General features: G+C 46.2%; 1 protein-coding gene across 2 annotated transcripts; it reads right to left on the bottom strand.

Annotated features, from left to right (window-relative positions):
• Window positions 1-44,363: 44,363 nt before the first annotated feature.
• Window positions 44,364-138,663, bottom strand: ccdc82 (coiled-coil domain containing 82). 2 transcript variants are annotated; one of them, XM_085998740.1, is made up of 8 exons: window positions 138,108-138,663; window positions 128,146-128,711; window positions 116,266-116,443; window positions 113,072-113,164; window positions 109,583-109,707; window positions 93,434-93,604; window positions 68,958-69,143; window positions 44,364-48,884 (listed from the first exon to the last, which is right to left on the bottom strand). In XM_085998740.1, the coding sequence occupies exons 2-8, from the start codon at window positions 128,704-128,706 to the stop codon at window positions 48,816-48,818; spliced, it is 1,383 nt and encodes a 460-aa protein (XP_085854866.1). In that variant the 5' UTR covers window positions 128,707-128,711; window positions 138,108-138,663; the 3' UTR covers window positions 44,364-48,815. The 2 variants fall into 2 exon arrangements, with proteins under 2 accessions (XP_085854866.1, XP_085854865.1); XM_085998739.1 differs by lacking the exon at window positions 44,364-48,884 and having other exon boundaries at window positions 66,959-69,143.
• Between the last annotated feature and the right edge of the window lie 5,516 nt (window positions 138,664-144,179).

The raw sequence follows: 144,179 nt of genomic DNA, 5'->3' as shown, positions 1-144,179 counted from the left end.
ACCACTCGCTGTGTTAAAAAGTTTTTCCTCACTTCCCCCCTATATCTCTTGCCCAAAACCTTAAATCTGTGTCCCCTAGTCCTTGTACCATCAACTAGTGGGAACAGCCTTTCCTCATCTAGTCTATCCAAACCTGTCATAATCTTGTACACCTCTATCAAATCACCCCGCAAACTCCTTTGCTCTAATGAAAACAAATCCAGCTTCTCCAACCTATCCTTGTAGCTAAGAGCCCCCATCCCCAGAACCATTCTGGTAAATCTCCTCTGCACCCTCTCAAGGGCCTTCACATCCTTCCTAAAATGTGGTGACCAGAACTGTATGCAATACTCCAGTTGTGGCCTAACCAGCGCTTTATAAAGGTTCAGCATAACTTCTCTACTTTTTTACTAAATACCTCTATTTATGAAGCCCAAGATCCCATATGCTTTGCTAACCACTCTCTCAATATGTCCTGCCACCTTCAGGGACCTATGCACATTAACTCCCAGGTCCCTCTGTCCCTGCACACTCTTTAAAACTGTGCCATTAAGTGTATATTGCCTCTCCCTGTTCCTTCTGCCAAAATGCATCTCCTCACACTTCTCTGTATTAACTTCCATCTGCCACTTGTCTGCCCATTCTGCTCACCTTTCTATGTCCTGTTGCAGTCGATTGGTATCATCCTCACTGTTTGCCACACCCCCAAGTTTGGTGTCATCTGCAAATTTAGAAATTCTACTCTGTATTCCAATATCCAGATCATTTACATATATATCAAAAAAGCAGTGGCCCCAGCACTGACCCCTGGGGAACACCACTTTCTACCATCCTCCAGTCTGAAAAACAGCCATTTACCACAACTCGCTGTTTCCTATCTAGTTTGCGTGGTGAAGGTACTCCCACAGTGCTGTTAGGTAGCAAGTTCCAGGGTTTTGACCCAGCAACAATGAAGGAACGGTGATATATTTCCAAGTCAGGGTGGTGTGTGACTTGGAGGGGAACTTGGAGGTGGTGGTGTTCCCATGCGCCTGCTGCCCTTGTCCTTCTAGGTGATAGAGGTCACGGGTTTGGGAGGTGCTGCCGAAGAAGCCTTGGCAAGTTGCAGCAGTGCATCTTTTAGATAGTACACACTGCAGCCACAGTATGCTGGTGGTGGAGGGAGTGAATGTTTAAGGTGGTAGATGGGGTGCCAATCAAGCAGGCTGCTTTAGGGAGTGAACAGTGTTGTTAGTGCCAATGGTTTCAATGAGACCGACCTTCAGACACCCCTGGCTGAAATACATCAGAAAAGTGTCTAGCATGCCATGTGGAGGGAGGTGGCAGTGACATTTAGAGTCACCTCTCTCACCCCAGGACTGAAGACCAATGCCAGAAGAAGTTCAATGACCTGATGAGGGCAGGCAAGGTAACACATTGGTTGTCATCACTTTTCTTCCTTGGGCACCATTGGCACTAACACACTGCTCACTCTCTAAAATTATTAGCTGCACAAGTGAACCTTCACACTGCACTGTGGTTAAGGACTTGGGAAATCCAATGCTGTCCTCCCTAATTTTAATAAATGCTAATGAGCTCCCAGCAGTATTAGCAACGACACATGGAAGGCTGTGATAGAAACTAAAGCACAGCCATTATAGGGTGGAAACTTGGTGGAAACTGGATCTGCCAGAATCCTCCTCCAAAAATGCTGGTATGTTCATTTTAAGCCACAAGCTTGGCGAAAATGGTGAGTAAATTCAGGGTTGTATTATCTAAAAATTGACTTTTCTTGTACATTACACATTTGTTTCCAGCATTTCTTTGGTAATTTTCTTAAAAACCTTGGACCAAAGTGTCAGAACAGCTCAATATTTTTGTCATACTTTACTGGTGCTTTCCACCTGTGTATATAAAGAAAATAAACAGGAAAAGTCGACTATCCTGATTTGGACACACTGGTACCAGTATCCTGCTGTCAAGCACCTTTCACTTTTACATCATTGACAGCTTTATAACCTCAGCAAGTTATGCCACCTCTATTGCAAGAGTCACATCATGGAAAGAAAAGTAAAAATAGACATCATTTAAAAAACAAAAACTACACCGTACATTAGCAGTCAGTGATTTAGCATGTTTGAAACAATAATTACACTTTGCAACTCTGCTAGTTCTCAGGCTTTGCTTTCACAGATTGAGATTGTCAGAAATATTCAGTTACAATCTTAGAGGTCATTGCCAGCTATCTAGCATTCCATACAAATTATATTATATTATATTGCATAAACTGCAGTGGGTTTTCCTTTATCACTGACAGAGAAAGCTTTGGCTTTCAAATCATTCATTTCTGAGAAAATATATTTATGAAATCAATGTTACTGGCAATTATAAACCAGATTCACTCTGTCTGATTACTTGGGGAATACAGAGAAGCTCTTAAAGTTAGCAATTAGGGATATTATTTCATCTTTCCTTGCCCAAAAATGTTATTTTGCTTAAAGGAATTAGGTGTACAGTATCAAAACACAGCACAGCTCTTTCACCAATGAGACCTTGTAGGGAAAATGCCCATTAAACTCCCTGAAATTTTTTCTCAAAATGGAGATTTAGCTTAAATGTGTCCAAAATGGAGTCATTAGTTACACTGGCTGCAGGGAAATGGCTGGGAAACCAAAACTAATTAAATTTTCTAAAGCAAGTGTATATAAACAAAACATTCCTTACTAGAGATAGAAGACTCATTTTGAAGGCCCAGGCCTGGAGATAGTTTGTCAGTGGGATATAAATATGTCATGTCTTATCTGGTCCTTTGTAGGACTTCTTGTGAAAGGAAAGATTGAGGAGCTAGGGAGTAAACCATCCTTGCGTGTGTGTCATTCAGATCGGTCAATTGAATTGAATAGGGGTTTTCTTTGAATTTAAGGCTATAATCTAACATGATTGAATTCTTTGAGGAGGTAACAAGGAGGGTCAATGAGGGCAGTGTGTTTGATGTAGTCTACATGGATTTTAGCAAGGCTTTTGACAAGGTCCCACATGGCAGGCTGATCCTAAAAGTAAAAGCCCATGGGATCCAAGGGAGAGTGGCAAATTGGATCCAAAATTGGCTCAGTGGCAGGAAGCAAAGCGTAATGGTTGAAGGAAGTTTTTGCGACGGAAAGGCTGTTTCCAGTGGGCTTCCCCAGGGCTCAGTACTCTGTCCCTTACTTTTTGTGGTATATATTAATGATTTACACTTGAATGTAGGGGGCATGATAAAGAAATTTGCAGATGGAACAAAAATTGACCGTGTGGTTGACAGTGAGGAGGAAAGCTTTAGACTGCAGGAAGATATCGATTAACTGGTTAGTTGGGCAGAAAAGTGGCAAATGGAATTCAATCGGAAAAGTGTGAGGTAATGCATTTGGGGAGGGGCAACAAGGCAAGGGAATACACAATTAATGGGAAGATAGTGAGAGGTGTGGAGGAACAGAGGGACCTTGGAGTGTATGCCCACAGATCCTTAAAGGTAGCAGGACAGGTCGATAAAGTCATTAAAAAGGCATAAGGAATGCTTTCCTTTATTAGCCGAGGCATAGAATATAAGAGCAGGGGAGTTATGTTAGAACGGTATACAACACTGGTTAGGCCACAGCTTGAGTACTGTGTGCAGTCCTGGTCACCACATTACAGGAAGGATGTGATTGCACTGGAGAGGGTGCAGAGGAGATTTATGAAGATGTTGCCAGGACTGGAAAACTTTAGCTATGAGGAAAGATTGGATAGGCTGGGGTTGCTTTCCTTGGAACAGAGGAGGCTGAGGGGAGATTTAATTGAGATGTATAAAATTATGAGGGGCCTAGATAGAGTGGATAGGAAGGACCTATTTCCCTTAGCAGAGGGGTCAAGAATCAGGGGGCACAGATTTAAAATAATTGGTAGAAGGATTAGAGGGGAGATGAGGAAAAAAAGTTTCACTCAGAGGGTGGCGGGGGTCTGGAACTCACTGCCCGAAAGGATGGTAGAGGCAGAAACCCTCATCACATTTAAAAAGTACTTGGATATGCACTTGAAGAACCGTAACCTACAGGGCTACAGACCAAGTGCTGGAAAGTGGGATTAGGCTGGGTAGCTCTTTTCCGACTGGCACGGACACGATAGGAAGAATGGCCTCCTTCTGTGTTGTAATTTTTCTATGATTCTATGAAGAATATAAGAGGGTGCTTGACACACCTCTTAGCAAATTCTCTTTGTTTAGTTAGAAAAGATTATTTCTGTTTTGTGAGATTGAGATGCTCTTTGTCCTCTCTAGTCTTCTTCTGTAGTAATCTTTACCCATCAGATGTAGAAGGGTACCATTACAAGTACAAAATATGTCCAGGACATGGACCAAGAGCTTATAGAATTCAAATTGTACGGCTTTGGAATCCAGTTACAGGCAGAGATAAGTGTGTCACTTAATTTTACAAGTTGTAAGGAAGGTGAGAGTTAAGCCAGCTAGTTCAGATACAGTAACTTGTGTGTAAAGTGGATTAAATCGGACCAGAGGTTACAAGTGGAACAGGTAACCACGCCACCAAAGAGGGTTCACCACCTCAATGTTCCAGGAGCTCATAAGGATGAGGTTGTATTAACTCTGGAAACAATGCTAACCAACAGCACATAGGCCTAGAAATTGGTATTCGCCACAAAAGTTGCGGTGTCACCGGCAACTGGAGTTAACGGCCGCTGAAAATGGCCGCAACGCTAAGGAGAATAAATTTGTCTGGAGGGGCTGGAGATTGGTAGGGCAGCGCTAACCTTCCGTGCAACGTCCTCCTGGTGGCGTTAGTGGAGACCTCCGAGGCAAAGTTCCCATCTTGAAGTGGCATGCGAGCTTTGCACAGCCTCTGGGAACGAGGCTTTGGAGCTCACAAGGAATTGTGGGCAATTAAAAGGGCTATGAATTAAAGGGGCCATGCACTCAGAACTAATACAAATTAAAATGCAGTGAAAAAATAAATTTTTCAGCCCTTACTGCCTTTCACAACAAAAATTAACATTAAAAAGTCTCAAATGCAATTATTCAGCTCTTAAAGCTAAATTCCCTTCTGAACTTCCAAAAATGGGAAAACTGCTTTAGCACTAACACAAATGGCTCAGCAAGCCAGGGAACCCAGAGTCTCGCACGCAGCACTCCAGCTTTGTGCAGGGGGTCAACACTGCAAGAGAGGTCCTCTACCCGGAGGCCCTCCAGAAAGAAGAACTACATCACCGAGACTGTCACTGCCAGCAGTGTCACCCCCCACGATCTGGCTCCAGTGCCCAAAGAAGCTTCATGACCTCAGACCACTGGTCTAGGTCAGTGAATGTATCTTCAAAAGCCGTTTCCATCAACTGCACCACTAGCCTCAAACACTACTCAATGCATGATCCCCACCCCCAATCACTCACCTACCTACAATCTGCACCAATCACAAGGCACATCTCCCATTCTTAGCCTCACCTCACCCACTTGGTGGAGGCAGTGCAGGACATTCTTGGCAGGGACATGGCTGAGCCCTTGGCCAGCGGCGGGGCTGAAAGGATACAAGATGCTGTAATCCTCATACATTATCCTCCTTCTGGTTTGCACCTCTTGCTTTCCCGCCCTCCCCTCACCACAACTTACCCTTGTGCCTTCCTCATTTCACACACCCAAGAAATGCAGCCTGCCCAGCCAGTGGATGATCAAGAGGGAGAGGAGAGTGAAGAAGGAGAAGATTGATTTGACACTCCCAGCCACCAGTTCCTCAAGGTCGACCAGCAATGCTACTAAGGGAATGCATAAGGGCAATGATTTGATTTCTTGATGTCATATTGGATGGATAGATGTATAAAGTAGGATTGGAAGGTTTGCTTTGTGGTAGCATTTTATTTCAGCATTGTGCTGTGATGGTCAGTAACAGAGGGAAGGTATGGTGTGGGACAAATGTGGAAAGGGGAATTGGGGTTGTGGTCACTGGTACTGTAGGTGGATTATTCTATCCAGATATCCCAGCCAGAAAGGGGCTGTCTGGGTTGCATCCTTCCATCTGCTTGCTCCTCTTCGGCTTCTTCCTCTTCTGTGTTTTCCTCTTCCATCTGCGAGTGGATGCTTTAAATCTGAAATGACAGCATAAAATCATGAGGGGTCTAGACAGAGTAGATAGAGAGAAATTACTCCAATTGGCCAAAGGGTCGAGAACCAGAGGACACAGATTTAAGGTGATTGGCAGAAGAACCAAAGGCGACATGAGGAAAAACTTTTTTATGCAGTGAGTGGTTAGGATCTGGAGTGCACTGCCTGAGAGGGTGGTGGAGGCAGATTCAATCATGGCTTTCAAAAGGGAATTGGCTAGGTACCTGAAGGAAAAAAAATTGCATGGCTACGGGGATAGGGCAGGGGAGTGGGACTAGCTGAAGTGCTCTTGCAGAGAGCTGGCACAGGCACGATGGGCCAAATGGCCTCCTTAGGACCCAACACTGAATTCAGCGCTAGGGTTGAAGTTTGGCATGGTGACGTTAAGTCGGCGATGCACGCCGATTGACGTCACCACACAGCCATTTTCTTTCCAGGGCGCTGCCAGTTTCCAGCAGTGCAAAGAGGAGGAAAATGGCAGCCGCCGTGGGACCCGCCCCCAGTTAGCAAAAGAGCGACGGCCACCATTTCTTTGCCATTTCATGGTGCTACAGAGTGGTGGTAAACATGAATTTCTAGCCCATGGACTTTAATCTATCCAATGGTCTTGCTCTCTAATGCTGCTAACTTGTTAGTGATCTATGGAGTTTAATCCTAGATTAATCTCACCAATTTATATCAATCTCAGACACTAATCTCAACTATAATGTAATGGTCAGCGATCCAATTAATGCTGAATTACAGTGATGCACTAAACTGCCTTTACAACCTCCATTATTTATTTTGTTAAATAACTCTAATTATTCAAATTGATAGGTGTTCCTGTCTACAACTACTTAGATATACAACTGTTTACATACTCAGGGCTAGAAATTCGTTATAGTCAAGAAATGGGCAGTGTTTAGACTATAAAAGGTGCACCACCTGAAAATCATCTCGGATGCATGCAAAATTCATGCTAACTCCTCATTAAAATGATTGCAGTCATGATTCTAGTCTAAAAACTCAAGCTCATTGGCATTACACTGAAAGGATGGACCAATATTGGGGGCAGTCTAATTGCAAGTCATGATTGGCACAGGCTTTTTCCACTACTTAAAGGGGAGGTTCATTGATGCTGCAGCACCTCATTCTCAGGATTGTTGGTTGTGAAGTTGCCCCAACAGTAAAGCAAACACTAGTTAGAAGACATCTGTAACAACCATGGCAGACCGGAGATGGAGGGAGAGAGCCTGTAGGTTCTCGGATGAAGCTCTTGAGGCATTGTTTTTCGTGGTGGACAGGGCGGTCGTATACCCGCCAACTGGCAGGAAGCCCTTTCCACAAGTCTGCTGCACTATGTGGAAGGAAATAGCTGACCACATCACGGGCAGCACGGTGGTCCCCAGGACCCACACCCAGTGCAGGAAGAAGTTTAACGACCTCACACATTGGTCAGGGTGAGTGAAGGCTTCAACAAATGCTACATACCACCATCTGTACCACAAGCTTCACACACAGCTCAATGCACCACACCCCCAGCACTCACCCACCAACAATCTCTACCTATCAACACTCGCACCCACATCTCACACCTTGCACACAATGACAGCTACTCAACTACGGCAGATACATCACCCAAACACATTGCACCACACTCATTGGCACACTTCCCTTGCTCCTTCAAGCTAAGGTCACTCACAATCACCAGGGGCATGAGTGGACAGGTGGGGGCCAGGCTAACACTGAAGAGCTGAGCCAGCTGGAGACTCGAGCGCTGGAGATCATTGGGCGCCAGGTCATTGGCACCATGGCCACCAGCGACATTGACACCCTTGGGGACAACAATGGTGTGGTCATTCCTAATCCTTTTCTCACATTCTACTTTCCCCTCAACCTGTAGTGTCCGTGTGTAGATAAAGACACTGAAGACAGGAGTTGGTTCATAGGTATTTACTAAGCAAGTCTGGGGGGGGGTTTCTAAAGGATATACACAATACACAGGCTTATATAGCCCAAGTGGCAATTACCGGCATTACGCACACCTGGGGCTCTTAAAGGCACATACACCATAATTGCTCTTAAAGGCACATACACCACAATTCCTCCCCTTCTAGCTAACTAGTACATCATATTTTAAGTAATTATTAATTACATGTTATATGCAAAATAATATACATTGCTGTATTAATTAATTATAAGTTAGTCTCTCAGGAGGCTTCCTGACTCGGTCCGGATAACGCCTCGGGGATGTAGTAGTTTCTGGTGGTGTAGTAGGTTCTTCTGGCAAGGCTGATTCGGCTTGAAGGCCAGTGTCGGGTTCATCGGGCTCCAGTATCACCGGATCGGAGGTAGATATGGGTATCTCTACTTCATCGTTAGATGTATAGAGTGGTGGTGTAGGTTGTCCCTTTTCGGATGACTTGATGATTTGGTCAGCATGGCGCCTTATTATGCTGTCTCCGATGTCCACGGTATACATCAGTGGTCCTAATCATGTGCAGATAGTTCCAGGCTGCCATTTCTCGGTACGGTAGTCCCGGGCCAAAACCGGTTGGCCTATCTGGAAGGCCCTAGTTGGCCTTTCATTCATGCCCTGAAACTGCCGGTTCTCCACGTCCCTTCGGATGTTGGGCTTGACCAAATCCAGCCGGCATCTTAGGTTTCTATTGTAGAACATCATGGCGGGAGTTTGGTTAGTAACCATATGCGTTGCATTCCTATATGCAAATAAGAAGTTATCCACCTTGTGCTGAAGTTTTATGTCTTCATTACCCATGGCCTTGATGGCCTTCTTGAAGGTCTGGACAAACCTTTCAGCCAATCCATTGGTGGCGGGATGGTATGGGGCGGACGTGTAGTGCTTTACCCCATTGTTCTTTAAGAACTTTCTGAATTCTTCGGACACAAATTGCGGTCCATTATCAGAACATATCTGCTCCGGCAGCCCATTCCTGGCAAATATGGTCCTTAATACTGTGATGGTTTTTTCCGTGGTGGTGGAGGACATCTTTATTACCTCCGGCCACTTGGAGTGTGCATCAACTGCGATTAAGAACATTGAGTCCATAAATGGACCAGCAAAGTCGATGTGCACCCTTTGCCAGGGAGATGAGGGCCACTCCCATGGATGTAGAGGGGCCTGTGGCGGAGCATTTTGGACCTTCTGGCATCCTAGGCAGCTCTTGGTCATGTCTTCGATGTCTCCATCGATACCTGGCCACCATACAAACGCCCTAGCTAGGTTCTTCATTTTCACTCCACCCAGATGCCCCTCGTGAAGCTCCTTTAGCACTTTATCCTGAAGTTTGGGTGGAATCACCACTCTGGATCCACACATCAAGGTTCCTCGGCACACTGACAGCTGTTCTCCTCTTTGCGAGAATGCTGGCAACAGTGGTTCGCCATGTGCTGGCCATCCCTTCACTGTTAAATCGTAGACCCGTGAGAGAGTAGGGTCATTTCTTGTCTCCCTTTCAATGGCAGAATTTGTCACCGGTAGACATTCCACTATGGTAGAGTGGAATATCTCTACTGGGTCTACTGTAGGTGCCTCTTCTATCGTTGGCAACGATAGGCATGATAAACCGTCAGCATTCCCATGCTGTTTTGACCCTTTGTATTCAATGTTGTATTGGTGTGCCCCTAGAAAAAGGGACCACCTCTGTAGTCTTTGTGCCGTCATAATGGGGACACCTTTTTTAGGGTTGAATATGGAGATGAGGGGTTGATGGTCAGTCAGCAAGGTAAATTTTTGTCCGTGTAGGTAATGGTTGAATTTCTTCACTCCCCATACCAGGCTGAGTGTTTCCCTGTCTATCTGGGCATAGTTACTCAGCTGAGTTCAATGAGCGTGACGCAAAAGCTATCGGCCGTTCCGAGCCATCAGGGAATCTATGGGACAATACCGCTCCTATGCCGTAAGGGGATGCATCGCACGCCAGTCTGATTGGCAGTGATGGGTTGTAATGAGCCAAAATTTTCTCGGATGTGATTAAGTCTTTACATTTATGGAAGGCACGTTTACAGTCTTCGTTCCATTTCCAAATCACTCCTGTCTGTAGAAGTTCATTAAGAGGGTGTAGAATAGTTGATAAGTTCGGTAAAAATTTATGATAGTAATTTATTAATCCCAGGAATGACCTTAATTGTGAAACATTTTCAGGTGCTGGGGCTTTTATAACTGCTTCAATTTTTTCAGGTGACTTATGCAACCCTTCCTTATTAATTATGTGGCCACAATATGATATCTGATTTTGGAAAAATTTGCACTTGGGGCGATTTGCTCGTAGGCCCCGTTCTTTCAGCCTAGTGAGCACCTGCTCCAAATTGGCAAGGTGCTCGTTGTCGTTTTCTCCTGTTATAAGGATGTCGTCTAGGTAGCATTGAGTCCCCGGAATCCCTTGCAGGACTTGCTCCATAGCTCTTTGCCAGATAGCTGGAGCTGATGCTATTCCAAAAACCAGTCGATTGTACTGGTACAGGCCTTTGTGTGTGTTTATTGTGAGATACTTTTTAGAGGTCTCCTCAACCTCCATCTGTAGATATGCCTGTGCCAAGTCAATTTTTGTGAAACGTTTCCCTCCGGATAGTGAGGCGAAAATATCTTCTATCCTCGGAAGAGGGTACTGTACCGTGTGAAGGACCGGGTTTACAGTCACCTTAAAGTCCCCACAGATGCGAATTTTTTGCTGTTCCTCAGAGTTATTTTTCAATGTTTTTTTCATGACTGGAACGATGGGTGTTGCGCATTCGCTCCAATCTATTTTGGATAACACGCCTGCCTTTTCCAAATTCTTCAGCTCTGCCTCGACTGCCGGACGTATTGCGTATGGCACCGGTCTTGCCTTAAAAATGTTGGAATTGCTGTATCTTCCACTTTTATTGAGGCGGTGATGCCTTTCAAGGTTCCTAGTTTCTCTTGAAACACTTCTTTGGCGTTGGCCAAGATGCCTTTTAATCGTTCAGGTATGATGTCATCATTGTTTTTTTCCTTACTGGTCACCGTCAGTGCCTGAATGGAGTGCCAGTCTAAACGTATCTTCCTGATCCATTCACGTCCCAACAACGGTGGACCACCATCTTGTAGAATGTATAAATACAACTTTTGTATTTCTTTGCCGTTGTATACCACAGGCACCCTTATTTTTCCTTTGGGGTAGACTTTCTGCCCCGTATATGTTTTTAAGATAATGGATGTGTCTTTTAGAGGTATATGCGAAAATAGCCTCTCGTAATCTCGTCGATTTATTACGGTTAGAGCTGATCTTGTATCTAGCTCCATTTTAACTGGGGACCCTGCTATTGTGAGGGTAACCCAAATGGTTTGGTAATCCTCTTTGGCAAGTACATTATGTAATTTGAGACAGCTTAGTCTCTTGTTTCCGGAGTCGCTATCGCTATTCTGGTCTTCGGAGCTATTGTCCGTCATCATTTGTACCTTCCTGTACTTTTCTTTATTGATTTTTTGTTTTCTGTCAGTGGATTTATTTTGTCCAGATTGGCATACCCGTGCAATGTGTCCAATCTTACCACATTGCCTGCATGCTTTGCCCTTGAACCAGCAGTCCCTCTGGTTATGGGTGGATCTGCCGCAGCGATAACATCTTCCGAACTCCTGTGTCATTTTATGGGTGCCGAAGTCCTGTGTCTCTTGTATCTCTGCAGCTCCTTTTGCTGCTGCTTCGTATGATACAGCCATACTGAAAGCTTTGTCCAATGTTAAATCTTTTTCAGAAAGCAGTCTTTTTTGTGTTCCTTCACATAAGAGACCGCAAACAAATTTGTCTCGAAGATAATCCGATAGTCCTGCTCCGAATTGGCAGTACTTTGATAGCTTTCTTAATTCGTTTAGGTAATCAGCGTTACTTTCATTCTTGTGTTGATTTCTCTTGAAGAACTTGAATCGTTCCGCTATCAGCAGCGGTGTTGGGTTTAAATGCTCCTGCAGGGTATCAACAATTTCTTTAAAAGTCTTGTCCTTTGGTTTGGCTGGAGTGATTAAATTTCGTAACAGCCTGTATGTCTTCGCGCCCATTAAGTTCAGAAGTACTGAAGCTTTTTTTTCATCTGTTATTCCATTTGCAGTGCAATAAACCTCTACTCTTTCCACGTATGTGGTCCAATCTTCTATTTCGCCATCAAAAGCCTCAATATTACCAGATTTAGGCATTTCAGAAAAGATATGGCGCTTCCCGCGCTTTTTTTTTCTCTCTGTAGCAACGATATGGCGCTTCCCGCGCTTTCCCGCCGCTACCGATAACAACGCTGTTTTACTGTGGTTTCCGTTTATTCACTGTTGGAGACTCGTTCCCGACGGAGGTCTAAACGTTGACCTGCTTGCCACGCCGGCCGTCTCTCGAGTGCACCCTCCCAGTCCGTTATTGCTTGCCTCCGATTTCGCTGCCTATCTCAGCTGTAGAGCCCGCCGCTGGAGCTCCAGCCTGACACCCAGGAAGGATTAGCGCAGTACCTGTCACCAGCTTGGCCAGCTGGTGAAACCACAGTTTCTCTTACTTCCTTGAGTCTTCTGGATGCTGGAGGAATCGATGTCCTTGAGGTGCTGCCGAATTGCAGGTAAGTCCATTTCCACTTCGTCGCCACTGTAGTGTCCGTGTGTAGATAAAGACACTGAAGACAGGAGTTGGTTCATAGGTATTTACTAAGCAAGTCTTGGGGGGAGGTTTCTAAAGGATATACACAATACACAGGCTTATATAGCCCAAGTGGCAATTACCGGCATTACGCACACCTGGGGCTCTTAAAGGCACATACACCATAATTGCTCTTAAAGGCACATACACCACACAACCCACAATCTTTTTTCACTTTCAAGCTACTCCTGCTATATGCATGCATTTCTGGCTTCCCGCCCCACCTCCCTTCACCATAATCTGACACTTGTGCCTTTCTGCTTTCAGATAATCAGCAAGCACCCGAGCAACCTGTCCATGAGGGCACCGCAGAGAGCGAGAAGGGAGAAGAGGAGGAGGAGGAAGACACTGTGTCACTGCATCTGTCACTCGCAGACACCAGCTCAGATACTGGCACTTCTTTAGAGGCTAGTGTAGTAGAGGGATCTGCACAGGATGAGGCACCGGGCACGAGTGGGCTGCAGCAAGGCCAGGGAGAAAGGGCAGCTCGGCGGCCTGCTCCTCGGAGGATGAGTTTGCACGCGAGTTCTGCTGCACAGGACTCGGATGAGGATCTCGATGGGGAGGCCTTCAGAAGAAGGGTAATGGGCAAGCACATGGAAATGCTAGGTGCAATGGCAAGGCTGCCAGGGAGCATCTCGACAATGTCAAGAGCGTGGAAAATTCTGCCTCCAACACTGCACAGGGCTCTGCGCAGAGCATGGAGCCCAGGATTCCCAGTCTGGAAATAACAGTACACTCCCAGAGGGACCGTGGCGACCCAGACATGATAGCGCACATGATGACAGAAAACATAAGAAACATAAGAAATAGGAGCCTGCTCCGCCGTTCAAAAAGGTCATGGCTGATCTGATCTTGGCCTCAACTCCACTTTCCTGCCCGCTCCCCATAACCCTTGATTCCCCAGTTTTTCAAAAATCTGTCTACCTCCGCCTTGAATATATTCAGTGACTCAGCCTCCACAGCTCTCTGGTATAGAGAATGCCAAAGATTCACGACCCTCTAAGAGAAGAAATTCCTCCTCATCTCTGTCTTAAATGGGTGACCCCTTATTCTGAAACTATGCCACCTAGTTGTAGATTCCCCCACGAGAGGAAACATCCTCCCTGCATCTACCCTGTCAAGCCCCATCAGAATTTATGTTTCAATAAGATCACCTCTCATTCTTCTAAACGCCAATGAGTATAGGCCCAACCTGCTCAACCTTTCCTCATAAGACAACCCCTTCAACTCAGAAATCAATCTAGTGAACCTTCTCTGAACTGCCTCCAATGCAAGTATATCCTTCCTTAAATAAGGAGACCAAATCTGTACGCAGTACTCCAGGTGTGGTCTCACCAACGCCCTGTACAGTTGTAGCAAGATTTCCCTACTTTTATACTCCAACCCCCTTGCAATAAAGGCCACTACTCCATTTGCCTTCCTAATTAATTGCTGTACCTGCATGCTAACTTTTTGTGTTTCATGTATGAGGACACCCAGGTCCCTCTGTACTGCAGCGTTCTGTAGTCTCTCTCCATTTAAATAATATTTTGCTTTTTTATTCTTCCTACCAAAGTGGATAACCTCAAATTTCCCCACATTATACTCCATCTGTCAAATTTTTGCCCACTCACTTAACCTATCTATATCCCTTTGTAGACTCGTTGTATACTCCTCACAACTTGTTTTCCCACCTATCTTTGTATCATCAGCAAATTTGGCTACAGTACACTTGGTCCCTTCATCCAAGTCATTAATATAGATTGTAAATAGTTGAGGCCCCAGCACTGATCCCTGTGGCACCCCACTAGTTACAGTTTGTCAACCTGAAAATGACCCATTTATTCTGACTCTCTGTTTTCTGTTAGTTAGCCAATCCTCTATCCAATCTAATATATTTTCCCCAACACTGTGAGCTCTCATCTTGTGCAGTAACCTTTTATGTGGCACCTTATCGAATGCCTTCAGGAAATCCAAATACACTACATCTACTGGTTCCCCTTTATCCACCCTGCTTGTTAAATCCTCAAAGAACTCGAGTAAATTTGTCAAGCACGATTTCCCTTTCATAAAACCATGTTAACTCTGCTTGATTGTCTTATGATTTTCTAAATGTCCTGCTGCTACTTCCTTAATAACGGATTCCAGCATTTTCCCAATGACAGATGTTAGGCTAACTGGCCTATAGTTTCCTGCTTTCTGTCTCCCTCCTCTCTTGAATAGGGGAGTTATATTTCCAGTTTTCCAATCCACTGGGACCTCTCCAGAATCCAGGGAATTTTGGTAGATTACAACCAACGCATCCACTATCTCTGTAGTCACTTATTTTAAAACCCTAACATGCAGGTCATCAGGTCCAGGGGACTTGTCAGCCTTTAGTCCCATTGGTATGCCTAGTACTTTTTCTCTAGTGATAGTTCCTCCCTCCCTATAGCCCCTTGATTATCAATTATTATTGGGATGCTTTTAGTGTCTTCTACCGTGAAGACCGATACAAAATATTTGTTCAAAGTCTCTGCCATTTCCCTGTTTCCCATTATTAATTCCCCAGTCGAATCCTCTAAGGGACCAATGTTTACTTTAGCTACTCTCTTCCTTTTTATATACCTGTAGAAGCTCTTACTGTCTGTTTTTATATTTTTTGCTAGTTTACTCTCATAATCTATCTTCTCCCTCTTTATTATTTTTTTGTCATCCTTTGCTGATTTCTAAAAAATTCCCAATCCTCTGGCCTACCACTAATCTTTGCAACATTGTAGGCCTTTTCCTTCAATTTGATACCATCCTTAACTTCCTCAGTTAGCCACGGATGGTTCATCCTTCTCGTAGAGTCTTTCTTTCTCACTGGAATAAACCTTTGCTGAGAGTTGTGAAATATCTCCTTAAATATCTGCCACTGCTTATCTACCGTCTCACCCTTTAATCTATTTTCCCAGTCCACTTTAGCCAACTCTGTCTTCATACCTTTGTAATTCCCTTGATTTAAGTTTAGGACACTAGTTTCAGACACAAGTTTTTCACCCTCAAACTGAATGTGAAATTCTATCATGCTATGATCACTCTTCCCTAGAGGATCCTTTACACTGAGATCATTAATTAATCCTGTCTCATTACACATTACCAGATCTAAAATAGCCTGCTCCCTGGTTGGTTCCACAATGTAAGAAACCATCCCAAATACATTCTATGAGCTCGTCCTCAAGGCTACCCTTGCCAATTTGATGTGTCCAATCTATATGAAGATTAAAATTGTAGTGTATGTACCTTTAAGAAGGAACTATATTCTGCAGCCCCTGTATACTGCAGTACCAGTAGTGACCACCCCTGTATATAAGCCTGTGTAGTAACTTTGTATAGTAGTTCCAGTTTTGTCTCCATTCAGTAAACACCTGTTGTAACCAACTTCTGCAGTCCGTGTCTCAATTACACACGGACATTATATTGGCGACGAACAGGTCCGAACTTACCTACAGTTCTGCACCACCTCACGGGGATCCATCCCTGAAGTGAAGTTATTAGAGGTCGAAGCCAGAAGGAAGAAATCCAAAAAGAAAAAACAAACAGAAGAAACGGGCGTCGACCGTGGGCAACCGCCCTCTGATTCATCGAATTCGAAGATTCGCAGGAGAGGCTGTCGAGAGCTGGGCTTGGTTCTCCAGTCTATGGTGTTCCAGCTAATCGGGCTGGTGGCAGGTAGTACACTGATCCTTCCTGGGCTGCGGTGGGCCAGAGCTCAATCGGTTGGCTTTTCAACGGTGCCGAGCAGCGTTGTCGGGAAGAGGAGAGAGAGAGGGTGGAGCACACGGCGCAGCCAGTGCTATGAAGCCGGGCAGCGTACAGACCCAAGAAGAGGGAGGAAAGTGTCCCATAGAGTCTGCTCTGACGACGGGAACAGTAATTAAAATAAAAGAAAAAGAAATTAGAAGCGCAGAAAGCCGCGAGGAGCTGCAGTTTGCCACGGGGACCGCGGAGAGTGGCGTTGGCAGCAGCGCGGGGGGGAGCGCGCGAAGACCATAGGGCATCGCCATCAAGGCATAAAAACGCCAGCAACAGCTTTGGCAGCAGCGGAAAAGACAGACAGCGCGGGAGGCGCCATCTTAATCCAGCGGGGAAGAAGGAAAAGTGCGGGAGACGCCATTTTGTTCAATCGGGGAAGAAGGCAAAGCGCGGGACGCGCCACCTTAGATCTCCAAGATGCCGAAGACTGGCAATATCACTGCCTTCGATAATGAAATCGAAGACTGGACCACGTATGTGGAAAGAGTCGAAGTATATTGCAAGTCAAATGAAGTAGCCGATGAGAAAAAGGCATCGGTACTACTAAACTTAATGGGCGCAAGAACGTACGGCCTATTGCGGAACCTGATCACTCCAGTCAAACCAATGGCGAAGAGTTTTAACGAAATTGTTGATATCCTACAGGAACACCTAAATCCTACACCGCTGCTGATAGCAGAAAGATTTAAATTCCACAAGAGAAATCAGCATAAAGATGAGAGCAATGCTGATTACCTTACGGAACTACGCAAGCTATCAAAGCACTGTCAGTTCGGAGCAGGACTGGCAGATACCCTACGGGACAAATTTGTCTGTGGACTCCTGAGTGAAGGAACCCAGAAGAGGCTACTCTCAGAGAAAGAGCTGACGCTAGATAAGGCTTTCAGCGTGGCAGTATTGTATGAAGCAGCAGCAAGGGGAGCTGTGGAAATAAGCAAAAGCCACAGGAATACGGCACCCATGAAATGACACGGGGATTTGAAAAATGTTATCGCTGCGGCAGAACAACCCATGGCCAGAAGGACTGCTGGTTCAAGGACAAAACATGCAGGCAACGCGGAAAGATGGGACACATTGCACGAGTTTGCAGGTCCGGGAAGAAGACTAACGACAACAAAAAGACTACTAAGGAAAAGTACAGGGAAGTACGAAAGATGGCGGACAGTAGTTCCAAAGACCAGAAGAGCGATAGTGAATCCGGGAACAAGTGACTAAGCTGTCTCAAACTACACAACGTAATCGCAAAAGAGGATCACCAAACCATTTGGGTCACCCTCATGATAGCAGGGTCCCAAGTCAAAATGGAATTGGATACAGGATCAGCCCTGACCGTCATGAATCGACGAGACTACGAGCGGCTATTCTCACACATACCCTTGAAAGACACATCCATTGTCTTGAAGACATATACGGGGCAGAAAGTATACCCCAGAGGGAAAATAAGCGTGCCTGTCGAATACAACGGCAAGGAAATACAGAAATTGTATCTGTACATACTGCAAGATGGTGGACCACTGTTATTGGGACGTGAATGGATCAGAAAGATAAGTTTAGACTGGCACTCCATTCAGGCACTGACTGTGGCTGGTAAAAAGGATGACGACGTCACACCTGGACGATTGTCAAAAATCTTAGCTAACGCTAAAGAGGTATTTCAACAAGGACTGGGAACTCTTAAAGGCGTAACCACCTCGATAAAAATAGAAGAGAATGCAATTTCCAAGTTTTTCAAAGCAAGACCGGTACTGTATGCAATTCACCCAGCCGTCGAGGCAGAGCTGGAGAATCTGGAGAATGCAGGCATGTTATCTAAGGTAGACTGGAGCATGTGGGTGACACCCATCGTTCCTGTCATGAAGAAAATGTTAAACAATAAGTCTGAGGAGCCAAGGAAGGTTCGCATCTGTGGGGACTTCAAAGTGACTGTGAACCCAGTCCTTCACACAGTACAGTATCCTCTTCCGAGGATAGAAGATATTTTCACCTCACTATCTGGAGGGAAATGTTTCACAAAAATTGACCTAGCGCAAGCACATTTGCAGATGGAGGTTGAAGAATCCTCTAGGAAATTTCTCACGATAAACACTCACAAAGGTCTTTACCAGTATAATCGACTGGTATTCGGAGTAGCATCAGCTTCGGCTATATGGCAAAGAGCGATGGAACAAGTCCTGCAAGGGATTCCGGGGACTCAGTGTTACTTGGACGACATCCTAGTGACAGGTGAAAATGACAGTGAACACCTTGCCAACCTAGAGCAGGTGCTCACTAGACTAAGAGAACATGGGCTACGAGCCAATCGCCCCAAGTGCGAGTTTTTTAAGAAACAAATATCGTATTGTGGCCACGTGATTGATGAAGAGGGGTTACTTAAGTCCCCTGACAAAATTGAAGCGGTAGTTAAGGCTCCAGCGTCTGAAAATGTGTCGCAACTGAGGTCATTCCTCGGATTGGTGAATTACTACCATAAGTTTTTGCCGAATTTGTCCACAATTCTGCACCCACTGAACACCCTGCTACAAACTGGAGTAGCATGGAAATGGAGCGATGAATGTAAGCGGGCCTTTCAGAAGTGTAAAGACCTGATCACTTCAAGAGAAGTATTGGCTCACTACAACCCATCACTACCGATAAGACTGGCGTGTGATGCGTCTCCCTATGGCATTGGAGCGGTACTGTCACATAAATTTCTTGATGGTTCAGAGAGGCCGATAGCTTTTGCGTCACGCTCGTTAACTTCAGCCGAGCGTAACTACGCCCAGATTGACAGAGAGGCCCTCAGCCTGGTGTGGGGGGTGAAGAAGTTCAATCACTACCTGCACGGACAGAAATTTACTCTAACTGATCATCAACCTCTTGTCTCCATTTTCAACCCTAAGATGGGCATCCTGATAATGACAGCACAACGGTTACAGAGGTGGTCCCTTTTCCTAGGGGCACACCAATATGACATTGAGCACAAAGGAACTAAACAGCATGGGAATGCTGATGGATTGTCGCGCCTACCGTTGCCAATGGTAGAAGAAGCACCTGCAGTGGATCCTGTGGAGATATTCCACTCGACCATAGTCGAATGTCTACCTGTGACGAATGCAAACATAGAAAAGGAAACACGAAATGACCCGACACTCTCCAGGGTCTATGATTTAATGGTGAAGGGATGGCCAGCACATGGCGAACCACTGTTGCCAGCATTCTCGCCGAGAAGAGAACAGCTGTCAGTGTGCCGAGGAACCTTGATGTGTGGATCCAGAGTAGTAATTCCACCCAAATTGAAGGATAGAGTGCTCAATGAGCTTCATGAGGGTCATCTGGGAGGGGTAAAAATGAAGAACTTAGCCAGAGCGTTTGTGTGGTGGCCAGGAATCGATAGAGAAATCGAAGAGATGACCAAGAGCTGTACAGGATGCCAGAAGGTCCAAAACGCCCCACCACAAGCCCCTCTACATCCATGGGAGTGGCCCTCATCTCCATGGCAAAGGGTACACATTGATTTTGCTGGTCCATTTATGGACTCGATGTTTTTAATTGCGGTGGATGCACATTCAAAGTGGCCAGAGGTAATAAAAATGTCCTCCACCACCACAGAAAAAACTATCACAGTCTTACGAACCATATTCGCCAGAAATGGGCTGCCTGAACAGATTTGCTCTGACAATGGACCACAGTTTGTGTCTGAAGAGTTCCGGAGGTTCTTAAAGAACAATGGTGTTAAGCATTACACATCCGCCCCATATCATCCAGCCACCAATGGATTGGCTGAGAGGTTCGTTCAAACATTCAAGAAGGCTATCAAGGCAATGTGTAATGAAGACATACCCCTACAACACAAGGTGGATAACTTGTTTGCCTACCGGAATGCGACACATGCAGTTACCAACCAAACTCCAGCCATGATGTTCTTCAATCGAAGACTAAGATGCCGCTTGGATTTGGTTAAGCCAAACATCAGAAGAGATGTGGAGAACAGGCAGTTTCAGAATATGAATGAAAGGCCGACCAGGAGTTTCAAGATAGGTCAACCAGTTTTGGCCCGGGACTACCGCACAGAGAAATGGCAGCCAGGAACGATCTGCACACGGCAAGGACCTCTAATGTATACCGTGGACGTTGAAGAGAGCATTGTAAGACGCCATGCTGACCAGATTCTAAAGTCACTGGAAATCGTCAAATCTACACCACGATCCTATACACCTGGTGATGAAACCGAAGTACCAATTGCATCTACCTCAGAATCGGTGATATTGGAAGCAGACGAACCAAACAACGACGTTGATCCTGAATCAACTTTGCCAGAAGAACCTGATACCCCAAAGAGGCGTTATCCGGACAGAATCAGGAAGCCTCCTCAAGACTGAATTTATAATTGATTAACTTCAGCTAATGTATATAGCAACTGTAATTGTAAATATGTTATTTAATTATTAATCGAATGTTATGTACTGTTTAGCTAAAAGGGGAGGAATTGTAGTGTATGTACCTTGAAGAAGGAACTATATTCTGCAGCCCCTGTATACTGCAGTACCAGTAGTGACCACCCCTGTCTATAAGCCTGTGTAGTAACTTTGTATAGTAGTTCCAGTTTTGTCTCCATTCAGTAAACACCTGTTATAACCAACTTCTGCAGTCCGTGTCTCAATTACACACGGACATTACAAAAATTGCCCATGATTATTGCAATACCTTTCTTACAAGCCCCCATTATTTCTTGATTTATACTCTGTCCTACAGTGCAGCTACTGTTAGGGGGCCTATAGACTACTCCCACCAGTGACTTATTTCCCTTACTCTTTCTTATCTCCACCCAAACTGATTCTATATCTTGATCTTCTGAACCAATATCATTTCTCACCACTGCACTGATCTCATCCTTTATTAACAGAGCTACCCCACCTCCTTTTCCTTTCTGCCTATCCTTCCGAAATGTCAAATACCCCTGAATATTCAGTTCCCAGCCTTGGTCACCTTGCAACCACGTCTCTGTAATGGCAATCAGATCATACCCATTTATTTCTATTTGTGCCGTCAACTCACCTATGTTGTTACGAATGCTGCATGCATTCAGATAAAGAGCCATTAATTTTGTCTTTTTACCATTTTTCTCTAATCTGACTCTATTTGTTGGTGCACTCTTAAGCTTGTATGCTCTGTCTCTTCCTGTCACACTCTGGTTATCATTAAACCTATCGCCACCCTGCAATTTTGCCTTCTCCTTTCTCTTTGATTTTCTAAATTCCCCTTCACCTGAATCTTTCCACCCCCCCCCCACTCCCCACTATTTAGTTTAAAACCCTATCTACCGCCCTAGTTATTCAATTCACCAGGACACTGGTCCCAGCATGGTTCAAGTGCAGCCCATCCCAATGGAACAGCCCCCTCTTTTCCCAGTACTGGTGCCAGTGCCCCGTGAATTGAAACCCATTTCTCCCACACCAATCTTTGAGCCACGAATTCAACTCTCTGATCTTATTGATCCTATGCCAATTTGCTCGTGGCTCAGGTAGTAATCCAGATATTATTACCTTTGTGGTTCTGCTATCACAGTTTCCATTTCAGCACAGGCGAAAGCGACCCCACTTCTTAGTGCTGCAGCGGAAGCTCAGACTGCTCTCATGCAGTCTCAGCTTGAAGCCACCCACACTTTGACTGCTGCTATTGTGGCTGGGTTTACCACCGTCAACCAGGGCTTTCATGGTGTCACAGCAGGCCAGCAATCTGTGCTCCGACAGATTGCTAGGAATTCTGAGGCACCAACCCGGGGAGTGGCAGTGGGTCAGTGGAGCAGGAACCTGCTGTCCTATCTCAGGAGGACAGCATTCCCATTCCCACCACTGCCAGTCCGCCATTGCCCTTGCAGCTGCCCGTCAGCCAGCCAGCCCAGACTGCTGCCACCCATGCCAAGGTTGTGCAGTCTACAGCCAGGCCTTCTAGGTCCACAGCTGGTTGAGGTCATCCTGCAAGGCCATCTGAAGTGTCCCACATGGAAACTGAGCAGCCTTCCACCAGCCGTGCTGCAGCCACTGGGGGAGCACTGCGTAGGAGCACTAGATCAGGAAAGGGCACATGAAAGACAGACACTAGGGGATTGCACAAGGGTTATTAGTTAATAATATTCATGTAAATATGTGTCAGATGATTATAGATAAATGTATTAATTGTGTTGGAATCTTTTGTGGTGTCTCTCATTTCAGCTTTGTGTCCAGGAGGACGCTGTGATATGGCATGAGCCAGGGATGGTATGATGGGGATGTGATGAGCAACAGGGATCTGGGGTTTCATTCATGCGAATCGGAGTCTGATGAGCCAGTCACGGACAATCCGTCCAGAAGGCCGATTGTCTGGCTGCCTCCTCTCTCCCTCCTGTTCCTCCTCGTCCTCCTGAGGTGGCCCCACAATCCCTGGTGGCAAGGGCTGCATCCTCATGATGGCCAAGTTGTGCAGCATGCAGCAGATTACCACGAAATGGGACACCCACTCAGCCGACTACTGGAAGGCGCCTCCCAAGCGGCCAAGGCAGCGGAACAATTGCTTCAGTAAGCCGATGGTCTGCTCGATGATGTTCCTGGTGGCAGCATGGTTCTCATTATATGAGTGGTGGGGTTGAGGAGTGGAGTCATGAGCCAGGTGGAGAGCAGATATCCCTCGTCTCTGAACAGCCACCCTCGAGGTTGACGTGGTGGCTGAAAGAGTGCTGGCACACCGGTCTGACGCAGGATGAAGGCATCGTGGCTGCTGCCAGGATAGTGGGCATTGACACTGAGGATTCGCTGTGTGTGGTCGCACACCAACTGCACATTAAGTGAGTGGTAGCCTTTGCGGTTACAGAAGATCTCAGGATTGCTATGCTGTGCCTGTAAAGCCATATCGGTGCAGTCGATGGCGCCCTGCACCATGGGGAAGCCAGCTATCATGGCAAAGCCACATGCATGCTCGTCCTGCTTCTCTCTAGTGATCGAGAAGCCAATGTAGACCTGTCTCCTGGTGTAGAGAGGCTCAGTGACCTCCCGGATGCAGCGATGGACGGTGAACTACGAGATGTTAGCTATGTCTCCTGCTGTAGACTGGAAGGATCCGCTGGTGAAGAAATTGAGGGCCACGGTGACCTTGACTGCCACTGGGAGAGCTGTGGTCGCCCTGGTCTGAGGCTGGAGGTCTGGTTGCAGGAGTTGGCAGAGTTCTGTGACCACCTCCTTGGTGAAGCAGAACCTCCTAATACACTGCTCCTCAGTTAATTGAAGGTAGGAGAATTGCTGTCGGAAGACCTCCTGTTGAGAGCCCTGATGGCCCTCCTCCTCCCTCTGTGCACATGTTCCCATCTTTCTTGCAGCCTCGGCTGCCTCCGCCGTAGATCCCGGAGGGCAAGGTCGACTGCCAGTACAACCCCGTTTCTTTTGGCAATTGTTGTAGGTTGAAACATGTCAAAAATAATGAGGGCGTTTTGTATTTGTCAGAACACTCCCTGATACCAACTAACCTTGAAATGACTAAAGAAAACTCTTACAGTTGCAGGAAGTAGCACACAGCCACTCAAACTGCAAAACCCTGTCAGGTACAAGTGATTGGTGATGATCCCTTTAAATACTGTCGCTGGAACTGGCTTCCTGCTGCTGCATGCCACCTCGTTGCTTTCTCCAGCTGGTAACTGCAATGGCCAAAGCGAAATTGGGAGATTGGGCGTCAAGTGAGCATTGCACACTCACTGGCGTCATGATCTCTGTGATTGCGATGGCCCCGGCGAGCGAGTTTTGCAGCAACGCTACCGACAACACAGATATGGCGTGCGCCACTGGAACCACCATCAGCTGGCAGTAGAATGCCGACTGGTGTTTTAGAGCCATCTTGTGGCGCTAAACACACAAATTTCGCCCATCAATGTTTAAATTTAGAAAGAATTTGCATTTATATAGCACCTTTCACAACCTCAGGATGTCCCAAAGTGCTTTACAGCCAATAAAGTAATTTTGAAGTGCAGTCACTGTTATAATGTAGAAAATGCAGCAGCCAATTTGCCCACAAACAGCAATGAAATAAGATGTTGGTTGAGGGATAAATGCTGCCTATGACACCAGGAGAACTCTCTTGCTACTCTTCAAATAGTGTTGTGGGAACTTTTACGTCCACCTGAGAGGGAAGATGGAGCCTCAGTTTCACGTTTCATCAGAAAAATTACACCTCTGACAGTGCAGCACTCCCTCAGGATGGCACTGAACTGCTAGCCTAGATTATGTGCTCGAGTCTCTGGAGTGGGACTTGAACACACAAACTTCTGACTCAAGGCAAGAGTGATACCACTGAGCCAAAGTTGACACCATAAATTTAAGTATTGATAATTCTGATTTTAAAGTCAATTATAATTATTACCGCATAATTGTTATTACATGATTTGCTGTCTGACCTCTGCTTTGATGATTTGGCAAGAAAGGGTTCATTCACTCACTCAGTGGCTTGTGGGTATCCTAATTAGAGTTGGCAAGTTAAACTCAAATTCAATCTGAACTGGGTGAGGCAAGACCTTGCCAGGAGCTAAATTTAGGCATCATTCACTCCTAGACTGAAGCTGAACAGTAAAACCCAGACGCTTCCTTAGTAAGGAGTTAAGGTGAATGGGTTAATAATTCATCTGGTTCCTTAACATATATTTGTCAAGATAGCAAAACCCAGTGATCTTACAAGCTAAGTTCATAATTGGGTCAGGCTGACCAGATGAAAGTCTCTTCTCTGGTGGCTATGGGGTTCCCCCATGAAACTAGTTTGAATAGTTTGAATCCTGTTTCCAGTTTTCACAAAATCCATAACTTAAAACTGTCTAAACTCAGCACTAATTGGCATTAAATTACCAATCTCATTTAGATAGGCCATGGGATGATGAGCATAGAGGCACAGTGCAGCGAAGATTCACCAGACTGATACCCGGGATGGCAGGAATGACGTATGAGGAGAGATTGGGTTAATTAGGCTTATATTCGCTAGAGTTTAGAAGAATGAGAGGGGATCTCATTGAAACTTACAAAATTCTAACAGGACTAGACAGACTAGATGCAGGAAGGATGTTCCCGATGGTGGGGGTGTCCAGAACCAGGGGTCACAGTCTAAGGATAAGGGGTAAGCCATTTGGACTGAGATGAGGAGGAATTTCTTCACCCAGAGAGTGGTGAACCTGTGGAATGCTCTGCCACACAGGCCAGTTGAGGCCAATTCATTAAATATATTCAAGAAGGAGTTGGATATGTGACTCCAGACACACAGCAATGTGATTGACTCTTAACTGCCTCTGAAATGGCCTAGCAAGCCACTCATTTGTACCAAACTGCTACAAAGAAATATACAAAGAATAAAACTGGACGGATGACCTGGCATTGACCTAGACACTGGATACGTCAAAGGCATACCCAGCCCAGTCGACCCTGCAAAGTCTTCCACACTAACATCTGGGGACTTGTGCCAAAATTGGGAGAGCTGTCCCACTGACTAGTCAAGCAACACCCTGACATAGTCATACACACAGAATCGTAACTTTCAACTGTTAGGGTGAAAATTATATAGCTTAAAGCAGCAACATAAAGAGTTAAAGAATGTATTGTAAGAAGTGAACTTGTAAATAAGAAACAATGGCACAAGACAAAACAAACTCAGCTTAAGACGGGGCAGGAATTAACTGTTTGTGTCTGCTCCCATTAAAACCATTGTGCTTGACATTATTGTTGAACAGTTATTGAATGTGGGAAACACTAAATATTTCACAATTATTCAGTGGTGCAGCCTTCTGCAAACTATTTGCTGGAAGCCCTTTGGATGTATTACAGGTAGACTATCCTTTATCCGAAAACCTCGGGACCAGCCGTGTTTCGGTTTTCGGAAAATTTCGGATTTCGGAAGGTATTTTATAAGACTGGGAAATTTGTCGGGGGTGGGGGTCGGCGGGGGTGGGGGTCGGCGGGGGGGGTCGGCGGGGGGTTGGGGGTGGGGGTCGGCGGGGGTCGGGGTCGGCGGTGAGGGTCGGCGGGGGTCGGGGTCGTGCGCACGACTTACGCTGAACGAAAACACTTTCGGTTTTCAGAGGATTTTGGTTTTCGGAAGTGCGGATAAAGGATACACTATCCCTTATCCGAAAGGGTGGGGGTCGGCGGGGGGTCGGGGAGAAAAGAATATTGGACAGGCCGCTGCAGCTATCGGACGGGCCGCTGTATTGTTGGGTTCACTCTCCCGGTATACCTCCTTCACACTGCCCAGCTCGGCCTGCAATCTCCTACCCAGGAGGGAACTCAGTGACCCTCTGCCCTGCTCAGCGTAAGTCGTGCGCCACTCTGGTCATGTCGTGCGCACGACTTACGCTGAACGAAAAATCCTTTGGTTTTTAGAGGGTTTCGGTTTTCGGAAGTTCGGATAAAGGGTAGTCTACCTGTAATGTAATTTTACTATTCTATAATGTAAAGTAGATGAATCAAAATTGTGTGTATTGATGAGTTACAGTAATTGGTAGCTGCAAAACTGCCCATTTTGTAATTAACTATTAAAAAACCGCCCAAAGTTCTAGAAGGTTCCATATCATTCCTGTGAGGACAGGGGAGTTGTTGCTGGGGGAGCGTGATTGGTTGAAGACACCTGTGTGTAATATTTTGCTATAATGTATAAAAGAAGTTTCAATACCTTGTTGCTGGGGGAACGTGATTGGATGAGGACAAGAGAATTGTTGCTGGGGGAACATAATTGGATGAACACATTTGTGTGTAGTGTTTTGCCTGTATAAAAGAAGTTTCGATATCACTGTAACGGTGAGAAGGTGACCACTAGACCGCGGGGTCTATGGTTCTTCTCCCAGAACGTTCTGTTAATAAACTGTGTATTTTTACTTTAAGACAGACTCGAGTGAATCTATTTTTCACCAACACAGCCAACGTACCCGACTCCTCCATCACCATCCCTGGGTACGTCCTGTCCCACTGGCAGGACAGACCCACCAGAGGTGCCACACAGTGGTAGACAGTCAGTAGGAAGTGGCCCTGGGAGTCCTGAACATTGACTCCAGACCCCATGAAGTCTCATGGCATCAGGTCAAGCATGGGCGAGGAAACTTCCTGTTGAAGAATACCATCTACCACCCTCCCTCAACTGATGAATCAGTACTCCTCCATGTTGAACACTGAGGGTAGCAAGGGCACCGGATGCGCTCTGTGTGGGGGACTTCAATGTCCATCACCAAGAGTGGCTCGGTAGCACCACTACTGACCAAGCTGGACAAGTCCTGAAGGACATAGCTGCCAGACTGGGCCTGCGGCAGGTGGTGAGAGAACTAACATGAGGGAAAAACCTACCTGACCTCGTTCTCGCCAATCTACCAGTTGCAGATACATCTGTCCACGACATTAGGAGTGACCACTGTACAGTCCTTGTGGAGACTAAGTCCCGTCTTCACACTGAGGGCACTATCCATCGTATTGTGTGGCACTACCACTATGCTAAATGGGATAGATTCAGAATAGATTTAGCAGCTAAAAACTGGGCATCCATGAGGCACTGTGGGCCATCAACAGCAGCAAAATTGTATTCTACCACAATCTGTAACCTCATGGCCTGGCATATCCCTCACGCTACCATTACCATCAAGGCAGGGGACCAACCCTGGTTCAATGAAGAGTGTAGAAGAGCACGCCAGGAGCACCACCAGGTGTACCTAAAAATGAAGTGCCAACCTGGGGAAGCTACAACATAGGACTACATGCATGCAAAAAAGCAGAAACAGCATGTTACTGACAGAGCTAAGCGATCCCACAACCAACGGATCAGATCAAAGCTCTACAGTCCGGCCACATCCAGTCGTCAATGGTGGTGGACAATTAAACAACTAACGGGAGGAGGAGGCTCTATGAATATTCCCATCCTCAATGATGGCGGAGTCCGGCACGTCAAGGCTAAAGCATTCGCAACCATCTTCAGCCAGAAGTGCCAAGCGGTTGATCCATATTGGCCTACTCCTGAGGTCCCCACCATCACAGAAGCCAAACTTCAGCCAATTCGATTCACTCCACGTGATATCAAGAAACGGCTGAGCGCAAACGCTGTGGGCCCCGACAACATCCCGGCTGTTGTGCTGAAGACTTGTGCTCCAGTACTAGCCGCGCCTCTAGCCAAGCTGTTCCAGTACATCTACAACACTGACATCTACCCGACAATGTGGAAAATTGCCCAGGTATGTCCTGTCCACAAAAAACAGGGCAAATCCAATCCAGCCAATTACCGCCCCATCAGTCTACTCTCAATCATCAGCATAGCGATGGAAGGTGTCATCAACAGTGCCATCAAGCAGCACTTACTCACCAATAACCTGCTCACTGATGCTCAGTTTGGGTTCTGCCAGAACCACTCGGCTCCAGACCATACTACAGACTTGGTCCAAACATGAACAAAAGAGCTGAATTCCAGAGGTGAGGTGTGAGTGACTGCCCTTGACTTCAAGGCAGCATTTGACCAAATGTGGCATCAAGGACCCCTAGTAAAATTGAAGTCAATGGGAATCAGGGGAAAACTCACCACTGGCTGGAGTCACAGCTAGCACAAAGGAAGATGATTGTGGTTGTTGGAGGCCAATAATCTCAGCCCCAGGACATTGCTCAGGGTTCCTCAGGGTCGTGTCCTAGGCCCAATCATCTTCAGCTGCTTCTTCAATTACCTTCCCTCCTTCATAGAGTCAGAAGTGGGGATGTTCGTTGATGAATGCAGTGTTCAGTTCCATTCGCAACTCCTCAGGTAATGAAGCATTCCGTGCCCGCATGCAGCAAGACCTGGATGACATTCAGGCTTGGGCTGATAACTGGCAAGTAACATTCACGCCACACAAGTGCCAGGCAATGACCATCTCCAACAAGAAATTTCTAACCACCGCCCCTTGCTATTCAACGGCATTACCATCACCGAATCCCCCACCATCAACATCCTGGGGGTCACCATTGACCAGAAACTTAACTGGATCAGCCACATAAATACTGTGGCTACAAGAGCAGGTCAGAGGCTAGGTATTCTATGGTGAGTGTCTCACCTCCTGACTCCCCAAAGCCTTTCCACCATCAATAAGCACAAGTCAGGAATGACATGGAATACTCTCAACTTGCCTGAGTGCAGCTCCAACAACACTCAAGAAGCTGCTTGACTGGCATCCCATCCACCACCTTAAACATTCACTCCCTCCACCACCGGCGTACCGTGGCTGCAGTGTGTACATCTACAAGATGCACTGCAGCAACTCACCAAGGCTTCTTCGGCAGCACCTCCCAAACCCGCGACTTCTACCACCTAGGACAAGGGCAGCTGGGGCATGGGAACACCTCACCTCCAAGTCACACACCATCCTGAGTTGGACTTATATCGCTGTTCCTTCATCATCGCTGGGTCAAAATCCTCGAACTCCCTCCCTAACAGCACTGTGGGAGTACCTTCACCACACGGACTGCAGCGGTTCAAGAGGGTGGCTCACCACCACCTTCTCAAGGGCAATTAGGGATGGGCAATAAATGCTGGCCTTGCAAGCGACACCTACATCCCAGGAATGAATAAAAAAAGGCTTGAGCAGGTGACCGGGCCTATTGCTATTCCTAAGAACATAAATAGTTATGACGATTCTTAAAAATGAAAATACAGATTGAAGGAATGCAGGTTTGATCCCACACTTAACTGAGTTCCTGGTCTCAACTATATTAGTGTGGTAAGATTCTAAGTAGCAAAGCAAATGCTTCCCTTGAAGTAGCGGAATGGGTTAAGGAAAAATATAAAAGGGAATTGTCACTTTTGTGCTCCTTGTACTGTCTAGTTTAAGAATAAGGCCATAGAACCTGGTTGGGCTTTGCCAGCATGCAAATCTCTTCACCTCACTTCTCAACTACTGTGACAAAATGTACTTTTGTTTCATTATTGATTGGAATTCCTTATTTATTTGTAACAGTAAACACCCAGGGTTAAGCTCAGCGATTGCTAGCTGTTTTCTGCAAGATGAAAGGAATTTACATTACAGTTTGGCTAATATTCACATCTAAGGATAAGGCAGAGAGAGATGATAGTTCAGGTCTGATTGTTGCCATGCACAAGAATGACAACCCAGATAGATTGCCTGAATGGGTATCAATGGGGGATTGATAGTTCTGACAAAGTTCTAACACTCGAAATGTTAACTTGTTAGTTGTCTCCACCCACATGCTGCTTGGCCTGTTGAGTATTTGCAGCATTTTCTGTTTCTGTTACAGATTTCCAGCATTGGCAGTATTTTGCTTTTTGTTCAATGGAAGGTGTTTCATAAACCTGTGACTGGTTCCTGTTGAAATAGAAGGTGGTTTTACTCTGCTAATGTAGAATTCAACAAGTAGGCATTGGGTTGTATCTACTGTATCGGATATTATCTGTGGCATAGAGGTATACCATGCCAAAAAACTCTCCTATTAAGGAGTCACGTGCGATCGCACCCTGTCGTATAGACAGCTTCTCCAGAACCTTGAGAAGAAACTAAAGAGCAGGGTCAACTTGATCCAGAAACTAACCGGATCCACATGGGGAGCAGACGCTCAAACTCTCTGTATGGCAGCACTCGCCCTGGTGTACTCTACAGTGGAGTACTGCTCTCCGGCACGGCTATCAAGTCCGCAAGTCAAATCCGTTGATGTTCAGCTGAATTCTACTATGAGAATTATCACCGGTATGCTTTTATCGACACCAACACCTTGGCTGCCCGTGTTTGCAAACATCGCACCACCACACTTATACCGCGAATATACAGTCTCCAGAGAATACAACCGCTACACCAACAAAGACATGCCGATCCAGGCCGACTTGAACAACCTACCACCTACCCGTCTCAAATCTAGGAGGCCATTTTGGACCGTCGCCGAAGCCCTTCAGCGTTCTCCCCTCAGCCTTGACCAATGGCGAAATGCTTGGGAGAACTGTGACATACGGAATGGATTCCTTATAGAGGACCCCACAGTACAACCTGAAGGATCAAACCTTCCTTGCAAACAGTGGACAACCATCAACTGCCTCAAAACCGGCCATGGTAGATGCTGCCACCTTCTCCATAGATGGAAGATTAAAGCATCCCCATCATGCGACTGTGGCGCTCCTAATCAGACCCTGGAGCACATCATTGAGCACTGCCCTCAGAGGAAATTCGCAGGCAGCCTACAAGATATCCACGCTGTTACACCGGAAGCTTTGGCCTGGATATCTGACTTAGATATTGACAATTGATTTGCTTTGCTACTAACATATGAAAGAAGAAGCTATCTTTGACGGCTGGATAGACAAATTGGTAAGCTCCAACTATCACAGATATTTCAAACTAGGGGACAAACATCATATATAATTGACAAAGAATGACAATTGTAATTAAATGCGCCAGTTTATTAATGCCTTTTGTTCTGTAATAAGAAATAGGAGCAGGAGTAGGCCATATGGCCCCTCGAGCCTGCTCCGCCATTCAATAAGATCGATCATGGCTGATCATCGACCTCAACTCTGCTTTCCTGCCCGATCTCCATATCCCTTGATTCCCCTAGAGTCCATGGGGGAAAAATTCAGTTGGTAGCGCCACCCATTAGCGCCTTAAGAGGGCGCTAAGTGGGGCGCAAAGCAACTGGCGCCCGGGCGCGGCGATATCTGCGCCTCTCGCGAAATTGACCGGACATTTTACGGCAGCGCTAAACAATACCGCCACGATCTCCTGCGCCAGCAGATCATGACGTCAGTCAAGTGCGCAATGCCCTGTTAGTGCCCCGGACCGGAAATTGAGTGGTGCCCCCTGCCTTACCGCCTGCCGCTAGCAACGACAGGTTGAGGGGAGCGTTATGCTGTCAGAAAGGGACTAGGGGAGCGCTATTTAAAGGCGACCACTTCCTGCCTTTTTTTGTCGGTGACATTTTTGCACCACGCATTCTGAGAGAGAGAGAGAGAGAGAGACTTCTGGAGAGATTCAACGCTGTGTGAAGGAGTTGTGGGTACTGAGCAGCACTTTGCAGGTTGGTTTTGATTTGCCCTTCCTTGTATCGATTTAGAAGAGACTATGGGGTCTGCACTCTGAGCTCTTCCCCTGGTTCTCTCCATTGTTCTTTCCAGCAGATTTGATGTACAGGTCTCTCCAGGCTGAGATTCAGTCCGAGATTCAAGGCTGCAATGAGCAGGATGTGGCGGGAGAACAAGATTAACCCTCCCCTTTAAGATAAAAACAGAAAATGCAGGAGAAACTCAGCAGGTCAAGCAGCATCTGTGAAGAGAGAAACAGATTTAACGTTTCAGGTTGATGACCATTCTTCAGAACTCCCCTTTAAGAATTGGACGGTGCCAGTGTGTCTGTGTTCCATTGCTGACTGAAATCACGAGCTTCGCCAGCGCTGTGAGGTAGCGCCTCGCTCCTCGGCCTTAGTGCCTTAAGAGAAGTGTGTAGCACCTGATTTAGCGTTCCAATCACCTCCAGGGGCGATAAAAGCCAAGTTTGCTGTTGGAGGCGATAATTAGCAGCAGGCGCTAAACTTTGCGCACCGCCAATAATAGCGCCCCAAATGGGGCGATACCGAATTTCCCCCCCCATGTCTTCATAGATTCTGGAGCTGACAGTTGCAAGCCATCCAACACAGATCATAGAATCAGGTCAGCCTGGAGGCAATGGTTTTGATTGACAACTGTGTCTAAGATATGAGAAGGAGCAAGGTCAATGATTGGCTGTGGTCCTTTTTGATGAACAATTCTGTGGCCAGGGGGTGCAATTATAGGTTTATATTGAGCTACAAGCACTTGGCTCATCAGCCTACAGTTAGCAGGTTTGGGCTACATGGGCTCTGTGGTACCATTTCATCACATAAGAAGTCAACATCCATTTGCAAGGTTCAATGTACCTTTATTCTTTTGGTATGCATCAGGAAAAATAGAAAAAACATTGTGAATGACTGTTTTGTACTAAATACTGTTCATTTACCAGTCATATAAATGTTATTTAAATTATCTGTTGGTTTATAGCCTGACTATGTTTCTATAGATTGTATATTCAATCCACCAACTATAGACAAGGAGAATCGTGTGGTGGTATGTGATGCATTCCAGTAAGCCAGCATACTGTGGCAAGGAAATACTCAGCAGGCCAGGCAGAATCCGTGGAGAGAGAAACAGAGTTAACGTTTCAGGTCTGGGACCCTTCATCAGAACTGGAAAAAGCTGGAGATGTAACAGATATTAAGCAGGTGCAGAGACAGGCGGGGGTTAGGAGGGGAGGAAGGAATTGAAAGAAAATACTGTGCTTATTTATGTAAGAGGCAGGAAAGATAAAATATTGCAAATGGGAATGGCAAAATAATACAGCATGAAAAATGGGGGCAGGGGTTATTGTCTGAAATTGTTGAACTCTATGTTGAGTCTGGAAGGCTGTAAAGTGCCTAATCAAAAGATTATTATTTTACCATTCCCATTTGCAACATTTTTCCTTCCTGTCTCTTACATAAGCACAGCATATTCTTTCTATTCCTTCCTCCCCTCCTAAACCACGCCCCCCCCCCGCCCGCACTGTCTCTGCACCTGCTTAATATCTGTTACATCTCCAGCTTTTTCCAGTTCTGATGAAGGGTCCCAGACCTGAAACGTTAACTCTGTTTCTCTCTCCACGGATGCTGCCTGGCCTGCTGACTATTTCCAGCATTTTCTGTTGTTATTTCAGATTTCCAGCATCCGCAGTATTTTGCTATTGTACTGTGGCAAGGGTTCTCTGTTTGATCCCTGAGTATCACTATCATTTACCTAGATATTGGGCAGAAGAAGGCATATGCTAGATCAGAGAGGATGCAAGGTCCACTCATGGGAGTGGTTGATAATGCCAAACCCAAGCAGAATATGTAATGTAACACCCCAAAACTTAACTGCCGTCAGAATGCCCACAGTGGAAAATTTAGCTCAATACATTTATGCCCAATCAAACAATTGAGTCAAGCTGTATGGAATTTCAGAATTTGTAGTTAGTCAGACCTCGTGGTCGGCCCTCACAATTATTTAGTGGTGTAGTACTGAGCTGGACAAAACAGGGAGGTTCCAGGCTCAATTCCTGATCTCAGCCAGGGCAGCAGTAGGGAGCTGCATTTGGCCACAGTTGGCAGGTGGAGGGGAAAAATCAAGGTTTCTCATTTTGATTGCTACCAGTGACTCCTGCCAGAAAGTGTATGTGTGAGGAGAAATTCAGGCTGGGTTCTGATTCTCCCACGATTGTAGAGCCTGCCGATTCACTGTCTTGGACATTTGGGTGAGATATCTGAGAGCTATAGTACCCACGGGACTGTATATTCACTGCCTTTAGGAAAGCAGCTCATGCATACTAAATAATATTAAAAGACAATTACAGCATTCGGGTACATCGGAGACAGGGAACCAACTCAGCTCTGCTCCACACTTTCTGCTCACTTCCTGAGGGAAGGGGTTACTTACAGTAAACAATGCTATTATGTCCATGTGTAATTGAGACACAGACTGCAGGAGTTGGTTACAACAGGTGTTTACTGAGTGGAGACAAAACTGGAACTACTATGCAAAGTTACTACACAGGCTTATATACAGGGGTGGTCACTACTGGTACTGCAGTATACAGGGGCTGCAGAATCTAGTTCCTTCTGCAAAGTACATACACTACAATTCCTCCCCTTTTAGCTAAACATTACATAACATTCGATTAATAATTAAATAACATATTTACAATTACATTTGTCATATACATTAGCTGAAGTTAAGCAATTATAAGTTCAGTCTTTGAGGAGGCTTCCTGATTCTGTCTGGATAACGCCTCTTTGGGGTATCAGGTTCTTCTGGCAAAGTTGATTCGGAATCAACGTCGTTGTTTGGTTCGCCTGCTTCCAATATCACCGATTCTGAGGTAGATGCAATTGGTACTTCGGTTTCATCACCAGGTGTATCGGATCGTGGTGTGGATTTGACGTTTTCCAGTGACTCTAGAATCTGGTCAGCGTGGCGTCTTACAATGCTCTCTCCAATGTCCACGGTATACATTAGAGGTCCTTGCCGTGTGCAGATCGTTCCTGGCTGCCATTTCTCTGTGCGGTAGTCCCGGGCCAAAACTGGTTGACCTATCTTAAAACTCCTGGTCGGCCTTTCATTCATATTCTGAAACTGCCTGTTCTCCACATCTCTTCTGATGTTTGGCTTAACCAAATCCAAGCGGCATCTTAGTCTTCAATTGAAGAACATCATGGCTGGAGTTTGGTTGGTAACCGCATGTGTCGCATTCCGGTAGGCAAACAAGAAGTTATCCACCTTGTGTTGTAGGGGTATGTCTTCATTACACATTGCCTTGATAGCCTTCTTGAATGTTTGAACGAACCTCTCAGCCAATCCATTGGTGCCTGGATGATATGGGGCGGATGTGTAATGCTTAACACCATTGTTCTTTAAGAACCTCCGGAACTCTTCAGACACAAACTGTGGTCCATTGTCGGAGCAAATCTGTTCAGGCAGCCCATTTCTGGCGAATATGGTTCGTAAGACTGTGATAGTTTTTTCTGTGGTGGTGGAGGACATTTTTATTACCTCTGGCCACTTTGAATGTGCATCCACCGCAATTAAAAACATCGAGTCCATAAATGGACCAGCAAAATCAATGTGTACCCTTTGCCATGGAGATGAGGGCCACTCCCATGGATGTAGAGGGGCTTGTGGTGGGGCGTTTTGGACCTTCTGGCATCCTGTACAGCTCTTGGTCATCTCTTCGATTTCTCTATCGATTCCCGGCCACCACACAAACGCTCTGGCTACGTTCTTCATTTTTACCCCTCCCAGATGACCCTCATGAAGCTCATTGAGCACTCTATCCTTCAATTTGGGTGGAATTACTACTCTGGATCCACACATCAAGGTTCCTCTGCACACTGACAGCTGTTCTCTTCTCGGCGAGAATGCTGGCAACAGTGGTTCGCCATGTGCTGGCCATCCCTTCACCGTTAAATCATAGACCCTGGAGAGTGTCGGGTCATTTCGTGTTTCCTTTTCTATGTTTGCATTCGTCACAGGTAGACATTCGACTATGGTCGAGTGGAATATCTCCACAGGATCCACTGCAGGTGCTTCTTCCACCGTCGGCAACGGTAGGCGCGACAATCCATCAGCATTCCCATGCTGTTTAGTTCCTTTGTACTCGATGTCATATTGGTGTGCCCCTAGGAAAAGGGACCACCTCTGTAGCCGTTGTGCTGTCATTATTGGGACGCCCTTCTGAGGGTTGAAAATGGAGACAAGAGGTTGATGATCCGTTAGTAGAGTAAATTTCTGACCGTGCAGGTAGTGATTGAACTTCTTCACCCCCCACACCAGGCTGAGGGCCTCTCTGTCAATCTGGGCGTAGTTACGCTCGGCTGAAGTTAACGAGCGTGACGCAAAAGCTATCGGCCTCTCTGAACCATCAAGGAATTTATGTGACAGTACTGCTCCAATGTCGTAGGGAGACGCATCACACGCCAGTCTTATCGGTAGTGATGGGTTGTAGTGAGCCAATACTTCCCTTGAAGTGATTAGGTCTTTACTCTTCTGAAAGGCTCGCTTACATTCACCGCTCCATTTCCATGCTACTCCAGTTTGTATTAGGGCGTTCAGTGGGTGCAGAATTGTGGACAAATTTGGCAAAAACTTATGGTAGTAATTCACCAATCCGAGGAATGACCTCAGTTGCGAAACATTTTCAGGCGCTGGAGCCTTAACTACCGCTTCAATTTTGTCAGGGGACTTAGGTAACCCCTCTTCATCAATCACGTGGCCACAATACGATATCTCTTTCTTAAAAAACTCGCACTTGGGGCAATTGGCTCGTAGCCCATGTTCTCTTAGTCCAGTGAGCACCGGCTCTAGGTTGGCAAGGTGTTCACTGTCATTTTCACCTGTCACCAGGATGTCGTCCAAGTAACACTGAGTCCCCGGAATCCCTTGCAGGACTTGTTCCATCACTCTTTGCCATATCGCCGGAGCTGATGCTACTCCGAATACCAGTCGATTATACTGGTAAAGACCTTTGTGAGTGTTTATCGTGAGATACTTCCTAGAGGATTCTTCAACCTCCATCTGCAAATATGCTTGTGCTAGGTCAATTTTTGTAAAACGCTTCCCTCCAGATAGTGAGGCAAAAATATCTTCTATCCTCGGGAGGGGATACTGTACTGTGTGAAGGACTGGGTTCACCGTCACCTTGAAGTTCCCACAGATGCGAACCTTCCTTGGCTCCTCAGACTTATTGTTTAACGTTTTTTTCATGACAGGAACGATGGGTGTCGCCCACTCGCTCCAGTCTACCTTAGATAACATGCCTGCATTCTCCAGATTTTCCAGCTCTGCCTCGACGGCTGGGCAAATTGCATACGGTACCGGTCTTGCTTTGAAAAACTTGGGAATTGCATTCTCTTCTATTTTTATCGAGGCGGTTACGCCTTTAAGATTTCCCAGTCCTTGTTGAAATACCTCTTTAGCATTCGCTAAGATTTTTGACAATCGTCCAGGTGTGACGTCGTCATCCTTTTTACCAGCCACAGTCAGTGCCTGAATGGAGTGCCAGTCTAAACGTATCTTTCTGATCCATTCACGTCCCAATAACAGTGGTCCACCATCTTGCAGTATGTACAGATACAATTTCTGTATGTCCTTGCCGTTGTATTCGACGGGCACCCTTATTTTCCCTCTGGGGTATACTTTCTGCCCCGTATATGTCTTCAAGACAATGGATGTGTCTTTCAAGGGTATGTGTGAGAATAGCCGCTCGTAGTCTCGTCGATTCATGACGGTCAGGGCTGATCCTGTATCCAATTCCATTTTGACTTGGGACCCTGCTATCGTGAGGCTGACCCAAATGGTTTGGTGATCCTCTTTTGCGATTACGTTGTGAAGTTTGAGACAACTTAGTCTCTTGTTCCCGGATTCACTATCGCTCTTCTGGTCTTCGGAACTACTGTCCGTCATCTTTTGTACTTCCCTGTACTTTTCCTTAGTAGTCTTTTTGTTGTCGTTAGTCTTCTTCCCGGACCTGCAAACTCGTGCAATGTGTCCCATCTTTCCGCATTGCCTGCATGTTTTGTCCTTGAACCAGCAGTCCTTCTGGTCATGGGTTGTTCTGCCGCAGCGATAACATTTTTCAAATCCCCGTGTCATTTCGTGGGTGCCGTATTCTTGTGGCTTTTGCTGTATTTCTGCAGCTCCCCTTGCTGCTGCTTCATACGATACTGCCACGCTGAAAGCCTTATCTAGCGTCAGCTCTTTCTCTGAGAGTAACCTCTTCTGGGTTCCTTCACTCAGGAGTCCACAGACAAATTTGTCCCGTAGGGTATCTGCCAGTCCTGCTCCGAACTGACAGTGCTTTGATAGCTTGCGTAGTTCCGTAAGGTAATCAGCATTGCTCTCATCTTTATGCTGATTTCTCTTGTGGAATTTAAATCTTTCTGCTATCAGCAGCGGTGTAGGGTTTAGGTGTTCCTGTAGGATATCAACAATTTCGTTAAAACTCTTCGCCATCGGTTTGGCTGGAGTAATCAGGTTCCGCAATAGGCCGTACGTTCTTGCGCCCATTAAGTTTAGTAGTACCGATGCCTTTTTCTCATCGGCTACTTCATTTGTCTTGCAATATACTTTGACTCTTTCCACATACGTGGTCCAGTCTTCGATTTCATTATCGAAGGTAGTGATATTGCCAGTCTTCGGCATCTTGGAGATCTAAGATGGCACCTCCCGCGCTTTGCCTTCTTCCCCGATTGAACAAAATGGCGCCTCCCGCGCTTTGCCTTCTTCCCCGCTGGATTAAGATGGCACTGTTGCTGGCATTTTTATGCCTTGATGGCGACGCCCTATGGTCTTCGCGCACTTCCCCCCCGCGCTGCTGCTAACGCCACTCTCCGCGGTCCCCGTAGCAAACTGCAGCTCCTCGCGGCTTTCTGCGCTTCTAATTTCCTTTATTTTCCCGTCGTCAGAGGAAACCCTACGGGACACTTTCCTCCCTCTTCTCGGGTCTGTACGCTGCCCGGCTTCGTAGCACCGGCCGTGCCCTGTGTGCTCCACCCTCTCTCTCTCTCTCTCCTCTTCCCGACAACGCTGCTCGGCCCCGTTGAAAAGCCACCTGATCGAGCTCTAGCCTGCCGCAGCCCAGGAAGGATCAGTGTACTACCTGCCACCAGCCCGATTAGCTGGAGCACCATAGACAGGATAACCAAGCCCCGCTCTTGACAGCCTCTCCTGCAAATCTTCAACTCCGATGAATCAGAGGCGGTTGCCCGCGGTCGACGCCCGTTTCTTCTGTTTGTTTGTTTTTTCTTCCTTCTGGCCTCGACCTCTAACAACTTCGCTTCAGTGATGGATCCCCATGAGGTGGTGCAGAACTGTAGGTAAGTTCGGATCTGCTCGTCCCCAGTATTATGTCCATGTGTAATTGAGACACGGACTGCAGGAGTTGGTTACAACAGGTGTTTACTGAGTGGAGACAAAACTGGAACTACTATGCAAAGTTACTACACAGGCTTATATACAGGGGTGGTCACTACTGGTACTGCAGTATACAGGGGCTGCAGAATATAGTTCCTTCTGCAAAGTACATACACTACAAATGCCAACACTGATATTTTCCCAACTGCAGAAGGATTATAATGGGGTATAAATTTGGCTTAGGCGGTAGTGTAAAATGTGCAATAGCAAATCGATAGCCCTTGAGGTCAATGGAAAAGAAAATTGGGCGAAGTGCAAAACCAGCTACCGATTTGCTGTCGTTCGTTTAGCCCTACTGCCCAAGACAGATTAATACCCCAATTCTTGCTTCATTATCTATTAAAATACATTTCAACAAACAATTTCTTAAACTTCACACTGATTTATTGTATTAAAAAGATAAATGTCTGAATTATACTCCATTGAACTGAAAACTTCAGACAATAAAACTGTTCAACATATTCAAGAAAATGACAAGAAAAGGAATCTGTAATGTGGTCCACCATCTTATCTCAGCATTTTGTGTAAAGATTTTATAATAACTGTGAAATTAAAAAAAAGTAACTCAACATTTATTTACAAGACTGAGTTTTTTTTAGTTTTAAAGAATACTTACTCTGTTGTGGGGAGAGGTGCTTTCAAAATTCTGCAAGTTCTTTCAGGTCAAATGTGTAAATCTTACTTTGGTATTTCTTGCATCGAGTGTCCCATCAGGATCATTGTGGTAGTACAATCTCCATCTCACTGTGACAAGATGTAGAGGACTATCTGTCGCGAGGGCAGTACAACACCAACACCATTCTATTTTATTCAGCATCAAGCTTGTTGCTAAAGTTGAGGAACATGGACTCTTGTAATGTATACAACATTGAAGGGACTACTTTGTATTGCAGATGTATATCCTTAGTTGCGAGCGTATATAACAGACGCGTATCGATTTGGACAGTCAGTGCCGAAGTTCCAGTTACCCAGTAAAGATCACTTGAAGTTACTCTCAGTCTCTGCTGCTTTATTATTTTATGTAGTTGTGTGTAGCGGTACAAACACAACAAATTGGCGATGAGAATTATGAACCTACATCTTCCTATTCTGGCATCGCATCCAGAGGACACCGAAATGTGGAAGAAAGGAGCGAGAAAGTAGAGAAAACGGAGCACGCTTGCTAAGCTAGACAGGGGATATGTAAGTCAAGTGAAAAGCGCACAGGACTTGCATGATGCTAGCTAACTAGTAAAGAAAGAAAAACGGGTTTGGAAAAAAAAAATGGCGATGATTGGCACGATTGCAGCATTTGATAGCAGCATTGAAGACTGGGCAACTTATATTGAAAGAGTGGAGTTGTACTGTAAGGCTAACGGAGTGGAGGTAGAAAAGAAAGCCACTGTTTTGCTGTGTGTTATGGGCGCAAAGACATACGGGCTGCTACGTAGTTTATTAACCCCTGAAAAGCCAGCAAACAAAACATTCAAACAAATAGTGGACACACTCCAAGACCATTTAAGCCCCAGACCACTGCTCATAGTCAAAAGATTTAAATTCCATAAACGGAACCAGAGCAAAAATGAAAGCATTTCTGAATATTTGGCAAAGTTGCGCAAACTATCAGAACATTGCCAATTTGGAGTGGGCTTATCAGACGCATTGAGAGACAGATTTGTGTGTGGTATGCAAAGTGAAAGCACACAAAAGAAGCTCCTGTCTGAAAAAGATCTCACCTTGGAGAAGGCTCTAAGTATTGCAATATCAATGGAAGCAGCAGCACGTGGCGCTTTAGAAATTCAACAAAAATCCCTGGAATATTCCACTAACAAAATGTCACTGAAACAAGAAAAGAAGTGCTATCGCTGTGGTAAAATGTCACATGACCACAATGACTGTTGGTTTAAAGACAAAGATTGCAGACAATGTGGCAAACGAGGGCACATTGAAAGAGTTTGCAAATCAAAGAAGCAGAAAACTGATACAATACAGAGCAAAAAGGCACATCAAGTGACTGAAAACAAGAAACCTTTCAAAGATAGATACAAGAAGGCACACTACGTGACGAGACAGTTCAGATAAAGGAAAAAGTGACACAGACTCAGAGGAAGAGGATCTGGCTTGTCTAAAACTACACAGTGTGAAAGAAACAGACAGGATCACAGGATAATATGGGTTACTCCAGAAGTGGCAGGAGTTAGGCTGAAAATGGAGTTGGACACAGGCTCAGCTTTAACAGTGATCTCTGTACATGACTACAAACGACTGTTTTCACACATACCGCTAAGGCCAACTAAAGTACTGTTAAAGACATACACAGGACAAAGAGTGTGCCCCAAAGGTAAAATAAAAGTGACAGTGACATACAAAGAAAAAAAAATACCGCAATTGAACCTCTATGTAGTGGAAAATGGAGGACCACCGTTGCTGGGATGCGAATAGCTCAGGAAAATACAGTTGGATTGGCACACCATCCAAGCACTGTTTGTGTCAGCAAAGGAGGACAGCAACGCCACTCCTGTGAGACTGTCACAAATACTCTCTGACTCTCAGGAAGCGTTCAAGAAGGGAATAGGAACACTTAAGGGCATGAAAGCAAAAATTAAGATTGAGGAGAACGCAAATCCAAAGTTCCACAAGGCCAGACCAGTGCCTTATGCAATTCGCCCTTCAGTAGAAGCAGAGCTGGAGAACTTGGAGCAGTTAGGGGTCCTGTCCAAGGTGGATTGGAGTGAATGGGCCACACCTATAGTTCCAGTGATGAAGAAAACCTCCAGCACAAAACCAGGAAAGCCAAGAAAAGTGCGCATTTGTGGAGACTTTAAAGTGACTGTTAACCCAGTCCTCCACACAGTACAGTACCCATTGCCTCGCATTGAGGACCTCTTTGCTTCCCTGTCAAGAGGGGAATGCTTCACAAAGATTGACTTGGCCCAGGCCTATCTCCAAATGGAAATTGATGATGCATCAAAGGAGTACCTGACAATAAATACGCACAAAGGCCTTTACCAGTACAATCGGCTGGTATTCAGAATAGCATCAGCTCCTGCAATCTGGCAAAGGGCAATGGACCAAGTCCTGCAGGGGATCCCAGGTACTCAGTGTTATCTTGATGACATCATCATTACTGGCAAGAATGACAACGACCACCTTTCCAACCTCGAACAGGTGTTCATCAGGTTACGGGAGTATGGGCTCTGAGCGAACCGAGACAAGTGTGAGTTTTTCAAAAAGGAAATCTCATACTGTGAACATGTGATTGACAAGGACGGTTTACACAAGTCTCCAGACAAGATTGAAGCTGTGATTAATGCACCAACACCTGAAAATGTGTCTCAGTTGAGATCATATCTTGGACTGGTGAACTACTATCACAAGTTCTTGCCCAACCTATCCACAGTGTTACATCCACTAAATGCACTGCTACAGACAGGGTCACAATGGAAGTGGAGTGACAGCTGTGAACAAGCTTTTCAAGAGAGTAAAAGACTCATTACTTCAGAAGAGGTGCTAGCTCACTTTGACCCATCCTTACCTATTCGACTGGCATGTGATGCTTCACCCCATGGCATTGGTGCCGTGTTGTCACATAAGTTCCCAGACGGCTCAGAGAGACCAATAGCCTTTGCTTCAAGATCATTGACGACAGCTGAACGCAATTATGCACAGATTGACCGAGAGGCCCTCAGCCTTGTGTGGGGAGTCAAGAAATTCAACCACTACTTGTATGGTCAACAGTTTACACTGTTAACTGACCACCAGCCTCTCGTTTCAATCTTCAACCCAAGGAAGGGCGTTCCAGTGATGATGGCACAATGGCTACAGTGATGGTCACTCTTCCTAGGGGCTCACCTGTATGATATTGAATACAAGGGGACCAAGCAACATGGCAACGCCGATGGTTTGTCACGTTTACCACTGCCGACCTCAGAGAGAACTACAACAATTGACTCAGCCGAGCCCGACAAGCCCAAATCCCCCGGGGAGAAGAAAGTCATCGCAACAAAGGTTCTTGGAACAGTAAAGTGGTTCAACGTATGAAATGGCTATGGATTCATCAACAGGAATGATACAAAGGAAGATATATTTGTACATCAGACTGCCATAAAGAAGAATAACCCACGGAAATATCTACGCAGTGTTGGAGATGGTGAAACTGTGGAGTTTGACGTAGTGGAAGGTGAAAAGGGTGCAGAGGCGGCAAACGACACTGGTTCAGGTGGAGTTCCAGTTCAAGGAAGCCGATATGCCGCGGACCGAAATAGTTACTGCCGCTACAACCCTCGCCCCCGAGGGCCACCACGTAATTACCAATAGAACATTGAAGGTGGAGAGAAGAGTCTGGAGAGACGTTACCCAGAGAGGCAGAGGAGGCCTCCCCAGAGACTTGACTTGTAAAAGGGCTGTTGACAAAATAAAATGTTATGTTGGAATTTGAATTTTGTTACTGTAAAGACAGGCTCTGTATGTTAATTATAGAAATTTTGCGTTAATATATTATTAAACTAAAGGGGGAGGAAGTGTAATGTATACAACATTGAAGGGACTACTTTGTATTGTAGATGTACATCCTTAGTTGCGAGCGTATATAACAAATGCGTATCGATTGGTACAGTCAGTGCCGAAGTTCCAGTTACCCAGTAAAGATCACTTGAAGTTACTCTCAGTCTCTGCTGCTTTATTATTTTATGTAGTTGTGTGTAGCGGTACAAACACAACAACTCCCATTGAACCTGCAGCTTTTTCAAGTGCCGTAGTGATCTGAAAATGAGTGTGGGAAAAGAACAATGTCCACAGTGATCTGAATATGTGGGACAACCAGTGGTGCAAGGCAATCCAAAATTACAAAGTCCAGATAGCTTTCAACCTAATTTTTACCAAAGCAGTTAGTAGTTGCTCAGGGGATACAACATTTCTGAGTCCTCAAAAATTATCACTGGGATTTCAGTAAAGTGCAATGGTGGGCATGCAAAATGTTCAGATTATGTCCATTGTTGATTCTGTCCTTCCAAACTCAGGTTGACTGGAAACTATTTTGAGCTATACAACACTAGGGTGAAGTCCTGTTGGTTACAAATTTGTCACTGACGAATGGCAGTGGTGTGAGCAATTTAAGTGATGTATTAAATGCGTCAGAAGAGTATCACACAATACAGTGTATTAGCTTAAGTGCATTTTTCCTGTAACATATTGCTGAGGTGTCAAAGTACATGTAGTCCGTTATGCTCTGGCTATCAGTCCCATAAAGCCCCTGTGACTCATTTTCTATTTGCACTTTTATTTTGTATGCTGCCTGTTTAACTTTAAAGATCCAACAAAAAACAAGCAAATTAAACAAACTAACAGCACGAAAATACATTTAGAGGATGTGTACAAATACAATATTCAAAATCAAGGTAGTAAAGATAGAAAACAGCTACTAGTTTAGAAAGGAAACCATAAAATGGAGCAACGTATTGCTAATTTGTACATCATGACACAAACATTTACAAAAAAACCCCACAAATTATTGTAAATTACTGAGAAATGATTCCAGTAAGATAAAAATGACAAAAGCGTATCAAGTAATATAAAATGCTGTTATGCAATTTTTAACAAAAATAATCGGTTTTCTTATATTAAAGTTTCATACTCTAAAGTATTCCTTGAATTCAGTATTTTGTATTATAAACAGTCAAGTGATCCACCACAACAAAAAGTTTCAACACCTCCACGGTTTAGACTCCTGTACACTAAATAATCCTGGCGACTTACTTCAGGGCAGTGACAAACTGGTAAAATGGTCAGACACATGGCAGGTGAAATTTAACGTAGAGAAGAGTTAAGTGATGCATTTTGGTGGGAAGAATGAGGAAAGGTAATATGAACAAAATGATACAATTTTTTTGGTGAGGGGTGCAGGATTGGAGAGACCTGGGGTGTATGCACACAAGCCTTTGAGATCCTTGGCTTTATGGGTGGAGGTGTGGAGTACAGGAGCGGGAAGATATACTAAACCTTTGTAAAACACTAGTTGGGCCTTGGCTGGAGTGTTGTGTTCAGTTCTGTGCACCACACTTTGGGGGGATATCGGGGCCTGAGAGAGGGTGCAGTGGAGATTTGCTAGAGTGGTATCAAGGATGAGGGACTTCGACTGTGTGGAGGAACTGGGGAGGCTGTGGCTGTAGTCTTTGGAACGGAGAGGGTTGGGGAGTGATTTTATGGAGGTGTTCGGAATCGTGAGCGGTTTTGGGAAGAGGCTGTTTCCAGTGGCAGAGTGGTGACCAGAGGACACAGGTTTGAGGTGATTGGCAACAGAACCAGAAGTGACATGAGGGGGAAAAAATTACGCACGAGTTGTTGTGCTCTGGAATGCACTGCCTGAAAGGGTGCTGGAAGTAGATTTGATAGTAACTTTCAAAAGGGAATTGGATAATCATTTGAAGGGGAAAAAAATTACAGGGCTATGGGGAAGGTACAGGGGAGTGGGACTAATTGGATATCTCTACCAAAGAGCCAGCACAGGCATGAGGAGCCGAATGGCCTCCTTCTCTGCTGTATCATTCTATGATTAAATTCATCCTCCTTGAGTATTCCTTCAAGTGCCCTGGGGACATGCATGATTCAATTTTGTAAGCACAATAAGTTTGCAAGTGTCTTCAGACAAAAGTGCCAAGTGGATGATCAATTCAGCCTCCTCCTTCAGTGTCCAGCCAATTTTGTTCATTCCATGTGACCTTCAGAAAGGCTGAATGCACAGGACATGGCAAAGACTATGAGACCTGACAATATCTCAGTAGTGGCTCTGAAGATGTGCGCACCAGAGCTAGCCTCTCCCCTAGCCAAGCAGTTCCAGTACAGCTATGACATCGGTATCTATTCAACAATATGGAAGATTATCCAGTTATGTCCTATCCCAAAAAACAGGACAAATCTAATCAGTCTCCTCCCAATCATCAGTAATTGATGAGAGGAGTCATCAACAGTGCTATCAAATGACATTTACTCACCAAAAATATGCTCACCGATGCTCAACACAGGTAATGCCAGAACCACTTGGCTCCAGATGTCATCGCAGCCTTGATACAGCAAAACTGAGGTCAAAGGGAAAATTCTCCAGTGGCTGGAGTCATACCTGACACAAAGGGATGATTGTGGTTGCCAGAGGCCAAACATCAGAGCCCCAGGACATTGCTACAGGAGTTCTTCAGGGAAGTGTCCTCAACCTAACCACCTTCAGTTATTTCATCAACAACCTACCCTGTTGTAAGGTCAGGCATGGAGCTGATTTCACAGTGTTCAGATCCGTTCATAATTTCTCCAATAATGAAGCAGCCTATGCCAGCCTTAGCAGGACCTGGATAATATGCAGGCTTCGTAACATTTGCACCACATAAGTACCAGGCAATGACCATTCTGAAAAAGAGAAAGCCCAGTCATCTCACCCGATTGAGTTTCCACCATTGCAGAGTTACCCCCCCCCACCCCCACATTAAAATCTTGGGGGTAACCATTTGCCCAGAGGCTTAACTCAGCCAGCCATATCATCACCTTTGCTACAACTGCAGGGCACAGGTTGGGTACATTGCAATGACTAGCTCATCTCCTGGACATCAATGGTTCTTCTTCATCTACGAGGCATATGCCAGGATTATGATAGAAAAGATACCACTCACCAGGATGGGCGCAGCTGCGACAACACTCAAGAAGCTCGACACCATCCAAGACAGAGCAGACAGCTTGTTCGGCATCCCAGACACTGAACTCAATATTCACCCCCTCCAGCACGTGTGCATTATGGCTGCAGCATGCACTGCAGCAACTCACCAAGGTTAATTCAAGAGAACCTACCTGCAGCTTCTATCACTAAGAAGGACGAGCAGCTTTGTCATGGAAATACCAACCTCCAAGTCTCTCTGCAGGTCACACACCATCTCGACTTGGATATATAATCACCATTCTTTCACTGTCACTGGGTCAAAACCCTCGGATTCCCCACCTGAGCAGCACTGTGGGAGGACCATCACCACAAGGACTGCAGCTGTTCAAAGAGAAGGCCCGCCACTACCTTCTCAGTGCAAGTAGGTATGGGCAACAAATGTATCCTTGTCAGGCCATCCACATTCTGAGAACAAATATTTCACAATAGTGGTCATTTACCTTCCCCTATTTAGGAATCCCTGCACCATTCTATGACAAAGCGGGAAGAAGCAATCTTTCCAAGTCTCTGCCCAGGCTCTAGTAGGTAAAGGGCACAGATTGACTTGTCCACAAAATAATTCTGTACCAATGGAGAAATAACTAACCTCCACTCCATATCTCTCTCCATTAACACAGCTGCCTCCAAAATAAACAAATATTATAAAAACGGGTAAATATGTCATACTTTATATAGGTTATGATCCACAAATGAGAGAAGGTCTGAGTTTAGTGCAAACAATTTTTGGTTGCTCACCAATTATGATTTTTATATTAACCTATGATGTAGGCCTCAGTAATTTCAAACTATTAACATGAAAGAGCTGATTGTCAAAATAAATTCTGTGTTTGAGGAGCATACAGCACTCCATCGCAATTCTCTTCAACCATATCCTTTGTATAGTCAAATTAAAGCAGTTTATATGGTCTATATTTTCATATTTAAAAATACACACATTTCTACATTACAATAAAAACAGGCAGCTTGGAACCACTAGTAGGAGGGTGCCTGCTTCATAACCAGACAGCTATGAAGTTATGACCCACAGTTGATCTTTAATACTGGCCAATCACAGAGTAGCTTTTAGGGTAGTGGTGGAGCAGCCTGCGGCTCAGATCGTTCCAAACTCTAAAATAGAGGGGGAAAGGGTGCTAGAATGTACAGTTTATAAAATACAATGACATCCTTCTTGCTTTCTTCCTTCTGTCTGCCTTTTAGTGGCTTATTCAAGAAGCTTCTCTTCACAGAAATAGTCAGCGTCACTGAGAAATTTTTCAAGATGCGTATATTGCTGCAGGGCAAGAACAAAACAAAACAAAAGCTTTGTTAATATATGCTTTACATTCAAAGTAGAGGAAAAAAACATGACTAATAAAGCAGATCATTGCATTCAGATTGATGCCTGCCCTGGTTAGCTTCACTGAACAACTAAGCAACTAATTGGTCTGAGGACTAATAGCACATTCACAGTATTAGGTTACCACCTGCTAGCACAGCCACAGTTGCTAGTCAGAAAGACATGTTAGCAACACACACAAATGGAACCAATTATACAGCCCTGGCTAAAACAGTCAGTGTCTATTTAACATTACCACGGGGGCTGGGTTTAGGCCAGAACAATTTCAGTCATTGCCTGGTTTCAACAACAGACTTTATCCGCTTGTTTGGCTCAATCACAAAGGTGACTGCTTACTGCAGATTTTCTCAACAAAGGTACACCACAGAAGTCAGGGAGAACCCGAGTCACGCAGAAATTGAGGTAGTGAGTGGACAAAACATGTGGGAAGTGGTACAAACCAATCACATCACTGCATAATACAAAGCACTACCCTGCTTACGCTAAATTAATGAGCTGAGAAAAGACATTTCATTTTTTGGAGGGAGAGGGTACAAAGAGGAGCTTCTGTATTTTCACCCAGCCAAGAGGGCAGGCAGATAACAGACTGCAAATCCTCCAGCAATGCCACTCTTAAACAGCTGTTAAGGAAATGCTCAAGATGGCTGAAGGTGATTGGATCACGGATTTCCCCTCATTCCCTGTGGGGAAGTGTCTGGCCTCAACTTGGCATATTTCCTGATGGCAAGGTTGAAATTAGAAACTCACCACATGATGAACTGTAAGTCAAACCCACATCCGATCAGTCTCTGGCATAAGGTGGTAGAGCACTAACATACTACATACTTTCCTGGTATTAAGGCTCACTGTAAGGATCGGGTGTCAGAGTGAATTAGCACATTGTTTGTTTGGCTTGGGGTCCTTTGCTCCAAAGTTCCCTGATAACCTAGTGGATAAAGCCCCCGCCCACTGTAGCACCAAGCCATATTGACCAGAAGGTCTCATGTTTGAATTCCATTCTCTGCTGAGTTACAGGAGCCCAGCCAGGTCAAAAGTTGAGGGCTCTATAATTTCCCCTCACCCCTCGAGCTAGGTACGCACTCCTGGCTGGCCTCCCATGTTCTACCCTACGTGAACTTGAGTTCATCCAAAACTCGGCTGCCCATGTCCTAACTCATACCAAGTTCCATTCACCCATCACCCCTGTGCTCGCTGACCTACATTGGCTCCCGGTTAAGCAACGCCTCGATTCCAAAATTCTCATCCTTGTTTTCAAATCCCTCCATGGCCTCGCCCCTCCCCATCTCTGCAATTTCCTCCAGCCCCACAGCTCATCTCCCCCCCGCCAAGACATCTGCGCTCTTGAGCATCCCTGATTATAAATCGCTCAACCATTGGTGGCCGTGCCTTCTGTTGCCTAGGCCCTAAGCTCTGGAATTCTCTCCCTAAACCTCTCCGCCTCTCTACCTCGCTTTCCTCCATTAAGACGCTCCTTAAAACCTACTTCTTTGACCAAGATTTTGGTCATCTGCCCTAATTTCTCCTTATGTGGCTCTGTGTCAAATTTCTAGTCTTATAACACTCCTGTGAAGCGCCTTGGGACGTTTTACTACGTTAAAGGTGCTATATAAATACAAGTTGTTGTTGTAGGAAGGGGGAATGATCAGCATGGGTTCTCATTCCTGCTGCTATTTGTTGACCTCTCTGGAAATGCACATGTGGAAACTGGATGATAACAAAATTGTGCTCGATTATGATGCTCCCGATGGAATAATCTGCCAACACTCACTGTCTCAGAATAGGCACTTGGACAGGCTATCAGAGAGTGGTCAGTGCCCTGTGCTCCAGTAAGATCTGGTGCCTTCTGGGAGAGAAAATACTCTTTTGTATGCTGGTTTTCAGGGTCCTAAGTGAAATCAGATCAGGCAGCCCTAGTTCCCAGTGGACTCTCATCATAAAACTGCTCAGAATTCAGCACAATTTGAAACTAAATCACTTAGAGAGGCCAGAAGATGGTTGATGTGACAAATGGAAAATTTGCACTGGTTCTGGGGCATAACTGTGACTCCAGACTAGTACAGCTCCTGGGAAACTATGCTACCAGCAGCTGCCAAATCTGGATTCTCAACCCACAGCATGGTTTCCAAGGTCACACAACTCAGGCTAGCTGGGTATCATGGTGTAAGCGATTCAGTGATCCAAACAATGAGGACATAACAAAAGGAAATGCCTAACTTTATTTACAAGGGAAATTTATTAATCAAGCAACAGGGAAAAAGAATGGATTATAGAAACACAGGCCTAGAAACTGGATAAGACCCGGAAACGGGCATGGCATCGTGCAGCGCTATGTGCCCACGCCCATTCAAAGCGGTGCAGGCAGCAAGCACAATTCGTGTTGCCTGCTCATTATAATGATTGCAGCACTGATCTCAGCGCCAAACGCGGTGCTGATTGGCTTAGCGCTGAACGGGGGCCCAATATCGGGTGCAGTCTATTGGCCAATAAAGTTTGGCCTAGGCTCTCTGCACTACATAATGGGGAGGTGCTTTGTTGCAGAAGCACCTCATTGTTATTGTGGACAGAGACATGGCCCAACAGCAAAGGAAAGGGCAAGGAGATTTTCAGATGCGGCACTGGAGGCCTTGGTTCTGGGGGCACAAAGGTGCCGTTAGGTTCTCTACCCGCAGGAAGACATGAGGCCTTCAAGGCTGAACACCAGAAGGCTGTGGGAGGAGATCGCTCAAGCCGTCAGTGTGACGAGTGTTGGCCCCAGGATCTGGATCCAGTGCTGCAAAAAGTTTAATGACCTCACACAAGTGGTCAAGGTGAGTGAATGCATCATCAAATGCCATATCCCACTATCTGTACCACAAGCCTCACACACTGCTCAATGCACCACACCCCCATCACTCACCTACCAACAATCTCTAGCAATCACCACTCTACCTCACAATCATAGCTTCACTTCACCCTCACACACTTACCACTGCTGGAAGAATCACACCAACATCTCACACCTTGCACACACTGCGAGCTATTCAACCAAGCAGGCACATCATCCACACTCACTGACACACTTCCTTTTCTCTTGCAGGCAAAGGTGGCTCATAACCGCAGGGAGCAGCAGCAGACGGGTGGAGGGGAAGCCCATCTGCAGAACCTGATGGAGGTGGAGGAACCAGTTCGAGACATCATTGGAGGGGCTGTCACAGAGTCTGTGGTGAGCGGGGAATTTGAAAGCATTGCTGATGATGACGGTATGCTCATACCTAATCCTTCTTGTCACATCCTATTTCCCCCTCATCCCACAATTTCTTCTCACTTACAAGCTGCTAATGGTGTAGGCATGGATATCTTGCTTTCCTCCCCTCCCCTCACCACAACCTGGCCCTTGTGCCTTTCTCTTTTCAGATACCCAAGAACTCCAACTGGGCCAGCGAGTCCCTGAAGTGATGGAGGCAGACAGTGATAGAGGAGAAGACACACCATCACTGCATCTGACACTCGCAGACACCAGCTCAGGAAATGGCACTGTGCGTACTTTAGAGGGTAGTATAGAGGCGGATCTGTAAGTAGTGAGTCATCGGACATGAGTGGGCTGCAGCCAGGCCAGGGGGAAAAAGTAGATCGGGTGCCAGCTCCCTGGAGGGCGAGTTAGTGGACGACTTCTGCTGCACAGGATTCGGATGATGACCTCAATGAGGCGGACATCAGAAGAAGGGTGATGGGTATGCACACAGAAATGCTTGGTGCAATGGCAAGCCGGCCAGTGAGCCTCTTATCAGTGTCAAGGAACATGGAGGTGTCCGGCTCCAACATTGCACGGGGCTTTGCACGGAGCTTGCAGCCGTGATTTCCAGGATGGATATCATGGGCAACTCCATGAGGGACCTTGTGGACCCAGCCATGATGCTGCGTGTGGTGGGCAATGTCGCAGCTCCCATTGCAGCATAGGCGGAAATAATCCAGCGTCTCAATGCTGTCGTGGAAGCTTAGACTGCTGCCATGTGGAAAGGGGCTTGCAGGGTCTCTCAACACTCGAGCAAACTGTCCCCTAACAGATTACTAGGATTGCTGAGGCGCCGCCCCGGGGGAGTGGCAGTGGCTCCGTGAATCAAGAACCTGCTATTCTCTCTCAGGATGACAGCATTCCTACTCCTGCCACTGCCACTCTGCCAGTGCCCTTGCTGCTGCCCATCATCCAGCCAGCCCAGACTGCTGCCACCTATGCCAAGGTGGTGCAGTCTACAGCCGGGCCTTCTAGGCCCAGAGCTGCTCGAGGTCGTCCTGCAAGGTCATCTGCAGTCTCCCCCACTGAAAGTCAGCAGCCTTACACCAGCCATGCTGCAGCCACTGGGGGAGCACTAGAGTAGGAAAAGGTACACGAAAGACAGGCACTAAGGGAAAGCACAAGGGTGATTGGTTGATGTTGTTGTTTTGATTTGCATTTGATAAGTTTATAAATTACTAGCTGGAGTGCCCGGCGGTGCTGAGGCTTTTTCGAGGACATGTTGTTGTTGGAAGAGAGAGAGAGAGCGACTGGGGGGAAGAGAGAGAGCGACTGGGGGGAAGAGAGGGCAGGGAGGGAGAGGGCGGGGAGGGGGAGGGCGGGGAGGGGGAGGGAGGGGGAGGGCGGGGAGGGGGAGGGAGGGGAGGGGGGAGGGAGGGCGGGGAGGGAGGGCGGGGAGGGGGGGAGGAGGGCGGGGAGGGGGGGGAGGAGGGGGAGGGAGGGGAGGAGGGCGGGAGGGGGGGGCGGGGAGGGGAGGAGGGGGGGAGAGGAGGGGGGTGAGGAGGGGGGGAGAGAGACAGAGGGAAGGAGAGAGGGCGAGTGGCCTGCGGCCGCAAATGGAGCCAAGCCCCGAGAACAGGCGTGAGCCGGCTTGAGGCTGAGAGACGGCCATGCCCGGTTGCCGAGGTAACCCTTCCCCCCCCTTCCGAGCCCCCATCCTCCCGAGCACCGGCCGCGTCGCCCCGCCCCGCACTCCACTCCCGAGAGCCCCGCTCTCCGAGCCCCGCCCGCCCCGCAGTCCCGAGAGCCCCGCTCTCCGAGCCCCGCCCTCCCAGCCGAGCCGGCTTGAAGTCCGCCGATTGCGGCTGTGCGAGACGGCCGGCGGGCCCGGTTGCCGGGGTAACCCTTCCCGCTCACCAAGCCCCGGCCGAGATCCGCACTCCCGAGAGCCCCGCCCCCCCCGCCCGAGCCGAGCGTGGAACAGAGAGAGACGCCGCGTCTCAGCTGCTCCTGCTGCGCGCGCACCCTGACCCTCGTGGCTGACGCCGTTGCCCCGGGTAACGTGACACGGGGGGGGGGGGGGGGAGGAGCTTAGCAGAAGCCATGGGAGAATTACCTAGGTCAGGCCTGGCTGGGCAAGAAACACCCAGGCTTTCAGGCCTAACAAAAACGGGGAAAGGTAGGAAAAAGAATCTTCAGGTTAGAGAAAATATTTACAATGAAGTTTTTTTTAAAAACAATTTAATAAATTCAATTTTATTTTGCTGGAAATGTATATTTGAAAAGAAAGACGCAGAAAGCAGGAAAAAGAATGGAAGCAAGATGGCGGCTACTCACCTCGGTTCAGAACGATAAGGCCCGCCCACACACGCACCGATTGGTCGACCGTCAGGTGACCAAAGCGTAGGATTGGTCAATCGTCCCGTCACTCGACCGTAGGAGGGCCCGGCCGCACGCGGCAGCAACCCGGCATACGATTGGTCGACCTCGAGGTCACTCTGTCGCTAATGAGCGGATAACGAGATGCTAATGAGCGGAATGTTGAAGGTTTTTCGGATACCGCGGGCACGATTTTAGCCCGGCTGAAACGTAAATACGCTTAAGACCGTTTTGGAAAGGTAAGCTTTCTTTTGACGTAACGCACGCGTAGGTACGCTCTGTAACTTTCGAGCGCATAGCCCGACAGACGCACACGTGAGGACAGACAGACAGAAGGACAGACAGAAGGACAGACAGACAGATCGACCGATTTATATATATAGATGTTTGGAATGTGTGTTTTGTGGTGGCTCTCATTTCAGCTTTTCAGCTTTGTGCCCAGGAGGATGCTGTGATGTTCTGTGACAGAGGGATGGTGTGATGGGGAAGTGGTGAGCAACGTGGATCTGGGCTTTCATTCACTGGAACCGAAGTCTGATGAGGTGCTCACAGATAGCCCGCCTGGTACGGGGTTCTGCTGCCTGCCTCCACCCTTTCTCCTCCGCCTGAGGTGGTCCTGGACCTCGTGGTGGCAAGGGCTGCGCCTTCATGATGGCTAAGTTGTGGAGGATGCAGCAGACCACCACGAAATGGGACACCCACTCGTGTGTACTGGAGGGCTCTTCCCGAGCGGTCTAGGCAGCGGAACCGTTGCTTTAGCACCCCAATGGTCTGCTTGATGATGGCCCTCGTGGCAGCGTGGCTGTCATTATATGAGTGGTGGGGTTGCAGAGGGGAGTCATCAACCTGGTGTAGAGCGGATAGCCCTTATCGCCGAGCAGCCACTCTCGGGTTTGACATGGTGGCTGGAATATTGCTGGCACACCGGACTGGCGCAGGATGAATACATCATGACTGCTGCCAGGATACCGGGCATTCACCGTTCTGATGCGTTGGGTGTGGTTGCACAACAACTGCACATTAAGTGAGTGGTAGCCTTTGCAGTTACGGAACATCTCAGGATTGGTATGCGGCGCCCGCAAAGCCACGTGTGTGGCATCGATGGTGCCCTGCACCATGGGGAAGCCCGATATTCGGGCAAAGCCACATGCGCACGCCTCTTGCTTCTCTCTGTTTAGAGAGAAGACAATGAAGTCCCTTCTCCTGGAGTAGAGCCTCTGTGACCTCTTGGATGCAGCAATGGACGGTGAACTGGGGGATATTTGCTATGTCGCCTGCTGCAGAATGGAAGGATCTGGTGGTGAAAAAAATTGAGGGCCACGGTGACCTTGAGGGCCACTGGGAAAGCCGTCTTCACCCTGCTCTGAGGCTGCAGGTCTGGTTCCAGGAGGTGGCAGAGTTCGGTGACCACCTCCTTGGTGAAGCAGAGTCTCCTAATATACTGCTCCTGGCTTAAGTGCAGGTAGGAGAAGTGTTCCCTGAAGACCCTAGGTGGGTAAGGCCTCCTGCTGAGAGCCCTCCTCCTCCTCCCTCTGCGAGCATCTTGTCCTCTTCTTCTCTGTCTCCACTCCATCTCCCTGTCATACACAAGTGCGAGGGGGACTGCAAGTATAGCCCCCATGACTGGGAGCAAGTGGTGTGAGCAGAACCCTTTAAATCAGAAGCAAGGCCTTCTCCACTTGCAGCAACATACCCAGTCATCTCAGCAACTTTAAACAACTCTAGAAAGCTCCAAACAGTTGCACAAACTTACACAGAGGCAGTAGAAATGAAAAAGCAAGTCAGCTGCAAGTTGTTGATGATCCCTTTAAATAATGCTGCAGGGAATTCCTTCCTGCTGCGTTAAATGGAGCAGTGACGTCCAAAATGGCAGATCAGGCATCAAATCAGCGTTGCACACTCATTGACATCATGATCTACCTCATCTAAATAGTTGCAGCGAGCGCAGGCAATGGCAACGCTGCTGACCTGCCCAAAATGGCGGCCACCACGGGACCCGTCAGAAGCGGGTGGAAGCAAGGTGACCGCCATTTTTTCTTCCAAACTGGCCTTAATGGCTGGCGCAAAAGGCTTCAATTTCGTGGCCACTGTTTCATAAAAATAGATTCATTGCACCTCCCTAATTTAGTTGAATAAGAATAGTCTGATTTCATCTAAACTCAACTACCTCTGCATTTCTTTCAGACATTCTGATTTGCTAAACTTCTAACTTGAGCATATTACCTGTAAACAACTACAGATGCAACTCAAAAATATACCACTGTAAATATTAGACATTAATTATAGTATGGTATACAGATTGTGTACACTATGTCAAAATGTGTAGGTTTGTTATTCTTAAATTTAGTTTTAACCATAAAAAATGGCAAACATTTGGGTTTCAGCATACACCCATACTTAAAATATCTTGCACTGTCTAACCTTTCTAGATCTGGGCTTGCGCCTTAGTTGTTTGGATATCTGGATCAGTGATGCAGGATGCTCATTTCCACAGTGAGGTGTTGTATTGGGAGAATTCTCATTTGTGGGATTTGTGCTTCCATGATTTTTCCAGCAGTTTGGGTTCCAGCTGTTGGTTGCATTGGTGTCTGTATCTCAACAGGTGCACTTCAATCCTGGATGTGCAAGTTAGACTGGTGGAGAAACTTTTGGTTGCTTTGATAAAATGCTCTACCATCGGTTCTGATGTAGTATGATCTGTGTGTGTCTGCCATCCAGTAAGAACTGTAAGTTTCCATAACCTGTTTATCTGGATTCTTTTCTTTTGCAACATCGCTGGTTCTTTTGCTTATGATTTCTGGTTTTTCTTACACACTGCATACTACAGGCCTGCTGCCCATATCCAAACTCGCACCACGTCCCGTTCACCCATCACCGCTGTGCTCGCTGACCTACATTGACTCCTCAATTTTAAAATTCTCGTCCTGGTTTTCAAATCCCTCCAAGGCCTCACTCCTCCCCATCTCTGTAACCTCCTCCAGCCCGACAACTCAAAAATCTCTGCGCTCCTCCAATTCTGGCCTCTTGTGCATCCCCGATTTTAATCACTCCGCCATTGGTGGCCATACCTTCAGCTACCTAGGCCCTAAGCTCTGGCATTCTCTCCCTAAACCTCTCTGCCTCTCCTCCTGTAAGATGCTTCTCTTTGACCAAGCTTTTGGTCACCTGCCCTAATATCTCATGTGGCTCGGTGTCAAATTTTGTTTGAATATATTCCGGTGAAGCACCTTGGGACATTTAACTATGTTAAAGGCACTATATAAATGCAAGTTGTTATTGTTGTTTTTGTGCAATCACCTGAATGTCTCTGGTCCTACCTGGCCTGTAGACTAGACCTTTAGCCTTTCTGCCAAGATGTCCTGCGTGTATTTTCTGGATGGTTTATGGTCTCATGAACTTTCGTATAACAATGCTTTCACCTTTGAAGTTAATAGCATTTTCTACAGCTAGTTAATTCTGGAAATGCCAATATTTCTTGATACCAACAGGTACACCTATCTTGGCTTTTGGCCAGATAGTATGTTTGTGAATCGCTGTCAACAAAACAGGCCAATATGCAGTTAACTTATTGCTTTCCTGATCAAGAATTACTTGACAGTATCCTGACTTGGCATTAAGCATGGACAAAGCTCATGCATCAACAAGTTGAAGTGTAATGTTGTTAATTTGCACTGTTCCCTCATAATTGTTGGGTTTTAAATCCTTGGGATTGATGCATATCTGAATCTGATGTTTCTTACTCACCACCTTTCTCATTACACTTATTTTCTCGACATGTCCAAAATCTTTCTTCATTTTACCATCTAATATTCGGGGTTATTTAGCAGTTGATTAGACTACTGGTGGAACTTCTGTATTAACTTCATTTCATAACCACCTGGCATGCAGCCAAAACTATCAGTCACATCATTGTACTCTTTGAGTTTGGTTCTAGGTGAAGTATTGGTAACTTGGACTACCTCAACATCTCTTGTGACCAGGCCTAATTCCACACAGGCTTTCTTACCAAGAATTGCTTTAATGTCATGGATTACTACTTGGAATTTCGAAACATACTTTCCCTTTATGAATGACAGTCAGTTTTTTTTTGTCCATCTGGCCATACTTTGTTTCTGGTGAATGATTCCAGTTTAATAGGCAATAAACTATCCAACCTTATCCTTCAGCTGCATTTTGTTGCATTGCTCCCATGTTATGACATTGACTTGTGCACCAGTGTCAGTTTAAAGTTGATTTTAGTGTTGCTGATCATGATGTCTTTAGCTCAATAGTCATTATCTTCCATTGCTGCAATTTCCAGCAGACTAATACATAGTTCTTTCAGAGTTTCTTCTTCTTGATCATAATTTTCTAGATCATGTATCATGTTCTTTAATTCTGCATATCCTTTGCCTGAACATACATTTGCAAAATGTCGGTTTTCCCAATTGTGGTATTTAGCATTTATAGCTAAGCAGTTCCTAGACTCAGAATATTATAGCACAGAAACAAATCTGTGCTGGTATTCTTCCCATGAGCCATCTTGTCCTATCCCACTCTCCTGCTTGCTCCCCATACCTGATAATATTCCACTATTAGAGTTTCTACCTTGCTGCAGAAGCAGAACAAATGTGGAAGAGGTGTATGAGAGATACATTTAGCTTTTACTGTGTAGTTCTTTGTTAATATGTAAGTCTTGCACCCTTGTGAGACATCTGTATCAAGAGATTTACTGGAAAGGCCAAATATGCCACTTGTGCCTTTCTTACTGCTGGTTTGAGTTATATTCCACAATCTTAGGAGTCGTTACCATCCCTGATGCATGTGAAGCATTATGTCACGAGTGGCAGAATCACTTACACTTCATAAAAAATGTTACAAATAATGGGCAAACAGGAGAAAGTAATGAACATCTTCCTCACTGGCAGATGATAAGCCCTTGTTTCAATGTAATTTGCATTTATATAAATTGACAGGTCTTCCAAATGGTATTTGTAGGCACACCATATGAAGCCCCTTTTATATAGTTGCTCTCCTGGGCAGACATGGATTCTTAACTGTGATGGCAGATCAACTGTGATGGCAGATCAAAACTCAGGTGGCAGGTAGGTATAATCTGAGCTCAGTGATGTATTGAACAGAAGCAAACTCATACACAACTCTTTATTCACACTGGTCATACATAAGAACAGAAGACGTAGGAGCAGGAGTAGGTCATTTGGCCCATCGAGCCTGCTCCGCCATTCAATAAGATCATGGCTGATCTGATCTTGGCCTCAACTTCACTTCCCTGCCCGCTCCTCATAACCCTTGACTCCCTTATCGTTCAAAAATATGTCTATCTCCACCTTAAATATATTCAATGACCCAGCCACCACAGCTCTCTGGGGAAGAGAATTCCAAAGATTCACGACCCTCAAAGAAGAAATTCCTCCTCATTTCCGATTTAAAAGGGTGTCCCCTTATTCTGAAATTATGCCCCCTAGTTCTAGATTCCCCCATGAGGGGAAACATCCTCTCTGCATCTACCCTGTCAAGCCCCTTCAGAATCTTATATGTTTCAATAAGATCCCCTCATTCTTCTAAACTCCAATGAGTATAGGCCCAACCTGCTCAACCTTTCTTCATAAGACAACCCCTTCATCTCCGGAATCAACCTCGTGAACCTTCTCTGAACTGCCTCCAATGCAAATATATCCTTCTTTAAATAAGGAGACCAAAACTGTACGTAGTACTCCAGGTGTGGTCTCACCAACGCCCTGTACAGTTGTAACAGGACTTCCCTACTTTTATACTCTCTTCCCCTTTGCAATAAAGGCCAACATTCCATTTGCCTTCCTAATTACTTGCTGTACCTGCATGCTAACTTTTTGTGATTCATGTACAAGGACCCCCAGATCCCTCTACCTCAGCATTTTGTAATCTCACCCCATTTAAATAATAATTTGCTTTTTTATTTTTCCTACCAAAGTGGATAACCTCGCATTTTCCCACATTAAACTCCATCTGCCAGATTTTTGCCCACTTACTTAGCCTATCTATATCCCTTTGGAGATTCTTTGCATCCTCCACACAATTTGCTTTCCCACCTATCTTTGTATCATCAGCAAATTTGGCTACATTACACTCAGTCCCTTCATCCAAGTCATTAATATAGATTGTAAATAGTTGAGGCCCCAGCACTGACCCCTGTGGCACCCCACTAGTTACAGTTTGCCAACCTGAAAATGACCCATTTATCCCGACTCTCTGTTAGTTAGCCAATCCTCTATCCATGCTAATATATTACCCCCAACCCCGTGAGCTCTTATCTTGTGTAGTAACCTTTTATGTGGCACCTTATCAAATGCCTTCTGGAAATCCAAATACACGACATCTACTGGTTCCCCTTTATTCACCCTACTCGTTACATCCCCAAAGAATTCCAGCAAATTTGTCAAATATGATTTCCCTTTCATAAAACCATGCTGACTCTGCTTGACTATATTATGATTTTCTAAATGTCCTGCTATCACTTCCTTAATGATGGACTCCAGCATTTTCCCAATGACAGATGTTAGGCTAACTGGTCGATAGTTGCCTGCTTTCTGTCTCCCTCCTTTCTTAAATAGGGGCGTTACATTTGCGGTTTTCCAGTCTGCTGGGACCTCTCCAGAATCCAGGGAACTTTGGTAGATTACAACCAATGTATCCACTATCTCTGCAGCCACCTCTTTTAAGACTCTAGGATGCAGGCCATCGGGTCCAGGGGATTGTCCACCTTTAGTCCCATTAGTTTGCCTAGTACTTTCCAGTGATACTGATTGTTTTAAATACCCCCGCCCTCCCCACCCCAATAGCCCCTTGATTATCCATTATTGGGATGCTTTTAGTGTCCTCTACCGTGAAGACCGAAGCAAACTATTTGTTCAAGGTCTCCACCATTTCCCTGTTTCCCATTATTAATTCCCCAGACTCATCCTCTAAGGGACCAATGTTTACTTTAGCTACTCTCTTTTTATATACCTGTAGAAGCTCTTACTGTCTGTTTTTATATTTCTTGCTAGCTTACTCTCATAAGCTATCTTCTCTCTCTCTATCATTTTTTTTAGTCGTCCTTTGCTGCTTTTTAAAAATTTCCCAATCCTCTGGCCTTTCACTATTCTTCGCAACATTGTATGCTTTTGTTTTCAATTTGATACCATCCTTTACTTCCTTAGTTAGTCACGGATGGTTCATCCTTCTCTTAGAGTCTTTCTTTCTCACTCACTGGAATATATCTTTGCTGAGAGTTATGAAATATCTCCTTAAATGTTTGCCACTGCTTTTCTAGTCTTACCCTGTAATATATTTTCCCGTCCACTTTAACCAAGTCTGCTTTTGTAATTACCTTTGTTTAAGTTCAGGACACTAGTTTGAGACCTAGCTTTCTCACCCTCAAACTGAATTTGAAATTCTAGCATGCTATGACCACTCTTCCAAAGAGGATCCTTCACTTTGAGATCATTAATTAATCCAGCCTCGTTACACATTACCAGATCTAAAATAGTCTTCTCCCTGGTTGGTTCCACAACATATTGTTCCAAGAAACCATCCCGTATACATTCTAAGAACTCTTCCTCAAGTCTACCTTTGCCAATTTGCTTTGTCCAATCAATACGAAGATTAAAATCTCCCATGATTATAGCCGTACCTTTCTTAGAAGCCTCTATTATTTCTTGATTTATTATCTGTCCTACTGTGTGGCTACTGTTTGGGGGCCTGTAGACCACTCCCACCAGTGACTTTTTACCCTTATTATACGGAGAAGCAAAATGTTATACGGCCATTCCATCTAGCTCTTACCCAACATGCAACCATTCAGCTCTAGTGATTGGCTCTTTCCCAAGTGGTGGGCATTCTGACAATATCAGAAGGGAGTTAGTAACTGTACAAACCAAGATTTTTACTATAACAAGATGTAGCCTTTTTCACAGACTATTCAATATCATACACCAATTTAACTGTTAAGAAAGAAAGAACTTGCATTTATGTAGAGCCTTTCACATCCTCAGGATAGCCAAAGTGCTTCACAGCCAATTAATTATTTTTGTTGTTTCATAGGCAAATGCAGTAGCCAACTTGCACATGCAAGGCTCCACAAACTGCAATGTTTTGGTGTTATTGGCTGAAAGATGAATCTTGGCCAAGACATCAGGGGAACGTCCTGCTGTAAATTGGTAATGGGATCTTTTACATCTTCCTAAACAGGCAGACGAGGCCTCGACATTGGCATCTCCGGCAATACACAACTTCTTCAGAGAGTTCAGATCACGTATCAGCCTTGGCTCAGTGGTAGCACTCTTGCCTCGGAGTCAGAAGGTTGTGGGTTCAAGTCCCACTCCAGATACCTGTGCATATAATCTAGGCTGGTATTTCAGTGCAGCACTGAGGGATCGCTGCACTGTCAGAGGTGCTGTTTTTTGGATGAGATGTTACACATTGAGGGCAGACAGGGCCTCAGTTTATGTAAAAGATCCCATGGCACTATTCAAGATGAGATGGGGAACTCTCCCATTGTTCTGGACCAATATTTATTCAACCAATATCACTAAAAACAGATTATCTTATCATTATCTCATTGCTGTTTGTGGGACCTTGCAAATTGGCTGCTCATTTCCTACATTACAGCAGTGACTACACTTCAAAAGTACTTCATTGGCTGTAAAGCGCTTTAGGATACCTGGACGTCATGAAAGGCCCTATATAAATGCAAGTTCTTTCTTTCACTGAAATTTTTCTCAAACCCAGACCATGGCACACAGATATGTACCTAATTGTTATAAACTCAGATAATTACCCTGATAAGTAAATATTCTGTGTGACACGGCACTGAGGAATACAGACCAGGAAGGTTCCCAGGTTTGATTTCTAGTTTATGTTGAATTAGCTGACCCATCAATTTCCTTGCGATAGGGAGGGGAAAACTCAGTAGGAGCTCTCTGAATCGCTACTCATTGACCCCTCCTGACAGTGCTGACATGAACATTAGAGCTGGGCTATGATGCACTAGCTGGCATTAACTGTTAAGTTCAGATATGAAGAATAGTTACTTGGGTGACCGAGGCCTGTGGGTATAAATGGAGCTTTAGTCTAGCATAAATCACTGCTTTTAGGAGAAGTGGAAAGGAAGATTAATAAAGAAATACAGAGGTTGATTTTAACTTTGGACAGATGGTGCAATTGCACCGCTTGCCCAATGTCTTCGGCGAGAAGCTAGAGCCATTTTGATGGCCCTTTGGATAATGCTGGTGAACTGTGAGCACCAAACTAGGCAGCTCGCTGATCAGGGTGGGGGCACGAATTCTGGCGGCTCCTCCACAGATCCAGGCTAGAAGTTTCATGTTAGGGAGTGAGGGTCAGCAGCCAGCCAGACAATTTTTGTGGGGCCACAAGGAGTCTTCATGCACAAAGCTTTTACCTATTTGTTCCCAGAGCGACCTGCAGCAGTGTTCCTTTAAAGATGGCTGGTTAGGCCGTTCACTGCCCATTGGTACATTAAAATTTCATCAGGGTCCTACAACTAACATATGACTCCAATTTGTATATTAAAAGGAGATTTACACCTGAAGCAGGCAAGTTGGAAATAGCTGCGGCTGTATCAGGAGCGGGAATGGCCATTAACTGCTGTACTGCCATTTTCAGCCCGCTATTACCCCATTCTCGCTGGGCAGAGTCCCTGTAAATCAGCCCCAGGAGTTTCCTGGAGCTCCCACTAGGGCTTGCAGGACAATATTTCACCTACTTGGTGACTGAATAAATAGCAAAGTTACAAGGAACTCCAGATTGTTAATGGTCTAATATCAAATATTAAACTGAATCTATTTGACACCAAGCTGGCTCAAAGATATCATGGTTATGGCACTAACCAAATGTGAAGAGAAAGTACACACTCTTCTACAATAGCAATGGTAGTATTCAAATTGCCCTTTTTGGAAATTCATAAATAACATTCCTCATGCGAATTCTTGAGGTTTATTCTGTTAATTTAGGTTGCAGCTCATCAAACAACCTCTGCCCTTGAAGGGATACATAACAGACTTCTTTCTCAAGATAGCTAAATGATAATGACAGTTATCTTAGAGGTTATTTACTCTCCTATGAAGGCACACAGCCTTTATTCCCCTCTTTGCTAGTCATCAAGAACAAGCAACTTTTAATGGGACCTTCTTGGTCAGTATGGTTTAGTAACTTACCATATGGTGCCTTCATCCACCGAGGTATTGGAGAAACTTCAGTTTCTATGGTTTTAAAGCGTCTTTTTACAATATTCACAGTACATCTTTGTCCAGTGCGTATACAACTGGCAACTCTCATCCAACTGCCAGGAGGTGCCAAGGACTGCCACTGGAGATTCGCCATTTGATTCTCCTTTCCCCTACAGATAGATGTCTTGCCTGTGCTCGGTGCATAGGATTACATAGGATATACAGCACAGAAACAGGCCATTTGGCCCAACCAGTTCATGCCGGTGCTAATGCTCCACTTGAGCCAAAATGTATGAGATCAGGAACTCCATGGGGCAAAGGCTTGAACCTGCATTTACTCCACTGCATGACAACAGGTTATGGTGCTCCAATGGGAGTGCTGCTTGTGAATAGTTACTTTTGAAAAAATTGGCTTGGGTTTTCCACTTCTGCACTTGCCAGCCAACGATTTTCTGCCATAAAAGTTAATGGACGGAAGATCACAGGCTGACTCGCACAGAAATGGAAAACCCCAGCCATTACATTCAAGCATAAGTCAGAGAAAGAGCTTGGGCCTTCCTTACAAACTGGACTCTGCTACTGAAAGGCTTAAAACTCCACTGAAATACCAGCCTAGATTATATGCACAGGTATCTGGAGTGGGACTTGAACCCACAACCTTCTGACTCCGAGGCAAGAGTGCTACCACTGAGCCAAGGCTGATACGTGATCTGAACTCTCTGAAGAAGTTGTGTATTGCCGGAGATGCCAATGTCGAGGCCTCGTCTGCCTGTTTAGGAAGATGTAAAAGATCCCATTACCAATTTACAGCAGGATGTTCCCCTGATGTCTTGGCCAAGATTCATCTTTCAGCCAATAACACCAAAACATTGCAGTTTGTGGAGCCTTGCATGTGCAAGTTGGCTACTGCATTTGCCTATGAAACAACAAAAATAATTAATCAAGACACATAACCTGAAAAACATTTCATTTTTTTTGTAAAATAAAGATATACTTTGCTGTTCAAGCAATAATGCTCAACTTATATGGCATTTGTAAAAAGAAAAAGAGAAACAGTCAAACAAGTTAGATGTCAGACTGATGTTGTTAAACAGTAGAATGGAACGTGCTTATTACCAGAACTCTCTTCATAATCCGTTTAACTCTCTGACCCTCGGGTAAAGATCTTCAAAACCTTTGGAGTAACACCTGTGAATAATCGTGTCATTGCTGACAGTGATTAGTACTGTTCTAAAGTGACTGCTCATGGGTTCAGCTGGAACCAAACCATTTGAACACACATCATTTTTCTTGGTCCACTGTCCTACAGATGCTCAATTGTAATTGGGCAGAGGGAACAACTGGCTTTTTTTATTTTAAGTTGTTTAAAGGTCATGCTAATTGATTATAGTGTCTGGCAGACCTTGCACAACAAATGATTTAAACAGTTTGGCAACCTGGTGAATCACACGTTCTTATTTTAACAAGAAAAAAAATGTTTATTCTGGATACCGAATTCATAGACTGGTTACAGCACAAAGTAGGAGGCCATTCGGCCCATCGAGCCCATGCCGGCTCTCTGCAAGAGCACCTCAGCTAGTCCCACTCCCCCGCCCTTTCCCCGTTTAAATTAAATACAGGAAACTTTCGATTTACCGGCACCTAAATAACCGGAAATCTCGGTTAACCGGCAAAATTCAGGAGTAGGTTCAGGTAAGTTTTATTACTTGGCTTCCTCGATCGGTTGCTGTGCAAGGGTGTGGCTGCAACTGTTGCTAAGCTACAGAGACGCTTGGAGCTTGTGGCCATTGTTCTGAACCTGTTGCTAAGCAACAGGGTTTGTTGCTTTATACGGAGCTCTCAGCTCCGTATCTTTTACTATAGCTTTCGGTTATCCGGAATTGTTGATGAACCGGCACCACGTCGGTCCCGTCGGTGCTGGATAAAAAAAAGTTTCCTGTATTATGGATTATCATTCTAAAAGCACAATTTGCCAAGCCTATGTTCCAGCTTGATTCATGTTCAGAATATTCTGGGTTCTGACTCAACATATACAAATCTTTAAATTATACTTTGGCTCTCAAAGTGGCAATTCCCTAATTAAACTTAATCTTTTAATCTATTTTCAGATCTGCACCTACCTAAATATTACTTAAGCCTCATTCTCGCCTAAAACCAAAATCATTACCAATTGTAAAACCTTTTTGCACCTTCTGTAAATTCTTTATTAAAAAGTAGAGCCAGAAATAAAATGAAGAAATGAAATCCTTTAGTTAAAAGCAAAGAACAAAAAAAAATGTTTCTTCAAAGGGCACTTTATTTTTTCAATGCACTTTAAATGTAGTTTGAATTCGGTTAGGTTCTCCAATCGATCAGAATGATGTACATTAACAGGCACAGTGGCACCCGTCCTTATTCCATGCTGTGCTATGGAAAGGGATCACGCAGCAGGAAGAGCAGCCACTTTAAAATTGATAGGCCTGGTTCAGGGTTTCTTCTTAGAAAAATGGATAATTAAAAATATAAGATTCAAAGCATAACTTTACGGATGGTTAACGACATGAGTGTATACTCCTCCCTTCCTCTAATATAGTCTGAGTAAGATTACCATTTTATTGTTCAAATTATTGGCAGGTGTGCAAGGCATTAACAGAAGCATTAAGTTTATTGTTAGTATCAGTTCTAAACCCTGCATGCTTGTACAGTGCTGTGGCAACTGGAAAAAAACAGCCACAAAAGGAGTCAACAAACTATAGGTGCAACAATGTCATTTTAGGGAATTTTAAGCAGGTTCAGCTCCTCAAACAGCCACCCCCTCATTGCAAAAGTTGCTGCATCATACACTAAACCCACAAAATACAAGCATTACCAATGTAGTAGCCACACTTACACCTTCGATTTTAAATTATTAAATTGGCAGCCCCAAATGCACTGCAGTTATCATTTCCCGTTAGATTATGATGCTCCCACTGAAACTGCCCTGCGAGACACCTTGCAGTGGCGATTCTGCCTCTTGAAACAAAATAAGAGAAAACCCTGATACACAAGAGAAATTCAAATACATGGCACAGTTCCAACAAATGACAGTACTGAGGACTGAGTACAGGGAAGGAGGAAGCCTAACAGATGGTGTAATTGTGGAAGTCATGTCTTTTAAGATAACTAAAAGTGATAATGGCTACATTTTATATCATTTGTATGGCCTGGGAGCTGTGGGACAACAAATGTTGAATCATCAATGCTGCCAGCGTTTTAAAAAATAAACTTTTTCAGAACAATGCATGAATTTATTGCATTGGTTGTTATTGTCCACATAGTGCTTACAGCAATATAGGTTGATTTAAATACAAGGTCAACAAACAACTTCAGCTGTGCCTTGCTACCTTCTAGTGAGTTTCCAAGCCAGTAAAACGGATGTTTTTGCTGTTTTCTTTCCCCCTCTTTCTGCGCACATTTTCCCCTCCTTCTTCTCATTGGCTGCACAGAAGTTGCACAGCCATACTATTTAAGCTGTTTTTATATTGCACAAAGCCAATGTTGGTGTTAAAGTGAGGCCTCATCTGCCCTATCAGGTTGACATAAAAGATCCCATGGCACTATTTTGAAGAAGAGCAGTGGAATTGTCACGGGGTTGTGGCCAACATTTATCCTTCAACCAACATCACTATAAATAGATTATCTGGTCATTGTCACATTGCTGTTTGTGGGTGGATGTGCACAAAATGGCCACTGCCTTTCCTACATTACAATAGTGATTACTCTTCACAAGTACTTCATTGGCTGCAAAGCACTTTGGGACGTCCGGAGGTCGTGAAAGGCGCTATATAAATGCAAGTTATTTCTTTCTTTAGTGCTGCCAGCTCCTGACGCTTGGGTCTTGCGCAGCCAGTATACTTGCTGGATTTGCCAAGGTTGCCCATCAGGAAGACCTGGTCGAAAAAATGGGTCTCGTAGCCAGCACCTTCAGTAACCCAATGTAAAAGCAGCTTTACATGTGCTTGAGCGTGCATGTACAGAGCTCAGACTTCCCTAAATTCACAGCAATCTCTCCCTACTCACATCGTGGTGAAATCACAGCTAGACTGGACCCCTTGATTCAGTGTAAAAGTGGCATCAGCCTCACTGGCTTTTTGCAGCATTCTAGTTGGAGTGACATGCTACTGATCGTGGAGTACACTCCAGATACACGGTGGAATAAATTAACAATATGCCACATTTTGAGGAAAGATTTACCTCTTCGATCCAGGTTTGTTCTTCCAGGTGCTCGTAGATCCGATTGACAGTGTCTTTCACGTTTTCATCTTGAGTATCATCACTCTGCACTATGGAACAGCACTGTTGATACAGGTTGTACTTAAAATGCTTTAGATTGTGGTACACTTCTGTCCTCTCTGCACACACTCTGCCAACTACCATCGCCTAGATTTAAACGAAAAACGTTGATGAATTGAACACATATAGAGAACACAGCATTTCAATATGAGTTCATCTAATTGTAAATCAAAAAGAGAGAGTTTCATCATCAGCAGCCCTTTCAAAATCAATGTATAGCCAGACAAGAAGGTTCCAGGTTCGATACTTGATCTGCAAGGAATTATATGACCTCAGCACCCCTGGGCTGGGGAACACAACATCAGCCTGCTCCTCTCATCCTTATTAAGTGACCCCTGCTGAACACCGTTTCAGAGTGGATGTCCAGTGAAGACAACAGTGGACTCCGCAGTGATGCCCCCCCCCCCAAAAGAGCAATTTAGATTCAGTTGTGTGTATGTTAATTCAGTTCCTTCAGATTGCTGGGTAGGGTGCATACCGGTCCAGATTCAATCTAGACGATACAGTTTCAGGAGTGGCCCAAAAGTGTCATTTGTGAACACTGGACAGAAAGAACACAGTCTGTTTTCCAATGCTGGATTTTTAAAACAATATCTGTGCATTTACAATGTGGTCCAGTCAATCATGCCTGAAGTGAGATGTATCTCCCATGTACAAAACATTTCGCACATGCATAATCTGCCTGTCTCACACATTCTCACATCATTTTTTAAAATGTCCACTTTGGTTTTGAATTAGGCAAAAAGTGGTCACCATACTACTGGGTTCAGTTAACTACTCCAAGGCATTCCTGCTGATAGGAGCACTCAGTGTTTCAACAAAAATAGAACATGTTAAAAAAAGGAAATGGGAGGGGCAAAATAGTGGCAAATTTGATCCTAATTACTCTTAACCAGTTGGATTTTAAAGAGATTCTGATGGTGAGACGGCACTTTGAGCAAAAGTGAATATGCCAAGGTACTACAGCGCCATCTGATGGAACCTTATAGTCACAACAACTTGGTGCTTTCACTCCATCCTTACTTTCACAGGAGTACTGTATTAATATTTTCATGGCCCAGTGAGGGTAATAATTCTACTTGTAGAAACAAGGATTATAATACAATGTGTACATTTTTACTTTAACATGCTGTATATGGTAAGATTCAAACGATTTTTAACATCAACTGAACATCTTACTGGTGACTTGGCTCTTGGGTCATTTCACCCACGTTATGGACTTTCCTCACACTCAGGAGAAAGAAACTTTCTTGAGTCTTTTTAGGCAGTCCCTTGGAACTGAGGATGACTTGCTTCCACATTAAAAATGAGTTCTCAGGTGACTGATGAGTCCAATGCGGGACCTACAGCCTCTGTCACAGGTGGGGCACACGGTGGTTGAAGGGGCGGGTGGGTTGGGTGCTTGGGTTGACGTGCGCTCCTTGCGCTGCCTGCGCTTGACTTCCGCTTGCGCCCAGCGAAGAGACTCGAGGTGTTTGGCGCCTTCCCGGATGCTTCTCCTCCACTTTGTGCGGTCTCGGGCCAGGGATTCCCAGGTGTCAGTGGGGATGTTACACTTTTTCAAGGAGGCTTTGAGGGTGTCCTTGAAACGTTTCCTCTGCCCACCTGGGACTCTCTTGCCGTGCCGGAGCTCCGAGTAGAGCGCTTGTTTTGGGAGTGTCGTATCGGGCATGCGGACAATGTGACCTGTCCATCAGAGCTGATCGAGCGTGGTCAAAGCTTCGATGCTGCCGATGTTGGCCTGAGCAAGAACACTGACGTTGGTGCGCCTATCCTGCCAATGGATTTGCAGGATTTTGTGGAGGCAGCATTGGTGGTACCTCTCCAGTGCTTTGCGGTGCCTGCTGTACATGGTCCATGTCTCTGAGGCATACAGCAGGACGGGTATCACTGCTGCTCTGTAGACCATGAGCTTAGTGCCGGGTTTGAGGTCCTGGTCTTCAAACACTCTCTTCCTCAGGCGACCGAAGGCTGCACTGGCACACTGAAGGTGGTGTTGGACTTCGTCGTCGACGTCTGCCCTTGTTGACAGTAGGCTCCCGAGGTATGGAAAGTGGACCATGTTGTCCAAGGCCTTGTCGTGGATTTTGATCATCGGGGAGCAGTACTGTGTGGTGGGGGCAGGTTGGTAGAGGACCTTTGTCTTACGGATGTTTAGTGTAAGGCCCATGCTCTCGTACGCTTTGGTAAAGGTGTTGACGATGGTTTGGAGTTCGACCTCCGAGTGACATTTCACCCATGTTATGGACTTTCCTCACACTCGGGAGAAAGAAACTTTCTTGAGTAGGCTCCACATAGTAACTTCAATACTTCCACTGAATTGTTTCAGATTTGCATACAGTGTTTGCTGGGTCACCCTCACAGCACTAACGCGGTTATAGAATCATAGAATGGTTACAGCACAGTAGGAGGCCATTGGGCCCGTGCCAGCTCTCTGCAAGAGCACTTCAGCTAGTCCCACTCCCCCGCCCTTTCCCTGCAGCCCAGCAATTTTTTTTCCTTCAGGTACTTATCCAACTCCCTTTTGAAAGCCACGATTAAGTCTGCTTCCACCACCCTTTCAGGCGGTGCATTCCAGATCCTAACCACTCGCTGTGTAAAAAAGTTTTTCCTCATGTCACTTATGGTTCTTTTGCCAAGCACCTTAAATCTGCGTGCTCTGGTTCTCGACCCTTCTGCCAATGGGAACAGTTTCTCTTTATCTACTCTGTCTAGACCCCTCATGATTTTGAACACCTCTATCAAATCCCCTCTCAATCTTCTCTTCTCTAAGGAGAACAACCCCAGCTTCTCCAGTCTATCCACGTAACTGAAGTCCCTCATCCCTGGAACCATTCTTGTAAATCCTTTCTGCACTCTCTCTAAGGCCTTCACATCCTTCCTGAAGTGTGGTGCCCAGAATTGGACACAATACTCCAGCTGAGGCTGAACCAGTGTTTATAAAAGTTCATCATAACTTCCTTGCTTTTGTACTCTATGGGCTCGAATTTCATCGGGCCGTTGAGGCGGGAATGGAAGCGTGTGGGGTGTTAAAATTGCAAAAAGTGGCGGGTGGGCCCAAACCCGCCTCCAAGCAATTTTCAAGAAATTGTGTTTACTGCTCCCATCTCCGTCCCGCCTCCAAGAGGCGGGATAGGCTGTTAAGGCCCTTAACAAGCACTAAATTGCCTCTATTATCCCATTTTGAAAGGCCTTTGTGATTTTAACCCTTTTACGACGTGAAGCATGCCTGCTCTGAAACACGACGGTGAAACCTGGCGGGAGCACAATTGGATTGCTGACTATTAGCTGCAGCTCCACCAGTAAATAGGATACAATAGGAGAGCGAAAACGAACATCTTGCAGAGGCCCATCAACCAGCAGCAGCAGTACGCGAGAATATTGCTGCCCGGGATGCAAGGCACTCATCTTGGCCAGATTTGCTTAGCCTAGCCAATCAAGCACTTTTGCCTCACAGCTTCTTACCAGAGCTTTGACAATGGCCAAGAACCAGCGGATTCCTAACAATTTGACCACCATACTGACAATTGCAAGTAATCCTAAGCACTCAATGTGTAAGTGACACATTGGGGTGGATTTTAACTCAGGTGCGGGGAATTGGCGGGTTCCCCGAATTTGGTGTTTCCCACACGATTCTAAATGGGTCTGTGAGATCGATGAAATTTTAGCTCAATTGGCTAATTGATTTCCAACGTGTGGGAAGCCTTGGCAATTGAGTATTTCCAGTCAGAAAGTCGCAAATTATGATGTCATCATTGCTGCTGCTTTGAAGGTCCACAGCAAGCCTTGCTTCCTCTGCAGGCTCCCAAACTTCACCATTAAGATGGCACAGGAGCCTGCAGGAGCAACGGCCAGCGGGAGGGCCAGAGCTGCCCCCAAATTTGATGAGGCTTCACTTCAGGCATTACTGGATGGTGCTAGGGCCCACAGGGAGGTCCTGTTCCCTTCTTCAGGGAGGAAGAGGCCTCCCAGTCAGACCAAGGCTGTGTGGCTACAGGTGGCTGGGGAAGTCAACTCCTTGGGGCTCACACGACGCACCTGGATGCAGTGCAGGAAAAGATTCCATGACCTTCTGCGCACTGGAAAAGTAAGTACTGTAAGAAGTTTCCATCACCCTCAATCTGATCCCCATTGCCTTTCCTCACCAGCACTCAGCTTTAGCAATCTCTTCCTGCACATCCCACTAGACACTCACATCCATGCACCCTTACCCATTCCCTCTCTCTCTATGCTCACATTCACAGAACTATTCCACCATGCAACCCTCACACTCCCTCTCACTCTGATGCTTTGAACACAACTGACTACACACAGGGAGGGCCCTTGGTCTTGCAACCTCACTCCATCTTTGTCTCCTTCAAAGTATCTATGCTATGCAATCTCTGCACTCACTCCTTCATTCTCACTCAACCTCCACTTGTCTCCCTCATTGCAGGAAAAGAGAGCTCACAACAGGAGAGAGCGAGCCAGGACAGGAGGAGGGCCGCCCTCAGTAGCCCAGCTCACCCCCTGGGAGGAAGGCGTCCTGGAGATTGCCGGGGCTGACCGAGATGCGGAAGTAGGGGAAGGACAGACAGGTGCATCCCCGCAAGCTGGTGACAGAATAGTTTTCCCTCTCTCTCATTGGCATTGCATGAGTCGCTGATTATGACTCTGAAGCTACATCATATGGACTTACGATCATCTGCAAAATGCAATGTGCATGTAACCTTGGCATCACATCTCTAACTTTTTCCTTGACTCCCCCACAGGACCATCGAGAGCCACCGTCCCCAGTGTGCAGGAGGAAGAGCCTGAGCAGCCAGACTCCTCAGAGGAATCTGCAACCTCTGAGGGCGCAGCGTCAGCAGAAATAAGCGCACCCAGCACCAGCGCAGACACTCACACCTTGGTGGGACCTTCGGGACATAGAGTAGAGTTGTCAGCTGGTGTATCACAGCTCACAAGTGAGCATCAGCAAATTGTGGAGGCAGGGACAGCAGTGGAGAGTCCTCGTCAGTGGGTGCAGGACTCTGCCAGCTCGGCTCAGCTGCATGTCAACCGTCTGCCTCTGGGTCCATCCGTAAGATCAGAGGTGATGGAACTCCATGCACAGATGCAGGAGTCTCTGGCAGGTTTTGTCTCCAGGGTCGCTGCGAGTGTGGAGTGAATGGAGGAGTCCATAGCGAACATGAGCAGAGCCTTTGTGGAGTCAGTGGCGCATGAACGCATCAACACGGAAAGGATGGCTACCTACGTGGAAATGATTGATGCCTCCATGGTAAGGCTGGCTATGGTAGAGGAGAGGAGGGCTACGGCCATGGAGGAGGTTAGTCGCCAGGGTATGGAAAACATGGTGAGTGTTCAGAATAGAATGATATCTCGAGGAGCGATGGACATCTATTGAACAGAGAAACCAGACCTTCATGGAAGTCCTTCTGAGTAGGACTGCCATTGCAGATACGGGTCCCCATAGCCCCCCTAATGTGCAGCAAGCTGCTCTCAAGCCACTTGCAGGCACTGAGGGGGACCTGGCCCATGAGAGGGAGGTTGGTGGCAGACCTCAAGAAAGTGGGGGCTCCTCTCCAAGCGCTCACACTTCCATGCCACTGCAGAGCCCTGCTGCTGCTGTTGTTCCTGGTTCTGCTGCTGCCGCGCCTGGTGCTGGAGGTCCTCTAATGCCAAGAAGGGAAGGAAAAAAAGGCCTCCCATGCTTCTGGTAGATGCCTCAGTTGAGGAAGTGCTGAGGGAGGGTGGTGAGAGGGGTTTAGTAGGAGGTCACACTGGAGAAGTGTGTGAGGCTCCAACCTTCCACAGGTGTGGTTAGGCCTGCTAAAAGTTACCCCAGGCCTGAGACAAAGTCCTGCCACCTGCAAATGATGATTGATCAAATATCCTCTTTAATGTTGAACCTGCAGCTGATAGTCAGCAAGCCAATAGTGTTCACGCCAGGTTTCACATGTGTGATCCCCACCAGGCGTGTTTTACGTGGGAAAAGGGTTAAGCAGGCAAAGGCCTGTTAAAATGGGATTATAAAAGCCAATTAGTGTTGTTTAAGGGCCCTAAAGACCAGTCCTGCCTGTTGCATCCATCAGACACACCAAGGTTAAAATGGCGTGGAGGCGGGAACGAGGCAGGGGGGTCCCAACCCCCAGGTTTGGCAATTTTAAACCCCCACACGCCTAAAAGCCCGCCTGTCGGCTGCGTTAAAATCGAGCCCATTACGTTAGCGAAATGACACACGCCACAACTGCAGCAGTAGCCATCAGATTTTTTATTTACAGTAACCATCTGATGGCTTTTTAACATTAAACATCAAATTTCACCCAAGTGACTATTTGTGCAGTATCTTTCTCTTACGCATGCTCCTACGTGGTGCTTCCCCTGTGGCTTCAGCAGATGTGGAGGCCCCATGCTCAGTTTCTTGCTGCTCCTGTCTCGACACCTTTGGCGGGTGTCCTCTGGGGTTGCGAACCTGTGGGGGCTCGCCAACAGTCTGCTGCTCCTGCGGCTGTGCAGGGGTTGAGACGCCAATCTCAGTTGGGTGGGGACTCTCATGGGGCTCTGACGGAGGGCTCTGCAGTGGCATGGGAGTGTGAGCGCTTGGAGAGAAGCCCCCACTTCCTTGATGTCTGCCACCAACTTCCCTCTCATGGGTCAGGTCCCCCTCAGCGCTTGCAAGTGGCTTGAGAGCACCTTGCTGCACATCAGGGGGGGCCATGGGGACCCGTATCTGCACTGGCAGTCCTACTCAGAAGGACTTCCATGAAAGTCTGGTTTCTCTGTTCAATAGATGACCATTGCTCCTCCAGAGATGTCATTCTATTCAGAACACTCACCATATTTTCTGCACTCTGGTGACTTATCACCTCCATGGAAGTTGCCATCCTTTCCATGGTGATGCGTTCATGCGCCAATGACTCCACAAAGGCTCTGCTCATGGTCGCAATGGACTCCTCCATTCGCTCCACACTCGCAGCGACCTGGAGACAAAACTTGCCAGAGACTCCTGCATCTGTTCCTGGAGTTCCAGCACCGCTGATCTTGAGGATGGACCCAGAGGTAGAGTGTCGACATGCAGCTGAGCTGAGCTGGGAGAGTCCTGCGCCCTCCAACTAGGACTCTCCACTGCTGTCCCTGTCTGCACAATCTGTTGATGTCACTTGTGAGCTGTGATACACCAGGTGACAACACTACATTATCTCGCGAAGGTACCACCAAGGTGAGAGTGTCTGCGCTGGTGCTGGGTGCGCTGAATTCTGGTGACGCTGCGCCCTCAGAGGTTGCAGCTTCCTCTGAGGAGTCTGGATGCTCAGGCTCTTCCTCCTGGCTAGTGGGGACGGGTGCTGTCGATGGTCCTGTGGGGGAGTAAAGGAAAGAGTCAGAGATGTGATGCCAAGGTTACATGCACATTGCATATTGCAGATGATCATAAGCCCATCTGTTAGAGCTCCAGAATCATTATCAGTGACTCATGCAATGTCAATGAGATGGAAAACTATTCTGTCACCAGCTTGCTGTGAAGCACCCGTCTGTCCGTCCCCCACTTGCGCATCGTCCTCCACTCCCACGATCTCCAGGACCGCATCCTCCCAGGGGGTGAGCTGGACTACTGAGGGTGGCCCTCCTCCTGTCCTCGCTCTTTCCCTCTTATTGTGAGCTCTTTTCCTGCAATGAGGGAGACAAGTGGAGTTTGAGTGAGAATGAAGGAGTGAGTGTAGAGAATCCATAACATAGATACTTAGAAAGAGACAAAGATGGAGTGAGGTGGCAAGACCAAGGGCCTTCCCTGTGTGTTGTAAGTTGTTTTCATAGCATCACAGTGATAGGGAGCGTGAGGGCTGCATAGTCAAATAGTTAGGTAAATGTGACCATAGCGAGAGAGGGAATGGGTAAGGGTGCATGGATGTCAGTGTCAAGTGGGATGTGGAGGAAGAGATTGCTAAAGCTGAGTGCTAGTGAGAAGAGGCAATGGGGATCAGATTGAGGGTGATGGGAAAGTCATACTCACTTTTCCAGTGCGCAGAAGGTCATGAAACCTCTTCCTGCACTGAAGCCAGGGTCTGCGGGTTATCGACAAAGAGTTGACCTCCTGGGCCACCTGGATCCACACAGCCTTGGTCTGCTGGGGAGGCTTCTTCCTCCCTGAAGGGAAGAGCTCCTCTTTATTGGCTCTTGCTCCCTCCACTAAAGCTTGCAGGGCAATGTCATCAAACCTGGGAGCAGACCTAGGTCTCTCGCTGGTCATTCTGCCTCCAGGTTCCTCTAACATGAAAGGCCAAAAGGTTGGCAGTCTGCAGAAGAAGCAAGGCTTGTTGCAGACCTTAAATGCAGCAGCAATGAGGACGTCATCAGAGGCGAGTTTCAGACTGAAAAAACTAATTGGGCCATGGGTTCCCACATGCTGGAACTCAATTGCCCACTTAAGTTAAAATCGCATCATTCTCCCACATTGATTTAGAATCGGGTGGCTAACACGAAAAGCGGATTACACGACCCCAGCCCGCCCCAGTGACAAAATCCAGCCCTATGCCTCTATTTATGAAGCCCAGGATCCCGTATGCTTTTTTAGCCGCTTCCTCAACCTGCCCTACCACCTTCAACCATATGTGCCCATATACCCCAGGTCTCTCTGTTCCTGCACCCGCTTTAGAATTGTACCCTTTAGTTTATATTGCCTCTCCTCATTCTTCCTACCAAAATGCATCTTTTCTGCATTAAATGTCATCTGCCACATGTCTGCCCATTCCACCAGCCTAAATTGCATTTTTAGGACAAAATATCAAAAGGTGCAACAGAAACTTAACTTTTAAGATTTGTGAAGATTTAACTATATAGTCCTAATGCATTAATTGCTCGGAGGCATAAAACTGGAAGGGTCTGGAGGGGCGATTTTAACCCTGCCAGCCCAGCAGGAACGGGGTGGATTGTAAAAATCACTGCAGATACCGACTGCTCCGTTTCAGATACCCGATATTACTTTAACTCGAAACGCAAAGGTCTTGCCCAATGCCCAACCCGCCAGTAAAACCTAGGGGGAGTGGTCTCTCAGATCCACTGAAGCAACACAGATATAATCAATGCCATGGGGCTACCATGGTGATTATTGAGCAAAAGAAAAAAATAAAGACTTGCATTTAAATGCTGTAGCACCTTTTATGAGCTCAGGGCGACCCAAAGCGCTTTATAACCAATGAGGTATATTTGAAGTGTAGTCACAGTTGTAATGCAAGAACAATGGCAGCCAATTTGCACACAGCAAGTTCCCACCATGAAATAAATGACCAGATAATCTGTTTTACGTGTTGGTTAAGGGATAAACGTTGATCAGGGCACTGGGAGAACACCCGTGCTCTTCTTCGAATCGTGTTAAGGAATCGTTGACGTCCATCGGGAAAGCAGACAGGGCCTCAGTTTAACGTCTCATCTGAAAGATGTCACCTCTAACACTGCAACACTCCTTCAGTACTGCACTGAAGCGTCAGCCCAGATTATGTGCTCAAGTCTCTGGAGTAGGACTTGAAACCTTCTGACTCAGAGGCGAGTGCGCTACCACTGAGTCACAGCTGACACATAATATGGTGCTTCATAGGGCTGCTGAAGCAGAGGTTCAGGTCTCCGGACAGATTTAGGGACTCCCTTGTCACACAGAGAGGCCTGCATTTGGAGGAGACAGAGCATCAGTAGCAGACCTCATCAGATGAGGAAGACCAGAGGAATGGTGAGGAAGCAGCTGAAGAAGGAGATCCACCTCAATGCCTTGCAGCAAGAGATGTAATTGCCCATTTCCCTTCCCTGAAAACCTACAGAAAGCCCCTCTGTCCTTGATACCTCCTCCACCACTCCCTTAATCCTGCATTAAAGATCATTGAAACCAGCACGGTGGCATAGTGGTTAGCACTGTTGCCTCACAGTGCCAGGGACCCGGGTTCGAATCCGGCCTCGGGTGACTGTCTGTGTGGAGTTTGCACATTCTCCCCGTGTTTGCGTGGGTTTCCTCCGGGTGCTCCGGTTTCCTCCCACAGTCCAAAGATGTGCGGGTTAGGTTGATTGGCTATGATAAATTGACCCTTAGTGTTAGGGGGATTAAATACGTGGGGTTACGGGGATCAGGTGGGATATGTGTCGGTGCAGGCTCGATGGGCCGAAATGGCCTCTATCTGCACTGTGGGGTTTCTGTGATTTCTGTAATTAAGCCAACTTCTACATCAATGCCATACTGACCATGCAGAGTCAAAAGCTGCTGTCAAACCACACTGCAAATGGGAATTAGCACACACCAAATTACCAAATGTGATAAAGGTGATGAATTTAATTCCCAACACAGTAATTGCCTTCCACTTATTTCTCACCCAAATGTCAAGCCATGGTTACTTTCTTATATGAAGGTTTCCTAACTTTAGCACTCTTACGAGGTGCTCCCCTAGCGACCTTTGCAGAGCTGGTGGAAGGCTGCTGTTGCTCATGTCGGGACCCTTGAAATGCTCGTGGCCGATGACTTCTAGGTGCTCGAGCCTGTGAGGGCCCGGCTGCAAATGGCTTCACCTTGGCTGCTGCAGGGCAGTGTGGCCCAGCTGACTTACTGGCACCATGGCGGGTATTAGTTGCGGGGAGGCCGAATGTGCCGACATCCTGAGAGAGGTCGACACACATTGCTCTCATTGCACCATTGCCACTTCCGTGGGGCTGTGGAATCATCAATTCCACTGATCTATGGGAGAGCAGACTGACACCTTGAAAGCCTCTATCTGTTCGGTCCACCGATCTGTCCAAGGTGAACATGTCTCTCCAAGGTGAAGCCCAGAGCCTGCATGACAGCGGTTTGAGCTTCGGCTACAGCTGCAAAGGTTGGGGACACTGACTCTCTTTGTGAGGGCCAGGCTGCAACATCCCACGAGGTGGCTACACTCTCCATGGTAGACTGCAGAGTGTTGAAGTCATACAAGATACCTTATGCCCTCACCACACCCGCCGCCCCCTGCCTTACCACTTACCTAACTGCCGGGGATGGTAGTGTAGCAGTTATGCTACTGGACCAATACTCTGGTCCTCGGCTGCAGCCTCCTTCCACTCCTGCCCGCTGGCCGGGTAGTGCATTTAGTCGGGCTCGGGCGGGACTGCGATGGAAGTTATGGTGATGAGGCCCAGCTGTTAAAATCAGCCGGGCCTCCACGTCCCCAGACTCTCCGCCTGATTTGAGGCTCACACACACCGTACCCACCCCTCTTTTAAAACCACGGCCTCTGTGTTAGTGGATGAAACTCACATACAAGTTATTATACAGGTTAAACCTGCGGCAGGTTTAAAAATACTAAGGGCAGGATTGTCATTGGGCCGTGGAGGCGGGATTGGAGGCGTGTGGGGGGTTAGAATTGCAAAAACTGGCGGGCGGGCCCAACCCCATCCCGCCTCCAAGCAATTTTTATTAAATCGTGTCTAGTGGTCCCGTCTCCATCCCGCCTCCAAGAGGCGGGAAAGGCCGTTAAGGCCCTTAACAAGCACTAAATTGCCTTTATAATGCCATTTTGAAAGGCCTTTGCGATTTTAACCCCTTTCCCACGTGAAACACGCCTGTTCTGAAACACGACGGTGAAACCTGGCGGTAGCACAAGTGGATTGCTGACTATCAGCTGCAGCTCAACCATTAAAGAGGAGATTTGATTAGCCATCATTTGCAGGTGGCAGGACTTTGTAGTCTCAGGTCTGGGGGAACTTTTAGAAGGCATAACCACAGCTGTGGAAGTTTGGAGCCTGACACCCATCTCCAGTAGACCTCCTGGGAAACCCCTCTCGCCAACTTCACTGAGCGCTTCCTCAACTGAGGCATATACCAGAAGCATGGGAACCATTTATTTCCTTCCCTTCTGGACATTACATGAGGCCGAACAACAGCAGCAACAACAGCAGCAGCAACAACAGCAGCAGCCCCAACAGCAGCAGCCCCAACAGCAGCACCAAGCTGCTGCTCACCCACCTGAAGCTGCACAGGCCAGAAGGGGCCAGCGCATGGAAGCCCGTCGGCGCAGGAGATACCCCCTAAACAGGGTCTACGGACACAGGGTCAGCTACCTCAACATGTCTGAGCAGTGGTGCCAAAGGCGGCTCCAACTTTCGCGAGAGGTAGTGGGTGACATCTGCGCAATGCTGCAACAACACCTGCAGGCCAGAGGACCAGGTGGACAAGCATTACCAGTGGCCGTCAAAGTCACCACCGCACTCAACTTTTTTGCCTCAGACTCATTCCAGGGATCAGCAGCAGACATCAGCGGCATCTCCCAGGTGGCCGCACACACTTGCATCACGCAGGTAACCGATGCCCTTTTTGCCATCGCGCACAATCACATCCATTTCACCAAGGATCAAGCAAGTGTCACGGCGCGTGCAGCTGGATTAGCTAATCTGGCAGGCTTTCCAAGGGTGCAGGGCATCATTGACTGCACACATATGGCCCTTAAGGCACCCCATCGCAATTCAGGTATTTTTGTCAACCGCAAGGGCTTCCACTCCCTTAACGTTCAGCTGGTGTGTGACCACAAGAAGGAAATTTTGCATGTTTGTGCCAAGTGCCCTGGCAGTTGCCATGACTCCTTCATACTGCGCCAGTCTAGTGTGTCTCCGCTATTCAGTCCGCCAGACCAACTTAACAGATTGCTACTTGGAGACAAGGGCTATCCCCTGAAGACGTGGCTAATGACGCCGTTGAGGAGACCATCCAACGAAGCTGAGGAGAGCTACAACTCCAGCCACATGTCCACCAGAGCCATAATTGAGCAAACCATCGGTTTGCTGAAGATGTGCTTCAGATGCCTGGATAGATCAGGTGGAGCCCTGCAGTACTCAGCAGCCAGGGTCTCCAGAATCGTTGTGGTTTGCTGTGCACTTCACAACATGGCACAGCGTCGTGGCTTGCAGATTCCTGAGGACCAAATGGCTCGTCACATATCCTCCTCAGATGAGGAGAGCGAAAACGAACATCTTGCAGAGGCCCATCAACCAGCGGCAGCAGTACGCGAGAACATTGCTGCCCAGGATGCAAGGAACGCACTCATCTTGGCCAGATTTGCTTAGCCTAGCCAATCAAGCACTTTTGCCTCGCAGCTTCTTACCTGAGCATCGATAATGGCCAAGGACCAGTGGATTCCTAGCAATTTGACCACATACTGACAACTGCAAGTAATCCTAAGCCCACAATGTGAAAGTCCCATTCGCAAAATGACACATGCCACAACTACAGCAGTAGTCATCAGATTTTTTATTTACATTATTCATCTGATGGCTTTTTCACAGAAACCTACAAATTTCACCAAAGTGACTACCCTTGTGACTATTTGTGCAGTATCTTTCTCTTACGCGTGCTCTTACGTGGTGCTTCCCCTGTGGCTTCAGCAGATGTGGAGGCCCCTTGCTCAGTTTCTTGCTGCTCCTGTCTCAACACCTTTGGCGGGCGTCCTCTGGGGTTGCGAACCTGTGAGGGCTCGGCAACAGTCTGCTGCTCCTGCGGCTGTGCAGAGGTTGAGACGCCGACCTCAGATGGGTGTGGACTCTGGTGGGGCTCTGACTGAGGGCTCTGCAGTGGCATGGAAGTGTGAGCGCTTGGAGAGGAGCCCCCACTTCCTTGATGTCTGCCACCAACTTCCCTCTCATGGGTCAGGTCCCCCTCAGCGCTTGCAAGTGGCTTGAGAGCACCTTGCTGCACATCAGGGGGGCCATGGGGACCCGTATCTGCACTGGCAGTCCTACTTAGAAGGACTTCCATGAAGGTCTGGTTTCTCTGTTCAATAGATGACCGTCGCTCCTCCAGAGATGTTCTGAACACTCACCATGTTTTCTGCACGCTGGCGACTTATTACCTCCATGGAGGTTGCCATCCTTTCCATGGTGATGCGTTCATGCGCCAATGACTCCACAAAGGCTCTGCTCATGTTCGCTATGGACTCCTCCATTCGCTCCACACTCGCAGCGACCCTGGAGACAAAACTTGCCAGAGACTCCTGCATCTGTTCCTGGAGTTCCAGCACCGCTGATCTTATGGATGGACCCAGAGGCAGAGGGTCGACATGCTGCTGAGCCGAGTTGGCAGAGTCCTGCGCCCTCAGATGTTGCAGCTTCCTCTGAGGAGTTGTGAGGCTCATGCTGTTCCTCCTGGCTAGTGGGGACGGGTGCTTGCAATGGTCCTGTGGGGGAGTAAAGGAAAGAGTCAGAGATGTGATGCCAAGGTTACATGCACATTGCATATTGCAGATGATCATTACTCCATCTGTTAGAGCTTCAGAATCATTATCAGCGACTCATGCAATGTCAATGAGAGATGGAAACTATTCTGTCACCAGCTTTCTGTGATGCAACCCTCTGTCCATCCCCCACTTATGCATCTTCTTCCACTCCTACGATCTCCAGGACCGCCTCCTCCCAGGGGGTGAGGTGAGCTACTGAGGGTGGCCCTCCTCCTGCCCTCACTCTTTCTCGCTTATTGTGAGCTCTCTTTCCTGCAATGGGGGAGACAAGTGGAGGTTGAGTGAGAATGAAGGAGTGAGTGTAGAGATTCCACAGCATAGATACTTAAAAGGAGACAAAGATGGAGTGAGGTGGCAAGACTAAGCGCCCTCCCTGTGTGTTGTCAGTTGTTTTCATAGCATCACAGTGATAGGGAGTGTGAGGGCTGCATAGTCAAATAGTTAGGTGAATGTGACCATAGAGAGAGAGAGAGGGAATGGGTAAGGGTGCATGGATGACAGTGTCAAGTGGGATGTGGAGGAAGAGATTGCTAAAGCTGAGTGCTGGTGAGGAAAGGCAATGGAGATCAGATTGAGGGTGATGGGAAATTCATACTCACTTTTCCAGTGTGCAGAAGGTCATGAAATCTCTTCCTGCATTGAATCCAGGTTCTGCGGGTTACTGATAATGAGTTGATCTCCTCTGCCACCTGGATCCACACAGCCTTGGTCTGCTGGGGAGGCTTCTTCCTCCCTGAAGGGAAGAGCACCTCTTTATGAGCTCTTGCTCCCTCAACTAAAGCCTGCAGGGCAATGTCATCAAACCTGGGAGCAGACCTAGGTCTCTCACTGGTCATTCTGCCTCCAGGTCACTGTAGCATGAAAGGCCAAAAGGTTGGCAGTCTGCAGAAGAAGCAAGGCTTGTTGCAGACCTTAAATGCAGCAGCAATGAGGACGTCATCGGAGGCGACTTTCAGACTGGAAAAACTCATTTGCCATGGGTTCCAGCCCTAAGAGTTAGCAAAGTGTTGCAATTTTATTATTATTGCACCCAAGGAGATAAAAGTTAGGGTTTTGCAACTTCTGCAACCCTCTGATTGTTATTTTTAATGAACCCGAGTTGTAGTTTATTGCCTAGGTTAGTGTTTGTTCTTCTGCTATCAAAAGGCTAGAAGAACACAAGAGGGTTGATGTGAATTCTGTGCGATAATGACAGTAGTAAGGGTTTGAGCAATGCTGCATTACCAGTTAAAGTCAGACTGCGGTTTGTCGGTAACAAGGGATCTCTATGGTGCTGAGCACAAGAGAAATATCTGATGAAGCCCAAGTCCCATCTACCTGTTCCGACGATTAGGATGGATATTAAAGGTCCCATGGCACTATTTGAAGAACAGGGAGTTTCCTGCCATTCTGGCCAATCAACATAAAAATACAGATTTAATGGTCATTTATCTCATTGCGGTTTGTGGGCCCTTGTGAGTGTAAAATGGCCACCACATCTGCTAACATAACAATTCTCTGCATTTCAAAGTAATTCATTGCATGTCAAGTGTTTTGAGACATTCCGGAGAGGTTTGATAAAACGTTATAAATGGAAGTCTTGTTTTCTTTCTTTTGAACCAGACACAGCTTACTGTCTTGAAGCTGAAAGGCAGGGTTGAAAAGTCTCCAGGGAAAGGAAAAATTATAGTCCTGTCAGGGAGATAAAAATGAGTGTAACAGGCCCCCTACATCCCTCTAAATGTCAGGGTGAACTCACTGAGCTGAATGTACTTTTCTTGATCCCTTTGTACAGTAAGGTATTTTCTCCTCTTTCACCTCCTTAGTTCTTCTTGCACCACAGTTCACCCTTGGTTGAAAGGACAGGCTAGAGACCTGCTCCCCTGCAGATATCAATACTATTCTGTAGACTTGAAGGCGTGAGTGGCTGAGGTAACTTGCTCACTGTTGTTTCCTGTGAGGAAGCACCCCGGCTCAACACCATGCACAGTTACAGTCAAGGACTTACTGAACTGACATCACAAATGTGAACCTGTAGCCTCCTAGTCTGTAGCATAGCATGTCAGTGCTTCACTTCGTTGCAACACCGTATCAACTTTCCACTCACCATTCCTACCTTCTTACATTTAAAGCGGGAATTACATGTCACTTAAGAACTGAAATAAGTCAACATTAAAGTTATTTATTGTTATGGAGCCTGCAGAGCTTTCAATCTAACTCTATGGTTGAAATTTCCCCTTCTTGCAGGTTCGACTCATTATAAAACAGTCAGTGGGAAAGGTTGGAAAATTATGCCACCCTCCCCCACAGAGGCTGCCCGCCGACTCAAGGTAGGTTCCGGGATTGGGTTCTGGGGACGTCTCACCTGTTACCCCGTTCCACAAAGGAAAGAAAAAATCATAACCTTTTCAGTCTCTTTTAGTGCTGATCCTTCTGACCTGATTCAGCCTGGTGAGAGAGCTGTAGTGGCTTCTTCACTCAGACCAGAGGTAAAATTGTAGTCGAGTCTTGATGCCATCATCAGGAACCAACATGTATATAAAAGGACCCCGCTGGCTTTGAGTGGGTGTCCTTGCTGCCTGCTCAGAATAGCTGGTCAAAATGGCAGATGGAGGGATTCTGATGGCTTTTTGGCAGGTAAGTAACCTGGGAGATTTTAACTGCCCACCCACCAGGTTTATGCTGGGCGAGTAGGATTAAAATCACCCCCAGTGTATTCTCCAACTCACCACGAGCAAGTCCATCGGTCCGCTAGTATTTAGAAATTTTTCTAGAATACAGTAATGCTTTTATTCTGTTTTGGTATAATGGAACTATCTTTTCTGTTTAGCAAATTCAGGTGTGATTTGAAATTGAGATGTACGGTTAAAGAAGAAACAAAGGCCTAGAAATTGGGTATAGCCCCGCTTGAGGCGCTAGAACTGGCGGTGCGCTAAGTTTATAGCCAGACGAAACTTATCGCTGCCTGGCGAGATATTGGGTTGCATCGCCCCCAAAGGGGATTGAGGCGCTAAGTCAGCCGTTGCACGGTGCTCCTAAGGCGCAAAAGTTCAGGCGCTACTCAATATCGACGTGGACGGGCGCAGCGCAGGTGATCTCAATTACGGGAAACCACGAGACTTCCAGGCGCCGGCCAGCTCTTAAAGGGGTGGGTCAGTCAGCCTGAGCTTCAACACCCAATGCCCTGTAGGCCTCAGAATCGGCGCTCGCCCTTCTCTGGCGTTAGAAACTTGTTGAGCATGGAGAAGGTTAGACAGAGAGCAGAGCGCTTCAGCACTGAGGCTCTGGACCAGTTGGTGGCTGCAGTTGAGCGCCGTCGAGATGTCCTGTATCCGGACAATGGCAAGAGGCCGAATCAGAAGGCTTACCGACGATCTTGGAGGGAGGTTGCCGTGAGGGTCAACTCCAGCAGCATGGCGACCAGGACCCCTGTTCAGTGCAGGAAGAAATTCAACGACCACACACGGATCGTTAGGGTGAGTGATGGTTTAGCAATCTTCTGATTCCCTCCATCTGCAGCTGACTTCGGGCACCCTGTTGCAATGATGCCCCAATGGCCATCTGTCAGCAAGCACCCATGGCCCTTTCTGGGCACACACATGGACAGATGTCTCAAGGCCTCATGTAAGGGCTCTTTCACCATGGGGACCGTGCGATGATGTCTCAAGGCCTCATGTAAGGGCTCTTGCACCATGGGGGGCATGCGATGATGTCTCAAGGCCTCATGTAAGGGCTCTTGCACCATGGGGGGCATGCGATGATGTCTCAAGGCATCATGTAAGGGCTCTTGCACCATGGGGGGCATGAGATTATCTCTCAAGGCATCATGTTACAGAACTTCCCCTTCTTTCCCCTGCAGTCCAAGCTGGCGACGATCCGAAAGGAGCAGCGTCGAACCGGTGGCGGACCTCCACAAGTGGTCACTCTCACAGATCTGGAGGAGAGTGCACACCAGATTCTTGGAGGACGTCTGTCTGGTCCTGTGACCACTGCATCTGCCGACCCCATTTCCGACAGCGAGGATAAGACTCTCACCTTTTTCACCTGTTGCCTTCCACTTGGTCCCCCCGCCAGCATGCATCCTCAGTGTGCAGCCATGTCAGAGCCTTGCCGCAATCTGGCATGCCTTTCAGCAAACCTGTCCTTTTGCTAAAGCCACTCTTCCACCTCCCTACTTTCAGATGAATCAGCACCAACTCGGGCTCAACGCACTGAAGCTGCCAGTGCCAGTGCCACCGGAGGCGAGGAGCAGGAGGAATCCAGACCAGCCGTTGCAGAATCCGGGGAGCGGACACATCTACAGACTGGGGATAGTAGTCCCCTGGAGGGGAGGGGGGGGGGGCTCTGAGGATGAACCAGTTGCCGGAACAAGCGGCATGCAGCAACGCAAGGGGGATAGGCAAGTTCGGCCACCGTCTCCCCGGAGGGCAAGGCAGGTAGTGATGACTGCTGCACAGAGTGCAGATGAGGTGCGTCGCCTGGCTGAAATGAGCAAACAGGCCCGGCTCAGACACACGGAGCTGATGGCTGCAGTGGAGAAGATGCCCAAGTCAATAGATTCATTGGCTAAGAGTATATTGGACTTCGGGCAGCACGGTGGCATAGTGGTTAGCACTGTTGCCTCACAGCGCCAGGGACCCGGGTTCGAATCCGGCCTCGGGTGACTGTCTGTGTGGAGTTTGCACATTCTCCCCGTGTTTGCATGGGTTTCCTCCGGGTGCTCCGGTTTCCTCCCACAGTCCAAAGATGTGCAGGTTAGGTTGGTTGGCTATGATAAATTGACCCTTAGTGTTAGGGGGATTAAATACGTGGGGTTACGGGGATAGGGTGGGATATGTGTTGGTGTAGGGGTTACGGGGATCAGGTGGGATATGTGTCGGTGCAGGCTCGATGGGCCGAAATGGCCTCTATCTGCACTGTGGGGTTTCTGTGATTTCTGTGATTCGGGGCAACAATGGAGAGGACTCTCCAGGGCTTTGGGGCAACAATGGACAGCACTCTCCAGGGCTTCGGTGCAACAATGGACAGGTCTATCCAGGGCTTCGGCCCAACAATGGAGAGGACTGTCCAGGGCTTTGAGTCGGCTATGGAAAGGACTGTTCAGGGCTTCGGACAATCCAGGGCTTGTCCGAGGCAGTGGAGCGGTCGGCACCTGCCTTGTCCGAAGCAATGGGAAGAACTGTCCAGGGCTTCTCCGAAGCACTGGCACCTGCCACACAGGTCCTCACTGTTGCCACACAGTCACTTGCTGGGCTCCTCCACACCCAGATTGAGGCAACGCGATCTCTCACTGCAGCCACCCTCTCTGCATCAGTTAGGATCACCCCGGGCCCTTCCAGTCCCATACAAGGCCAGGAATCAGTGGAGCATGCGATTGTGGCGGATGAGCCGAGCCGCTCCCCTCAGATAGCCAGTGTGTCGTCCGACCATGGTGCAGGTGTCCTCTCTCGGCAGGTGACCATTGCACATGCCAGCGCTGGGACGTCGGCAGTGCAGCTGCCACCACCTGCAGGGCACACTGCTTCCAGCCATGGTCACATCAAGCATCCTGCGTCTGCACCCTCCAAGCCCAGAGGTCGGCCAGGCCATCCCTCAGGGGCTTCTGCGCTTCCACACAGTCAGCAGGCGTCCCCCTGCCTTGAGCCCGCCACTGGGGTCCAATTGCGTAGGAGCAGCAGGGAGGGAAGGGGCCGGGCGCGAAAGAGAAGTCGTTCTCCCTCAAGGGGCCAGTTGTAGAGTGAGGTGCTGAGACGTTTCTTTGTCCAAATTCAAGGACACCCTCACCTGTTGTTATATTTGCAGAAGGTTTGTTGAGTTTTGCGGCTTTGCCGAAGAGTTCACAGTTATTTTGTAACTTATGGTTTCTGTTGACATTACGTTGTTTTGCTGTAATGAAAGACTTTTGTGCCAATAAACAGAAGTTTCAATGTGGCATGGTGCACGTGACTACTTTCAGTGATGCTGGCATTCAGAGGCCGTCAAACATTCAAAGTGCGCATGAGTTAAGACTCTCATCATTCCGCCACAGGGGTCTCGAAACGAGTCCTGATGAGCCTCTGATGTATGGCCCTTCCACTTTCAGCAGCCCTTCCATCTTCCTCCTCCTCCTCCTCCTCCGCCTGCGCTTCCTCCTCCTCCACCTCCTCCACCTGCTCCTCCGCCTGCTCTTCCTGCTCCTCCGCCTGCTCTTCCTCCTCCTCCACCTGCTCTTCCTCCTCCTCCACCTGCTCCTCCGCCTGCTCTTCCTCCTCCTCCGCCTGCTCCTCCACCTGCTCCTCCGCCTGCTCTTCCTCCTCCTCCGCCTGCTCTTCCTCCTCCTCCGCCTGCTCTTCCTCCTCCTCCGCCTGCTCCTCCTCCGCCTCCTCCTCCGCCTGCTCTTCCGCCTGCTCCTCCTCCACCTCCGCCTCCGCCTGCTCTTCCGCCTCCTCCTCCGCCTGCTCTTCCTCCTCCTCCGCCTGCTCCTCCTCCTCCTCCTGCTCCTCCGCCTGCTCTTCCTCCACCTGCTCTTCCTCCTCCTCCACCTGCTCCTCTGCCTGCTCTTCCTCCTCCTCCGCCTGCTCTTCCTCCTCCTCCACCTGCTCCTCCACCTGCTCCTCCGCCTGCTCTTCCTCCTCCTCCGCCTGCTCTTCCTCCTCCTCCGCCTGCTCTTCCTCCTCCTCCGCCTGCTCTTCCTCCTCCTCCGCCTGCTCTTCCTCCTCCTCCGCCTGCTCTTCCTCCTCCTCCGCCTGCTCTTCCTCCTCCTCCGCCTGCTCTTCCTCCTCCTCCGCCTGCTCTTCCTCCTCCTCCGCCTGCTCTTCCTCCTCCTCCTCCTCCACCTGCTCTTCCTCCTCCTCCGCCTGCTCTTCCTCCTCCTCCTCCTCCGCCTGCTCTTCCTCCTCCTCATACTCCTCCGCCTGCTCTGCTGGTCGTTGAGGGACAGCTGGAATTGGCTGTGCACGTCGAATCGCCAAGTTGTGGAGCATGCAGCAGACGACGACGATGTGTCCCACTTGCTGCGACGAGTACTGCAGGGATCCCCCCGAATGTTCCAGACATCGGAAACGCTTTTTGAGAACACCAATAGTGTGCTGTTTACTGTGCCTGGTCGCCTGATGGCCGCTGCTGATCAGCTCTTCTGCTGGGGTGTCGGCCACACGGAGTGTTGTCATCAGCCATGGCCAGAGAGGATAGCCCTTGTCCCCAGTAAGCCAGCCTCGTGTTCGAGCCAGCCCCTCAAAAAGGTTACAAACTGAGGCCAACCGCAGGATAAAAAGGCATCGTGGCTGCACCCTGGGAAATGCGCGGTGACTGCCATGATGATTTGGCGGTGGTCACAGACCAGCTGCACGTTGAGGGAGTGGAACCTCTTGCGGTTGCGGAAATCCTAAGGATGATGGCATGGCGCCCTCAAAGCCACGTGTGTGCTGTCAGTCGCCCCCTGCACCATGGGGAAGTCTGCAATAGAAGCGATACCCTGCGCGCGCTCCGCCTGCTTGTGCAGGGTCAGAGGGAAGGTCATGAATTGACGCCTTCGCCTATAAAGGGCATCTGTAACTTGCCGGATGCAACAGTGGACTGCAACCTGAGCGACAGTCGCAATGTCCCCAATGGCTGACTGAAAGGATCCGTTGGCATAAAAATTGAGGCCATCAGTCCGTTTAGCGATCACAGACAGAGAGGTCCTGCACCGTTCACGCGGCTGCAGATCCTGACCAAGCAGGTGGCACAGATCAGTAACAATGTCCCTCCAGAATCGGAGCCTTCGCAAACACTGCTCCTCCGACATGTCAAGGCTCGTCACCTGCTGCCTAAAGACCCTCGCAGCATCCCGTCGGATTGGCCGACCTCCATTGCCCCTCCTCCTTCTGGCCAATCCCGGCCCTCTCTCCCGCCGTCTCTCTGCCCCTTCACAGTGTTGGGCGATGAGGCCGTCGCCCTCCAAAGCAGCTCCCATTCCGATGCCAGTTGGTCAAAAGGCTTTTAGGTTTAGTGCTGCAAGTGCTTCGGACAGGTTTGAAGGTCCCAAGTACTCTAAAGCTAAATTCCCAAAACTCTGCTCCACAGTAGCTCGCCAACTCTATCCAGCAACGATCGCAATGAGCAGGCCAAGTGGCTGAAGATTCTGCACTAGAGCTGTCCCCTTTAAATAGCGCCCCCCTACTCCGAGAAGGGCCTGCTAGCCCTCCCTCGAACTGTCACTAATAGCGCTAGGCGTTAAGGCTCCGGGCGCCACCCAATATGCGCTCAAGCGCTCCTAAAAGGCGTTGCACACTGAAATGACGTCATGATCTGCTTGCGCTCGTGGGCACGCGCAAACACTTAGCGCAGGCGCTAAATGTATAGTCAATATCTGAGTTGTCGCTATCTTCATAGCGACTGCCCCAACATAGGGTATCGCCCCAATTCTAGGTCTCTTTAGGCGCTCCGCACCGGCACTACCAACCGAATTTCTAGGCCAAAGTGTCAGGAGCACTTTTTGTTCAAAGTATTACTCATGTCTATAGAAAAAATAATGGTCGAGGCAAACTTTGGAAGAGTCATTTTAGATATTGGTAATAGGGTCTACGATGTCACAGTCAATTACTAGCTTGCTTTCAATTATAACACTCCTACATACTCAGAATGGTAAGAATGTGGAACATGCTACCACAGAGAGTGATTGAGATGATTAGCATAGATGTATTTAAGGGGATTCTAGATAAGTGCATGAGGGAGAAAGGAACAGAAGGATATGTTGATAGGGTGAGATGAAGTAAGGTAGGAGGAGACTCGTGTGGAGCATAAACACCGGCATGGGTCTGTTGGACTGAATGGCCTGTTTCTGTGGTGTAAATACTATGTAATACTCAAAGTTTTTCTTTCATGCTCCTCTGAACACCTCGACTGTTCACATTTTATAGCAGTATTTCACTGGTAACTCCTTTAAAACAACATTTTATTGGTATTACTTTATTTTCTCCAGAATGCTACTACCATCCAATTCTGTTACAATTAAGGCACAGCTTAGCAATAGGCTGAGACAATCAATTTTTTCACCACTGGAGCGGAGAAGCTTAACGGGTGAGCTGACAGAGGTTATGAAGGGTAATGCAGAAATAAATGGTGTGATGGTAACAAGAGGATGCAAATTTAAATTAAACACCAAAAGAATTGAAGGGGTTTGAAAAAAATCTGTTGCACAGAAAATGATTAGAATGTGGAATTTCTTGTCACAAAGCAGAATCCATAAATTGTTTTTCAAAGGGAATTAGATAGTTGAGTAGAGGAATATTAAAGGGAGTAGGATTAGACTAGGTGGCTTATGTGGAGAAAGATACTGGCACAAATTTGTTACGCCAAAATAGCCTGTTTCTGTGCTGTAAGATTCTATGAGTATTAATTGGTTAATGCTTTCCTTTTAAATGAAACTAAATGCACAAAAATGACTGACTTCAATGGAAATAAAAATCAGGTGAGATGTAAAATGGGCTGCTGATTCGCTATCACCCATTTTACACCATTGCACAAAGTCAAGATTAGCCCCAAACACTTTTTTCTGCATGGTAGCAGTTTTTAAGTATTTCCTTCAATTTAGTGCACTGCGTTTGCTGCTCATTGAGGGGATCAAATGCAGATTTAGTGACTGCTTTACCAAACAGCTCTGTTCTGTTCAGAAGCATAATCCTGACCTCCATGTGGCTCACCAATTCCACCCTCTTTCTACTCTCATTCCAACCTTTCCATCTTTGACTTCCGATACTACTCCAACTAAGTTCAGTGCAAACTTCAGGAATGGCAGCCTATCAGTGCCCCTGGGTTAGGAAGGGAAAACTCAACCAGGGTTCCAACTTCTGACTGCTGTCCAGCAACCCCTGCAGTAGATATGTGTGTGTGTGTGTGTGTGTGCGCGCGCGCGCGTACGTGTACATTGGGTGAGGAAAAGATCAAACCTAGCTGTGATGCTGCTCTATTACTATATTAGCATCTGTTTCAAATCACAGCGCGTCAGCTACAGAACAACAAAATTAATCAACACAGGGAGATGGTCATTTCTCTGAACTTGCCAGCCATCCATGGGTTCATATGAGGGAATTTACAAAAAAAGTGAACACTAGTGCCTAAATATAATCATAAGTGGTAGTATACAGAGTTTGCAAGGCTTTCAAAGATGTGATAGCTTTCTTAACAACACGTCATTGTGAATCTCATGCTCTCTCACTGGTTTACCTGCTTGTCATTTGACATGAAGCTGTCTTGTTCCAAACTCTCGCCATCGTATAGCTGTCCTGATAGGATAACTGTAAATCTACAGGTGCGTTGCAACTCGCAGGCCTGACATGATGTTTTCAAACCTGGATGTTCTTTCACATGCAGATTAGGATAACAATCTACCCGTTCCTATAAAAATAATAAAAGGGAAAAAGAAACATTAAATAGGAAGCTCTAGGTGCAATTCAGCATTATTTTAAGCAAAAGAAAACCAAGCTGAAAAAACACATGAATCATTCTAGAGAACCCTAACATAGAAACATAGAAGATAGGAGCAGGAGTAGGCCATTCGGCCCCTCGAGCCTGTTCCGCCATTTAATGAGATCATGGCTGATCATCCAAATTCAGGACCCTGTCCCTGCTTTCTCCCTATATCCCTTGATCCCTTTAGCCTTAAGAAATATATCCAACTCCTTCTTGAATATATTTAATGAACGGCATGTCGAGGGCAACGGGGCATCTTGGACCTTAGTGAACGGCAGTGTATCTCCTTAACCAATGGGCTGCATTTTGCTGTAAAAATAACAGCGCTCACTATTATTTATGTGCAAATCAGTCAACAACTTCCAACGACCACACATGCGCAGTTAAATGCAGAAATCCAGAAGTTGCTGTCAGAGATGCCCTGCTCCTCCAAAAGAAGCGTAAAATGGCATCTCGGCGTCTGGCTCACCCTCCAATACATTGAACGGCATGAAGTTGCTGTACTTACCTCATAGATATGGACTAAACTCACCAAAAATTTTAGAGCTTGCCCATTCCAGTCCAAGTACCCCTTTAACAGTGTGGTAAGTCTTAATTACTGCCAAATAAACTCTCTGGACTGAAAATTAACTATTACAAGTGTGGAGTTTAATTCCTTCAGCATTTAATTATTGTTGGAGATATAAAAATGTGAACAATGGCCTCCAACTGCCTGTGGTGATGGGGATGTTGCTGTTCCGGTCGCGCTCTCCCTCGTGCTCCCACTCTCCGCTGCGCAACAGGATGTATTTGTTCTTCAGCTTCTCTTCTTCATTCTGGCTCTTTTATCTCTCTCTCTTGCAATACAATCTTTCTTTCCCTCTCTTTATTTCGCTTTCTGTACCTGATTTGTCATTGAATTCACTATTCCGACTGACACTTCCTGGTTCAGAATCTCTGCTGCTCATTAACACACAGGTCCCAGCTGCTCTGTAGAGGGTGCTGTGTTATTTGGCTAACAGGAATTGCCATGCAAAGGCCCATAGAAAGTCTGTGGGAAAGTGCAAGTGTAACCTCATGGCAATCTGAGATTTAGAGATTAAGAAATAAACAAAGGAAGGACTGAGGAAGAGGAGGGTGAATTAGAATAAGAACATAAGAAATAGTAGCAGGAGTAGGCCATTTGGCCCTTCGAGCCTGCTCCGCCATTCAATGAGGCCATGGCTGATCTTCTGCCTCAACTCCATTCATCGGAATGGGTGAATTCAATGCCAAATCAGGTAGAGAAAGAGAAATAAAGAGAGGGAAAGAAAGATTGGATTAAGAGACTGAGGAAAAAATGGGGTAGAAAGGGAAAAAAATGTAAACATTTAAAATTTGACATTTTTTAAATCGTCAACAACAATTCACTACCTGAAGGAATGAGACTCCACAGTTTAAAGTGTTCACTTTCTGGATCAGAGAAGTTGATTGGCAGTCATTAACAATTATCACGTTGGTGAAATGGTACTTGCGCTATGAATAACTAGACTTAAGTTTCTGTGGTGAGTTTAATGGTCAATTAATGTGCAAATGCAGCAAGTTCATGAAACTCATGGGAAGGTTATGGGCAAGCTGCATTTTTGCAAGGCTAACGGTGGAGTGGTGCAAATCATCTGGCAACTTGTGGCATTTCACAGAGTATTGCTTCCTCACCACAAGTTGCTGGCCGATTTGCACATTCAGATGCCGTTATTTTTTCAGCAATTTCCGGTCCAATAAATCACACACTCCACTACCCTCTTTGACACATAAAATGATAAATATTCCACTCACTTCTTGCCTAAACATTTACTTGCAATACTTTCAATTGGACTCCACAAGGCTTAATAACTCACAGCTCATCGGCTCTTGGTTGCAAAACTGGACTGACTGTAGAACAACACAAGTGATCCAATATAATCCATAAATCTGAGACCTCTGGCCACTGAGCTGTTCTTCAGAACAGACTACATTCTGATAACCCAGTTCCCTTCTCAATGGTTCTAACACAGATATCGATCAAACTCATATCCAAAGTTAATGCCAGGGTGGCATGGGACCACGCCTGCAGCTTTATTGAAACAAAGGGCAGTTGATGAATGCATTTCTCATAATTACATTAAACAAGTATTCATCTTTATTGAATGAATTGCTAATCTTCAACAAAAGTGAAGATATTTTTGATTAAGCGACGTTACCTATAAAAAGGGGCATACCAAACTGCTTAGGAACTCACCTGCTCAGGTAGGCCTCTTAAAGATAAGTTTTTACAATTTTGGGGGGCGGGGGGAGAGGATGGAATGTGCATTTTTATGTACCCTTGGCTGCATTTTGCATTATGCATGATTAATTTCACTGTGTAGCCCTCCATTTTGGAGGGTTTTCCCTTACAACTTGTCTACTTCATTATTTTTGGTTTCTACTGGCTTTGATGTTGCACCTTACAAAGAGGTGAGGATGGGTATTCCTTTGGGGGTTCAGAACATGCTGTACACAATGTCAAGGAAGTTTTTCTCGTAGTAGTAAAAGGTTCTGTCAGAGTCACAGGGACATCCTAGATTGGCTCCATTCACCACCACTGGACTGAGCTGGAAGCTGAATTGCAAGAACACTCTAGTGGCCGCATGGTGCTGGAACCTCAGCTGGTACAGTTCAATCCTGCACTGGCTGTCTCTGGATTGGTTCCCACCGCACCAGATGGAGCTGCTTCAGAAAGCATCGAACCGAAGACCAAAATGGCGGGCCACTGCGAAAGCAGAAAGTCATACAGATTGTATAACAGGTAAAAAAATAATTACTGCAAAGATCAAAGATAAATGTAAAGGGTTAAGGGGTAGAGTACAATTAAAAGAATGCACGTCCCTTTAGATTTTCCTTCACCTTCTCTGGGAGAGATTGGTTTTGATCCCAGGCACCAACAGTATGGTGGAGGATCAGAGGACGAACATGGAAAATTCTTACAGGGCTTGACAGGGTAGATGCAGGGAGGATATTTCCCCTGGCTGGGGAGTCTAGAACCAGGGGTCACAGTCTCAGAATAAGATGTCGGCCATTTAGGACTGAGATGAGGAGAAATTTCTTCACTCAGAGGGTGGTGAATCTTTGGAATTCTCTACCCCAGAGGGCTGTGGAGGCTCAGTTGTTGAGTATATTCAAGACAGAGATCGATAGATTTTTGGATGTTAAGGGAATCAAAGGATATAGGGATAGTGCAGATGAGGTAGAAGATCAGCCATGATCTTATTGAATGGGGGAGCAGGCTCGAAGGGCCAAATGGCCTTCTCCTGCTCCTATTTCTTATGTTCTTACCACAACATGAAGCTTTCATGATGCTGAATCCTTTCAAGTTGCTCCAGGAGGCATCTGTCACATCAGGCAGTCTGCAGTGCAATGTATGCAATGGGCAACACTTTCATCACTTTTCTTGTGGAAGTAGCCATCAGCTGGTCAGGATGATCAACTTTCAATGGCAATAGAGTTCCTTCCAGTGCAAAGAACCACACATGTTACCCATATGAGCATCAAGGCTATTAATATCATCCCCAAGGCTATCATTAAGAAAAAAGGTTTGCATTTAATTAATGTTCGAGTGTCATTTCACCACAGAAATATGCACATCAATGGCTGTTATCCAGGCAACAGCTGTGATGTGTTCATTATATGGCTCACATTTTTGAAGGGGAAGGAACACTGTGTGGATGGCTCTTGGGAGACAATGACAACAAGGATATTTATATAGGACCTTTAATGTGGGAAAACATCCTAAACTGTATCACTGAGGCATAAAAAAATGGCTCCAAGCCAGAGATGGGCATAATAGGAGGGGTGACGAAAAGCTTGGTCAAAGATGTAGGTTTTAAGGAAGATTTTTGAGGAGACGATGGAAGTGAGGAGGTGGAGGAGCTTAGGCAAGAAATTCCAGAATGTGGGACCTAGGTGGTTGAAGGCACGGCCACCAATGTTCAGACATGAAGGATACACGAGGCTGAATCAGAGGAAAAGAGAGTTCGGGGTGGGATTGTCGGTGCTGAAGAAGGTTATAGAGATAGGGAGGACCGAGGTCATGGTGTGATTTTCCCCAGTAAGCAATTTACTGTGATCAGTGTTAATTATTAGCCCTGAGGCTAATGTGATTAAGAATAAAGACACACGTTTCAGTCCAGAGAGACTTGGGGGGAAAAATTCAGTTGGTTGTGCCTCCCGTTTGTGCCTTAAGAGGGCGCTAATGGGACGCAAAGCAACTAGCGCCCGGGCACGGCACTGCCCACGCCTCCCGCAAAATTCAGCGGGGGGTTAGTGGTGGCGCTAACCGGTAGCGCCTTGCGGCGCTGCGCCACTGGCGATGATGTCATTGGCGTGCGCAGCGCCCCCACTCACGCCCTGGCCACAATCTTCAGGAGCGCCCCGTGACTTACCGCCGGACGCTATGTCCGATGGGGTCAGGGGGCCGTACCTGCGGCCGGGGAGACACATTTAAAGGCGAGGTGCGGGCCGGCCATTTTTGTTGTTGGCCGCCTGCCAACACCTGCCTGCGCGCCCGTCCCAGACCTCCTGAAACGCCCCCCCCCCCCGCGGATTGCTGGCTGCGCTCCAAGAGCCCTGCACTCCCGATTCCCGGGGGCCCAGCTGGGCCTCAGGTCGCGCTGCACAAGGCCCCTCCCCTTTAAGAAGGGGAGGAAGGCCTGCAATACGACGGTGCGACGTGCCGCAGAACGCCGCAATATTGACTCACAGCGCCCCAAGAGGGATGCGGGGTGCTTCCAGTAGCACCCCGTTTCCCTCTTGGGGCGCAACCACTCAATTTCCGGCGCGGGGACGCTAATTTTTCCAGGTTGCTACTTTTAGCGCCCCGGCGAAGTTTGGGGCGCTACTCAATTTTTAGCCCTTGGTCTGCATTTGGAAATTATCAAACGGTTTATACAAGGAAAAGCTGTTAGGGGTGGGGGGTGAAGAACCTGAACTGTAACATAGCTGTGGTAGAATAACACAGATAACACAATATAGCACATTATAAAGAGCTGTGGTAAAACAGATCCACGTTTTATTGTCGCCCTAACATTGAAATGTAAAATTTAAATACCATGGCCCAGAAATTCGGGTCTACACGGGTGAGTATGCATGGGGTACTCACCCGTAAGCCCAATGGAAGTGCTGGTTTCGTGCATGCACTGCGCATGCACGGGAAACCGGCACTTCCGTTCTCCTGAAAGAAGGAGTTTAGAAGTCGAACGCGTGCGCAGGAGAGGCAGCGCGTGCGCATCGAACTTACGTTTTTTTTGCAGGTTTTCCCAGGAGGGTAAGTCTCCAGAAGTTAGACATATAAAAAGCCGGCACAAGGCCTGCTTTTTACAAGGTAAGTGGTGAATTAATTTAAATTAAAACATTTTTTCCACAGGTTTATTATTTTTAAATACTTTAAAGAAAGGTAAGTTTATTTTTAGCCCCGTTAGAAAATGTAATTAATTTTTTCAAAAATTTAAATTATTGTTTAAAATAGTTATTTCATGTAATTTATAGTTTATTTTAAAAATGTGATTTTTAAAAAAAAAATTATTTGAAGATTTAGTGATGTTTAGGGGCTTATAGTATTTATAGGTTTGACAGGTCTTCCTGTCAAACTTATGAATGAAGCATTCCCTGCTACCATTGGCTCTCCATGGCCCACGTGATCCCAGGGGACGCTTCGAACTAACTGCGCCCCTGGGATACGCAAGCACTGCGCGCCGGCAGTTGGAAGAGGTCCAGGATCGGAATCCCACGCGGGCCCACAACACAACGGCCGGCGCGCTAGGTAAGTGCAGGTCGGGGGCTTGCACCCGCGGGAAGCCCCCGACCCGAATTTCTGGGCCATTGAGTTTTAGATGAATTCTGTCCCTTATTATCTGAATTCAAGTTAGTAACATAAGAACAGGAGTGGGTCATTTAGGCCCTTCACAATTCAATTAGATCATGGCTGATCCTCATCTTAACTCCATCTACCCGCCTTGGTTCCGTAACCCTTACTACCCTTGCCTGACAAAAATCTATCAATCTCAGTTTTGAAATTTACAATTGACCTAGCCTCAACAGCTTTTGGGAGAGAGATTTCCAGGTTTCCACAACCCTTTGTGTGAAGAAGTGATTCCTGACATCATTCCTGAACGGCCTAGCTCTAATTTTAAGGTTGTGCCCCCCCCTTGTTCTGGACTCCCCCACCAGAGGAAACAGTTTCTCTCTGTTTACTGTATCAACTCCTTTAATCATCTTAATCTCCTCAATTACATCACCCCTTAATCTTCTATACCTAAGGGAATCCAAGCCTAGTTTATACAACCAGTCCTCATAATTTAACCGTTTTGGACCCGGTATCATTCTGCTCCAATGCTCTGAATATAGACAAACAAATAACCTCCATTATATAAAATAAAAACAGAAAATTCTGGAAACACTCAGCAGATCAGGCAGTATCTGTGGTGAGGGAAACAGAGTTAACGTTTCAGTTCGATAACCTTCCATCAGAACTGGAAGATGTTAGAGATTAACTGCTTCTAAGCAGGTACAGAGCCAAGGGAAAGGAAGTGGGGGTGGGGTGATGGGTGGCAGCAGCAAAGTACAAAGGATAAGGACTGTGATAATGGAGGGCAGGAGTGATAATTGACAAAAGGGATTATGCTGCAAGGCAACAGGGGGTGATAATGGGACAAGTAAAGAAACAAAAGATGGTCCCGAGGAGGTGTAAATGATTATAGCAAAGGGGGAGGAAAGAATAGAAAATCTGGCAGAGAGAAGGCGGCTCCCAGGGAATGTGGCAGAGAGACACAGACCCCAGGGATGCTAACCACCGCGCCGGTTGTGTACCAATGGGGGGTCCCTGTAGTGTATGTAACGTTCCACCTTTAAGAGAACTATTTTAAGGGTTGCACTACTTTATCTTGGCTACTGTATACTGTAATACCGGTGGTGACCACACCGGTATATAAGTGCTGTGTAAGGATTTATTGGGCAGATTCGCCCTGACCTTCGAATAGTAAAGTCCTGTTAAAGTTACTCTTGTAATCTGTGTATTAATTCACCATATAACCCACAGACTTGACAGTGGCGACGAGTTCGATCTTACCCTGCGGCAGCGATACATCCGAAGCAGTTAACGAGCGTCGAGAGGAGGCACCCGCCCTCGTCATTCTGCTGAGAGAAGACTCGAGTCTGCAGAGCAAGGAAGAAGGAAGAATTCAGACACGAAGCCTTCCATCAGCAACAGGCAGTGATCGTCCCTTCTGCCACGGTGGTGAGTGAGCCGATCAGCCACGAGAAGCAAGTCGGCCACGTTGACTGTGAGTAGGGGGAAAATAAAAAAAAAGAACGGAGGAAGGGCGGTGAACTCGACCACGGTTGGGGGGGAAAGGAGCCGGACAGAAGTCGGGCCCAGAGGCGCTGAGACTGGGGCAGCGTGGGGCACGGAAGCCGCGGTGCAAGCGGGAACGCAGCCGGTGAGAGAGACCGGGCTACCAGCGGGAACGCAGCCGGTGTGAGAGACCGGGCTACAAGCGGGCTGGGAGACGCAACAGCGTCGTGAGACAGCTCGACCGCGACCGGCGAAAGGCCGGGCAGCTACCGAGGCCGCGAGGCGCTGCGACCGGGATCGTAAGGCGCGGGAAGAAATAAAAATGAGAAACCGCGGAGAACTCAGCCGCAGCCGGGGGAGGAAAGGACCGGACTGCGAGAGGGCTGGGAGGCGCGATTGGAAGCCGCTGAGGGAGAGACAGAGCCCGAGCGAGCGGGAGAGACAGAGCCGAGCGAGGGAGACCGAGGAGATTCAGCCAGCGGCTGGAACTGTTCGCCGTCAACGGGTTGTCCCCAGCGCCGGTTGCCCTGCCGAGAAAAGGGAACAAAGAACGCACTGAAGCCGGCGCGCAGGCTGCGAACCCCGAAAGCCAGCGGTCGTCGCCCGAGGGAAAAGCTTACCCCTCCCGCCAGTAGGCAGAGAAGAAGACAGGAGCGGGAAACCGCCATTTTGAAAGTGGGCGGGGAAGAAGACAAGCGCGGGAAACCGCCATTTTTGGAAAAAAAAAGTTAAAGAAAAATTTCGTTGTTGTTTCTCAGGAAGATTGTGAAGATGCCTAAGCGTGGCAACATCAACGAATTCGATTCTGATGTGGAAGATTGGACCACGTATGTAGAACGCATCGAGATATATTGTAAGGTCAATAAGATAGCAAATTATGATAAAGCTCTAACCTTACTAAACTCAATGGGTGCGAAGACATACGGGTTATTGAAGCATCTTCTATCACCAGCTAAACCGGCGGATCAGTCTTTCGCTAATATTGTTGCTGTCCTGAAGGATCATGTGAACCCCACACCGCTGATGTTAGCGGAACGAGCTAAATTTTACGGGAGAACGCAACTAAAGGAGGAAAGCAACGCGGAGTACCTGGTTGAACTGCGTAGGCTAGCAAAATACTGTCAGTTTGGGGTAAATCTGACAGAGGCACTGAGAGAGAAGTTCGTGTGCGGGATGTCGAAGGAAGGAACACAAAAGCGACTGCTCGAAGAGAACGATCTTACACTTGATAAGGCTGTCCTTATTGCAGCATCGCACGAAGCCGCAGCGAGAGGCACGGCGGAAATGCAGCTGAAGACAGCGGTACTCAGTGTGGATCAAATGACTTCGGGTACAACGAAATGTTACCGTTGTGGGAAGACAACACACGACCAGAACCAATGCTGGCTTAAAAACCAGGAATGTAGAAAATGTGGCAAACTTGGTCACATAGCTAAAGTATGCCGGTCAGGAAAGAAGACCAGCAACAATAAGTCACCGCAGAAGAAGTACAGAAAGGTACATAAGGTGACTGTGAAGAGTCCAGATGAACTGAATTCGGATTCAGACCCCAACAGCAAGGAACTGGGTAGTCTGAGGATTCACAATGTGAGTAAAGAAGCTGACCGACAAACTATCTGGGTCACACTGCAGATTGCAAAAGTCCAAGTGAAGATGGAAGTGGACACCGGATCGGCGTTGACGGTCATGAATAAACAAGATTACAAAAAGTTATTCAAACATATTCCCCTACGGGATACGGAGATAGTATTGCAGACATACACGGGGCATAAAGTATACCCCATCGGAAAGATAAAAGTCAAGGTGAGACACAAGGGCAAAGATCACCAAGGAATGGACTTATATGTACTACCCGAGGGAGGTCCACCACTTCTGGGACGGGAGTGGATCAGGAAAATAAAGATAGACTGGCACTCACTAAACACAATGACGGTAGATTTCGGAAAGAAAGATGTCAAACCTGAACGGTTGTCCAGAATATTGGACGAGGCTAAAGAGGTATTCCAGCAGGGACTGGGAACACAGAGGAATTAAGGCAAAAATCAAGATTGCAGAACATGCAAGCCCAAAATTTTTCAAAGCCAGATTGGTACTTTACGCGATACGACCTGCTGTGGAGGCAGAACTGGAAGAGCTTGAACGTGCAGGGGTACTGTCGAAGGTGGACTGGAGTGAGTGGGCCACGCCCATTGTTCCCATCATGAAGTCTTCATCAAGTAACAAGCCGGGGGACCGGGGAAGGTCCGCATCTGCGGAGACGTCAAGATCACAGTTAATCCGGTGCTTCACACGGTACAATACCCGCTTCCGCGGATTGAGGATATCTTTGCTTCATTGTCTGGCGGGAAACACTTCACCAAGATAGACCTGGCACAAGCATATTTACAGATGGAGGTCGAGGAAGAGTCACGCCAGTATCTCACAATCAACACGCACAGAGGCTTGTATCGATATAATAGACTGGTTTTTGGAGTAGCTTCGGCTCCAGCAATTTGGCAGAGGGCCATGGAGCAGGTCTTACAGGGTATTCCAAGCACTCAGTGTTACTTGGACGATATCCTGATTACGGGAGAAGACGAGGAGGAGCACCTCACAAATTTGAAACTGGTGCTCACCAGGTTGAAGGAATATGGCCTTCGAGTTAATCGCCAGAAATGTGAGTTCTTCCAGAAACGGATCTCGTACTGCGGTCATGTCATTGACCAAGAGGGGCTGCACAAGTCGCCTGACAAGATCGAAGCGGTCGTGAAGGCCCCCGCTCCGGAAAATGTATCACAGTTGAGGTCGTTTCTGGGGTTGATTAATTATTACCATAAGTTTCTGCCAAATCTATCCACGGTGCTGCATCCGCTGAATGCTCTGTTGCGGAAAGAAGTACCATGGAAGTGGAGCGAGGACTGTAAGAAGGCCTTTCGCAGAAGCAAGGCGTTGATTACCTCTGAGGAAGTGTTGGCTCACTTCAACCCAACGCTACCTCTTCGTCTAGCTTGTGATGCTTCCCCTTATGGTATTGGAGCTGTACTCTCACACAAGTTACCAAATGGCTCGGAAAGGCCAGTCGCATTTGCGTCCCGATCATTGACCTCCGCTGAGCGAAATTATGCTCAGATAGATAGGGAGGCTCTCAGCCTTGTGTGGGGAGTAAAGAAATTCAATCATTACCTGCAGGGCAAGAAGTTTACATTGCTGACAGACCACCAGCCGTTGGTGTCCATATTCAACCCTAACAAGGCCGTTTCCACTATGACAGCACAAAGGCTACAGAGGTGGTCCGTTCTACTAGGGGCACACCAAAATGACATCGAATACAAAAGGTCCAAACAGCATGGAAATGCTGATGGGTTATCGCGCCTACTGTTGCCAGTGGAAGAAGAGGCGACTACAGTGGACCCAGTGGAGATGTTCCACTCAACCATAATGGAATGTCTACCAGTAACAAATTCCATGATCGAAAAGGAAACAAGAAATGACCCGACTCTCTCACGAGTCTACGATTTAACGGTGGAGGGATGGCCAGCACATGGCGAACCAATGCTGCCAGCATTTTCGCACAGAAGAGAACAGCTGTCAGTGTGCCGAGGAACCTTGATGTGTTTATCTAGAGTGGTGATTCCACCCAAACTCCAGCAGAAAGTACTAAAGGAGCTTCATGAGGGGCATCTGGGTGGAGTGAAAATGAAGAACCTAGCAAGAGCATTTGTGTGGTGGCCAGGTATTGATGGAGACATCGAAGAAATAACCAAGAGCTGTCTAGGATGCCAGAAGGTCCAAAACGCGCCACCACAAGCTCCTCTGCATCCATGGGAGTGGCCCTCATCTCCATGGCAAAGGGTACATATCGACTTTGCTGGTCCATTTATGGACTCAATGTTTTTAATCGCGGTGGATGCACACTCCAAGTGGCCGGAGGTAATAAAAATGTCCTCCACCACCACGGAAAAAGCCATCACAGTATTAAGGACCATATTTGCCAGGAATGGGCTGCCGGAACAGATCTGTTCTGATAATGGACCGCAATTTGTGTCCGAAGAATTCAGGAAGTTCTTAAAAAGCAATGGGGTCAAGCACTATACGTCCGCCCCATACCATCCCGCCACCAATGGATTAGCTGAAAGGTTTGTCCAGACCTTCAAGAAGGCCATAAAGGCCATGGGTAATGAAGACATAAATCTACAACATAAGGTAGATAACTTCTTGTTGGCGTACAGGAATGCAACACATGCGGTCACAAACCAAACTCCCGCCATGATGTTTTTCAATAGAAGAATAAGATGCCGGCTGAATTTGATTAAGCCAAACGTCAGAAGGGACGTAGAGAACCGGCAATTTCAAGGCATGAATGAAAGGCCAACTAGATCCTTTCAGATAGGTCAACAAGTTTTGGCCCGGGACTACCGTACCGAGAAATGGCAGCCGGGAACTATTGGAAAAAGGCTAGGACCGTTGATGTATACCGTGGACATTGGTGAAAGCATAATAAGGCGCCATGTTGACCAGATCATAGAATCATCCACAAAGGCCCAACCTACTCCACAACTCTATACGTCTAATGTTGAAGCAGAGATACCCAGAGCATCTACCTCCGATCCGGTAATACTGGAATCCGATGAACCTGAAACGGTCCTTCAAGCCGAATCGACCTTGCCAGAAGAACCTACTACACCACCGAAAACGACTACACCACCGAGGCGTTATCCGGACAGAGTCCGGAAGCCTCCAGAGACACTGAATCTGTGAACTGTTTCACATAAAGTTGTATATATGTTAAGATGTTATATTAATGGGAATATGTATATATTGTTAACCTAAAAAGGGAGGATTGTAGTGTATGTAACGTTCCACCTTTAAGAGAACTATTTTAAGGGTTGCACTACTTTATCTTGGCTACTGTATACTGTAATACCGGTGGTGACCACACCGGTATATAAGTGCTGTGTAAAGATTTATTGGGCAGATTCGCCCTGACCTTCGAATAGTAAAGTCCTGTTAAAGTTACTCTTGTAGTCTGTGTATTAATTCACCATATAACCCACAGACTTTACAGTCCCCACTCCATGCACCAACCCACACCTCCTCTACTCCCATTGGCTCTGGCGCAGCCATTCTCCATTACCAGCATCTGCTGTCTGAGAAAATGGGAGTGGTGGTTAAGACCTAAAGTTGTTAAACTCAAAGTGAAGGCTGGAAAGTGCCTAATCGAAAGATGAAGTGGTGTTCCTCGACCTTGCATTGAGCTTTATTGGAACAGTGTAGAAGGCCAAAGACTGAGTGGTCAGAGAAAACTGGGATGGAGAATTAAAGTGGGAAGCGACCGGAAGCGCTGGGTCATGCTTGTGGACTGTACGAAGGTGTTCAGCAAAGCCAATCCCCAATGTAGAGGAGACCACATTCGGAGATGTGAATACAGTATACTAAGTTGGAAGAAGTACAAGTAAATCACTGAAGGAGTGTTTGGAGCCCTGGATGGTGGGAAGGGAGGAGGTGAAAGAGCAGGTATTGCATCTCTTGCGATTGCATGGGAAGGTGCCAGTGGAACGGTTGCAAATGTTGGGGGTAATGGAAGAGTGGACCAGGTGCCACGGAGAGTAATGGTACCTTCGGAATGCTGAAAGAGGAGGGGAAGGTGTGTTTGCTGGTGGCATCACGCTGGAGGTGGTGGAAATGGCGCAGGATGTGGTGGAAATGGCGCAGGATGATCCACTGAATGTGGAGGTTGGTGGGGTGGAAGGTGAGGAAAAGGAAAACCCTATCGTGGTTCTGGAAGGGAGGGGAAGGGGTGAGAGCAGAAGTGCGGTGGAGGGGAATGCTCGGCTGAGGAAAAACAAAGACATTTTGGATGCAATGGTGTGGAAGGCGCCATTGTCAGACAGATGTGACAAAGACAGAGATATTGGGAGAATGGAATAGAGTCCTTACAGGAAGTGAGGTGGGAGGAAGTATAATCAAGGTAGCTGTAGGAGTCAGTGGGCTTATAGTAGATATTGGTGGATAGCCTATCCCCAAAAATGGAGATAGAGAAGTCAAGGAAGGGAAGGGAAGTGTCAGAGATGAAGTTGAGGGAGATTTGGAAATTAGAAGCAAAGTTGACGAAATTTTCCAGTTTAGAGCAAGAGCAATGGCACCAACATTCATCAATGTACTGGAAAAAGAGTTCGGAGAATGGTTCTGAATAAGGCTGGAACAAAGAATGTTCCACGTATCCCACAAAAAGGCAGGCATAGCCAGGAGTCATACGAGTTCCCAGAATGTCCCCTTTTATTTGGAAGTAGTGAGTAGAGTTAAAGGAAAAGTTGTTCAATGTTCGACCTCCATGATGTAACCTTGTTATATCTGTTGAGCGCTTCAAGGTTTCACAATGTAACTATTCTTTATATGCCACAGAACTGAGAGAATTGAAAGATAGGGGTATAATTTCCTGCACAGTTAAAGAAAAATGGCGCAAAATTCAGATCCGTAGCGCCTGTTTTATGGGGAAATTAGTGCCCTTAGAGGTCAAAAATGGCGTCCAAGGCCCAAGCGCACACTTGTGGGGTGAATCACGCTGGATGCCATATTGGTAAGGGTGTTCGCGCGATTGCAGTAAACGTTCGGCAGAAGTATGCAGAGCAGGCAGATCATGATGTCAATCAGTGTGCAATGCTGATTTGACACCAGCGGTGCCATTTTGGAGCTCAACGCTCCAGCTAACGCTCTCTATTAACATTGCACAGCTGAACACGCATTCAGCAGCAGGAAAAAAACCCTATTTAAAGGGATCATCAACTACTTACAGGTTAGTTGGTTGATTTCTTCTGGTTGTTGGTACAATTCTACAAGTGTTTGGTGCTTTCTATAGTTGTTTCAAGTTGCCAAAGCCTACAGGGAGTGTTGTGGCAGGTGCTGAAGGACTTTCTCCTGAGTTCAAGGCTTGGCACAAACTAGCTGCTGCCAGACATAGGTGCAGCAGTAGGCATTCCCCTTGGAATACAGCATGACTTGGAGAATTAGCTTGGCCACGCAGAGCTGCTGGAAGAGGGAGGAGGGGGAGGAGTGCTATCAACAGCAGGCCATATCTGCCCAGGTTGTTCAGGGAGCAATTCTCCTACCTGAACCTCGAGTGATTTCCAGGTCAGATTCAGTAGTAGAATGACTTCCAGCTCCTGCTCCAGCCACAATGCACCTCCCCTTTAAGTGGTGTAGGATGGCTTTAAGCAGTGCAGGCTAGTTTTAATGGTGCTCGCCTCATGATTTTGGGCTCCCTGCTGATGTGTGCAACCAATCAACAGCACTGTTAGCGCAGGCTGCACACTGAAATCATGGAAATGAGCAGGCAGCACAAAGTTGGTGTCTTGCCTGCATTGCATCGAACGGGCGTGGGTTAATCGTGCATCGCAACCACCGTGCGCATTTTTGAGGGTTATCGAATTTCTCCCCCAAACACTTTTATTAAACTATTATAAACAGACAGGTTATTTTTTAAAAATCCTTAACTTTACACACACAGAAAAATATATTCAATTATGTTCTCGGAGTCCTACAATTACACAATGGATTTCAAACTTTTCTGTGTGAGACCCCTGTAAATATCAACAGAGCTCTAACTCCCAAACTTCTGAAACACCGTGTTAGCTATCTAAAATAATACAATGTTACTGGTACAGAAAACATTTTTAAATTCGTATCCAGCAACAGAAATCATATGTAAACAGGTCAATAAATTCAGAAAAATATAGACTACAGAGTTCTTGAGATACTCTGTCAGGTGCACTGAAATCTGTTGTTCACCCAACCCTCAGGAGCCATGGATACTAGTTTGAAATCTTTGAATTAAGGCTTCTATACTATCTGTGGGTTGCTAAGCAACAGAACACCCAGTTAATTCTATTGATGGTGCTTGTTCTTTCCATTGAGAGGTGTAATGTATGTCTCCTTAAGGGAGAGAACTACTTTTTACAGCTCCTGTATACTGTAGTACCGGCAGTGACCACACCTGTATATAAACCCTGAGTAGTGATCTGTACAGTTAGTTCTAGAGTAACCCTCATTCAGTAAACACCTGTTGAATCGTTCCCTGCAGTCTGTTGTCTGATTATTGAAGGACACAACATTAAGATACACGGATATAACAAGAGGGTGATCTGGAAGCAACTGTAAATACATCTCATAGACCTAACGTCCCTATCAATTGGTCAGGAGTGATATAACGATTTATAAATAATACTTCATTGGGGGCTCATTTTGATAACTGCCACAGTGAACCAGAACTTGTGAATTGAGATTATGACAAACTCTGTCTATAACACTGCTTTTTGGAATGGATAGAGGAAATTCCATCCTCCCACATTCCATTTTTGTCTCCTTGTTTCTTCTTTCTCTAAGACAACAATTCTCACTATGTTACAGTTGCATGCTCACTGGCATAACCTTCCAATATCCCACCCAATGGTTTGTCTTCATGTGTGAGCCTCAACAAAGTGTGTCAGTAGGCTATTTGAGCAGAGAGGCAGGCTGGGGTGGAGGATTTTGCATCACATATGAGCCCAATTCTGTCTTCACCTGATAACCAGAACAAAACATGAAGGAATGACATTCTTAAAGCTTACCTGGTAGCGGTTTTTCCATCGACTTGTTGTCCTTAAGTTTACAAGACGCATTTTAATACAACGGTCATCCAAATGTTTCAGTGATTTCAGGATTTCTTGTGCATATTTTTTTTTTCTGCTTCCTTCTGTTGGAACACAGTAAAGTAAAAAATAATATCATTTGGCTTCCAGATACTTTTACAATAAGAACATAAGAAATAGGAGCTGGAATAGGCCATTTGGCCCTTCGAGCCTGCTCCGTCATTCAATAAGATCACGGCTGATCTTCTACCTCAACTCCACCTGCTCTGAGTGCGGGAAGGGATTCACTTTTGAATCCTCTCTGCGTGAACACTGATGAGTTCACTCTGACGAGAGGCCATTTAAGTGTCCTGTGCGCCAGTAGAGTTTTAAATGCTCCAAGGCCCTGAAGGTGCATCAGCGTATTCACACGGGGGAGAGGCCGTTCACCTGCTCAGTGTGTGGGAAGGGATTCGCTCAGCCATCCGCCCTGCTGAGACACCAGCATGCTCACACTGGGAAGAGACCGTTCAGCTGCTCTCACTGTGGCAAGAGGTTTACGCATACATCCACTCTTCTGATTCACCAGCTTATTCACATTGACGAGAGACAGTTTAAATGTCCGGATTGTGAGAAGAGCTTTAAACATGCCAAGAACCTGAAGAGCCAATCAACGCATTCACACCGGGGAGAGGCCATTCAAATGCTCTCACTGCAGGAAGTAGTTTAAGCATTCATCCAGCCTTCTGACACACCAGTGCATTCACACTGGGGAGAGACCGTTCACCTGCTCTGTGTGCAGGAAGGGATTTAATCAGTCGGGGCACCTGCTGATACACCAGCTGATTCACCACTTCACTCCACCTGTTGAGACACTAGCGAGTCTGCACTGGTCCAATTCTGCAGTTATTGCTGCTGTTAATCAGATCCAGGACTGAACCATGTTAATTATGGTAAGTGGGCAGTGTTGATGCTGTTGCTAATAACCCCAACAACCTCAGGACATCCCAGATTGCTTTACAGTGAATGAGGTACTTTTGAAGTGCAGACATTGTTGTAATGTAAAAAATGCAGCACCCAATTTGCAGACAGCAAGCTCCCACAATCAGCAATCTGATCATGACCAATCTGTTTTTAGTGGTATTGGTTGAGGGAGGATAATTGGCCAGGACACCAAGGAGAACGCCCCTGCTCTTCTTCAAAATAATGGCTGCGGGATCTTTTACATCCACCCGAGGGGGCAGACGGGGCCTCGGTTTATCATCTCATCCAAAAGACGGTATCTCCGACAGTGCATCTCTCCCTCAGCACTGCACTGAAGTATCTGCCTGGACTGTGTGCTCAAATCTCTAGAGTGGGACCTTGAACCCACGATCTTTAAGTGATAAAATCTGAGATACCAGAGCCAGGCAACTCTGTAGTCCCCCAACTCACTGTTGCTTATTAACCAGCGAGTCTGAATTTTGGGAAGTTTCATACATAAAATGACCTCGGGCTGTAGAAGGGAGGCACGTACAAGGCACAGACCTGGAGGGGTAAATATGTCACTGGAAATTGGGATTCTTCCCTTTCAGTTCCAGATAACTCTGCAAGCCAATGCCCCAACAAGGTTGGTACTGGTTGGGCAAGCTGTAGGAAATTGACCAAAGCTGTGTGTTGGGAAGCTGCATGCTTTTAAATAAGTTATTCTCAGGATGTGGGTGACAGTTGGCAAGGCCGCATTTACTGCCCATTCCTAGCTGCTCAGAAAAGGTGATCATGGTGGACCTGCTGCGCTTCTTGTACTGATGGTGCTCCCATGATGGTGTTAGGGATTGAATTTCAGGGCTTTGATCCGGTGACGATGAAAGAACGGCAGTATACGTTCATGTCAGGATGGTATATGACTTGAAAGAAAACTTGGAAGTGTTGATGTTCCCATAATCTTGTTGCTTTTAATTAGCTCAGCAGTATCCCTAACCTTTGCCTCTTGGACTTGGGTAAATGAGATGTGTGCATATGGAGCAGTACCATGAAAGATCACTGACCTGAAACGTTAACTCTGTTTCTCTCTCCACAGATGCTGCCTGACCTGCTGAATGTTTCCAGCATTTCCTGTGTTTATTTCATATTTCTCAGTAGCTTGGTTTGGAGGCACTTAAGCATAATGATGGGTTTCCCTGTTACTTGGCTGATCAAAATACGTACACTGAAGTCAAGTGGGGAATGATAGGGACAGCCAAACAATGTCGTCTATTCTGTTCAGCAACTCATCTAAAATGCAGGCTCTTTTCACACCATTGAATCTTTACTAATGTATTCATCACATTTTGTGTTTAATTAAAATTGCTTCCAACAGCTGGCAGGAATGCAACATTTGTTGGCACCGCCATGCCTTGTACCTGCCTCCGTTCTACAGCTTTATATATAAAGCTTCACAGAATTCAAATTGTTTAGAATGTAGCGTGTCAGTAAAATACATCACTTTGATACCCTATATATGCAATACTCTGAACAAAAAGAGCAAACAGATTCACCCTACTAATACACTCCGTTTTCAGAGCTGTCAACATCAGTGAAATGTTAGAAGTGAGATTCAGAAACAAAGTGAATGAGGCAAATTGCAAACCCATTTAAACAAATAGAATAGTGTTTATTTTTGGGAGTGAGATACAGTAAAGTTCTCTAAAATTTTAAACCACAATGAGAGACTAATAGGTCTGCCTGTAAGATCAAGGTCGTGGCCAACTTTACAGGGATGGCCATTTTCTTTATATGTAGTGAGAAAAATCAAAGTTTTATCAATTGAAATTTATGTCACTAATCTATAGAATAACCTTATAACTAAAAAGTAAAGAAAATATAGGGTTCAAAAAAGAAACAGCAGAATAAAATTATTTTTTATAAGGAAATAAAATGTGACCTTTGACCCTCCACTAGCATGCAATGAAATATGTTGGGAATTTAATAAACTACAATAAATGTATGAACTGTCTATTTTTTAAATGTTTTAAAATTCACTTCACACCTAGTATACATCAGTCCCAAAGAGTTGATTTTAAGTTCCTGCTCCTCCCCTTGCTATTTTGTAACCAATTATCCTTCAGTTCTTTTGCCTCCTCTTCTCTTGAAGCGGTTGACAAATTCTGGGGTACAGTAAACTGGCACTGGTGCCTTCTGGTGGTCATTCCTTATGCGTGAACCCTGATAGTACTGTTAGTAGGCTATTCAATTATGGAGGCATCATACTTGAGTCTGGTTCTGTCCTTACTCAGTAGTGCATAGCATTCCTGGCTGATTTCACCTTCCCTAAGAAATTTACACTGAGTCCAAATCTACTGTTACATTATTCCACAGTATATGCTGCAGCTAATATCGTCTAATTCAGCACACAATGGGAATCGAACTGGGGACCTTCCTAGTCTGCATGGCTCAGTTCCATATTGGACAGTACCTTTACTCATTGAACTATTGGGGAGCTCCCACTTCTCTTTATAAAGCTATACTCACCATACAAGGATTTGAGGAAATTGCCATCAAATGCATTGATCAACAAAGCTTTAACAACTCTTCCAAAGTGGGAGTAGAGATCCTGGATGAGCACTGTAAATATAAATAGAAAGATAAATTTACATAGGTCTTTAATCTTGCTTAAATACTGGCAGATTTCCTGTGGCATTGATCATGGTGTGTCAGTAGTTTTATAAGAAGGCGGCTGTTATGTCAAGTAGTACTACCAGGGACACTGATGTACCAACATTAGGGGTGTCTCTGGGATGTGAAAGCACTGGGAACAGGCCCAGGTTCTGGCAGTACTGGGTGGGGCCTCAGGGTTCAGCAGTAATGTTGGGGGGGGGTGATTGGACATTGCAGTGGGATGTTCTAGAAACAATGGGTCAGGTCCTGTGATCTGGGGGAATTGTAGAGGGAGGTCTCAGGGTCTAGAGCAATTGGGGTAGTTCTGGAATTGGGCAGAATGTGGTCTAGGTATTTGTGAACACAGAGAGGATCACGGGATCTGGGGGATGTGGGAGAAGTCTGGGGAGCAGGGTCCTAGAATCCAGTAAGAGTGGGCAAGGGGTTTTAGTGCATGGGGAGGGGGAAGTCTAGGGATATGTCTGAAGGTGGGAGAAGCACAAGCCAACAGCTTTGTGATGGAGGGGCACAAGAGAATGGAACCCAAACTGGTCCTTTTCGAACCATCAGATCTCAACTCCCTTCGTGCTCCCACCCATCAACCTCTTCCCCAGCCTGTCTGCAGCCATTTTTACACCCACATAATTTACCTCATTGTCAACCAGTTCTTGTTTTTATGTTACTGCCTTGAAGCACTCAGGCTTTTCTGCTTCTTAATAGATGAAAAAGCACATCAGACTATTTTCCACTTCGATGCTCCTGAGATGTTGATAATGCATATTTGGAAAATGTGCACCCCCAAAAACATCTTTGTGATTCAATTAGTTCAGGAAACAATGATGACAAAGGAATTAGTTGCATCTTTAGATTGGGTTTTACCATTATAAATGTGAACATAGTCATTTTCAATGTTAAATGTTAACATGAAAAGTATGACTCAAAATTGTGACAAGGCAGTAAGGTTTTTGGACAGGAAGTGTGTGCTATATTTTTAATATAATGGCCCAGAATTTGCAGTGATAATAACAGTGAATGAACAGCGTTCACTGTTACTACCCCTTTGAAACTGAGCGCAACTTCAGGATATAGCACATGCGCATCCCAACACAGAAATCCTGAAATTGTGGTCAGTCATTCACTGCTCCGACACTGGCTGCACTGTGGCCCCCCCCCCGCCCCACCAATCAGTGTACTCAGTGAAATCAGGGAAACTGATGAGAACTTCGGCTCTGCTGTTAAATATCCCATTAAAAGTTAGACCCTTTTGGATTAGGTATAACTGGGGTTTTAACAGTGTATTGACTGCTAAACAAAGGTTATGGCCCTGAAAATCTAATTGTGGAGTATCAAATCTATCCATTTTAATTAAAATTAAAATTTTCCCCCATGTGAGAGCCCCAATTTTTATTTTGCTCTCTAGCATTTTTAAAAAGGTAGAATCAAAGGAGCTTACCCACTTCTTGGTTCGCTGTCTGTGAGAATTCTGCATTTTGATTGACTGCTTAGACAGCTTGTTGATGTCACAGCAGCTCGCATTAGGGATTCCCCATTAACTTGCGTTTATTTCAATCGCGCTTCAGAAAAGCTGAACTTCTCGCCACAGAGATGGCGAGATCTTTGTGGGAAGCTTACTTCGGGGCCAGCGGCGAACGCCTTTGCTTTGACGCTGACAGTAAATTACGGGCCAATATATGAATGTCTGGAGAAGTTTGAAACTAATAGACTATACATTATTACGTCTTATGTCACCTGTGTTTCTCAGAACTGTGGGCGTATAATTATTCAGTACCGGAGACTGGGACTATTTTCTATATCCAAATGTACATATAACAGATAGTGCTCCAACGGCCAATAACACTTCATTTAATCCTTGAGATCTTAGACAAGTGAAGATCAGTTTCATTTTTCTAGGTAAACAACTATGGTCCAAAGGGATCTCCTTAGCTGACCCGATTGTAGTATGATGGCTTCACTTTCATCAATCAAACAGAGCACTTACAATAGGATTCTTTTCAATTTTAAATATAAAACTTCTGGAAAAAATACATGAAACATATTAACGTAAATAATTATTGATTTCATTTTTAAAATATTTGTTTTGTGAGAGGTTGGGGGCCGGGAGAAGATGGCGGTGTCGGGCCAGAATAAGCTCGGGGGGGGGGTCGGTGTTGGGCTGGGAGAGGATCGGGGTCGAAACGGGAGAAGATCGAGGGGTTGGGCCAGGAGATGATCGAGGGGTCGGGCCAGGAGATGATCGAGGGGTCGGGCCAGGAGATGATCGAGGGGTCAGACGGAGAGATGATCGGGGGAGGGGGGGGGGGCATGGGGGGAAGCAGCAAGAAGATTGCCGGGGGTGGACAGGAGCGGTAAGAAGATCGGGGGGGTGGAGGAGGATGGGGGGGGGGGGGTCCGAAGAGGATCAGGGGCTGGAGGAGCAACACCGGAGGCCTGCGCGGGGCGGGGATGGGGGGAAATCGGAGGCCTGGGGTGGTGGGGGGTGTCCCCAATTGCGTGGAGTGGGTTAGGCGGGGAACCTGGATCCAGAAAGTAGATGTAAAAGTACTTGCCTCCTGGATGCGGTAGTACTCACCTTGCTGTAGCTGGCGGGTTTTGCGAGGTGTGTAAAACCCGATCAGCTATAGTTAAACACAAAATGATGATTACCTCATTATAATATTTAAATAGACAGCCCTCTCCTGCAGCGGGTTGGCTGCCCGCCCCATCCCGCCTCCCATCCTGGCTCCGTTAAAACCGGATGTGGACGGGTTGGAGGCAGATTCACGTTAACGCTGTCGTCACCTGCAAAACGAAAAATTACTCCATACCCAGTTCTTTTATCTTAAAGAAGTCAAATATAACAAAATCAAAAACTAGTCACCAATTAAGAAATCTTTAATTTTTTCCTCTAAAACTCTGCAAATAATGATCCATGGATTTAAACTTCAATTAAGGTTTGTAATTGATCAGTCTTGTAGTCATCTTGAGTTAATGACAATTGTGTCTTGCCTTCTGATTATACTCGGTTAGTGAGAGCAAACTTGTGAAAGTAGAAGCCCACTGTTACTTACTGTTTGGAAGATGTTTTGCCAGAAGAGACTTTGTTGAGTCAGGTTGCCCCGACGTTGTCACATGGGGTTCTTTTACATCAAACTCAATGAAGTCTTTTAAACTGTCATTTTCCCACTCTGTATCAGAGATGTTTTCCATTTGGAAGAGAGAAGATGGCCCAAACATTTCATCTGATTCCTGATGAGCAGACACAGATAGATATCACAATATCTTGAAAATCAAAAGAATGAACAAGTTGATGTCATTTACACTGTAAATCCATTCCTATGCAAATCTGCCCTACCATTCTCCCTGATTTAATTTTGTGTCTAATGGATGTGACTGAGTACCAATAAAACCACCATGATCAAAGTCTGTGAAATATCTTCCTGACTCCAAAGGAAGTCAAGCAGAACTCAGGCTATTAATCTAACATTACAACCTACATTATTCACCCTGATCAACTGTATTCACAGAGAACATAACAGCATAAGAATTAGAAGCAGGAGTAGGCCATACAGCCCCTTGAGCCTGCTTCACCATTCAATTAGATCATGGTTAATCTTCGACCTCAACTCCACTTTCCCGCTTGATCTCCCCATCCCTTGATTCCTCTAGAGCCCAAAAAACTATATCTCAGCCTTGAATATACTCGACGACTGAGCATCCACAGCACTTTGGGGCAGAGAATTTCAAAGATTCACAACCCTCCGAGTGAAGAAATTCCTGCTCATCTCAGTCTTAAAAAGCCGACCCTTATCTTGAGACTATGATCCCTAGTTCTAGACTCTCTCGCCAGGGGAGCAACCTCTCGGCATTTATCCTGTCAATCCCCCTCAGAATCTTGTATGTTTCAATGAGATCACGTCTCGTTCTTCTGAACTCCAGAGAGTATAGGCCTAATCTACTCAATCTCTTCTCATAGGACAACCCTCTCATCCCAGGAATCAATCTTGTGAACCTTTGTTGCACTGCCTCTAAGGCAAGTATATCCTTCCTTAAATAAGGAGACCAAAACTGCGCACAGTACTCCAGGTGTGGCCTCACCAAGGCCCTGTACAATTGTAGCAAGACTTCCTTACTCTTATACTCCAACCCTGTAGCAATAAAGGCCAACATGCCATTTTCCTTCCTAATTGCTTGCTGTACCTGCATGCTAACTGTGTTTCTTGTACAAGGCCACCTAAATCTCTCTGAACACCAACATTTAATAGTTTCTCACATTTAAAAAATATTCTGCTTTCCTATTCTTCCTACCAAAGTGAATAACCTCACATTTCCCCACATTATACTCCATCTGCCACGTTCTTGCCCACTCACTTAATCTGTCTTTATCCCTTTGCAGGCTCTTTGCTTCCTCCGCACAGCTTACTTTCCTACCTAGCTTTGTATCGTCAACAAACTTGGATACATTGCACTCGGTCCCTTCATCTAAGTCATTAATATAGATCGTAAATAGCTGAGGCCCAAGCACTGATCCTTGCGGCACCCCATTAGTTACAGCCTGCCAATCTGAAAATGACCCGTTTATCCCTATTCTGTTTTCTGTCCGTTAACCAATCCTCTATCCATGCTAATACATTACCCCCAACCCCAAACAAATTTTATGTGGCACCTTATCGAATGCCTTTTGGAAATCCAAATATACGAAGCTCAGGGTAATAGATTGGAGAAAAGCTGATTTTGAGGGGCTGAGAATAGAACTTGGGAAAATAAAATGGACAACAATATTGGCAAACAATGATGTAGAACAGCAATCTGAGACATTTAAAACAGTATTCAACAGAGTCCAGGAAAAATATATTCCGCTAAAAAACAAAAACAAGCTAAACACTAATGAGACATCGTGGATGAATAAAGACATAATGGAAAAATTGAGGGTAAGGAAAGAGGCATACATTAATACATGGACAGCAGGGGAGAATATGAAGAGATTAGGAGAGAAGTCAAAAAAACAATTAGGGAGGCAAAGAGGAACTACGAAATTAAATTATCAAGGAACATAAAACAAAATTGTAAAATATTTTACAGGCACATAAATAAAAAAAGGAAGGTCGGGATGGGAATAGGACCACTAATGGATGGACTGAATAATAACACAGGCAACGATAGAAAGATGGCAGAAATATTAAATAATTACTTTGCTTCAGTATAGACCAGGGAGACAGAACAGGTGGACATGACATCGGCTGATGAGATTAGAAATGAGATAAGTGCATTTAAAATAAAGAGAATTATTAAATCAACTCAAAGAGGATAAAACCCCTGGTCGGTATGGATTACATCCGCGCATTTTAAAAGCATCTAGGAAAGAGATAACATAGGCATTACTACGCATATTTAATAGTTTGTTGGAACAAGGTGCAGTGCCAGAGGATTGGCGGATAGCTAACGTAATACCTATATTTAAGAAGCGAGAAAGAACATGTCCAGGGAATTATAGACCAGTCAGCTTAACATCGGTGGTACGAAAAATAATAGAATCCCTACTAAAGGAGAAAATAGAAGAACAGCTAGAAACCAAAAATATAATAATGAATATTCAGCATGGATTTCAAAAGTGAAAGTTTTGCTTGACCAACCTCATTGAATTTTTTGACGAAGTAACAGTGAGAGCAGACAAGGATAATGCAGCAGATGTAATTTATCTAGATTTTCAAAAGGCCTTCGATAAGTTATCCCATAATAGACTAATGAATAAGGTCAGAGCATGCGGAGTCAGGGACAATAAGCACAATGGATTGCTAGCTGGCTTCAAGACAGAAAGCAGAGAGTAGGGGTAAAGGGTAGCTATTCAGAGTGGCAGAAGGTGGGAAGTGGTGTTCCACAAGGATCAGTGCTGGGACCACTGTTGTTCACAATTTATATTAATGATTTAGACTTTAGAATCAAAAACGCAATTTCTAAATTTGCAGATGACACCAAATTGGTGGGGGGTGGCGGTAGTCAATACTGAAGGGAACTGCAACAAATTACAGGAAGACATTGATAAACTTGCAGAATGGGCATATAATTGGCAAATGAACTTCAACACAGATAAATGCGAGGTATTATATTTTGTCAGGAAGAATACGGAGGTCACTTATCACTTGGAGGGTGCAAGTCTGGTTGGGGTAGAGGAGCAAAGGGATCTCCGAGTACAAATACACAAATCACTAAAAGTAGTGACACAGGTTAGCAAGGCCATAAAAAAAGCAAACCAAGCACTAGGGTTTATTTCGAGAGGGATCGATTGAAAAGTAGTGAAGTTATGCTAAAACTTGTATCGAACCTTGGTTAGACCACGCTTGGAGTACTGCGTACAATTCTGGTTGCAATATTATAAAAAGGATATAGAGGCACTGGAGAGGGTGCAGAGAAGATTTACAAGGATGATACTAGAAATGCGAGGGAATACCTATCAGGAAAGGATGAATAGGCTGGGTCTCTTTTCTCTTGAAAAGGCTGAGGGGTGACCTAATAGAGGTCTTTAAAATTATGAAAGGTTTTGATAGAGTAGATACAGAGAGAATGTAGCATAACTGGAGGCCATCAATGAAAGATAGCCACCAAGAAATCAAATAGGTAATTCAGAAGAAACTTCTTTACCCAGAGAGTGGTGAGAATGTGGAACTCGCTACCACAGGGAGTGGTTGAAACGAATAGTATAGATGTATTTAAGTGGCGGTTAGACAAGCATATGACGGAGAAGGGAATAGAGGGTTATGCTGATAGAGTTAGATGAGGAAAGACAGGAGGACGCTTGAGTGGAGCATAAACACCGGCATGGACTGATTGGGACAAATGGTCGGTTTCTGTGCTGTATATACCTATGTAATCCTATACTACATCCACTGGTTTCTCTTCATCTGTCCTGCTAGTTACATCCTCATAAAACTTTAATAAATTTGACAAACACGATATCCTTTTCATTATACCATGTTGACTCTACCTAATCATATTATGATTTTCTAAGTACCCTGTTACCACTTCCTTAATAATGGATTTCAGCATTTTCCCGATGACCGAAGTCAGGCTAAATGGCCTGCTGTAGTGTATGTACTTTGCAGAAGGAACTATATTCTGCAGCCCCTGTATACTGCAGTACCAGTAGTGACCACCCCTGTATATAAGCCTGTGCAGTAACCTTTGCATAGTAGTTCCAGGTTGTCTCCACTCAGTAAAGACCTGTTATAACCAACTCCTGCAGTCCGTGTCTCAATTACACACGGACATAATACTGGCGACGAGCAGATCCGAACTTACCTACAGTCTGCACCACCTCATGGGGATCCATCCCTGAAGCGAAGTTATCAGAGGTCGAGGCCAGAAGAAAGAAAAAAAAAAATCAAACGAACAGAAGAAACAGACGTCGACCGTGGGCATCCGCCTGATTCATTGGAGTTGAAGATTTGCAGGAGAGGCTGTCGCGAGCGGGGCTTGGTTATCCTGTCGATGGTGTTTCAGCTAATCGGGCTGGTGGCAGGTAGTACACTGATCCTTCCTGGGCTGCGGCGGTCTAGAGCTCGATCGGGTGGCTTTTCAACGGGGCCGAGCAGCGTTGTCGGGAAGAGGAGAGAGAGAGAGGGTGGAGCACACAGGGCGCGGCCGGTGCTATGAAGCCGGGCAGCGTACAGACCCGAGAAGAGGGAGGCGAGTGTTCCGCAGGGTTGCTCCGACGACGGGGAAATAATAAAAAAAATTAGAAGCGCAGAAAGCCGCGAGGAGCTGCAGTTTGCTACGGGAACCGCGGAGGGCGGCGTTAGCAGCAGCGCAGGGGGAAGCGTGCGAAGACCATAGGGCGTCGCCATCAAGGCATAAAACGCCAGCAACAGCGCTAAAGGCAGAAAGCGCGGGAGGCGCCATCTTAATCCAGCGGGGAAGAAGGCAAAGCGCGGGAGGCGCCATTTTGTAAATCGGGGAAGAAGGCAAAGCGCGGGAGGCGCCATCTTAGATTTCCAAGATGCCGAAGACTGGCAATATCACTGCCTTCGATAATGCAATAGAAGACTGGACCACGTATGTGGAAAGAGTCGAGGTATATTACGAGGCAAACGAAGTAGCCGATGAGAAAAAGGCATCGGTACTACTAAACTTAATGGGCGCAAGAACGTACGGCCTATTGCGGAACCTGATTACTCCAGCCAAACCGAAGGCGAAGAGTTTTAACGAAATTGTTGACATCCTACAGGAACACCTAAATCCTACACCACTGCTGATAGCAGAAAGATTTAAATTCCACAGGAGAAATCAGCATAAAGATGAGAGCAATGCTGATTACCTTACGGAACTACGCAAGCTATCAAAGCACTGCCAGTTCGGAGCAGGACTGGCAGATACCCTAAGGGACAAATTTGTCTGTGGACTCCTGAGTGAAGGAACCCAGAAGAGGTTACTCTCAGAGAAAGAGCTGACGCTAGATAAGGCTTTCAGCGTGGCAGTATCGTACGAAGCAGCAGCAAGGGGAGCTGCGGAAATACAGCAAAAGCCACAGGAATACGGCACCCACGAAATGACACGGGGATTTGAAAAATGTTATCGCTGTGGCAGAACAACCCATGACCAGAATGACTGCTGGTCCAAGGACAAAATATGCAGGCAATGCGGAAAGATGGGACACATTGCACGAGTTTGCAGGTCTGGGAAGAAGACTAACGACAACAAAAAGGCTACTAAGGAACAGTACAGGAAAGTACAAAAGATGACGGACAGTAGTTCCGAAGACCAGATGAGCGAGTGAATCCGGGAACAAGAGACTAAGCTGTCTCAAACTTCACAACGTAATCGCAAAAGAGGATCACCGAACCATTTGGGTCACCCTCACGATAGCAGGGTCCCAAGTCAAAATGGAATTGGATACAGGATCAGCTCTGACCGTCATGAATTGACGAGACTACGAGCGGCTATTCTCACACATACCCTTGAAAGAGACATCCATTGTCTTGAAGATGTATACGGGGCAAAAAGTATACCCCAGAGGAAAAATAAGGGTGCCTGTCGAATACAACGGCAAGGAAATACAGAAATTGTATCTGTACATACTGCAAGATGGTGGACCACCGTTATTGGGACGTGAATGGATCAGAAAGATAAGTTTAGACTGGCACTCCATTCAGGCACTGACGGTGGCTGGTAAAAAGGATGACGACGTCACTCCTGGACGATTGTCAACAATCTTAGCTAACGCCAAAGAGGTATTTCAACAAGAACTGGGAACTCTTAAAGGCGTAACCGCCTCGATAAAAATAGAAGAGAATGCAATTCCCAAGTTTTTCAAAGCAAGACCGGTACCATATGCAATTCGCCCAGCCGTCGAGGCAGAGCTGGAGAATCTGGAGAATGCAGGCGTGTTATCTAAGGTAGACTGGAGCGAGTGGGCGACACCCATCGTTCCTGTCATGAAGAAAACGTTAAACAATAAGTCTGAGGAGCCAAGGAAGGTTCGCATCTGTGGGGACTTCAGGGTGACGGTGAACCCAGTCCTTCACACAGTACAATATCCTCTTCCGAGGATAGAAGGTATTTTCGCCTCACTATCTGGAGGGAAGCGTTTTACAAAAATTGACCTAGCACAAGCATATTTGCAGATGGAGGTTGAAGAATCCTCTAGGAAGTATCTCACGATAAACACCCACAAAGGACTTTACCAGTATAATCGACTGGTATTCGGAGTAGCATCAGCTCCGGCGATATGGCAAAGAGCGATGGAACAAGTCCTGCAAGGGATTCCGGGGACTCAGTGTTACTTGGACGACATCCTAGTGACAGGTGAAGATAACAGTTAACACCTTGCCAACCTAGAGCAGGTGCTCACTAGACTAAGAGAACATGGGCTACAAGCCAATCGCCCCAAGTGCGAGTTTTTTAAGAAACAGATATCGTATTGTGGCCACGTGATTGATGAAGAGGGGTTACATAAGTCCCTTGACAAAATTGAAGCGGTAGTTAAGGCTCCAGCGCCTGAAAATGTGTCGCAACTGAGGTCATTCCTCGGATTGGTAAATTACTACCATAAGTTTTTGCCGAATTTGTCCACAATTCTGCACCCACCGAATGCCCTACTACAAACCGGAGTAGCATGGAAATGGAGCGATGAATGTAAGTGGGCCTTTCAGAAGGGGAAGGACCTCATCACTTCAAGGGAAGTATTGGCTCACTACAACCCATCACTACCGATAAGACTGGCGTGTGATGCGTCTCCCTACGGCATTGGAGCGGTACTGTCACATAAATTCCTTGATGGTTCAGAGAGGCCGATAGCTTTTGCGTCACGCTCGTTAACTTCAGCCGAGCGTAACTACGCCCAGATTGACAGAGAGGCCCTCAGCCTGGTGTGGGGGGTGAAGAAGTTCAATCACTACCTGCACGGTCAGAAATTTACTCTACTAACTGATCATCAACCTCTTGTCTCCATTTTCAACCCTCAGAAGGGCGTACCGATAATGACAGCACAACGGCTACAGAGGTGGTCCCTTTTCCTAGGGGCACACCAATATGACATCGAGTACAAAGGAACTAAACAGCATGGGAATGCTGATGGATTATCGCGCCTACCGTTGCCGACGGTGGAAGAAGCACCTGCAGTGGATCCAGTGGAGATATTCCACTCGACCATAGTAGAATGTCTCCCTGTGACGAATGCAAACATAGAAAAGGAAACACGAAATGACCCAACACTCTCCTGGGTCTATGATTTAACGGTGAAGGGATGGCCAGCACATGGCGAACCACTGCTGCCAGCATTCTCGCCGAGAAGAGAACAGCTGTCAGTGTGCAGAGGAACCTTGATGTGTGGATCCAGAGTAGTAATTCCACCCAAATTGAAGGATAGAGTGCTCAATGAGCTTCATGAGGGTCATCTGGGAGGGGTAAAAATGAAGAACTTAGCCAGAGCGTTTGTGTGGTGGCCGGGAATCGATAGAGAAATCGAAGAGATGACCAAGAGCTGTACAGGATGCCAGAAGGTCCAAAACGCCCCACCACAAGCCCCTCTACATCCTTGGGAGTGGCCCTCATCTCCATGGCAAAGGGTGCATATTGATTTTGCTGGTCCATTTATGGACTTGATGTTTTTAATTGCGGTGGATGCACATTCAAAGTGGCCAGATGTAATAAAAATGTCCTCAACCACCACAGAAAAAACTATCACAGTCTTACGAACCATATTCGCCAGAAATGGGCTGCCTGAACAGATTTGCTCCGACAATGGACCACAGTTTGTGTCTGAAGAGTTCCGGAGGTTCTTAAAGAACAATGGTGTTAAGCATTACACATCCGCTCCATATCATCCAGCCACCAATGGATTGGCTGAGAGGTTCGTTCAAACATTCAAGAAGGCTATCAAGGCAATGTGTAATGAAGACATACCCCTACAACACAAGGTGGGCAACTTCTTGTTTGCCTACCGGAATGCGACACATGCGGTTACCAACCAAACTCCAGCCATGATGTTCTTCAATCGAAGACTACGATGCCGCTTGGATTTGGTTAAGCCAAACATCAGAAGAGATGTGGAGAACAGGCAGTTTCAGAATATGAATGAAAGGCCGACCAAGAGTTTTAAGATAGGTCAACCAGTTTTGGCCCGGGACTACCGCACAGAGAAATGGCAGCCAGGAACGATCTGCACACGGCAAGGACCTCTAATGTATACCGTGGACGTTGGAGAGAGCATTGTAAGACGCCATGCTGACCAGATTCTAGAGTCACTGGAAAACGTCAATTCCACACCATGATCTGATATACCTGGTGATGAAACCGAAGTACCAATTGCATGTACCTCAGGATCAGTGACATTGGAAGCAGACGAACCAAACAACGACGTTGATCCCGAATCAACTTTGCCAGAAGAACCTGATACACTAAAGAGGCGTTATCCAGACAGAATCAGGAAGCCTCCTCAAAGACTGAACTTATAATTGCTTAACTTCAACTAATGTATCTAGCAACTGTAATTGTAAATATGTTATTTAATTATTAATCGAATGTTATGTACTGTTTAGCTAAAAGGGGAGGAATTGTAGTGTATGTACTTTGCAGAAGGAACTATATTCTGCAGCCCCTGTATACTGCAGTACCAGTAGTGACCACCCCTGTATATAAGCCTGTGTAGTAACTTTTGCATAGTAGTTCCAGGTTGTCTCCGCTCAGTAAAGACCTGTTATAACCAACTCCTGCAGTCCGTGTCTCAATTACACACGGACATAATACTTGCAGTTTCTTGTTTTCTCTCTCCCTCCTTTCTTGAATAGTGAGGTTACATTTGCTATCTTCCAATCTGCTGGGACTGTTCCTGAATCTAGGGAATTTTGGAAGATCACAACCAATGCATCCACTATCGCTGCAGCCACCTCTTTCAGAACCCTAGGATATAGGCCATCAGGTCCCGGGAGTTTGTCTGCTTTTAGTCCCGTTAGTTTCTCAAGTATTTTTTCTCTACTGATATTAATTACTTTAAGTTCCTCACTGTCATTAGCCCCTTGGTTCCCCATTATTTTTGGTATACTTTTTGAGTCTTCTACTGTGAAGACAGATACAAAATATTTGTTTAAAGTCTCTGCCATTTCTTTGTTCCCCAATATAATTTTGCCTGTCTCAGTCTCTAAAGGACCAACACTTGTTTTTGCTACTCTCTTCCTTTGTACATACTTGTAGAAGCTCTTACTGTCAGAAGCACATGAATGATCCTGTTCAACAGTACATTTGATGATCTCCGGCTATGCATCATACTGGCATCATCAGCCATGACTGTGGAGGATAACCTTGACCTCCCAGAAACCACCCACAGCTTTACCTTTCTGGGTCAAAGTGAACCGCTGTCAAATAAATGCATTGTGGTGACTCACAAAAAAGTGAGCATTTATTTGAAAGCTGCTGTTTTGCTGGGCACTAACGAGCTACAGATTGAAAGAGTGGACATAGGTGGTGGCATTGTGCACTTGGGGACCATGGGAGTTTAACCTATGACTCTTTGGTCCTTCAGGGATCTTACCACTGTGTAAAAATGCAATGTCATGCTGCTGTTGATTGTCTACGCAGAAGGAGAGGAAATTACTTGTTCTCGCAAACAATACATCCATTACTTGCTTAATGCATCTGTTCAGCTGCATTAAGCAATGGCAGCCACTCAACTAAAGGCACAAAGGCAGATTGCAACAGAAACCCCCCAAAAAGAAACATATGTGACTGAGAAATAAGCTTTAAATTACACCTGTACTTAGTTGAATATAGGCTCTATAAATTTTCTTCTGCCTTTTCCATGTGCCTGGCAACTACGGGTGTCTGTATAAAATGGACACGAGTAGGAGTCAGCGCAAATGAGCAGAAATGATGGAAAATAGGTTGTTGAATGTCATCACATCATTTGCAATCATCCATCCAAAAATGGGCAGATTTATTTTCCAAAAATTTGTTCGAATGATGTGTGCAACCTTGGCAAAGCTGTATTTATTGCCCATCCCGAATTAGCTCACAAAAGTGGGCTTCTTTTCAAGAAAGAATATCCATAAGAAGAAAAAAATGTTACTGCACTATACTAAGAAACAGTTTGTGTGTCTTTGTAGACTCCCTGATGGGCGGTCTCTTTCTAGTGGACTCCTAAGACGTATCTGATCCCCAATTGCAGTGTTTGTGGCTAGAAAAGCTACTAAAGTGCTTGGTTTACCTTATTTCTGTTCTTTATTTTATGAAACTCTTGTGAAATGATTGTATTTATAAATGTTGGGGATTTTAGGAAATTTTCTAAAGTGTTCAGAGTACTGTAAAATTTGGTGTATAAGTCACACCTTTAAAGCATTTTTTGTGACTGGCAATCTAAAGAGACGTAGTTACAATTTTCATACCTTTACAGACAATCTTTTGCCATTAATCACCCAAGGTAAAAGTCATGGTGGAAAAAATATATGTTGCCGTTAATTATGGAAAACTGTATGTAATGAAGTTTGGATGCAGTGCAATGAACTGAAGGAAAATTTTGAAAGGTAAGCCCTCAAGCTGTCTGATTTTTCTTTTTCTTTAACATCACCACCTAGCATTTACATAACACCTTTAATGTAAAGAATGTCTCAAAGGCAATTCACAGATACTGAGCCAGAGGAGAAGATAGTAGGAGGGATGACCAAAAGGTTGGTTGAAGAGATGGGTTTTCAGGAGGTTCATAAAGGAAGAGAGAGGTGAAGGGATTGAGGGGGGAAATTCCAGAGAGTAGAAACCAGGATGATGAAGGTTCTACTGTCAATGATAGAGAAAAGGATGGTGCACAAGTGGCCGAAGGCAAAGGAAGATCACTCAGAGAGGCATATAGCGCTATATGAGGTAGTGGTGATGCCATGGAGGGATTTAGCAATGAGAATGCAGATTTTAAACTTGGGGATGGGAAGTCCGTGTAGGTCAGCAAGGACAGGGTGATGAGTGAGTGCAACTTATTGCACAACAGGATACGTGTGGCAGAGTTTTGGACAAGTTAGAGTTTATAAAGGGTGGAGAATAGAAGGCCAGCAAGGAATGTATTGGAGTAAAAATGCTGGAAATACTCAGCAGGTCAGGCAACATCTGTGGAGCGAGAAACAGAGTTAACGTTTCAGGTCGATGACCGATGTATTGGAGTAATTGAGTCTGGCGATGATGAAGGCACGTATGAGTTTTAGTGGCAGTGAGGGGCAGAGGTAGGGTTGGGGCGGCAATGCTATGGAGATGAAAGCATATGGTCTTTGTATGGCAAAGATATGGGGGCAAAATTGGGTAGCCAACGGGAGGCGCAAATCAACTAAATTTAGTCCCCATGGGGTCTGAAAGGCAGCTTGAGGTTGAACATAACTTCAAGGCTGTGAACAGTCTGGTTCAGCCTGAAACAGTGGTGAGGAGGAATGGAAACTGTGACAAGAGAACAGTATTTTGTTTATAAATTATTGAAGCAAACAAACCTCAAATAACTCATAGCCACCACTGGTTGTGCAGTGGGACTTTTTCTTCATTGACAATCGCTTAAGCTCCAACTGTCGTTTCCTCTTTCGAGCAATTGTTAGTTCTTTCTCTGTTTGAGAGACCGCTTCATCTTTTACATAGAAATTAGTGGCAGAAGTGCTCTCCTCCCCACTGCCTTCTTCCTCATCCTGTATAAAAATACGGCGTGAATTGCCTTTTATCTTCCTTACTGGTTTGCTATAAATTTCACTATCTGAACTGCTGTCACTGTCTGTGAATGTGTTACTCAAACGTAAACGTTTCCTTTGAATAACATTATCCTCATCTGAGCTCTCTGTGGTTTTATTGGCTGGGTTCTGCTCTTCTTCTTCAACTGAGGTACTGCTCCTTGGCTCTTCATCATCACTCTCCTCACATGCAGATTCCTCTTCCTCGTCCGTGTCACACAAACAAGAAACTGAGTACATCCGTGTGCGCCTTCGGTCAATGCGTGATTTAAGTAAACATTGTGTTGTGCTGGTTCTTGCTCTTGTTTTGTATTTAGCAATTGCAGTTGCCATTGTTTCTGATTAAGAAGCAAACATAAAATGTAAGAAATTTAAAAAAATTAATATAATGCTTATATCTATTATTACTAAATACTCTATGTCTATCATCTGTGTGCACTTCCTGTTGCATAACATCACACCTATCCAGTCACACTTTGTCAGTGGTGACTCAGTTGGTAGCACCCATGTTTCTGAATCAGAAGGTTGTGGGTTCAAGTCCCTCTCCGGGACTTGAGGACAAAAATCTAGGCGGACACTCCACTGCAGTGCTGAGGGAGTGCTGCACTATCAGAGGTGCCGTCTTTCAGATGAGATTTTAAACCGAGGCCCCGTCTGCTCTCTCAGGTAGACGTAAAGATCCCACTATTTTGAAGAAAAGCAAGGGAGTTATCCCCGATGTCCTAGCCAATATTTATCCCTCAATCAGCATCACTAAAACAGATTATCTGGTCATTATCATAGAATGGTTACTACACAGAAGGAGGCCATTCGGCCTGTCGCGCCCATGCCAGCTCTCTGCAAGAGTACTTCAGCTGGTCCTATTCCCCGTAGCCCTGCAAATTGTTTTCCTTCAGGTACTTAGCCAATTCCCTTTTGAAAGCCACGATTGAACCTGCCTCCACCACCCTTTCAGGCAGTGCATCCCTGATCCTAACCACTCGCTGCGAAAAAAGGTTTTTCCTCATGTCGCCTTTGGTTCTTCTGCCAATCACCTTAAATCTGTGTTCCCTGGTTCTCAACCCTTCCGCCAATGGGAACAGTTTCACTCTATCTACTCTGTTTAGACCCCTCATGATTTTGAACACCTCTATCAAATCTCCTCTCAATCTTCTCTGCTCTAAGGAGAACAACCCCGGCTTCTCCAGTCTATCCACATAACTGAAGTCCCTCATCCCTGGAACCATTCTTGTAAATCTTTACTGCACCAGTGTTTTTTAAAGATTCATCATAACTTCCTTGCTTTTGTACTCTATGGGTTCGATTTTCATTGGGCCGTTGAGGCGGGATTGGAGGCGTGTGGGGGATAAAATCGCGAAATTGGGGGGCACGAACCCATCCGGCCCCCAACCCGCCTCCGTGCCAGTTTCAATGGAGGTGGATGCCCGACCTGTGCTGGGACCCACCTCCGAGGCGGGAAGGGGATTAGTGCCAATTAACTGCCTGTTAACAGGTAGTTAACAGGCAGTTTTTAGCCTAATCCCTATTTTTATCCCTGAAGTGTGGGATTCCCGACGGCTCCAAACCACGCCAAGTTAACGAGGCAGACCGTCGGGCTGAAGGGCTTGGAGAGGGTTCGAGATGTCCGGTGTTCAGGTGAGTGATGTGTGCATGAGTGCAGAGGTAAGTGTGTTTGGTGTGTGTAAAGTGTTTAAATAAGTTTTACTTACCTTTACAGCCTTCCTTCCTTCAGGACTCGGGAGTCCCTCATCTCACCGGCACAGAAAGCAGAATGGCCGCGAGCTGTCAAAAGTTGCAGCATTCAGCTTTCTGTTCTGGAGAGATCTCTAAATCAGATTGAGAGGAAGGAATTAGTGTACAGATTGTCAGTGTTTGACAGCTTCAAACAGCTGATATTTCATCTGTCAAAATCTCTTGACAGATGAAATGTCAATCTGTGATGTCACCTGTTGCCGGGTGGCCCTTAATTGGCCTGCTGAGCCCTCTGGGTGAGCTCAACAAGGTCAATCAAGTGAAAATTGCATGGGTTGGCCACAACTCGATGGAGGTGGGACTACAACCCCAAAAGTTGTAGTCCCGCCTCCTACACGCCTCCAGTATCAAAATCCAGCCCTATGCCTCTATTTATGAAGCCCAGGATGCTGTATGCTTTTTTAACCGCTTTCTCAACCTGCCCTACCACCTTCAACGATTTGTGCACATATACCCCCAGGTCTCTCTGTTCATGCACTCCCTTTAGGATTGTACCCTTTAGTTTATATTGCTTCTCCTCGTTCTTCCTACCAAAATGTATCACTTTACACTTTTCTGCATTAAATTTCATCTGCCATGTGTCCGCCTATTATGTGACACTTTATCAAATGCCTTTTGGAAATCCATGTACACCATATCAACTGCATTGCCCTCATCAACCCTCTCCATTACCTCTTCAAAAAACTCAATCAAATTAGTTGAACACAATTTGCCTTTAACAAATCCATGCTGGCTTTCCTTATTTTATCCATACTTGTCCAAGTGACTGTTAATTTTGTCCTGGATTATCGTTTCTAAAAGCTTCCCCACTACAGAAGTTAAGTTGACTGGCCTGTAGTCGCTGGGTTTATCCTTACACCCTTTTTTGAACAAGGGTGGAACATTTGCAATTCTCCAGTCCTCTGCCACCACCCCCATATCTAAGGAGGATTGGAAGATTATGGCCAGTATCTCCACAATTTTCACCTTTACTTCCCTCAGCATCCTAGGATGCATCCTATTTGGTCATGGTGACTTATCTACTTTAAGTACAGCCAGCCTTTCTAGTACTTCCTCTTTATCAATTTTTATCTCATCCAGTATCTCAACTACCTCCTCTTTCACTATGACTTTGGTAGCATCTTCTTCTTTGGTAAAGACAGATGCAAAGTACTTATTTAGTACCTCAGCCATGCCCTCTGCCTCCATGTCCCTATTCGGCCCCACCCCTCCTATTACTACCCGTTTACTATTTATATGCCTATAAGAGACTTTTGGATTCCCTTTTATATTTGCTGCCAATCTATTCTCATACTCTCTCCTTGCTCTTATTTCCTTTTCCACTTCCCCTCTGAACTTTCTATATTCAGCCTGGTTCTCACTTGTATTCTCAACTTGACCTCTGTCATACATATCATATTGCTGTTTGTGAGAGCTTGCTGTTCGCAAATTGGCTACTATGTTTCCTACATTACAACGGTGACTACACTTCAAAAAGTACTTCATTGGCTGTAAAGCAATTTGGGATGTCCGGTGGTTGTGAAAGGCGCTATGTAAATCCAAGTCTTTCTTTCTTTTTTATTAACTCAAAATAAAACAGCAGCAAATCAGAATTGAAGTAGTATGGAAGGCACAGATGGAAAGTAACTAGAAAACTGCCAATGAGAAACTACTAAAGGCTTATATAAACAACTGATCCCAAATGATCAGTCAAAAAAACGTAGCAATGAAGGAGATGAACCATATTTCACAATTGTAAACTTAACTATAAATTTCCATTTTGTGTCGTTGAATACCTTCTTTAATGTTTTTATATGTAGACCTTTCGCAAAAGCCTGGACTTCGACTTAATAAGGACAGGACAGGAGCAATGCATCTGTAGTGTGCTGCTCCTGTCCAGGTACAGAAGCACCGAGATCTCCTGTATTGGGCCATTAACATGACCTGGGAGTAATCCTGGTGCAGACCCATCCCCTGCCAGGGCCTAGAAGGGACAGGAAATTTCAACCAGTAGGTGCGGCAAAACCTCCGAGATGAGGGCCTTCTATCGAGGTCAGCAGTCAGAAATCCCCGATTACTTCAAAACTTCAGCGAGGGGAGGAACAAAAAGGCTACTTAACTGTGAAGATGGCTTCAGGAGCACGGTGGCATAGTGGTTAGCACTGTTGCCTCACAGTGCCAGGAACCCGGGTTCGAATCCGGCCTCGGGCGACTGTCTGTGTGGAGTTTGCACATTCTCCCCGTGTTTGCGTGGGTTTCCTCCGGGTGCTCCGGTTTCCTCCCACAGTCCAAAGATGTGCGGGTTAGGTTGATTGGCTATGATAAAATTGACCCTTAGTGTTAGGGGGATTAAATATGTGGGGTTACGGGGATAGGGTGGGATATGTGTTGGTGTAGGGGTTACGGGGATCGGGTGGGATATGTGTCGGTGCAGGCTCGATGGGCCGAAATGGCCTCTATCTGCACTGTGGGGTTTCTGTGATTCTGTGATTAAGCAACTTCAGGAGAACACAGTCAGCTTAGTAGATGGAGCAGATAGATGTAAAATTAATTTTAATGCAGAGAAATTGGGTTATATATTTGGGGACAAACGATAAGGAGAGGAAATATACATTAAATGGTAAAACTCATAATAGCTTTTCAAAAGGAAGTGGATAAATTTGAATTTTTTTAAACCTACAGGGAAAGAGTAGAGTAATGGGACCAAGTGGATAATTTGTTCAGAGAGCTGACACAGTCATAATGGGCAGAATGGTCTCCTTCTGTGCTGTAAAATTCTATCATTATAAAACAGAGCAGTCGTCTGTATTGTGTGCGAGAGAAACTTTGCTTTTGATTATTATGTTCTCTACTTTTTCAGTACCGATTTGCTGCTTTTTTATTTTCAGCCAATCAATAAAGGGTGACACTGAAATGCTGACACCAAATGTTAACACCTTCTAAATGTTGACATAAATATTACTCAAAAATTGTGACACAGGAAGGAAGGTTAACATGTACAGGAAGTGTGTGCTATACGCAAGACTTTTAATATATAATGCATCTATATCCTAGAAGACTTCCCATTGGCCACAGTGAGTTGGAGCAGATGCTACTTTTTAACAATGGGGGGTGTAACCAAATTGTGGCACAGACAGTATGACAGGAAGCAAGTATGATACTTACACAAAGTGTGCTACATGCAAGACTTTGAATATAGATGTATGCATCTAATGTTGCTGATTAAATTAAGTAATGTTTCCCTCCTTCCCTGTTGAGCTAGCTTAATTTCTCTCTTTCTCCAACTGAAAGGGCAGGCAATCAACCTATTTCCAAGGCAATTGCCAATCCTAATCTCGTGTGAATTATAAAGAGATATTAAAGAGGAGCCTACATTGAATTATTAAAATTTCCTCCCCTTTTTCAATGTGGCGAAGCATTTGGCCTCTGTGGCATCAACACAATGTATTTTCCTGAATTCAGGGTTAAAATTCTATGCTATTCCGCTGCTTCAGGTTTACCCAACTATACAGAGAATAATTGATACCCAGGAGTGAACGATTACAAGATGGTAACTTTCATTGAGGATTACAGATGACATCATAGATATAACTCATTCTTTACTCAAGTAACCTAAGTGTCTGCTGAAACCGGAGGTTAGGATTACATCATACTGTTTGTAGTTAAATTGGTATTTACATTTTATATGTTTTTATACCATTTTTGTGGATGTTAGTGCAGATGAAGATTGTCAACATAATTCATGTGTTTGACACACACTAGAACATTAATAACTGGAGCATTATTACTGTAAAGTAATTTTTAAACATTCTGCATTTGATTACTAGGAATTTCCACTTCCAGTACATCCATTATATGCTGATATTTTACATAAAAATAGCTAGCTGGGAGCAATTATAAGATGATAATCTCAACAGTTGTTTCCAATGATGTCATAAATCCAAAACAGCAATGCTCAAATGCTTTTCATGATTATCTGAAGCTTAGGGAGTTCAAGGGTTGATATTATTCCATTTTGGGTCTCTTCTGTTTTACTGGCAACATGCCAACTAATGCACTCCACGTCCTTGAAGCACATTAATCTCCATAATGAAGGATTAATCACTGCAAGCTTACTAAATGATAATCTACAGTTCATTACCAGGAAGTAAAATGTTTAGCATGCATATGCAAATTACTACTCCATCTCCAACCTCCATTTCCTCTCCAAAATCCTTAAACGTGTTGTCACCTCCCAAGTCCGTGCCCATCTTTCACACAACCCCATGTTTGAACCTCTCCAATCAGACTTCTGTCCCTGTCACAGCACAGCACAGCTCTTATCAAAGTCACAAATTACATCCTATGTGATTGTGACTGTGGTAAACAATTCCTCCTCATCCTCTAGACCTGTCTGCATCCTTTGACACAGCTGACCACACCATCCTTTTCCAATGCTTCTCCTCTGTCGTCCAGCTGGTTGAAACTGCTCTCGCCTGGTTCCATTCCTATCTATCCAGTCGTAGCCAGAGAATCACCTGCAATGGTTTCTCTTCCCGCTCCCGCACCGATACCTCTGGAGCCTACCAAGAATCTATCCTTGGCTTCCTCCTATTTCTTACCTACATGCTGTCCCTCAGCGACATCATCCGAAAACACATTAGGTTCCACATGAACGCTGATGACACCCAGCTCTACCTCACCACCACCTCTCTGAACCTCTCCACTGTCGATTTGTCAGACTGCTTGTCCGACATCCAGTATTCGATGAGCAGAAATTTCATCCAACTAAATATTGGGAAGACCGAAACCTTTGTCTTCGGTCCCCGCCATAAACTCTGTTCCCTAGCCACCAACTCCATCGCTCTCCCTGGCTACTGTCTGAGGCTAAACCAGACCATTTGCAACTTGTGTCTTATTTGACCCTGAGATGAGTATACGACTCCATATCTGCTCCATCACAGAGTGCCGACTGCCACCTCCGTAACCTTGCCCGTCTCCATCACTGCCTCAGCTCATCTATTCCTGAAACCCTCATCCATGCCTTTGTTATGTCTAGACTCGACTATTCCAATGCTTTCGTGGCTGGCCTCCCACCTTGCACTTTCCGTAAACTTGAGCTCATCCAAAACTCTGCTGCCTGTATCTTAACTCTTCTACATTGGCTCCCAGTCCAGCAACACCTCAATTTAAAATTCCCATCCTTACTTTCGAATCCCTCCCTAGCCTTTCCCCTCCCTTTCTCTGTAACCTTCTTCAGCCCTACAACCCTCAGAGATCTCTGTGCTCCTCCAATTCTGGCCTCTTGCGCATTAGGGTTGCCAACTCTGGTTGGAGGCATTCCTGGAGGTTTGATCATGTGACATTCTGACCACATGACATCTAACCATGTGATGCCCAATCACATGACATCTGATCACATGACTTTTACAACTTATTGCATTTACCTTATAGTGGTAAGGTCCCCTGTACTTCAGTATTTTTGCTCGTAGTTTTGTGGCAGCACTTGTTGTACGACAAGTTACAAGAACCAAGAGACCACCCATGAGCAGGCGAAGAGGGGAAACCGAGGGTGGGGAATTGATTCGCAGAGGGGAAACCAGACGTTGAAGGACTTTGATTCCGCCAGTTACTAATGGTAACTCATTGAAATTGCACTCATTCTAATAGTAAAGTGGTAATACTCCGATTCCCCTCATAACCTACAATAACTCACTGATTGTTATTTGTAACTAGTAGTAATAGGTGTAATCCATGTTACCTTTAAGCGGCACAGCTGGTGAATCGGCTTTTAAATAGAAAAACCGTGCATGCATGGAATTTTTAGAGGAGACAGTGGGTGTAATGCCCTGATCTCCTACCTGTAACTAGTAGTAATCCGATAACCTGCTGATATTTTACCCTGAAATCATAGCCCAAAGCCCCCTGCAGTGCATCAGGCTCCCCAGTAGGTGCCACTTTTAACAGGCCTGATCTCTCTCTTCCTATCTCCTTGGATTCTCTGTTTGAACTCCGGTTACATGTGAAGGTGACCACTCTGAACTGGGAACCTCAGTCAGAGCTGATCTGTACTTGGACTTCGCACATCAAAACCAGCCAGCACAGACCGACCTGAACCAAACCAAGAGGTTGTACAAAGGGCAGCGGGCTCAGTATTTGAGGCACTTCTCACATGGAAGATTGTCCTAAACTCAGCTTGGCACCAACATTTCTAAACCACTACATGAGCTCGGAATAGATAAAAAAACATTTTCATAGAATTCTATAAATTACAGCATAGGAGGAGGCCATTTGGCCCCTGGTGCTGGCGTTCACTCCAGTAACCCCATTCCCCCCGGGCAAGGTCATTTTATATTCCTTTTCAAATATATATCCCATTCCTTTTGAAATGAAGTTTCAGTCTCTACCTCAACTGCCACATGTAGTGAAGTGTCCCATGGTCTAATAGTCCTCAGTTAAGAACTTTCCTCCTTCCTTTGCCCTTGTTTCTTCCACTGAGAATCCCTGGTTTCCATTCCCTAGTTCCCCATTTGCCCACCAATGGAAATAATCTTTCAATATTTACTCACAGTAAGGTCCCCAGGATTCATTAACACCCCTTTACTGGCTACTCCTCTCTCAATGCCTCTCCCACTCACCACCTCGCTGCTGCTGCTCCCGCTCCCGGCTCTGTGGGAAATACTGGTACCCTCCCTCCCCTTGCTTGAGCCCTGATTACTAGTCCCCTTCTCACCCAGGACCTCCCATATCCTAATTTCCCATCTCTACCTCGGAGCTCACATTCCCCAGTCTCCATTATTCCTCCTGATCCCCCAATCTCCCCTTGATCCCCAATCTCCTTCTCTTCTTCCCCCACTCTCAAGCCATCCGATTTCTGAGCCCTCACGAGTTCAGAGACTCCCCGATTCCCAACTCTACTGTCCCCTGCCGACTATGCTCCACGTGGTCGAAGCTCTTTGCGGCGGTGGTCGGGTGACTTCACAAAGCCTGAGGCTTTAACAGCAACTGGTGACGTCATGGAGCTGGGGGTGGGTGGGAGATGTGTGGTTGCGCACGATGGCGAGAAACTATGGCTGATCTCCTGGGCTGCTGGAGGTATAGCTCGGGAGGGGTACCCCCAATTCTGGGAAATTCCAGGAGGGTGGAGAACCCTATTGTGCATCCACAATTTCATCACTCCAAAATTGGCATCTATGCCTTCAGCTGCTTAGCCCTAAGCTCTACAATTCCCTCCCTAAACCTCTCTCTCTCCTCCTTTAGGATGTGACTTAAAACGTATGTCTTTCACCAAGCTTTTGGTCACCTACCCTAATATCTCTGTGGCTTGGTGTCAAATTTTGTTTGATAATGCTCCTGTGAAGCACCTTGGGACATTTAAAGGCACTATATAAATGCAAGCTGTTGTCAATAAATTACACAAATGATTCAGATAATGTTGAACTGCAAATAAAGCTTGTATTTTTTGTTCATTGATATCGCTTTTAATTGTTTGATGCTGAATGTTTGATTTTGTTTCCAAGTAAAACCTATGACGTCAAGTTGACAGTGTGATTGCTGTGTGACATGGACTCTGATTGGAGATCAGATTTAGGTAGACACCTTCCCTTGTCACGTAAGACTTGTTAACCAGCTGACGTGCTGAACATCCACACAATGATTGGGTAGGGAGCTTTGTATTACCAGCGTGGCACAAGCGGAGGACTGCAACATTGATTTGTTGAGAGCGCGGCGCTGGACCGGAAGCGCCTGGAACTGGGCTGGGATTGGTTGGAAAGAGCGGCGCTAGACCGGAAACGCCTGGAGCTGGGATTGGTTGGAAAGCGTGGCACTGGACCGGAAGCGTCTGGAGCTGTGGCCTCCAAGACGCGCAGTGCAACGCATTTTATAAGCCTTCACACAAACTTTCAATTAAATCACTTTTTTTTAAAAAGGATAAGTGGGATGATTTTCTTTTTACACTGCTACTTTTTATAAGCGTAATTGATTCACTAGCGGGTACAAACAGTACCTAATCCTGAACTCACCAGACAAATGGTTTCTGCTTGGTTCCTTCACTGCCTCCTCAGCTTTAGTGTTATTAAAGCGAGCTTTGCCTGTGGCTTTTGTTCCTGATAAAGCAGCAACGACGCTTTCGCTTCCGCACTTTATTTTTGCGAGACGTTTGTGTTGTCATGGGTTCAAACACGCCCACTTTGTTTACTGATTCCGAGGCGGGCGATTTGAAATAGTTGTGCAATGAAATGACTGGCGAACACCAACGGTGGGTAATTGAAGTCCCCTCTGAACTGGAAGCAATATCGGCAAAATGTCCATTGGCAGCTTTCAGTGTGCAAATGAAAGTAAAATCGCTTGGTTCCAATGGATTCCATGGTAAGGTAGCTCTACACTTGCATGAGAATAAATGAATAAAACAGATTCCACCTATATCTTTGCGATCGTTTCATGTAACTTGAGTAAATGTGAAAAAATGGAGGAAGAAACGATTTTTTAAATGTTAATGACTTTTAAAACACTAATGCCGGCACTTGCAACACCCCCAAAAATATTTTCTGAAAAGACTTCTTTAACAAATAGCTGTATTGTCACTTCCCCCCCCCCCCCCACAAAAAAAAGAGATATTTCTGCCTTTAATTCTTTTCAATACATACTAATTAATTTCCACAGATCCTGCTAGTTATTCAGATGTTATACATACAGCCTTCTAGAAATATACTAATTGTTGCACATTTGGCCCAGAAATTCGGGTTGGGGGCTTCCCGCGGGTGTAAGCCCCCGACCTACACTTACCTTGCGCGCCAGCAGTTGAGCTCTGGGCTCCCGTGGAAGCCTGGCCCAGCTGCTGGCGCGCTGTGCTTGTGTGTCCCAGGGGCGTAGTTAGTGCGATGCGTCCCCTGGGATCACGTGAGCCATGGGCAGCCAATCAGAGGAGGGAAAAGCCCATTCATAAGATTGACCGGAAGACCTGTCTAAACTTATGAATATACGGGCCCCAAAATAACAGTAAACCTTCAAATAATTTTTTTTTTAAATAAACTATAAATTACATTAAATAACTATTTTAAACAATAATTAAAATTTTTGAAAAAAATAATTTTATAAAAAAAAGGGGCTAAAAATAAACTTACCTTTAAAGTATTTAAAAATAATAAACCTGTGGAAAAAATGTTTTAATTTTAATTAATTCACCACTTACCTTTTAAAATGCAGGCCTTGCGCCTGGTTTTTACATTTCTAAAATCTAAAGACTTACCCTCATGGAAAAACCTGTAAAAAAAAACGTAAGTTCAAAGCGCACGGGTAGACTCCCGCGCGCACGCGTTCGACCTCTGAACCCCTTCGTTCAGAGGAACGGAAGTGCCGGTTTCCCGCGCATGCACAGTGCATGCAAGAAACCGGCACTTCCATCGGGTCCACGCATGAGTACCCCTTGCGTACTCACATGTTGGGACCTGAATTTCTGGGCCAATGTGATTCCCTGCTAATAGCATAAATTGTCTTTTCAGTCCCCACTAATACACTGCAATTTCCAATGTAATGAGGGATTGTAATTTGCCCTGTTAATTAGCACTGCTTTGCTCTGTGATGTCAATGTGATCAGTTACTTATTTTGGGAACTGAGTTGACTGCAATTTACTTACGGTTAAATGTGGAGTCAGATGGCAGTCATCAAAGCTACAAATTATTTTGAAGAATGGTAGGTAGTGTTAAATCTCAAGAGTTTAATAACCTTGCTTGTATAACAATTAAAAGAGTATGCAGGAGACAGAGTTCAGTTAACAGCCATGACTTTCCAGAATCTTCTCCACTTCATGCACTCTATTTCCCATAGTGCATTGCACATCACAACTACAGTAAGCTATGTGGGACAATTCAAATACAACATTCAAAATACACAACAGGTAGCAGATATCCTAAGGAGCCTTCAGCTGAACTTTTTCCAGTACAAGTGCCCACTCCATTTTCATTACCAAAGCAGTTAAATGAGACATAGAACTTAAATTGTCAATCTTGCTTTTAGTTCCTGCAACTACATCAGGCTTTTGTTGCAAGTGTTGGGTTTGTCTGTGTGCTTCCCAGACGAGTAGCCGGACAATACGCACTGTCTTACAAATGGACAAGTACCACTAGGTGACTGGCATCTACTGAACCATACTCCAGCATGAGTGCTTTCAGGACAGGAGGAAATTGATACAGAAGAACAAGGTTTTGTCAAAAATACAAATAATTTGAACAGCTGTTGAGTGAACTAATTGGATTTATTCATAGAATCTGAAAGGTACCACAGGTTGGGATAGTTAGTCCAGAATCTAGTACTGCAACGTTACCTTGGTTCATAGCTTCTTGTGATTGTGCTGGTTATTTTGTCGAACTATAAAAATGATCAAAAAGGCTCAAACCACTGCAAAGTCTGGTTGATATTTAAAAGTACCATCTGTACGAGAACACATCTGCAACATTCTTGATTAAAAAGAGAAGTCTGGTTTATTTTGGTGTTGGAGCTACTTGGTCACGATGATAATGCTGTAGAGCTGATATCTGATTTGCATCATTTTGCTATTCTAGTTATTTCATTCCTGGTTCCTGATTTCTCCCCCCCCCTCTCTTACAGGGGTCATTGGATAGCAATCAGGAGCAGGAACTTTGGCTGGCTGATTTTTCTCCTCCCTAGCCTGAGGACAAGGTGACCAATTGTAGTACTCCCGCCACTTGTCTAATTGAGATCAGCTAACTCCACATAGACTACTGACTGAATCTGGGGCCTTTCACTATATGCAGTTCAGTGCAACACATTCAGACAGTGCACTTACCATCGGAAGAACCGTAGAAGTTTAATTTACAGAAGGACGACATTTAGTCCATCTTGTCTTTTCAGGCTCTTTGTTGGAGCAATCCAAATCTAATCCCATTGACCTGTTCTCTTCCCCAAAGCCCTGTATCTTCCTCTGCTTTAAATATTTATCCACTTGTTCATTAAAAAATGCAATGATCTCTGCCTCAATCACTCCTTGTGGCAAAGTATCCCCTATTCCAATAATTCTCCTAACCTCTTCCCTCACTCTCCTAGTAACACTTTTAAATTGATGACTCCTTGTCACTAACTCCCCAACCAGAGGAAGTATTTTCTCCCTATTCCACTTCTCAAAGCCCTTTTATAATTTTAAAATCTCAATTAAATTTTCCTCTTCTCTGCTCCAGTAGAAATGGGCTCAGTATCTCATGCATCTCATAACTACAGTTTATCATTGCTGATCTTATTCTGATAAATCTATGCTGTATGTTCTGTATGGCATTAATGTCTTTTCTATATTGGGGCACCCACAACTGAACACAGAACTTTTAACTGTGGCCTAAGTATTGGTTCATACAAATTAATCATCACCAATCGTCAATATAGAAATAAAAATAAAAAACAAATACAGGAAATTTGAAATAAAAGGAAAAAGTGTTGGAATTGTACAGGAAGCCAGTCAGCAAGAAGATAAAAATAAATATGTTTCAGGTGGGATCCTTTACCCAAAGAATATTTTTGTATAATTTCTTTATTATCTATTTTATCATTTATTTAACTTATTTCTTATTTTCTTTTAAATATTAATCTTACCTTTTCCCCTGGATCGCCACAGACCTGACTCATTACTGAGCTGGGATCCATATCAATAAATTTGGTTGGTCTTTGGCTGAAACCTCTGTTCCAAAGGCTGGATGCCCTGTTCTCCCCAGATGGCCTCCCAGTCTGGATGCCCTGTTGTCCCCAGGTGGCCTCCCAGTCTGGATGCTCTGTTCTCCCCAGGTGGCCTCCCAGTCTGGATGCTCTGTTCTCCCCAGATGGCCTCCCAGTCTGGATGCTCTGTTCTCCCCAGGTGGCCTCCCAGTCCGGATGCCCTGTTGTCCCCAGGTGGCCTCCCAGTCTGGATGCTCTGTTCTCCCCAGGTGGCCTCCCAGTCCGGATGCCCTGTTCTCCCCAGGTGGCCTCCCAGTCTGGATACTCTGTTCTCCCCAGGTGGCCTCCCAGTCTGGATGCTCTGTTCTCCCCAGGTGGCCTCCCAGTCTGGATGCTCTGTTCTCCCCAGGTGGCCTCCCAGTCTGGATGCCCTGTTCTCCCCAGGTGGCCTCCCAGTCTGGATGCCCTGTTGTCCCCAGGTGGCCTCCCAGTCTGGATGCTCTGTTCTCCCCAGGTGGCCTCCCAGTCCGGATGCCCTGTTGTCCCCAGGTGACCTCCCAGTCCGGATGCCCTGTTGTCCCCAGGTGACCTCCCAGTCTGGATGCTCTGTTCTCCCCAGGTGGCCTCCCAGTCTGGATGCTCTGTTCTCCCCAGGTGGCCTCCCAGTCTGGATGCTCTGTTCTCCCCAGGTGGCCTCCCAGTCCGGATGCCCTGTTGTCCCCAGGTGACCTCCCAGTCTGGATGCTCTGTTCTCCCCAGGTGGCCTCCCAGTCTGGATGCTCTGTTCTCCCCAGGTGGCCTCCCAGTCTGGATGCTCTGTTCTCCCCAGGTGGCCTCCCAGTCCGGATGCTCTGTTCTCCCCAGGTGGCCTCCCAGTCTGGATGCTCTGTTCTCCCCAGGTGGCCTCCCAGTCCGGATGCCCTGTTGTCCCCAGGTGACCTCCCAGTCTGGATGCTCTGTTCTCCCCAGGTGGCCTCCCAGTCTGGATGCTCTGTTCTCCCCAGGTGGCCTCCCAGTCCGGATGCCCTGTTGTCCCCAGGTGACCTCCCAGTCTGGATGCTCTGTTCTCCCCAGGTGGCCTCCCAGTCTGGATGCTCTGTTCTCCCCAGGTGGCCTCCCAGTCTGGATGCCCTGTTCTCCCCAGGTGGCCTCCCAGTCTGGGTGCTCTGTTCTCCCCAGGTGGCCTCCCAGTCTGGATGCTCTGTTCTCCCCAGGTGGCCTCCCAGTCTGGATGCCCTGTTCTCCCCAGGTGGCCTCCCAGTCTGGATGCCCTGTTCTCCCCAGGTGGCCTCCCAGTCTGGATGCTCTGTTCTCCCCAGGTGGCCTCCCAGTCTGGGTGCTCTGTTCTCCCCAGGTGGCCTCCCAGTCTGGATGCTCTGTTCTCCCCAGGTGGCCTCCCAGTCTGGATGCCCTGTTCTCCCCAGGTTGCCTCCACTCCCAGTCCTCAAGCCATTTACCTGGACTCCAAACATTTGATCACCTGCTTTGATGCTGCCCCACCTGCCCATAGCCTATCGGTGAGCCTTGGGCTACTAGCATACCTAATACGTACCTGCCTACTGAAAATGGTCATCCACCTACTCTTGGCCCGTCTTCAGGCTGTCAGGCACCCTCTTCTTCCCCAGTTTCCAAGTGCAAAGCTAGGAACCAGCAATTTATTTTTTGGTAGATCATAGTGCTATAAGCACTTTAAAAAAAAAATAATTTCAGCGGGAGCGGACAGAAGGATAACCAGAGGAGCAAAGTGCAAGGGACTGCACAGTGCAAATGAGAGGATTCATGAGTGCAAATAGAACAAGTGGGTGGTGAGAAGGGGAGGTTGTAGGGCAGGGAGAGGGAAAGGGGTAGCGGATGAAAAAGAACATGGTGAAGGAGGAGAGGAGGCCTGGAAGCATCCAGACTGGGAGGCCACCTGGGGAGAACAGAGCATCCAGTCTGGGAGGCCAAAGGCCTGAGGTGCTGGAAGAATGGGGTGGCTGGGTTAAGTAATATTAACATAAAATAACATTTTAATATAAAATAATGAAGTTACATTTAAATAAACTTTACCCGGCACAGCTACATGCTCCATTGAATACATTTAACTAAAACTAAAACAAAACTTACCTGCACATTTACCACTGGAACATGCAACTTCCACCCTTAGGAAGTTCCTTTCCTGCCATGTCGCCCATCACTTCCTATCTGAAAGAATAGAAGCAAGAGAAAGAAGAAGAGCACAGACAGCAGAAAAGAAGAGAACCACAGAGATGAGTACAGGAGAAAGAAACAGAAGGAGAAGAAGACAGAAACACAGAGAAACAAAGCACAGATATCAGACACTGAATAAGGGGGTGGCCATTTAGGACTGAGCTGAGGAGAAATTTCTTCACTCAAAGGGTTGTTAATCTTTGGCATTCTCTACCCCAGAGGGCGGTGGGTACTCAGTCATTGA

This window comes from Somniosus microcephalus, chromosome 10 (genome assembly GCF_052327205.1).
Source record: "Somniosus microcephalus isolate GS21.2 chromosome 10, FLI_Smic_1.0, whole genome shotgun sequence".
In the NCBI taxonomy this organism is placed as follows: domain Eukaryota; kingdom Metazoa; phylum Chordata; class Chondrichthyes; order Squaliformes; family Somniosidae; genus Somniosus; species Somniosus microcephalus.
The sequence above is the reverse complement of the archived record's forward strand: the minus strand, read 5'-3'. Positions and strand labels throughout refer to the sequence as shown.

Bases quoted from the DNA above. Each gene is read 5' to 3' on its own strand.
- ccdc82 (XM_085998739.1), bottom strand. From the start codon at position 128,706: ATGGCAACTGCAATTGCTAAATACAAAACAAGAGCAAGAACCAGCACA. The intron at 113,165-116,265 runs GTAAGTAACAGT...TTATATTTACAG, and splicing joins GGCAAAACATCTTCCAAACA to TGCTCATCCAGGATCTCTAC. The intron at 109,708-113,071 runs GTGAGTATAGCT...GTGTTCCAACAG, and splicing joins TTTCCTCAAATCCTTGTATG to AAGGAAGCAGAAAAAAAAAA.